The 144,179-nt window shown below is 39.2% G+C and overlaps 2 protein-coding genes across 5 annotated transcripts in view; both read left to right on the forward strand.

The window, feature by feature from the left end:
* Positions 1-246: 246 nt before the first annotated feature.
* Positions 247-66,273, forward strand: PTPN11 (protein tyrosine phosphatase non-receptor type 11). Of its 4 annotated transcripts, none has more exons than XM_031948620.1 (16): positions 248-417; positions 19,938-20,060; positions 22,610-22,804; positions 24,689-24,881; positions 26,035-26,151; positions 26,804-26,917; positions 38,631-38,727; positions 39,661-39,740; positions 39,875-40,033; positions 48,202-48,333; positions 49,801-49,967; positions 50,859-50,926; positions 51,316-51,467; positions 57,139-57,251; positions 58,562-58,663; positions 60,804-60,918. In XM_031948620.1, the coding sequence occupies exons 1-15, from the start codon at positions 404-406 to the stop codon at positions 58,629-58,631; spliced, it is 1,794 nt and encodes a 597-aa protein (XP_031804480.1). In that variant the 5' UTR covers positions 248-403; the 3' UTR covers positions 58,632-58,663; positions 60,804-60,918. The 4 variants fall into 4 exon arrangements, with proteins under 4 accessions (XP_031804478.1, XP_031804480.1, XP_031804479.1 ...); XM_031948621.1 differs by having other exon boundaries at positions 249-417; positions 49,813-49,967; XM_031948618.1 differs by lacking the exon at positions 58,562-58,663 and having other exon boundaries at positions 247-417; positions 60,804-66,273.
* A 67,376-nt stretch (positions 66,274-133,649) lies between these two features.
* The window catches only part of RPH3A (rabphilin 3A), a 354,517-nt gene continuing 343,987 nt past the window's right edge, over positions 133,650-144,179 (forward strand). Inside the window, exon 1 of the mRNA XM_031948624.1 lies at positions 133,650-133,724. The gene's annotated coding sequence lies outside the window, so the exon portion shown is untranslated. The remainder of the gene's footprint in view (positions 133,725-144,179) is intronic.

Here is a 144,179-nt window from a genome sequence, read left to right on the forward strand (position 1 = left end):
GGGCAGCCGGAGGGGGGGGAGGGGGGGGGCCCAGCGGGCCGGCGGAACCCCGGGCGCGGGGCGCAGTTGCCCGCCCAGGGGGGAAGCCGGAAGTGTGCGGCGCGCGCGCGCGCGCGCGGCCGGCGGTAGGCTTTTTGGGCCGACCGGCGGCCTGGCGGGAGGTTGGCGTCGCAGACCGATGGCGTCACTGTCGCGGTGCCGGGCGGCGAGGGGCGGGGGCGGAGGCGCGGGGGAGCGGAGCGGAGCGGAGGCGCTTGGGGGGCGGGGGGGGCGGTTCGACTCTCGTCTCCGGGATCCCGAGGCCTGGATGGCGGCCGGAGCGCCGCGGGCTCCGCGCTAACCCTCGGCCCGGCCCGGCCCCTGAGGAAGCGGATCCGAGGAGCAGCCCGGGAGCGGGAGGAACATGACATCCCGGAGGTAAACGCCGCGACCCCCGCGACCCCTACCCGCCCACAAAGCACCGCGCGCCCCTCCCCCTCCCCCGGCCGGGAGACCCCCCCTCCCCCATCGGGAGGGTGGGGGGAGGGGCGGAGGAGCTAGTTCTCTCCCCTCCCCCAGCCTCCTCTCGTTCTTGCCCTTCTGCCCCTCCCCCTCTCTACCCTCCCCCTTCTTGCTCTCTCGGGTCCCCTTCCCTCCTTATCCCTTTTCCCCCATCTTTCGTCTCGTTCCCTTCCCCTTCTCCACCTCTTCTCCCCGTTTCCGTTCTCACTCTCTTTTGCTTTTTCTTTTCGTCCCTTTCATCTCCCTTCCTCCTTACACTATCCCCTCCCCCTCTTCTTCTCTTTTCCTCTTTTTTTCTGTCCTTTTCTTCCTCCTATATCCTTTCCTCCCCCTTTCTCTTTTTATCCCTTCTTTTTTCTCTTAAATTCCCGTTTTTCTTTTTCATCTTTCTCCCCTTTCTATGCCTTCCCCCTCCTTTTCTTTTCTCTCCTTTCCCCACTTCTTGTCTTCACTTTATTTCCCCCTTGGTTTTTGCTGGGAAGACCAGGCTCTTAAGTAGTACTTCTTCCCTTGACTCTTTCCCTTGTGTCCTTCCTCTCCCTCTCCTCTTTCCCTTTCCTTCCCTTCCCTCTTTTCTTCCTCTGCCTTTTTTTTCCTCCTTTTTCTTCCGTTTCTTTCTTTCCTCTCTCTGGCGAGCAAAGTCTTTTTTGTCTGTCTTTTGTTTCTCCAGCGCTTAGCTTTATCTGATTCCTTCTGTCCCCTTGTCGTCTTCTTCCCCCTTTTACTCTCCTTCAGGAATCTGCTGCTCTTGCCTTCTCTCCCCAGGGCTATCCCAGCTCTCGTTTCCCCCTTCCCAATCGTGCTTTTGTCATCTTCCTATATATGTATAGTCTTTGGTGTTTGAAGAATAATAATCACTTATTCCTGAGAGGTTTAAAGCAGTTTTCTCATAATCACCTTGTGACTTGAAAGCTTTATGCCTCCCATTTAATGGAGGGGGAGACCGAGACTGATCGAGGTGAAGCGGTGCCGTTTTCTACTCAACCTTCTTTTCTCTCCTCTCATCTAAGAGGAGCCCTTTCCTGTTCCTGTCCCCAGCCTCTCTTCCCTTTTGTGCTCCCTTCATTCCTTTCACTCTCCTGAGCAGTCACTGCCCTTCTACGGCTTCCAGTCTGGAAGGCAGGGATTGTTTGCGGGCAAAAGATGCACCCCCGAAGTGGGTCATGGCCGTGTTACATTCCTTACTCGTTGCTTCATGAACATTGCCTCATAATTGTTCAGAAATAACAGCCCTTCTTTGGGGGAGAGGTTCTTGGGGCTTGATGCTTGTGTGCCTAATAGGAGAGGGCAGAGTTCTCCAGATGCCCCTAGTTAGCCACTCCGACTTGGTGCCTTTCCAGGACTGGACTTAGGCAGCCCAAAGGAAGCCTGGATGTAGAAACCTTTCTTCAGGTTCCTGCTGTGGCCAAATCTTAGTAATTGTCGAGCTCAGTCCTCTGGCCGGGGTTAGTAGCAACAGTGAGAATTGATGTCAAGGTGCATTGTGCTCCTTACACGAAAGGATATAGGCCAAAGAATGCATTACTACTTTCTAAGCATGGACACTGTTTCAGTATTGTCGACACTTCATTGCACTTAGTCTGAACCATCATTACTAGTAAATATTACTAATCCTTTATGGGCTAAGAACCATCTGGCCTTTTTAGAAGGCTTTTTTTTTTTTTTTTAAATGATTGCCCTGTTTTGTTTAGACCAAGAACATCACTGTTCTTTTGTAATGTTTAAATAATACCTTTGGAATGGCCTGGCTAAGAAGCTTCTTAAGAAATTAGGATTTCCCTCCCCCCCCCCCCCCCCAAGACACTGTTTTTGTGTCTTTCAATCTGATTGTATTTTTGTGTTTGTCTGTTTGTTTCCATGATTGTTTGGGGTAGGAAAAAAACAGACCTGAAAACTTTAGGAAGTGAGTGGCTTGGCCCTGTCTGGCAAACTTTGATGGCTCTGGTTCCCTTGTGATTGCACGATTGCATTTCAGCAAGACGATGTGGGGCCGTGGCCTCTAATGTACTCCCTCATGAAGTCTTTGTTTGTTACTTAATATATCAGAGTGGTTATTGAGCCTTTGTTCAGGATCTGCTGTTCTAAAGCAGGAAGGATCTGCCTTTCTAGGACATGAAAAGGCTGGGGGACAGGAAAGGGTCTCCTTCATAAGTTGCCTGTGTGTACCCTGTTGATTTAGAAGCTTCAGTCTAGGCAAAGCCGTCCAAAGGCTGCTTGCTAAGTGGACTTCAAATGACTAATAGACTGTTTTTCCTCCCTTTCACTCCTGTTATTGGTAAGAAAACTGTACCTAGCTGACAACAGCATAAGAACAATGATTTCTGACAGCATTCCAAGGCAGAAAGCCTAAAATTCTGGGCGTGGAATCTGGAAGTCCTGGGTTCAGATTCTGCCATGTTAATTGTGGGGCTCTGAGCCAGCCACAGTATCTTTTTAGGATTGAATCAGTTCTTTTCCTGTCTTCAACGTTTTTTTACATGTTATCTACAAACAACCTCACAATCATTTGAGAAGGTATTGAATCCCATCTTGAAGAAGTGGAGGTTCTGAGGTGAGGTGATTTGTCCCTGTGAATGTCAGAGTTGGAGCATGTGCACGCAATCCAACTGAATTCCAACTCCAGCCCTTTTTCTCCTCCCCGCAGCTGTTCAGTGTGGGACTGCCTTCTCATCTCAGAACTGGAGGGACTTAGCTTCTTGATTTTTGCTTTGGAGGTGTAATGATCTGGGCTATACCTTGCTACATTTTGAGGAATTCCTACTACAAGACCTCTTATCTTTTAAATTTTGCCCCCATTCCCCTTTCCCTTGAGGAAATGAAGTTTAGTCTTTTTCTTTATCTCTAGTGCTTTAATTTAGTTTGAGGCTTTTTCTGGTGGCCTTATATTTTTAGCTCAACAGTAGGAAATAAACTTGTCTTACTAAAATTTGGTACTGTTTGCCTGTTGAAATTCTTAACTTCATATTCCTATTTAATGTCAGCTTGGATTACATACTTTTTTTTTTCTGCAGGGTTCTGTCAACGAGTCCGATTGCTATAAAGTTACAGAGGATCTTGGGAAACTGCTTGCTAAGATGCAAGCTGATACATAAACACAATCGTTTCTAGCAACAGTGTCTTTTGTTGGGGCCAAGAGAGCAGATGGAGAAAATCTGCTAAAACCTTTACCTTTGGGAAAGCCAGGGGCAGACCTTACTGTCTAACATGGTTTTTTAAAATAAAAGAAATGTTCCTCTTGTATCCATTCTTCTTCCTCCTTTCTCCCTTTTCTGTACTGTATAGAATAGTGTTTGTTTGTTTTTTTTTTTTTTTAAATGCCATCAGCCAGAACTCAGCAATTCTTTCTCCTTTTCCCTCTCTGTTTCTCCTTTTCCTCATCTCTTCAGCTCTGTTTCTTTCACTATCTCTATCTCCCTATCTGCTGGGATATTTTATTAACATATTTTGTTTTTACATCATAGTTATTCCAAATTTATTCCCCCATGAGCCTTTACATATAACAAAGAAAAACAAACCCACTGACAGTGACCTTCCTGATAGCATATTCAACTTTGTACTGTCATTATTCCTCTTCTCACTATTGAAAAGAGGGAAATATATTGTAATTATCATTTTACATATATATATATATATTTTTTTTTTTTTTAAACATAGGGGATCCTGACTTTTTTTTTTTTAAGTCTCCATATCCCTTGACTTTTATTAAATTTTTTTGTAACCCCAGTTTAACATTTAAGGAAATATATGCTAGTGTTTATCATGCAAATGGACATAAAAAATAAAAATATTAATTTCAATAGAATAATGCAGTTATTTATTAAAATATTCTCTGTGCTCCTTAGAAAAGGTTCACATACCCCCTTTGTGATGTTCATATCACAAGTTGGACACTCCTGCTTTATTTAGCAACTCATTCTGTCCCCCTTTTGCATATTGCTGGACTTCTATTCCATATGTACAAGTTTGGTCATGAGAATTATAATAGTGATAGAGGTCATGTTTCTATAGCTTTCATACAGGGTATCCCAAAAGTCTTCCTGCAGTCAAAAGTTTAAAAATTTTTGGGATATCTTGTTAATATTATCTGATCCTTGCAATAGTTCTGTGAAGTAGGGGCTTTTTTGTTTCAGTTTTTCATATTTTGTAGATGAGGAAATGGAGAGGGAGGGAAAGGATTTGCCCTGTGCACTGCCTGTTTAGTGTTAGAGGCCTGACATGAAGCCAGAGCCTTCTGATCCCAAGTCCAGGAATCTCTTTGCCCCCCCATGGCCACATCCCTCCTCTGTTCACCACTGTCATGCTTCCCAAAGGAATCACAGACTTCTTGGTTCAGCATTCAAGGCCCTTCTTAGTCAGGGCCTTGTCGATGGTGAGCAGTAGCTTTCCTTTTTAAGAGTACTGTTTTCTAGCCAAAAGGGTCACTTTATTGTTGTCCCCTCTATAAACCCTGCTCCCTTTTGCCTCCTTGATTTTTTTTTTTTTTGGTATTAATACTAACCCTAACCCTAAATTCCTTCCACTTCCACCCCCCATTTCTATTTATCCCTTAAAACCAATCTCAAATACTGTCTACTCTTAGAAGTCTTCCTTCCCTCAATAGAATTTCATAATATTATTTGTACTCCTCATATAGTAAGAAATTTATTTTCTACTTAGTATATACACAAAATAAACATTCCAATAAAAAATGAGTGTTCACAAAACTGATTTCCAAATTATTTATCAGCTTTTTTTAAAAAGGGGATGTTAACTTAAAAAAACCTTTTGCTTCAATATCCCCAATATCTTTATTATTTCCCCTTTATTGTTTCGTATCATTTTTTAAAAATGTAATTCTTGGAGGTTATCTGGTTATTCTTGAATATCATTTGGATGTTTTCTTTAGCCTGAATCATTTCCTTTAAGCCTTTCCACTTCATTGCTGGGATCATACTCCTAGAGTTGGAGGAGACCCTTAGCAGGCTAGTCCAGCATTCTTTATTTAACAGATGAGGAAATGAAGACCCAGGGAGCTGTCATTAAATGACTTGACTAAGGTCACACAGCAAGGAAGTGATTGAGGAGGAATTTGAATCTACTTCTTGTTGACTCCAAAGCCAGGGCTGTATGCATGCATGACATCAAAGCACAAAGGTACTTGGCATTCAAGCTTACTTAGAAGATGGTGCTCTATAAAGATAGAAAAAGTTTTTTATTTAATGTAATTTCAATTTCTTTTAATTTGTGCCTTGTTTTGTCTGAAGTTGCCTACATTAGTGGTGAGGTTGCTACACTTGGAATCTGGAAAGGCTCTTAACAAACTATGTGGAAGGAAGGAAATAAGTATTTATTAAATGCCTATTGTGCTGTACGAACATTTCAATTGGTCTTCACCACAACCTTGGCAGAGAGGTGCTATTATTATTATTATTCCCATTTTACATATGAGGAAGCTGAGGCCCATGTAAGTGAAGTGAATTTCCGGGTCATATACCTACTAAGTTAGGACATGAAATGGGACTTCCTGACTCAAGGCCCAGGGCTTTGCCCATTGCACAGCCATGAACAAGTCTAGTTTTTGAACATTGGTTACCTAATCTTTTAAAATGGAGCTTGTGAGGTGTGTGTTGTCTGCCTTGTGGGGGACATTGTGAGAAAAGCACTTTGTAAGCCTTCAAGCACCAAAGAAATGTGAGCTATTACTGTCCTCATACCAATTACCTGCTGCCGTGCAGGAGCTATACTTATCCCATAGAAAAGAGGCATTAATTTCTTTCAAAATAACTGGCGATTCTTCCAGCAATCAGAAATTCCTTAATTAGAAACCACTGTATGGATTACAGTCTTCCAAGACGAGCATCGGTGTTTTCTTGATCGGCTAAGAGCCACTTTGCTTAGTAAGGAATTGAAATGAGAGTTGGGCTGTTCTCCAGGGGAGCCTTCTCCAACAGCTTCGGCCTCATTCCTTAAGCCCCTGCCCTGTGCTGGATGCTGGTGAGACAGAGGCAAAGAGGAAAGCTGGCCTTGACTTCAGGGGGCTTCTAGTTTGAAATATGACAGCTGTAGAGGAAAGCCAGACTGAACATTGAGATGGAGGGGTAGTAAGAGGGGGCAGGAAGCAAGGTTTCTTGCAGGTATCTCTGTCATAGGGGGTTGTGGGAGCAAAGGCCCAGAGACCTGAGAGACAGGTGAATACACCCTCCTCTTGGAACCCAGGAGACGAGCTGGCAGGGAGGAAAAGGGGCCACCAAGTGCTTTGGAGCCAGATCACCTGAATGTTAGGTTCCAGGGTCAGGGGCTCAATCAAGCTTTATTTACTAGGCAGTGATAGCCACTAAGATGGGGAGTGCAGGAGTGATATATTCATAGAACTACAGCCCCAGAGAGAAAGATGATGTCCAGTAAAATTGGCTTTGCTGCATTTATAACTTTGCCAGATGCAGGGTCATGGGTTCTTAGACCTGGGATAGGCCCTCTAGCCCAACCCCCTCATGGGTAGAGGGGCCTTGATGTGCCTGTGTCCACACAGCTTCTGTCAGGTAGGACTGAAAGAGTCTTTAGGATTCTCTCTAGGACTTGGGACTGCCTCAAAATCAAGGCCTCCAGAACGGGATTGGAAATTATTGACAGGGCAAGAATGATGGATCTTATATGACTTGATTAAAAAAAAAAAAAATATATATATATATATATATATATATATATATATATAAGCATAGTGCTGGGCACATAGGTTTGTGCCCTGCACCTGATTTTATTATTCTTCCTTGTGTGCTGATGGGTTTCTTGCAATGAGAAGTGTTCAATATAGTGCCAGGTTCACTTTGGCATTTAGTAACTAATAAGGCAGACTAGAAAATGGATCAGAAGTTTATGTGCAAAGAGTGGCTCGGGGAAGATCATGAGAGTGGACTGCCTTTGGTAGTTGGGGAGGAGGAGAAGATGATGACATGTTTGTTTAACTTCACCTGCCCCTCTTGCTATCTGGGTGAGTTGGAAGAAATCATTTTACCTTCCAGGGCCTCTGTGCCAGGGCCTTCAGGCTAGCTTTTGACTTTCTTGCTCCCTCTTCTCCTCATTTTATTGACCAACAGGCAGTTAGGGAGTAGGGAGTCATGACGTAGGCACAGATCCTAGCCTTGATGTTGTTTACCTTCTCTAGGTCTCAGTGTCTTCATGTGTCAGATGAAGTTGGGCTGGATGGCTGCTGGGGGCTTGACAGCTCTAGATCTACGAACCTGTCAGCCTAAGCACAGTTTATCAATTAGATAAACGATGCCCCCCTGCAACCAAACACGGGTGAACCCTCTTTCATTTATAAGGTGTCATCTAGCTAATTTGATAAATGAATAGATGATAATTGCCCTTTTCTTGGTCCCTGATAATTCATGTCCATTTTAATTACTGTCTTTTGGAGATAGTGTCCAGTTTTGTTGAATTTTATGAGTGGGAATGGGGTGGGTGTTCTCAAATAATACCCTGATGCATAATTATTGCCTCTGCCTATAAGGTCATCCTGGTATATAAACATTTTAGGTTAATGCTGCTCTTTTATTTCCTTCCATAGCTTCAGATAACAACCTTGAAATACAATTAAGTTTAGCAGCCCCGGGCACGATTTTAAAACAGTGATATTTCTGAACCTTATATCTGACCATCTTTTTGCTGCCACCTCTTCCTGGAAGAAACTGTAGTTGTCACCTCTTCTTCATCTCCCACTCACTTTTGGGACCTCTGCAGCCTGACTTTCAACCCTGTTACCCAATTGCTCCTCCAGGTCCTAGTGATCTTTCTTAAAAGACAAAAACAGATTTGTTGATTCTTTTTGTTTCTAATTCTCAGTCATCTTGGGATATGGGTCTGCTTAATTTCCTCCATCTCCTCTCTGGGCAAAGGAGAAAACTGCTTCCTCATTTCTTTTCCAGGACCAAGATTGGCTATTATCATTTCCTACTGTCAGGCTTTGCTGTAGTGTTGTCATTTACGTGATTATTATTGTGCAGTTATTATGCATATCATTTTCTTGGTTCTGCTGACTTCACTCACTTTAGTTCATAAAAGTCTTCTCATTGAATCCTTTATATCTCTTGAATCCTTTATAGTTATTTTTATTACCTTTCATATACTGTGATGTTTAACCCTTTTGTAATTGCTGGGCATTGGAAAGTGCTATGAGGAATATGTTGGTGACTCTAGGCCTTTCTTCTGTTTTTGATCTCCTTGGTATAAAGATCTGTGACTCCAAGGATCCGTGGTCTCTGAATTGCAAATTCCATTAGTCTTTTTTTATCAATTTTCCCACTCCTTAACATCTCTGCAATTTTTGATACTGTTGAATCCTCTTCCTGGATATTCTGTCTTTCCTGGGTTTTGGTGATACTTTTTATGGTCTGGATTTCCTCTTGCTTATCTGACTGGTCTATTTCAGTCTCCTTTGCTGAGTCATCAGCTTTGTTCTGCTCACTCTTTATGATTATATTCCCTTTTGGGTTCTTCCCTTTCTTCATGCTCTTGGTGATCTCCCATGGTTCAATTAATATCTCTATGAAGCTGACTTCCCTATAATATATATCCAACCTCTAATTTTTAATCTGTACTGGAATCTTTAGCTTCCTGATGCATTTCTCTACTGGATAACCCATAGATTTCTCAAATGTGTTCAAAACAGAATTCATCAAATCTTCTAATTATTCCAAAGTTCTAGCCCTTTATGCCAAGATCAGAAGAGGATCTTTGAAATATCATTCTGTTGTGTAGAGCTCTACATACTGAATTGCTTTTTAAAAATTTTTTTATAATTAATTCAGTGGACAAACTTTCCAAACTGTCCTACTTTTTTTGTATATCCTCCTGAACCTTCTTTCCATTTTCTTCTGTACATTTAAAACTACTTCAGTGATCCTTTTTTTTTTTTTGGCAACCTTGTCTAAAGCTCCTTGTTCCTTCCACTACCTTTCTCTCTCAAATTGGATTAAAAAAAAAGTGAAAACACTATAGAAAGTATGCAAACCAAGCAAAATAAATCCCCATGTTGATCATATGCAAAGACATATGTTTCATTCTGTCCAGATTTGTCCATCAGCATCACTCCGCTATTAGGAGATGACTAGCATGTGCTGTGGAGTGGTAGTTGGTGGTTTCATTGATTAAAGCTCTTAAGTTTCCCAGAATAACTCAATAACTTTTATCCCAAACATTTTTTCTTAATTTCCATATTTCTGTTGAGGGCACCATCATTCTTGCAGTCACCACCACTTACAACATTAGACTCGTCCTCAATTCATAGAATTACTGAACTTGAAAGTTGGAAGGAACCTCATTGGTCATCTGTTGTCACAAATAATATATTTGTCACATAGAAAGTAAATAGTGAAACCTGTGCTTGAAGATTTCCAAGGATAGGGGCCTACCACCTCCATCAGGGCACTCTACTTTGGAACAGTCCTCGTTCTGAGGAACCTCTTTCATACATCAAATTGAAGGTGGCCCCTTTACAGCTTTTGCCCATTATTCTTGGTTTTGTCCTCTGGGCCCAAAAGGAATATCGAATCTGTCCTCCACACAAGAGCCCTTCAGATATTTGAAGACAACTAGCTTGTTCTCTTATGCCCAGTTCTTCTAACTAGTCCTCGCGACTGGGACCTGAGACCTTTGTCCATCCTGGTTGCCCTGTTCTGGGAACTCTCCAGCTTACTAATGTTCTTCTGAAACCATGGCACTTAAGCTGAATCTAGTGCTGCAAATGAGGTTTACTTACTCTCCCACACATGTGCCATACATGTATATAAACATACTGTATACATGACTTGTAGATATACACACCATTTACATATTATAACATCTATATGTGTATCTATAATCTGTATTTAAATTTAGATGTTTTCCTTTATAATCCTATGTATTTTATGTCATTTATTTTAAAAAAAATTCTGAAAATGGGTCCCTAGGCTGCCCCAGACTGCCATATGGGACCATACCACAAAAAAGGTTCCTAACCTGTGCATTATCCTGTCAAAATGTTGTCTTCCTATTCCTCATTGCCCATCACTGTACCTGTTACAGAGGCATTTAATTGATATGTGGTTATTGACTTGAATATAGGCATTTTAATTTTTTTCTTTTTAATTGTTTGGCACAGAAATCCTTTCCCATCAAACAATTCCTTCCCTTTCTCTTGCTGCCTGCTCCTGACCCACAGGTTGTCTTAAAATTTGGTATCATTCCTTTTTTTTAAAAAAAAAAAAGGGGGGGGGGGCAAAAAGGCTAAATCATGTGACTGCCACTGACAGTTTATGCAGTCTTTTCTTAAAAGCTTTATAAATAGGACATGATAGGCCACTGATTGTCTTTTTGTCTTGCCCAGGATCACATAACTAGTAGATGTTAGGAGTTTAGGCTGAATTTAAATTCAGGTCCTCCTGATTCTAGGACTGGTGCTCTCTCCATGGGGCCACCTCACTGTCTCTTATTTCCATTGATTTTTGAGTATGACTCTTCCTTACTCAACAAAGTTGGTTCTTCCTCTTCCCTGCTTATGTAAGAAAGAGGGAGGGGAAAAAAAGTTTAGCAGACTTGGCCATCGTATTAGCCTCATACAACAGCGTTGATAAGGTTTTAAAAAAGTCATGTCAGTAAATTCTTAGAGAATTTAAGAAACTGAAGTTAGTAGAGATTTTTTGAAATTATAGTCTAGTTTATAACAGCAAAACTTTTTACAAGATCTGATGAGAATTATTTTCCCCCATCTTCTAATTCATTCTAAATTGATGAATCATTTGACAGTTGAAAAAGCAGGAAAAAATCTTTTTCCAGTTTGTGAATAATGAGAAAGAAGGTGGAGACAATATAATCTGCATTTTGAATTTCTCTCATGGTGATCCAGCTACATGGGTATATTAAGTTTTATTATGGGGAGGATTTATATATATAAAATCATTTAATTCTTATTTTAAAAATTCCAGAAAACATAGACTTGTTTAGTTAAATAAAATATTACAAATGTTGTCTTGGATGGCAAAATCATTTTCTAGATATCTATGGTATATAGAGATGAATATCTTCCAGTGACTTCAAAAGGATCCGCTTCAGGATTTTTTGAAGTGAAATAATCAGTGATAGAATTTTCTGACACTATTATAAAAAATAATCAGGAAAAATATCAAAGGGAATCATGGCTTTTAAGTATGTAGTACATTTAAAATTATATTTGAAATATGAAGAAAATATATGGTATTAAAGTCTTATCAAATAAGAATGAACTCTGTAGAAAAATGGTAATTAAATTAAATCTTCTGAGTAGTGATTTAAATTAGATTTAAATTGATATGAAATAAAATAAATCTAATCCAGCTCCTGTGAATTAGCTCTATAGATTGCCTTGCTGCTGCCATTAAACTTATATGGATATTAATTTCTCCATCAATAACAGAGCCCTTAAAGATTTCCTGAGTCAGTGGCAGAAAGAGGCCTTTAACCTGAGCTTCAATACCTGCTTTCCAGTTTTAGATATTTTTCCTTTCTAGTCTAATGAAAGCTTCTGCCTTCCCCCTTTAACTCATCTACCTTTAGTTGATCATTTGTTAAGGGGTTATGGGAGATTCTTTGCTGTTTGATCTTTCTGTGTACCACTGTCTTCACCTTTGTGGCAAATCGGCCAGCCTTGTTATTCTTGTCACCTTATTTATGAAGCCCTGTTTGTATCAATGGCAACGGTTTACTATAGCATTCTTGTGTAGTTTTGTCATGTGGATAGCTGGCTAAAAATGGAATCTGGCTGTGACAGGGGCCTCCTCTTCCACTCCCCTTCATCCTCTTTCGGACGTGCTCGTATGAAGAACAGTATTGACTTTCTCTGATCCAGGGCTTTCTATGGAATATTGAGGTAAAAAAAATGGGCTACAATGGGTCTAAAAGCAAAACTTCTTTTAGGGAATTTTGGTTCTTTATTCTTTACCCTGTCCCATCAGGGCACCCTATTCTATCCAAGGGAGGGGCAAGCTCCATTGCTTTAAGTTGCTCTACTCTGTGTGGTCTCAGTCACTTTTAAATGGGGGGAGGGGGGAGTGATGCACCAACAAAAAACACGCTTAGGAGCAGCCTCCTTTTACATTTGTTTTGGTTAACCACTAAATAAGTTTGTTTGGAGGTAAAGAGGAAAACGGTGTAAAATACCCTAAGTGTTACAGTTGTGCAATAGGAAATGAGAGAAACCGCTGAAGAATTTTTTTTTTTTTTCCTTCATGATCTGAGCTTGGGTGAGACAACAGAATTGTTTTTTGCCTTATAGAAATGAATGGCATTTTTCTGTCCTTGTGGGGTGTTACACTGTGCCAGATACAGAAAAGCTGGGATATCAGGAGAATAAGAATCACTGGGTACTTTACTTGCCTTGAGGTTAACAGTGACAGCTCAGATTGGCCTCATATAGACCTCGTCATCAAGTCAGATCTTTTGACTTTTTTTAATTTAAACTTTACTTTTTTTAGATTAACAAACATTTATCAAACATGTATTTTCTCTTCTATTCTCTGCACCCATACCATGGGGGGGAAAAATAACCCAACCCAAAATCCTTGTGACAAATATGGTCAAATAAAAGAAATTCTGGCATTAGTCATATCCAAAAATGTCTTATTTTACATCCAGAATCTTCATCATCTTTGTCAGGTGGTGGATAGCATATTTCATAATACATCTTCTGGAATCCTGATTAGTCATTATGTTGATCAGAGCTATTAAGTCTTTCAAAATTTGTCTTTTCTCATATTGGCTCCCCCCCCCCCCCACCTCCCCATTGGGGTTACGTGACTTGCCCAGGTCATACAGCCAGGAAGTGTTAAGTGTCTGAGACCAGATTTGAACTGGGATCCTCCTGACTTCAGGACTGGTACTCTATTCACTGCATCACCTAGCTGCCCCTCCATATTGTTTTAATTTGTGTGTGTGTGTGTGTATCCTTTAGCATCCTGACTTAAATTTACAATGTTAATTATCCCTCCCATCTTGGTATCATCTGAAAATTTGAGGAGCATGCTGTCTAGGCTTCTGTTGGAGACACTGACAAAAGTGGTAAGTGGCCCAACACCCGCCGTGTTTGTACAGATCACTTGGCTATACCACTAGAGATTTCCTGATATATTAACTTTGAACCATTAAAAACTGCCCTTTTTGAGTCTGGCCATCGACCATGTTAGAATTAGCACCTCCTCCAGATCTCTTCACAAAAAGGGTATGAAACTTTTGAGAAAAAAAAAAGTGATAAAATTGAGGTAAACACTCTCCAATCAGTCATTAGGCACTTATTAAGCACCTCCTATGTTCCAGGAACTATGCAGAGGAATAAAGCAAAATGCTTATGGCATGATCACATGGCTAAACTAGTCAGTGGCCAAGCTAGGACTCGAATCCAAGATTTCCTGATTCTGAGCAGTGTTCTTCACACTGTACTTTGCATCCTCTTCAAAGTACCTCCATTTCCAGTTCTTTGACTTCTCTGCTTCACAAAGCTGTATGGGACAAGTGTGACATAGGGAAGATTATTTCCTATTAGATTATATTTTTATTTATCTTTTAATAATAATTTCTTTTTTCTTGTATTGATTTTTGTGAGAGGCCTGTCCTACTGGTCTGTAAAGCAATGAATAAATGCTGGGTAGAGCAGACTCCCACCTCCAAGTTGAACCCTGGCTGGTTGCCTGGGCCTTGGAGCTCATTCTCGCCTTGAACAGGGTCCAGGCTGTGGATGGCACTGAATGGCAGTAATGGAATAGAAAGGTCTGGCACAATGCCACTGCCAGTGTGGTGCTGGCCCCTTGTTGGTCTTCTGGGCAAAAGTGAATTGTCTGCCTCTAAAGAGGCGGCTTTATGTGCCTGGTCTTGGAGTGTGAGTGGTCCCAGTGAAGGCGCTCTAACTGGGGACAACAAGCACTGGCTTATCTTCTTCTGCCCCAGATGCCTTGTGGGGGACTTGGAAAAACTAAGGTCTGACTGGGTTTGGACTCAGCTGGCTACCACCTGGAAATAAGGCTCTAGAAAATGGCTGGGTCACTTTTAATGGATATTAAAAATTGGATTCTCCTCCTGAACGGAGTGAGTGTCTATTTTATGTGAGCATTGCCCCTAGAGCTGAGTGTGGCATTATTTTGGTTATTAATATTGCCTCTATTGTAGTCAACCACTAAGCATTTATTGGGTGCCTGCTATTGTAAATTACTGTGAAGGATATAATAAGGCAGAAAATGTGGTCTTGAGCTGGTCTTGAAGTCCACTCGCCTCCACAGCATCTTTTGCATCTGCCTCTTTTATTCACACAATCTCTGTTCCTGATAATTAACACAGCCTTGTTAGTTATCCACAGTAGCTGCTTAAAAAGTTTGTTGGGATAATCATAACATTATATTTCTCTAGAGCTTTTATTGTTTATAAAACACTTTCCTCACAACAAACCTTTGAAGTATATTTTTACAGATGAAGAAACAAGCTTAGGGAAGAATGGAGTTCAGTGGAAAGGAGCAGGGAGATGGGGGAATAATGAGCAAAATATATATAGAAATAGGAATCATTAAATTTGGAAGGCATTGGTTCAGTCAGTAAGCATTTAAAACACTCCTATTTGTATGCCAGGCACTAGGATTGGTGATGTTTTTTACAAAGTAAAAAATACAACCAGTTCTTGCTCTTAAGGAGCTTATCTTGTATTAGAGAGGAATAACATGTAAATAGGTAAAACAATTACAAAATAAATACAAAATAGATATAATTTTGATGTAGAGGAGGCATTAACAACAAGGAGAATCAGGAAATGCCTCTTATAGGAGGAAATGGCCCTTCAGATGAACTTTGAAGGAAGCTTAAGATTCTAAGATATATAAGAAGAGTGAGAGCATTCCAGTCCTGGGGCATGGTCTGGAGTGAGAGATGGGGCGCTGTTGGGGAGAAACAGGAAGTGTGTTCCCGAGGCTGGGGGATCTATAGAGTGTAGGAGGGGGAATAGTATGAGATCAGTCTGAAAAGATAATAAAACCAGATGGTGAAGGACTGGTAAGTGACAGGCAGAGGAATTAGCATTTTGTCAATAGGGAGCTTCCTGAGCAGGGGACTGGTAAATCTGTACTCTGGGCATATCAGTTTTGCAGCTGTTTGGAGAATGGATCAGATAGGGGAGAGATGAAGGACCAGGAGATAATTAGGAGGCTATAGAAGTGAGGAGGGCCTGAACTAACCCTGAAGAGGGCAGAAAAAGAGGATGAAAATTGTAGAGATATAATTGATAGGATAAGCAGTGACTGAGCTTTTGAACTTGGGCTATTAGAAGAATGGGGGTGTTCCCCCACAAGAAAGGGGAAGGGTTTGGATATGGGAAAGAGATAATGTTGTTTGGGACACAATGGAAGTTTAAAATACCTTTGGGTTTTGTAGTTGGAGATGTCTTCTAGGCAATTAATTGGTCATGGGGTATTGAAGCTCAGAGAGAAGGCTGGACATGTAGATTTGAAGTCATCTGCATAGAGATCATAATTGAACCATGTTCACTGGTAAGTGCTTGACAGAACATAGAGAAAAGAGGGTCTGTGACAAAGGCTCACTTTCCTGGTGAGAGGGCATAGCTTAGATGATAACCTAGCAAAGGAGGAGAATCAGGGTCTTGAGAAAGCTGAGGCCTGAACATCTACCGAGTAGAGTCTCCAGGAGGAGGGCTTGATGAGGGCGAGGGCGTCATTTGTTCAGAGCGGCCAAGGATGAGGACAGAGAAATATCTCTAGGATTAGTAATTAAGAAGTTTTAGTAACCTTGGAGCAGAGTTTCTGTTGAATGTTGTTGGAATACCTAGATTGCAAGGAGTTGAGAAGAGAGAGAGAAGAGCAAGTATTTGTACTTTTTCCCCCAGGGCATCAATTGTGGAAGAAAGGGAAGAGAAATATGGGATGAGACTTAAGGTGAAGAGGAGGACAAGTGAGTTTTTCTTCCTGTTTCCTCTACTTATTCCTGGTCCATTGTATCCAAGTTCTTTAGTAGGCTTTTTCCCTTCATTTCTCAGTCATTTCTTTTCCAGATCTCTTTAATAAATTTCACCCCACCCTTCTTTTGGGGACCCCTGCTTGGAATTGTTCTGGATACATCTTTGATTTTGACAAGAAAAAAGGTGCAACTGGAATACTCTCAAGAGCGTCAAACTTTCTTTTTTTTTTTCCCAAAATTTAACTTATAGTTTTTATAATTCTTTGCCATTAGGTCCCTTTTTCATCTTCTGTGCTTTAGTTCCTGCATACTGAGTGACCTTTCTTCTACCTCCAAGAAGCATGGTATGTCTGAGAAGCCTTTTTGCCAATTCTCAATGCCATTTAGTGAGTTGGCTATCATTTTGTCTTTTTTCCTGGGACTTCTTCTGAAGAAGTGCTGTTTGCATCTTCTTGGTGTATTTCCTTAGCCTTTTTAGACTTTACCATTTAAACCTGTTTTGTTAGCTGTTTTTGTCAAATCTTTGGCATCCACTGGTTGTCTTTGCAGAGTAATCATTGGACTGCTTGCTAAAGATTTTCTACTAGAGGGGCCAAAGCAAACTGGAGAGGCCAGAAGTAGCTCTTGGGCCTAAGATCAGGTGATTGGGGCCCTGGATCAGCTCAGCTGGCAGTACTGAGCCTGGTCTGAGGGTGCCCAGGTGAAAACCACCTGCTGCTACTTGTGGGGAGAGACTGGTGCTACTTGGGTAGCTCTGCCTGAGAAGAGAGAGGGCATAGTGGCCTTGGCATTTGAATGCTTTTGAGGGTTCTTTTGTGGGGGCTTTCTGGTGCTGGCAGGACACTTCTTCCTCTTTCTCAAATCAAGTATTTTTTTTTGGTTTTTTTTTTAAGGATCTGAGACCGTCTTGCAAATCTTTTTATAGTGGGAATCTAACTTTTTTTTTTTTTTTTTTTAAATATTACATTCATTTCTGGTTCTTTGTCCTCCCTAATTAGCCATACACTGACTAGTTCTTACAGTACAAATAGTACCCCTAACCCATAGTTTTCTGCTTTATTTCCTAAGCTCTTCTTTGAAGTCCAACTAGGACATTATAATTATTAGTTAATTTTATTGTTCCTTCTGGTTATATTATTATAGTCAGTTTTGTGTATTGTTTTTGTGGTTCTTATTTGACTTGATACTGATTCACATAAGACTCCCGTGAATTTTCTTTTAATATTCCACTGCATTTGTGAACCCGAGTTTTTTTTAACTAGTCTTTTGTTAGTGGCTACCTACTTTCCTTTTTGTTCTTCATGACCACAAAAAGTACAGCTGTGAATATTTTGATGTATATGAGACCTTTCTTTTTGTCTTCGACCTTCTTAACAAGGGGATCTCTGGTTCAAAGAGTGGAGATTTTAGTCACTTTTTGAACATAATTCCAAATTGCCTTCTGCAATTTTTCAACCAGTTTATGGTTTGACTCACAGTGTATGAGTAAGTGTACCTTGTTTCCTATAGTTTCTGTAACATTGGTTATTTCCATTTGCTTTTTTATTATTGCCAGTTTGTGGGGTGTGAAGCAAAACTTAGAATTGTTTTGATTTGCATTTTTCTTTTTTAAATAGTATTTTGTTTTTCCTAATACGTGTATAGAGAGTTCTCAACATTCATTGTTGTAAAACTTTGTGTTTCAAATTTCTCTCCTGTATTTCCCTTCCATCTTCCCTCCCCCCCCCCCCCCCCCCCCCCCCCCCCCCCCCCCCCCCCCCCCCCCAAGCTGGCAATTTGATATAGGTTAAATATGTGCAATTCTTTTAAATGTATTTCCATATTTGTCACATTGTGCAAGAAAAATCAAAAGGGGGAAAGAAAAAACAAGCAAACTTCAACAAAAATGTGAAAATACTATGCTTCAATACATGTTCAGTGTCCATAATTTTCTTTCTGGATACAGATAGCATTTTCCATCCCAAGACTTTCGGAATTTACATTTTTCTTAGTAGTGATTTGGAATAATCTTTCAGCTGGGTAAGTTTATCATTCTTCTTTTGACAATTTTGCTTTCTTTGACCACTCATTCATTGGGGAGTGGCTCTTGATCTTATATTTTTGTGCTAATTTCCTATATTATCTTTGCTGTCATCCACTTGTATTTGATAGAAATATTTTTCTTGAGTCAGCAGTTTCCCTTATTAGACTAGATGCATTGATTTTTTTTTTAAATTTTCATGTAAAATCTATACATTTTATGTGATTGAAATTAGCTGTTTTATGATTCCTCTCATCCCTTCTTGGGTAAAGAGTTCTTTCTAGCTGTTCTTGTAAAAGGTTCCACATCCTTGCTGTCTTTTTTAATTTTTGTGTGGTGCTTCTTTTAAAATTCAGGTTGTCCTTTTAATATTCAGGTTGCGTGTTTATTTGAGTTTTTTGTATATGGTCCAATGGTCTAAGCTTATTTCTCCTAAACTGTTTCACTTTAACAAGTGACATTAAAGACATGCCATAGAAAGTGTGTAATTGGTAAAAAAAAGTTGGGCTAGTCATATAGTAAGGCTATGGATAGCCTGGGTGTGATACTGGTACCCATTTAACAAACAGATTTAGAGGAACTTTCACTCTGGTAGATGGCCTCTCAGGGCACAATTTATGGGAAGACATGGATGAAAATCACAAGAGGAGTTTGCATAGTTGAGTTGCTGTTCACCTTATTGGAAAGGGGATTTTATTCATACCTAGAAGATCATGGTTACTCAAAAACATGTCAGTACCAGGAATCTATCCTTAATGGACATTATACAGAGACAATCAAGGTCTATAGCACTTCAGCTATTGTATCATATTTAAATTGGGATAATGTTGGTTAAAAAAAATTCCTTAAAAGTTCACTTAGTTCATAACTCTAGGAGTCTCTTGAACTAGCATTATTATGTCTTTCTTTTACAGTAAATATTATCACAGACACTATCAATTTATCACTGAGTATAATTCAAGGCAATGAATTGAATTAATTATAACATTTGCTAATACCTACATGGTACTCTAAATGTTTGCGAATCACTTTATATAATATGTCATTTGAGCTTCTCAACAACTTTGTTAACTTTATGCTATTATCAACTCCACTTTACATGTGAGGAAACTGAAGCAGAGAAGGGTTAAGTGACTTAAATGATCCAAGTTACCAGCCAGTAAATGTCTGAGAGAGGATTTGAAATTAGGTCCTTCTAACACTTATTGCATCTGTAAATTAAGGCCAATATAAATTGGACCTAATTAGTATGCCATAGATTTATCTTTCTATTCCCTTTGTGGTATCCATGATGTAAGTTCTCTTGCTCAAAGTTTCTGACTCTAGTAGATCAATTCAAGAGGTGATGCATTTTCATGGTAGATTTTTTTGTTTATATTTTGGTCAATGACTCACTAGTCACTTAATACTCTCTGTGATAATGTAGGAAATATGGTCTAAAATCTTTTTTTTTTTTTTTTTTTTTTTATTTTCCCCTAAGATGGTTTCACCCAAATATCACTGGAGTGGAGGCAGAAAATTTACTGCTGACACGAGGTGTTGATGGCAGCTTCTTGGCCAGGCCCAGTAAGAGTAATCCAGGAGACTTCACACTTTCTGTTAGGTAAGTTGAATGGAGATCTGAATCTGGGTAAAATCTCAGGGGTCATCTAGTCTGGCACTCTTTTCTCCATGGAAACAAAGTGATTTGCCCAAGGTGATGTAAGTAGTAAGTGACAGAGCTAGGATTGAATCCAGATCCTTTCATTCCAAAGTTCTTTATTGTAATATACACCAGAAAAGTCAACTTTGAGATCCCTTTCCAGGTAGGAGGGAGTCTTGGGCACTAATAAGATCAGGCCTCAACAATTTGCTGCCTTTGATATTAAATAAAACATTCAGAAGCTTTTCTGCCTGTCTCTTTTAAAAGGGCAAGCAAGAACATTGGGCCAAAGGCCAGACTTGTGCACTCTGCTTTGGGAGGTTTGGCGATTCTGCTTCTATAGTTAAGTCCTCGCAGATTTAACAAAAGTCTGAGTGTTCCTACAATATCTCTTCTTTTCCTCTATCCCCCACTGAGATGCCCCTTCTCAAGTAAAAACCAGAAATAACTTACGTCAGTAAATGTCTATAGTGGATGAGGATACCAATCTTTGGGGGACAAAGGAAACTAATAATGAATTAAAGTTCTACAAATGAGTTCTACTGTTGCTCTCAGTCTTGTTGGAACCTGGTTTATTTAATAATAATGACAATAATATTGATAACACTAGTAATGAGGATGTTAATAGCTAGTATTTATATAGCATTTACTATGTGCCAGGCATTATTTGGCATTGACAATACTAGCTCATTTTATCCTAATAACCTTAAGAGGTAAGTGCTGTCATTTTCCTTTTCTATCATATTAGTGTATCTGATAGGTATGAGGGACCACAGCAACTCTTGATCAACTCCCAAGTTGTAGAGGGGTTGGGATGTGTGTCAGCGGAGGGGAGGACATATCTCTGTCTGTGAAATCGCAGAGCCTTGAATTGATAAGTTTTGAATGAAAAACTAGTTCTGGTTGTTTCCTTCTCCCTGGGTGGATCCCAAGGGCTAAAGTGAATGCTCATTGTACTGTTAGCTTATTTGTTGATGGCTATTTTTGAAAAGAAAGAGTCAAAAGTAAGTGAAAGATATTTGCTGGCAAGATATATTCTTGCCCAAGAAGTTATTTTTAAAATATCATTAGAGTTGGCCTTTGCCTCATTTATACTATTCTAATGATAGAAACTTTCACAAATATTTCTGGCTTATCATGAAGACTTTTAACAAGGCTTTGTGACTCCTTTGGAGGGGTTTGGTAGAATTTGGTAAGGATTTTACTTTTTTTTTTTTTTACTCTAGCCAAGGAAGAATTTACTTAGATTTTTCTTTGTTTTTTAAAAAAATTCCTGAAAGCTCAAATTTTAAAGTTACTCAATTAAGAGTCTGACATGAGAAGAGTCATGATAGATTGACTTGCATGATAGATTAACAGTTGCCTATGCAGGCTGTATTAGGTGCCTATGCAGGCTGTATTAGGCACCTAAGAATGACAATACTGTGGTAGGAATTACTGAAGAGGCCTCATCAGCAGGCTGCATCTGCAGTCAGAGTACACTCTGAGTATCCAGCTGATTACCTAGTCAGAACCCAAGAGGAGCCTCAAGAACCAGATAAGTTCATTCTGCTGTGGCCTGGCCTGGATCAAGCACCTTGGAGATAGTTTCAGCTTTGAGATTCTGGAATTTGTGAAGAGAGAGACAAGAAAAGGCATATAGGGGCATGGTCCACAATTGAATGGAGCATCTCTTCTGATGAGAGAAAAAAGGGCAAGGGGGAGACAGTGTAGGCCTGCAATTAAAATCAATTGCATTTTTAAAAATTGAAGGAGGAAAAATCCACTTGTGCGATAGTGATCCTTTCATCACAGGATCACATATTTAGAGGTGGAAGATTCCTTTGAAAAGGAAACTTAGATCTAGGGAGGTTGTGACTTCTTTAGGGCCCCCTGGATACTAAGTGTTTGAGGTGGGATTTCAAAGATTCTTCCTGACTCTTAAGCTTACTGCCCTAGCCACTGTAATGGGCAGGGATCAACAAGCTGAGGGCCAGATCTGGCCTTATGACAATTCTTAACTGACAGGCTGCATAAAAAGAGTAGGTGGTCTGGCCTTTGGCCCATGAACTTTGTGTAGCTCATTGTATTCCACTATACCATGTGGCCCAGATGACAGTGTGTATTTTGTCACTGGGTCTGTCCTCAAATCCATTCCTCATTGGTAGAACCTCCTGTTACTGGTATTTTGTTGCTCTAGCCCTAGCATGAGAAAACATTAAAACAGGTCTTTGGTGGGGCATTTTAAATGCATAATGATTTATAAAGTATAAGTTGTATTAATGTTATTGTGACCTATCCAGATTATATAATTGAATATGTATAATCATTTAATTCACTAGGTGACTGTAATTGTGACTATAGGGTTTACTTCTGACATTTATGGTGAAAGGCAGGACTGGGAGATTTTTAAGGCCTACTGCAATTCTGCAATTCTGATTTAAGGAAAAGTGAGATAAAGTCCTGTAGGTGATTCACTATAATGAACAACTCTTCTCTTGCCCTTTCCTCATTGTGTTCTTCAATTTTAGGCGGAATGGCGCTGTCACACACATCAAGATTCAGAACACTGGCGACTATTACGACCTATATGGGGGGGAGAAGTTTGCCACCCTGGCTGAGTTAGTACAGTATTATATGGAGCATCATGGACAATTGAAAGAAAAGAACGGAGACGTTATTGAGCTGAAATACCCACTGAACTGTGCAGATCCTACCTCGGAAAGGTTAGTGCAGTGAGCCCCCAGGAAGCCTTGATGCCAAGGACTTCCGTCACCCAGAGAGGCTGGGGGCAAAGATTTGGTCTAGTGCTTGCGTGGTTGCTTCTCCTGTTTTGTAGGTTTACAAAAGCTGCCATCTAACTCCAGAGGTATGTTGGCTATAAGGTCTTCAAGCCAAGGAGCCTTCATTCTAGGGCAGGCATTTCCAGAATATGCCTTTGTGTGATTGTCAGAGACCATAGGTAGAGTATGGCACTTGAGAGTTGATGTGTCTTCTAGGCATACACTCTAGGCAGGAGCACACTTGGCTAGTTGTTCAGCAGCACTGCCAACAGATGTCAGTTTAACTTCACAAGTAGAAAAAGAATGTGAAGCAGAGGGCTTGAATTTTTCATCTGTTCTGTTAAATTAAGTTCCACATGTGTATGCAGAATATTTGGCTGGGAAAGAATCCTCCTGAACTGCTGTTGGTCTATAATGTAATAACCACCCTTTAGGGCACAGTGATGGGGGTGGGGAACAAAAGGGAAACTACCACTTATGAAAGTCCCTATGGTGGTTGGGTTGGTTTTTGTATTCCCAAGACATTTTCTGATTTTCAAAAAAATTTAAGTTCTCCCAATTAGATTTGCATATTTGATGCTTTAAAATGCTGCTTTTAAGTCTTACAGCTTCATTTCTGTGCTGTATAAATTGGCTTCCCAGTTGTTTCTTCAGCTAGCCGCCACTGCCGGAATTTCAGATTATAGCTATAGCATCTAGCTGGATTAGAAGTAGTTTCTAAATTTTATTTTCTGCTTCAGACTATGTCTGGCTCATCTGATCCATTCTTCCTTCTGAAAAACAATTCAGAATCTTGTTCTCTTCGTAGGGGATCTCTATTTTTACTTTTAGCATGTGGCTTCCCTATAGGACTCCTGACAAGAAAGGAAGGTATAGTGGTAATCAAAGTTGGGACAGGATCTCTTTCCTTAAGTCAGTCCAATCTCTCACTCTGTAGCTGGGCATCTGATATTCTCTCTCCATTTGGAGGGAGCTGCAATACAGATTGGAATTTTGGAATCATTTTGAATGTTTGATTTTGATTGTAGTTGATCCTTTATCTGGAGGGGTAGAGCTCTTTCTCTGCCTCTACTGCTGTATAACTGCTTCTATTTATTAGTCTTTGAGACGGCAGTGGACTTGAAGGGTTCTCTTGCTTTAGTAGCTACTGGTGAGCAAATACAAAGTGATAACCTTTGTTTGCTTCTTAGAGATGAGTGGTCAAAGAAGAAATGGGGAAAAAATGAGAGTGCTTTCCTTTCAAAATGTTTTTATTATTATCAGCTTCATTTCTCAACATGTTCTCCTCGTCTCTATCACTTAGAGAATCATCCCATAGAACACAGAATAAAGAAGGAACAGGGAAAAAGTGGTTCTTGAGAACTAACCCACATATCAAGTCTGAAATGATTGGCAGTGTTCAACTCCCATGATCTGCAGAGGTGGAGAGTACAGTGAAGGATTTCTTTTCCAGAAGATCTCTGATGAGTTTATGGTGGTTTCTGTTGTTTCTTTTTCCTTCTCCCACCTCTACCATGTCAGTCTTCATTCAGTTTGAAGCTTCTTTAGGACAGGTTTTTTTTTTTTTTTTTTAATTCACCTCCCCAACTCAGCAGGGCTCAGATATGAGCATTTCATTGTTTGTTGATTCACATTGAATTGAAGCAATTTAATAAGCACCATTCAGCCCTAGACCACACTGCTGTTTCTCTTGCCACTTGGGAGCTGTTCCTATCTTTTTAATTATGTTGAGGGTTTCTAATGCTTTATCATAGTTTGAAGCACTTTGGGTAATAAAATGCAAAGTCATAACCGTCCTAGAATTTATTCATGTTATTTAAATTTCAGGTGGTTTCATGGGCACCTCTCTGGGAAAGAAGCAGAGAAGTTACTGACTGAAAAAGGAAAACATGGAAGCTTCCTGGTGCGGGAAAGCCAGAGCCACCCGGGGGACTTTGTTCTCTCTGTGCGCACGGGGGATGATAAAGGCGAGAGTAACGATGGCAAATCGAAAGTGACGCATGTCATGATTCGCTGTCAGGTAAAGCCCCAAGTGAATGTGTGGTTTGCCAGCAGCATCCCTGTTGCGACAAGACTGGAGCTGGTATACCAGTGGGCCATCCTTGTTGCTCTGTTAGCCCAGTGCTTCTGTGTTTGCACTTTATTGTTTATTAAAGTTGATTGATTGTTTCAAGACTCTATTAAATATTTTATTTTCAGTCCATCCCTGGCAGATTGAATCATGCGCCAGTGAATCTTCTTCCCTGCAGCATCTCTAATATGTTTATGTTTGATTGCATCTGAAGTCTGTCTCTGAGGCTCATCTGCCAAAGTTTATGGCCACAGATCCTTCTTAGGATTGTCGCAGTCTGTGTCTTGACTACATTTGCCATTTTACAATAGACTGCCTACATTAAGACTCTTTGGGGAATGGATCTGGAGGGGTTTGCTTTGTGCTAGTGAGATGGCTTCAAGAGGGAGGTCCATTTGTTTGCTTCCCCCCCCCCCCCCCAAATCAGTAATCCCAAATACTTACATTTTAAAAATATCATCTTGAATATCTTTTTGTCATTTCCTCATAGCTTTTTTTTTTTGTCTCCTAGTTAGAGAATGTTTCTGGTTATGCAGTTTTAAGTTATGCTTTTCTTTGGTTGAAAAATCAATCCTTTTTAAAAACTCATATTTGGAGAGTAAAAGGGAAATGGCAAGGAAGGACAAACAGTGAAACAGACTGGGAGAAGACTAACGTGAAAGACCACGTAGAATGAAGTGAGGCAGTACCAGGACCAGAATCTGGGGTGTCGGCCACCTCTTAGTCTTGTATCCTGCTTTTGCACTGCTTATCCCCTTCAATGACAGCCCAGAAGAAGCTACTTATGGGGGGGGACAGCTCTTTTCTAATTTCAACCCCTTAATTCTATGTTCTGTGTCCTTCTAACACTGCTTGTAACCCCTAGTTGCCTCCTGAAGAGAAGGGGATTTTTTTTTTTTTTTTTTATGGGTTTGCAAATTATTAATGTTTCTCTACAAAGCTGTTCTCTCCTTGGGGCAATCTTTATTTCCTTGCCCTGTATGTCTTCTGATAAGTGTTGCCCTAATAAGAAGCACCTTCTGGTCTTCTTTAGAAAAGGATTGATCTGTCCTAGGTTTTTGGGTGGTTGGAAATCACTGGAGACTATTATTTGTTTTGGAAGGATCTGAAATATGATGTCGGTGGAGGAGAGAAGTTTGATTCTTTAACTGACCTTGTGGAGCATTACAAGAAGAACCCCATGGTGGAAACTCTGGGTACTGTGCTACAGCTAAAGCAGGTAAGCTCCTTCCTCCTCCAACAAAAGGAGATAATACCTTCCTTTAGGGTGCACAGCTCCTGTTCTGCAAAATAGTTTACTCTAATTTTTCAATGTAGCCTACAAAGAGTTTGTTCATCGGTTTGTTCAGAGGAAGCAAACTATTTCTTATTCTTGGGAATGATCATTGTTAAAAATCCCCATGTGATTTAGTAGTAAATAGTGCCATACTTCCAGACAACTATGAAACTCACTCACAAAAATGTCACAAAATCTTAGGACTGGAGAAGGAACAATAAAGCTCTCTTGGTCCAGTGTCCACATTCTACATCAGAGCCAGGATGACCTCAAGAGCAGAGCCAAGGCTAGAATTCAGCTCTTGTCCCTTACTTTCCATTGCACCAAAAAGAATTAATTCATCAATTATGCAGGCAACCTCAGCAACTTCTACTTGTTGGTCAGCATGTCAAAAGTATGTGAAAAAGGATGTATTTTTTTGTGTAGAGCTGAAGAGTTTCTCATTTTGAAATTTTTATTGTGAATTGTAGCATATTCTAACCCTCCTTGATTCCCTGGATAACAATACTGTGAAATAGCATAGAAGACATTTTGGTGTTAATGCAGGCTTCTTTAATATTTTCTTCTTTTTATATCAAATGATCATCATGATCAGCCCCTGAATACAACTCGCATTAATGCTGCAGAGATTGAAAGCCGTGTGAGAGAATTAAGCAAATTAGCTGAGACCACGGATAAAGTTAAACAAGGTTTTTGGGAAGAATTTGAGGTAAGTTGATTCTTTTTAACACATCCATTTAGGCAGGAGAGAAATTGGTCTGATGTTAACACTTAGAATACTCAGAGCCTCTGATTTCTCTATTCAATCATTGCTATTACATAGTTTGCTGAAAGGAAGGTGCTGCTTGTAAGCTGAAAGGGTGCTTTATTCTTGGGAGAATGGATGTGGCTGTTGACATTGAAGATATAAGCCAGCTGCTTCATTTGACTATCTTAGATCAGATGACTGGCAGAAAGTGGGAGTGGGAAGGAGAGAGTCTGTCCCTTTGTATTCCAGTTTTCTGCAGGGTCTTGAGAAAAATTCTCTGAAATCAATTTTATTGCAAAGAATCAAAGAAAGAAATCTCATTGTATTGTAAAAGTTCAAAGTCATTACTTTTGATAGAGGAATCTTTGGGGGGGGGGTGTTTATGTATGTGTCCATTAGTACACTCATACACACTTGATAGAAAAAAAAGTCAGGGATGGAACTGGATGGTCTATGCCCTTTAGGGAAGGAAAGAGAACCCTTTCTGCAGATCCTCCGATGTGCTAGGCACTGTCTTGCACACTTTCTACAAATGTTATCCCATATCTGGGATAACCCTGTTAATTTTTTTCTCTTTTTTTATTATTATTATAACTTTTTATTGACAAAACACATGCGTGGGTAATTTTTCAACATTGACCCTTGCAAAACTTTGTTCCAACTTTTCCTCTCCTTCTCTCCCCCCCCCCCCCACTCTCTCCCCTAGGTGGCAGGTAGTCTAATACATGTTAGATATATTAAAGTATATGGATAACCCTGTTAATTTGAGGAAAATGAGGTAGACAAAGGTTAAATGGCTCACCCCGTGTCTCACAGTGAGGAAGTGGCTGAGGATAGATTTGCACTTAGGCCATCCTGACTTTCAGGCACAGGGGTTTTGGCTAACTATATATTAGTAGTATCATTCCTTTTCTTGTTGTGAAAACTCTCATTAAAGACTTTTTCAGAAAGTCTCCAAACATTATATGAAAGCTTAACTTGTTGTTTAAATGATCTGTTCCTTGTGATTTGATGACATTGTCCTTTAATAAAGAATTTAACAATATTTAAAGATCCAAGAGGCAGCATCTAGTGGGCAGTGTCAGCCTTACAGTTAGGAAGACCTGAATTTGAGTGCCGTGTGCCAGCAGTGACCCTGGCCTAGACCTCCTGCAGTTGTCGGATACCACGGGGGATGTTAGCCTGTGTGGCTGGAAGGAATTTCTTCAGTAGTTCATCATCTCACGGGTCCAGGCCCAGTCTCTCCTGTCCCTACCCCCCCATTAAAAAAAGATGCATGAAAGGTCAGGAGTACTGTGGGTACTCATTATTCATTTCGATCAGAGGAGTTGGAACAGGCTTGGAGGTCATCACATCTCACAGAACTGAGCATTAGCAGAGGGAAGGGTGGCCCAAGGTCACCCAGAATAAGTAGCTGGGCTTGGTCTGAACCTCTGTTTTGACTACAGACCCCAGAGCTCCTTTTCATGGTGCTAGACTACAAGGAGAGTATTTTCAGTCTTAACGTTATTGGGGAGTGACCCTTTGTTTTGAATTTGTACCTGAAATGACTTTTTATGACCATTAGTTTTCCCCTTAAGTAACTATTAACTTTGTAAAAATGAAAAAATGACCGAGAGCAGTGGCCTGAGGAGGGAAGGAAAGAAATAGAATAACCATCTCATTTCTGCCTTTTTTAGTGGGGTAGTGATCAGAGAGAGAGGAGCCCAAGCTCTCCAGAGAGCTTGTTGGAAGAAGAATCTCATTCTTGTTCGTCTTGATGGTGTCAAGATTTGGTCTTGGAGCTTGTCCTAGAAAAGGAGGGCTTGTCCTAAATGCAGTGCTGGCTTTTTCACCCTCCTGGCCTCCACACAGACCCAAGTGCTCTGTGGGCTGGCCTCAGGCAGCAAAGGGACAAGCGCCTGTTGTCTTCTGTCAGGCCGGCGCACTCCTAGCCAGCTTGGCCTGCTGCATCCAGCAGCACTGGGTCTGTGCTTTTTAAATCGTTTGCCTTTCTCTGTTCATTTACTCCCTTCCCCCTTCTAGGTGGGTGCTCTGGTCTTCATTGTTTCAGCTTGAAAGGCTGCCTCCAGGTGGGAACGAAAGAGATGGTTGGAGGGAAGATGCTGAGATAGGAAAATTGGTCCCAGAAAAGGGATGTTGTCATCTTAATGATGTTACCTTCTCTTTACCTTAGCTGTTTTGGGGAAGGTGATAAGTTGGAGATTTGTCCCCCTTTCCAGGGTGATGTGATGGTCTTTGAAAGGAGCCAGCTTTATAAAACGTTCATTCTGCCATTAACTTTGACAGCCACGGCTTGTTTGTCTCCGTGGATGACTCTTGGATCTCTGGCAAGCTCTGCTTCTGTCATGCTTGCCTTGATCCTGGCTTTTCGAAATGACTCCTCCTTTAGACATTTTGCCAGTTGAGAGGAGCTCACTTTCTGAAGTGCTTTTTTCTTCCTCACGGAAGAAAGAAATGCAAATGAGGATTTGGGGTGTGAAAAGGAGGGATGGAGGAATGTCTGGGCTTTTGTGGAGAAGGAGGCAGGGCCTGAGATGCCCCCTGCACGGGTGGATGTGCAGGCAGCTTGGGATTCTGTCACTTGGTGTTCTGGGATCCGTAGAGTATCTCGGAAAAGAACCCAGTCCTAGGCTTTAGGCTGTGTCGGAGGCCATTTGTTCCCTTGGAGGACATACTCTGCGGAGTCCTTTTGCCATATGCCGCCAGGGGGCGCTGTGGCCCAAACAGGAATGGTGACTTGCTTCCCAGGTGGGTGCCCAACTTCTTCACCCCCTCCTCCTCCACTCTTCCCCCCAGCCCCCAGGCTGGTCAGCAGGCCTTCTCTCTCCCCTTCCTTTTTACCAGAGAGCTGAATGGCAAGAGCACCGGCAACCGGAGGGGATAACACTCCCCCTTTTTTCATTTTGGATTTCTTCCCTCCTGCCCTCTTTCCTGACTTTTCCTGACTTGTTACTTATTCCCTTCTGATTAAAGGTATTCGAGGTGCCTTCAAACCTACCACATGCACTGGTACACGCAGTTCTTAGACTAATCCATGGGTTATTATGGCTTGGGTGTTTGACATTTTGGGACAACTAAAAAAAAAATTCGTTATAACTGCCAAAGCGGCTCTAAGCTGTTTGTGGGTAACCGTTATAGAAAAGCATGCTCAGATCCCTGAATGTATTTGAAGGATGCCAGTGTTTACAATGGGGAAAAGGAGCCAGAATTTTGGAATTAAATCTTCAGCTTGATCCCAGGCTCCTCTTTTGCTTGTACCCACCCTGGTCCGGACTCCATGTTGAGTGGAGGGAGCAGGGCTTTCCTGCCCCAGCCTTGGGGAAACCTCCCATTGCCAACTGAGCTGCAGGGGATCTGAGGGCTCTATCTGCTCACTGTGCATGTGCACACTGTGGGTAAAAGTCTCTTTAATGGAGATTATGATTTCCTAGTGTTCTCATTGGTGTCTCCAAAAATCCTAGTTTTATTTTGTTACTGAACCCCATCTGCTTATCCTGTGGGGATGTTTCTAAGTCCAATCTAGAGCTGTTTTTAGCTTGCCCAGGCCTGGCACCCTGCAGCCATTTTACTGACAGCTAAACAGATGTGGAATCTTCTGGTGAGTCTAGTAACTGTCTCCATTAGAAACTGGTGTCTGCCTGTAAGCCACAGCCCCTGTTAAATTCCCTTATAAGTTACTGTTAATTTTGGTGGTAATCTGTGGGTTTCCCTTTTGTGACAATGCAGTTTTATTTCAATTCCATGTAAAAGCTGTGAATAGTGCCCTTTGATCCTGCATAAATACTAGGATTTAGAGCTGGAAAGGTCCTCCCATATCTTCAGGACAGGGCTTCTTAGGGTAGTCTGAAGATTGCTTAGGGATCTCTTCCTGAATCGGGTTTTTAAATGCAGGAAATAAAATACAGAAGATTAAAGAGGTTACCAGTTGGGGTCAGCCCAGTGTAGCAGTGTATGGACTCAGGAGGACCTGAGTTCAAATTCAATCTCAGAAATTCTGGACAAGTCACTTAACTCTAGTTGCCTACAAACAAACATTTTAAAATGAACTAAAAAAGGAAATCAAATTATATTGAAATACATTTATCCAAGTACTTTTTTTTTTTTAAAGTTCATGAATTCCAGTTAAGGCCTACCTGCTCGAGTCTAAACCCCAAAGAAAGACTAGGTAACTTGCTTAAGTCCCACAGCTTGCAAGTAGCACTCAGGTTTTGAATCCAGGTCTTCAGTTTCCAAATCTGGTGATATCCTCACTATATCATAATTGTCTGTTTTTTAGTAGGAATTGTTCCCACTGACAAAGGAACAGGGCTATGATGAAAATTCCATTCTCCCCTATCCTCTTCCTAAAGAGGTCTAGTTAGTACTTATAACCTTTGGGGGAAAATAAGTAAAACAGAGCAAATTGTGGGCTTAGTCCAGGCTTCTTTAGGTAGGCAGAATTTCCACTGCCTCTGGTGGGAGAAGAGTTAGTCTTGGACAGATCCTGGCCTGAGAGAGCCCCTGGGGGCCTTGAAGGATCTTCTGGTCTCCTGATTATTTTACTTTGGATCATTTCCCCCTTTGTGTGTCCCTAGACACTACAGAGGAGGCAGCCACTTTGGGGAAAGAACAGGCTGTCCTTTCTTTTCCAGGACTATTTTTAGTAGCTTAAAGCAGCTCATCATTGTTTCGAAGAATATAAATCCTAAAAATGTTCGGTTCTTTGGTCTCTTCTCTTCTATTGGTATTTCTCTTTCATTGTCACATATACACAGGTCTCCTCTTTTTTAAAAAAATTCAAATGCTCACCTTCACTGGCCCCTGCTGTGCTGGCCTGTTTCTTGTCAGATTTTCCTAGCCAAGCTTTTTCAGATGAGTTGTCTTTACTTTCTGCCTCCTTTTTTTTTTTTTTTTGTCTTGATCCATACATACCTATCTAATGCTGAGGACATCAAAGACTTTTTTTTTATTGCCAAGTCCAGTGACTGACCTCTTCTTTGTCTTCATTTTCCTTGATCTTGGTCATATCTTGTATTACTAATCATGTTCTTGAAAGTCTTTGCTTGGGCTTCCATGTCTTAAAACCTACTCATTTCCCCCTGACCTACTTCCTTATCCCCTCTCTGCTGTACCAGAGATGGTTTTAACCTTGATCTTGTCTTCCTCTACAAATGCACCATTTTCATATTAATTAAATATTCTTATCTAATCAGTCTTTTGTCACTCTACTTCTCCCTTGAAACCCTAAACACTATTCTTTAAACTGTGTGACCTCCAATCCCTAGATTTCGCAAGTTCTTTCCCAGGCTATCATATTTGAGTGGATTTTCCTCCCTATCTTGACTTTTTGGTGAACTAGTTCATCTTCATACTGTCCTTTTGGGTTCATTGCCACCTTTTCTTGTCTCCAGTTGTGCCCTGTCGTGCCTCAGCTTTGGATTACTCCTACTCATGTGCTGCTGACCCAAAGTTGGGGGAAAAAAAATCATGAAACTGTGCTGATACATATATATCATACGACTGTTACATAGTCTCCTCTAGGTCCTCGCTGCAGCAGCTTCCTAATTGACTCCAATTTTTACTCCAATTATTCACAATCTTCATTATTCATGTGTCTTTCTTTAATTTCCCCTACACCCTAAAATAATTTTTACTTCATCAGTCCCTTATGGCTATCTCTTCTTTGTGTGGAGACTATCCTTGATCCCTTTTCTCTCATTCTATTCCTAACTTTCTACAGTCTGGCTTTAAGCCCCATCATTTAATGAAAACTCCTTTCCTTAAAGTTACCTAGTGACCTAATAATGTTCAATGTAATGGTCTTTCCCCCCCAGCTTTCTATTCAGCATCTCAAACTGGATGTGCAATCTATACCTTAGATTCAGTATGCCAAAAATTGAATTCATTCCCTCCCGCCCCTTCCTAACTTCCCTTTTCTTGTGGAATGTACTATTGTTTAGGTTCGGAAGGGTCCCCGAAAGGTTGGGGCTTGTAGATTAGTGTTGGGAGGTGTCTGAAAAGAATTTATAGGCTTGAACCCATATCCAAGTCAAGGGACAGAGTTTATTGTAATTGTAATGCCAGTTGAAGCTGGCTAAGTTCCAAAAGAATTTAGCAAAAAAACAGAAGCCAAGAAGATAATTTTATAGGAAAAGGACAGAGATGAGATGCTTCATGTCACTGTTATGCTAATTTTATGGCCCAGAGGTAGAACTGAGAAGTGGTCTCAAGAATTAGGTTACCATTGACCAGCAGATCATGTATCTGATAGTCAGCGATGTTAGAACAATGGTATTCTTAGGTTGGGGGTGAGGATCTTCGGGTCAGAGATTCTAAAGCCAGGACTTTAGAATCAGACAGATTATTTTTAGATTGGGTTTGGGAGTTCCCAGAGGTAAACTCCAAAGTCAGAAGAATTACTGACTTATTGTTACAACAGAAGCCCCTTAAGGTCAGGGGACCTCAAAATAATTGCTGTTTCCACTAGAAGCTATATTTCTTCATCACTGTCTTCCCAGTCCTCCTTTATTCACAATCTAAGCATCATCCTCAATTCCTCATTTTCTCTCACCCTCTATGTCCTATCTGTTGTCAAGTTGTTGATTATCATCACAGCAACCCCTAAATATACTCCTTTTGTTCCTCTGATGTTGCCTCTGTCCATATCATCTCAGCCCTGGACTACTTTATTTTTTTGATAGTCTGTAGCACATGGCGCTCTTTATTGAGATGCTTGCAGTGGCTGCAGCTTACACTAAAGCACTTTTCTTATATAAAAATGGGCAGGGTTTCCACTGGGACCTGACGTTGGAAATTTTAGGCATAATGTAGTCATATGTATATATCTATATATATATGGTCTGTGGGGTTGCTAATTTTCTTAATTTTAAAGTTTTCTTTAATTGTAGATAGGTAAGGCTGAGTAATGCAGCATGTATGGTGTAGTTAAGAATACAGGTTAAGTCCAGCAACCAGTGTGTGACAGAGAAAACTCAGCATCTCCCTAGATCCATAGCCTGGGAGAAGGCAGTGATAAAGATCTTTCTTTAATTCTGGAGAGACACAAAGCTGTGCAGACTAAAGACTACTTAGGGTACAGAATGAGCTTCCCCTTCCCTAGGGGGAGTAAGATGGGGGGGTGGAAAGGGACAGGGTAGGCTTTTGGCCCTCTCTCCTTCAGCCTTGCTGTAGCCAGGCTTAGTAGGAAGAATCCTCAAACCATTAAAAAAATTTGGTTCCCAAGAGTTACCAGGAGAAGCCCCAGGGAGCTGTAGGGTATCTCTCTCTGCCCTTGGGCTTTCTGCCAAACAGAAGAGTGATGGAGTGTCCTAAGCTGGTGTGTTCTTGGTGGGGAGTCTGTTATAGTAGCATAATCATTGCACTTGGACAAGGCAAGGGGGCTGATAACTTTGATGGCAACTCTTGGTAGGGTGCTCCCACCTCCCTTTTTTGTTGATTCTGAATCCACCCTGTTCCCCTTCTCCTTTTGGGCAGACCCAACCTATGGGTCTGATGCTCATGGAGCCAGGCAGTGATTCCCAGAGGGAGAATCAGGTGTTCCTTATATAGGGAACAGTGCCAAAGGGAGGACCTAAAGCTCCTCCAGATAGAAAGTTTGGCTTTGGAGGTGTCTGAAAGGTTACCCCTGCTGCCACCATTAGTCTGGGTACTGAAACTGGAGTCATGGCCTGCCTGCCACACTTTCTCAGGTCCCCTTCCTCTTCTGTGGCAAGGAACTGGAGGGATCCCTCAAGTTTTTCTTGGGGGGTTGGAAGGATGTAGCTTTATCTTTAATAATGAAATAGGAATATGATTTGGTCCACTCTGAATGGTCGTTGCCATTGAGTACTTCCTTCTGGGCACTGAGGGACAGGCTGTCCAGGATGTAGAGGTTAACCTTGGGAGGCTCCCACAATTGCTTTGCCTTCCTGCCTCTCTCTGTAGTCCTCACCCAGTAAGATGATGAAGGACATGCCCTCCTCGCCCCTGGTAGATGCCTTTCCTACATGGGGGTCTTATTTAGCTGGGGTAGTCCTTATTTTGTAAGCCCTTTGGTTCTAGCTCCCATTCCCTTTTATGCTACAGCTCCCTGTTAGCCACGGCCAAAAGATGTCATCTGCAGGTTCCTTCCTGCCCTTTCCTCCCCATTTTGCTGAAGGCCTCCTTCCTGTTCTCTTATCAATAGCATCTTTGCTATAGTTTTTTTAGGAAGAAGGTGAAGTAGAACACACTGGAAACAAATGACATTTAACTTGTCAAGTTGTGAGAAACTTTTATAAATGGATAAAGAATGCATTCCTATAAGCTTGTTGGCTTGAGTGAGACTTTAAATAATCAGCATTAAAAATGCTCCTTGAGGGACAGTGCCATTTTGTATCCTTTTAATGCTAGGATTGCTGGAGCATTCTGATTCTCATTGAACATCCAGGGGGTCTAAGGCATTAGAGATGAAGTCAGGAGATCTAAAGGGGGTAGGATTGGTTGGAAAGTCCAGAATTCTTGATTTTCATAACATGCCTTATCTATCTTCAGTCTGACTTTGGAAAAGCTGCCTTGTCTTTGCTTCAGTTTTTCTGTATGGAGACCAAGATGTGTTATGTTAGATCATGTCTCAGGGGTGTGATGAGGATGGATTCATGTTTGCCATGTATATTGAGATCCTAAGATGAAGGGAGCTAAGGAAGAGACACGGTATTATTCATTATTAGACTCAGACAGCTGCCAGCCATCCAGTAATTAGCTCCTCACTGTGCTCATGATAAAAGGTCTCTTGCTTGTCCTTTATATCGTCCTCTCAGGGGTAAAGGACAGTCTCAGATAATGTCTTGTTAGAATACACAGTCTGCAAACAAGAGAAGGATGGTGGGAGCCAGCCTGAATGCAGTCCTGGCCATAGAGTGTCCTCTGAACCAGGACTCGATGCTTATGTTTTGTTCTTTGCAAGTATTATGAAACAGTTTTGTCCTTCAGCTTGACATCCTGTAGTAACAGAAGGCATTATTTGTCACCTCTTTGATCATTATCAATATATCTCTACTAGGGAACTTGATAACTGTAATAATAACAATAGCTAACATTTCTGTGAAGCTTTCTATATTCCAGGCAAGCACTTTATGATTATTATCTCATTTGATCCTCACAACAACCCTGGGAAGTAGGTGCCATTATTATCATTCCCATTTTACAGATGAGGAAACACAGGCACACAGAGTTGAAGTGACTTGTCCAGTGTCTTACAGTTAGTAAGTGTCTGAGTTTAGATATGAATCAAGTCTTTCTTCCTCAAAGCTTAGTCTAGTGTACTTCTTAGCTGCTCTAGGCTTCTCCAGGTTTTTCTCTTCCTCCTAACCTTTTCCTTCCCCTCAGTTTTCCTGGCTCTTGGAAGATTTGTCTGTGAATTGCTGCTTTACCTTCAGTGGGTTGATGTTAACACAGAGAGCATCATCCCATGGGGAATACTTGAAGTGAACTTGCCTTTTTAAGTGCTAAAATTTTGTTCTGGGCCAAATAGCTGATTATTTTTGGCAAACTTTTGTGCTTTTATTTTTGCTTGTTTAATGGAGTTTGAAATAATTGCTCTGATCCAGTTTTGAATTCATCTTTGAGCTCTGAATCCCTAAGTCCAGAAAGAGCCTTTTCCATAATGTGGCAATTATCGACTGAGAAAACTAGCCAGGAGTTCCAGAAGGGACAGTTGTGTGGGTACTACATGACTTTTGGTGCCTAATCTGGGGTCATTTTTGCATTTGAATGACCTTTTTGTTGTCAAACTGATGCACTAGTGATTTCTTTCATGAGATGCTACTCAAGATTGAATATTGCATTTGGAAACTAGGATTGAAACATTAATCCAGACTCTAGATTTATGCCTCTTTGAAATTCAAAGTAATAAAATGGGAATTTAAGTATTATTCTGTAAAGTATAGCCTGCTTTCTGTGCTTAGATTTCTTGGTGACAAACTACTTGAGTGTTCTGAATTTGTTGGGTTTCTCTCCCCATTTCCCCCCCAACCTCCCTGTGTCATTTACCTTGCAGATTTGACCACTGATAATTTGCTACTACTTATTCTATCTCGGATTTAATGGCACCCACAATGAGGCACATTTTATCCTACATCAGTTGAAACCTGCCTGGCAACCTGCTTTAGCCCGCCTTATTGTCTCTCTCCTGAGTTTGCCTCCTTCCACCCGAGCCTTCTTTGCTTTCCAGTCTCTCATTCCTGGGCCACTCCACTTCCTGGCATCTACTTTCTTGTCCCCTTCCTTAGTGGCCCCATTCCCTCCCTACTTTCTGGCTTCCTTTCCCAGAACTGTGCTTGATGCCATTACAGGAGAGGCCAGAGAAACAAAAGAAACAGAAAGAAAACAAGCCTTTTAATAAAAGGTTTTTCAAAAGTATTTTTCAAAATACATGCAACAAGTTTTCAACATCCAGCCTTGTAAAACCTTGTGTTCCAGATTTTTCTCCCTCCCTCCCCAGACAGCAAGTAGTCCAATATAGGTTAAATGTGTATAATTCTCCTAAATCTAATTCTACATTTGTCATGTTGTGCAGGAAAAATCAATTAAAAAGGAGAAAAAAACCACAAGGGGGGTGAGCGGAGCAAACGAACAACAAGAAAGGGGAAAGTCCTATGCTCTGATCCACATTCAGTGTCTCTAGTTCCCTCTCTGGATGCAGATCTTTCCATCTCAACTCTATGGGAATTTTGGCTTTTTCCAAAGGCAGCTTGAGAAGTCTGTTTCAAGTCAAGAAATCCATCTCGAGTTCAGATCCAGCTTCAGTCACTGTATGACCCTGGCCAAATCACTTCACCATGTGAAAACCCCAGTTTTCTCATCTGTAAAATGTGGGTAATAATAGCACCTACCTGTGTTGTGTGAGGGTCAAGTAAGTCAAGAACTGAAGTGCTTGACCCTGTGCCTGGAACTTAGCAGGTGCTTAGTAGGTATTAGCTCTTATTATTTTTGTTCCCTTTGCCTGTACTCATCCCCTGGATTAGGGAAGTATCTATGTGGACATTCATTGATTCTTCTTGGTAGAATATAAGTGGTAAAGAGACTAATATTAAACATATTAAAGGACTAACAGTGAGCTTAACTAGACTCAAAAGGCACGGAGAAGTAACTTGTCCCTCAGTCCAGAGCATCGAAACCATCTGGGATTGAGTGGATGACAAAGGTTACAGAGTGCCATTGCAGGGTTATATAGTCCAGTTATGCTGCTGGTGACTTAACTGTGAAAATTCTGGCATTGCCCATGTGCTCATGTCTACCCACCTTTTCTCTGACCTCTAAGAATTGCCTTGTTTGTATTTGTGTGCACAACAAATACTTATTGTTTAGTAAATGTTTGTGGTCTCTCTGTCTCTGTTTCTGGCTTTTTGTTCTTTCTCTTTCCCTTCCTCCCTCATCCCCTGTATTTTTTTTTTTTCCTGAAGCAATTTGTCTCCTACCCTTCCTGCCTGCTCCTTAGTCTTTGAGTTTTTCATGGATTGTATATGGGTGGGCACTATGAGAAAAGGGGGGGGGGTAAAAATTAGAAACATGTGGATCTTATCTAGTTATAGGAAATCTTAAGAGCCTGTTGTAGTGCCCATCGCTTGTCTCACTTGTATTCTACATCTTTTTCTTGCCTAAATTTCCTAGTACAAATGGTTCAGAAATATTTCTTCCTCTCATTTTTATTTAGACTCTACAACAGCAGGAATGCAAGCTCCTATATAGTCGTAAAGAAGGTCAGCGGCCAGAAAATAAAAACAAAAACAGATATAAAAACATTTTGCCATGTAAGTATTGATAATTTTCATTTCCTTTAGTGGTCACTTGCAACAGTTTTGCTTTCCCTTAATAATGCTGGAGGGATCGTGGCTTTATGTCCATCTCACTGTAAGCAGCATCTATAATAACCAATTTTAATGGGGAAATCAGATATTTGTTCTTGGAACTTCCTTGTCATTAATACTATTATTGATTGAAGAATTGGAGAATCTTATTAGAGTTGGCGGGATCTCACCATTTACTTAGCTCAGACTCTGTAATTGTATTTCTGAAATACTCACTTTTCCCCTAAGAAACAATCCTGAGAGAGGGTGTACCCAGAGTGCTGCCAGCTCTATTGGGGATACGTTGGGAGGTCTCTAGGTCTGTTAATACTGTTCTCTGGGACCTCATTGTAAATAGAAGTGACATGTTCTTGAGGGCTGTGCCAGGGGAGCGCTAACTGATCCTCCCAAGATGGAAAAGCCCAGGAAGGGGACCATGTGCGTGTTGTCCCAAGACGTATTAGCCACTCCTGCTATTGGCAAGGGCAGATTCATTACTAGGACATTGTAGCAAAACCTGGCAAGCTTTAGTAGTTTGGATTTTTACTGAGAATCAGTTTAAAACAATTTTTTTCTCTCAATTTTAAGCCTCTCAGATTTTCTCTATAGAAATTTGAAATTGTTTTATTTACTGCATATATCTATCTAATCTATCTATATATTATATAGATATATAATTTTTTTTTTTTAAAGAAAGTATCTTTAGCAGCTTGATGGGTGACCAAGGTGCATTTTAACTGTCTTTATTGGAGGTGTGTTCTTGGCACAATTTTTTATCCAGAGGAAATAGAATGTTGCTAGATTTTGGATTAACTGCTAGAAAAACTGGGAATTCTTTGTGTAAGTTACTGAAAGTTGTCAGAATGGTATTAATGACTTTGTGGTATCTCTCTCTAGTTGATCATACCAGGGTTGTCCTACATGACGGGGATCCGAACGAACTAGTTTCAGATTATATTAATGCAAACATCATCATGGTAAGTTCTGCATTTGCACTCTCCATTCCTGGCTATGGGCTGCCACTATATTTTTTTCTTTCTTTCATCTGGAAAAAATGACTTCCAAATAGAATTTTCATCATTGGTGAAGGCATGTTTGTTTTGATTTCTAGCCTGAATTTGAGACCAAGTGTAACAATTCAAAGCCCAAAAAAAGTTATATTGCAACGCAAGGCTGTCTGCAGAATACAGTGAATGACTTCTGGAGAATGGTGTTTCAGGAGAATTCGCGAGTTATTGTCATGACGACGAAAGAAGTAGAGAGAGGCAAGGTAGAGTATGAAATGGCAGATTATGGGAGAGCTGGGGCCATTATCTCCAGGGAGATAATGTTGGGAGGTGATGGCCAGAAAATGTCCAAGGCTGCCCAATTAGCCCTTAGTGATTCAGCCAGTAGCCTCCTACTCCATCAATTTTTGCAATGCATCAGGTTTTTTGTTTGCTTTTTTTTTTTTTTCCCTTCCGTCTCTCTCCTCCCTCCCCTAGGTAATTAGGGTTAAGTGACTTGACCAGGGTCACACAGCTAGGAAGTGTTGTCTGATATCAGATTTGAACTCGGGTCCTCCTGATTCCAGGGCTGGTGCTTTATCCACTGCGCCCCCTAGCTGCCCCCTCCTTGTTTTTGTGATGAAATATTTTGACACTATTGGAAGCTTTAACTTGACCATAGTGGGACTGAGTCATCTTCTGTAACAAACTTGAACTTTTATGAAACTGATTTCTTGATGAGAGAAATGACATTTTTGTAGGGTTATCTGATTCTCCCAGGTGACTCAAGTCCCATTTAGTAAACACTGCACACATAAACAACAGATGGGAAGCTTTTTCTTTAACAAGGTTTCTGTGTTTTCATTAGTGTGTTGAAGGTGAATTTCTTTTTTTTATTTTCAAAAGAAATTTACTGGTTTATATTTGACTTTGGGGTTTTATACCAGTCATATCTACACAAAACATATTAAACTATTGCTTCAATAGATGATATTTGACTTCTGGGTAAAAAAACATAGCTTGAGCCCTTTGTAGTAGGGCTACTGGAGCACATGAATTGTTGATCGCATTCTTCAAATCATTTTTATATTAAAATAATAGAGAAATGGAAGATTGTCTTTTTTATGTTAATTTTATTTTATTTTTATTTTTATTTTTTTTTGGTAATAAAGCCCATTACCTAAGTTAGCAACTTCCAGCATAGTATTAAAGATCTTTGTAATAGACTTACGTACAATGAATATTTGACATCTTTCTCCCAAAGGGAACTGTGGTATTATTAATTATCCTTGGATTTATTATCTGGAATATAGATTTATTATTATCAACTTTTAAGTCCTTTTATAAATCTGAGAGCATTCTCTGTTCCAGGGTTCCTGGGTTTCCTGGGTGTGAAGCAGTGAGCCTGAGGCCTAGGGTTCCCTCCCTTGGGTTCTGCTCTTCAGCTATGCTCATGCCTGAGTGCAATTGCAGGTTCTTGCTTGTCCTTGAACATGCTGCTGTGAAGGGAAAAGAGCTATGATGGCCTCAGAATAATTGGTGTGATCTTGTCTCCAAGGAGCTGTCCCAAACAGATGAGATGGATGAGATGTGTTATATTGCCTCCAGTGTATTACAAAGGGGTCTTCCTCATCCAATGCCAATGCCAGTGTGCTCCCAGTCATACTCTCTTTCCCCTTCTTTCTCTTTAGCTTTAGGATTAGGCTGCCTTTAGAAGCCCCCCCCCCCTTTTTTTTTTCCCCATTCTACTTTCCATGTACTCCTCAACCCATTTGTTGGCTAGTACACGGCTGTGTGCATTTTATTTTGAAATAACTTTGTGCTGCAGTGAAAGAAAATAGTGTTTTCAGGGCAGCTAGGTGGTACAGTGGATAGAGCAACAACCCTGAAGTTAGGAAGACCCGAGTTCAAATCTGGCCTCAGGCACTTAACACTTCCTAGCTGTGTGACCTGTGTTACTTAACCCCAATTGCCTTAGCCAAAAAAAAAAAAAAGAAAAGAAAAGAAAAAGAAAATAGTGTTTTCTTTCAAAACTTTTTCTTTAAAAGGCTTATTTGAGAGCTACATATTAAAACATGAATGAAGGGTCCAAATAATTTAACCAGCAATGAAGGTATACTCCTTCCTAGGACACATCAGGAAGAAGGCAGTTACAAAGAGATATAACCCTGAATTTCAGCATTAATTTGCCAAAGGTCCCAGTGGTGTCTGAAAATCTACCAGAGCCTGCTGTCTAAGATCATGATTTTGATTTCTTGCCCTCCATAGAGTTCTCTGCCATCAAGAATGACCAAGTTTCTACTAGAATTAATCTGCCACTGATTGCCTTGGTTTTAATCAGGAAGGGGATTATTGGGGAACATCAAAACTGTTGAATCTTTCAAAAACATACTCAAGTTAGAATTGTGCTCAAGGAGAAGGAAGAGATTTGAACTGAAAAGCCAAAAGAAACAGACAATACCAAGTAATCAATTCCCAGGACTTCCATTAGCCCCTTGGCTCATCTTCCATCTCCTTGTGGACAATTAAAAAAAATACATGAATCATGGCGCTCATTGGGTATCATTATTAGCAGTTGTTCTTTCTGTGACAGTTGTTTACCTGGAAATGATTATGGCTCTAAATGCAGAAATCAAATTTCTTCCCTTGTAGTTTGGGATTTAAGTGTTATGGGAAGTAAATTGGAGCTCAGGATGGCGGTTGCCACAGGAAAAAGAAAGTACAAAAAGGGAGCCCATTTCCAGAATGGATTGCCAAGGATCAGGAGCACATCCCTTAGTTAACATAAAGGTTCTCCTTGTTGCCAGCAAAAAAAAAAAAATTTTTTTTTTTGTTGCCATCTTATTCAATCCGTCTATTATTGAAACCGGCAGCTGTGGAGAGCTTGGCCATCTCAGACTCCCAAATGTAGCTGAGGGAATTGTCTCCTCAGTGGTGACATATGTAGCAACTGATTTATCCTTAAATTTGTTGGAAAGTTTGGATGTGGAGCAGTTCCTTCCTGTTTTATTTAGTTTTTTGAAATATAGACTGGAGGAGTTATTCACACTAGGGTTAGACAAGGCTTGGAAAGCATCTGGAGCAAAATTCTATGCTGATATGAAAATTCATAGACAACTCGAGAAGCCCATCTACTTCAACATTTTCTGTTTTTTTTTTTTTTTTTTTTCCCCTTGGCAAAATGATAGGCAGATTTTGTCTGAAAGGAAACTGAACTGTTGCTGGGTGATTCAACCTAGTTAATAGATTCCATTTTGTTTTCTTGGCATATTTAAAACATAAATGAACATTGGGCTCCTGTTTGAATGCTGGGTAATTATTATTCTTTTATCCCTCTGCTTGGGAGGGAAGGTATTTAGTATAGGAAAATAATGCTAAAAACCTGCTTCCTCCATTCTCAACTAAATTTTTCTTCATTGTTCTTGTTACTTTTTTCCCCCTCCCCTTCACTTTCTCTCTGTATCTTTGTCTCTCTCTGTCCATCTGTCTCTACCTTCATCCTTCCTACAGTCATTCAATTTTGAATGTTCCTATAATATTCTATCATTTGCCAGCTCTTTTCATACTGAAGCATTCCCTTACTCATCTTATCCAACCCTGAAGCCTCAATTATTATGCATGCTGATGATTCGCTAACCTATTTCTCTTCCTCAGCTCTAGTTTCATATTTGCAACAGCCTGCTGGACATCTGCCCCTTAAAGCCCCATTTCCCAAGCTGACCTTGCCTTACTTCAACAAATCTTTATTCTAGTGATGGCAATATGTTATTCCAGTTCCTTAGATTTATAAGGAAGTCATTCTTTTCTATAACTTTTCCCATTCTTTAACTTTTCTTTTTCTTTCTTTTCTCTTTCTCTTTCTCTTAACTTTTCCCATTCTTTTCCACTCTTTTCCTTAACTACTTATTTGCCAGGTTTTGTCAGTTCTACAATATTTTTATTTTATTTTACAATTAACAAATGCTTATTTTCCCCTCCTTCCCACTTTCCTTCCCTTCCCCCCTTTTTGCTTTTTTTTTTAAAGCAAAAAAAAAACTCTTGTAACAAATATTCATAGTGAAGCAAAATAAATTCCCTGCTTAAGCCGTATCCAGAAATGTATGTCTTGTTCTTCATCTTGAATCCATTCTCAGTTAAACATCAGACTTCTAGCATTAATGGCTAGTCTGGGTTTTTAGGTCTTTTAAAATTGTTTGCCCTTATAGTATTGTTGTGATTGTGTAAAGTGTTCTCTGGTTTCACTCATTTCTCTCTGTGTTAGTTCCTACAGGTCTTGCCAGGTTTCTCTGAAACTGTCCCCATTATTCTTAAGGTAAACTATTACCTTGGAGGCAAAACAAGGAGTTCAGTGAATAGAGCACTGGGCCTGGAATCAGGAAGGCTTGAGTTCAAATCTAGCTCAGATGCTTCCTATTTGTGTCCCTGAGCGGGAAAAAAAAAATTTTTTTTGCCTCAGTTTCCTCATTTTTTTTTTTAAACAGGTATAATAATATACCCCAGGGTTATTGTCTAGATCAAATGAAATAATGTTTGTAAAGCATTTAGCATAGTTCCTGGCACATAGCAAATGTTTCATAAATGCCTTTTCTACATTAATTTGCCATAATTTGTTCACATTCTCAAATTAATGAGCAACCTCCTTGTTCCCAGTTTTTTGCTACTACAAAAAGAGTTGCTATAAATATATTTGTCATAAGATGTAGGGGACAGAAGAGGCGAGCGGTGACACAAAGGGGCAAGGGCTGTGATGTCAGAAGGAACCCCAAGGTTACACAAGGGGAAAGGGCAGCCTACCATCTGTAATCTCTTTTGGCTTTGGGGTTCAGCTGTTCCCCATGGAAAGGACATGCCTTGAGGTGAGTGGTCCAGGCGGAGCTCAGAACTGGCCAGGCTCAGCTGCCTGGGGCTGTGGTACAGACTGTCACTCACCACTGAGCCAGGCCTGGTGCAGGAAGCCCAGCTGTGTGGGCAGCAGGGGAGGCCAGACCACTCACTTCACTGTGCCCAAGGGGTGGGGATGGAGAAGGGATGCGGATCACCAGCTCATTTAGGTTATTGTAGCACTTTCTGGAATGGATTCAGAAACATTTTAATGACTCCTTTCCTCCTTTTTGCTTGTCTGTATTGCATCTCTTTCTACTCTACATAGCCACTAATATGCATGGTTGTCAGTGCAAAAGTGAAAATTAGATTGCTAATAAAATCATGGGAATGCTTGAGGTTGCAAAAGGTAAACATGTAGTTATTGAGGATTGACTATACACAGGTTACTGACTTTTGAGGCATAGTTCCAAATTGCTTTCCTGAATGGCTGGACCAAATTATAACTTTAGCAATAATATATTAGTGTGCCTGTCTTCCAACCGCCCTCTCTGGCAGTGACCATTTTCCTTCCCCCCTTCAGTCTGATATGTATGAGGTAGAACTTAAGAGATGCTTTAATTCGTGTTTCTTTATTATTTGGAGTGGTTTTTTTTAATATGACTTTTGATAACTTGGATGTCTTCTTTGAGAACTTCCTATTTATATTCTTTGACCATCTGTTAATTGGGGTATGGCTCTTATTTTTTATGTATCTTGGAAACGAGACCTTTATTGTGTTCAGAATATTTCTATCCATCTTTTTTCTATATTATTACAACCTTAGTTCAGACTCGGGTTTCTTTTTTTACCTAGACTATACCTCCCAATTGGTTTTCCTATCTCCATGCTGTCTCTTCTCCAATCCATCCTTCACTCTTCTGACAGAGTAATTTTCCAAATGCACTACTCTTATCAGTATACTATTCCCAAACCTTTAGTACTTCTCATTGCCTATTGAATAAATTAAAATTCTTGATATTGGCACTCTGATCTTGCCACATCCAGTTCTATTCTCCTACTGCTTTTCCACAAATGTGACTCCTTCAGGACACTCTCGTTTCCCTTATTTACTCTCTCAGCAGCTTTTTTTCCCTTCTTTATCTATTGCCATGCTGGTAGATGGGTGATTCCCCGGAAGGAGTTGCTGTTATTTCAGCATTCTTGGGTTCTCTGGGCTAATCCTTGGAAGAGACAGTTTCTATTAAAATTGTAGGTCCTGAGCCCCCATCAGAATATTTTCCTTAATAAATCAATTACTAATTCTCAGTCTTAACCAGCATTTACTGAAAATACAATACATAACATTTATGTATCATTCCACCTATAAACATCAGTTATAACCTTTCTCATCGATGCATCTCCTGCCTGTGAGGATAGTAGATATGTGCTTAAAGTCTCAGGGTAATAGAGCATGAGTAAAGAGAAAATATGTGGCTGAGTCAGCTCCTAGCTCTAACATTGTAGACTTTATCTTCTGTCTCAGGAAATTTTCATAAAAATAACATTGATGAATTGAATATTGTATCCATTGTGTTTGCTAAGATGAACTGTTCCAAATTAGTGCTGGATTAATTCTTCACTACTCATGGCATCTCAGCTGGGCAAATTGATTTAGTGATACAGTCTCTGATTTTCTTCTTCTAGACCAGGGGTCCTCAAACTATGGCCTGCTGCCAGATGCAGCAGCTGAGGATGATTATCCCCCTCACCCAGAGCTATGAAGTTTCTTTATTTAAAGGCCCACAAAACAAAGTTTTTTGGTTTTTACTATAGTCCGGCCCTCCCACAGTCTGAGGGACAGTGAACTGGCCCCCTATTTAATAAGTTTGAGGACCCCATTTTAGACTGTGCTGTTCTGCTCACCTGGGCTTTGTTCTTCAGCAGCACCATAGTTGACACCTTCATCTGAATTGTTAGATGCCTTTTAGGAAAAAGCAATGATCTTTGTCCTAATGTTGGCAAAAGTTTCCCTAATTTTGCTTCTATCTGGGATTCTCTCTTTCTACAATAACAGGTGGCAAGGCAGAAAGCATCTTCCGTCTTCTTTTTCTATTTTCACCAACAGATAGCAGCAGAGAGCAAAATGTCATTTCCATAGCAGCAGGTAGCAATGGAGAAGGGAAAAAAAAAAAATCCCAACTTCTATTTGGCCAAGCCTTTAACCGGTCTCTGAAATCAGTGGTTTACCAGTCTGCCTTCCTGATTAATCAGTTGGTTCTACTCTATTAGTGATCTCATCTTTTCTTAGTAACTACATGCTTATCTTCCATCACTACATTGTTAGATAAAATACATTTGTCTCGATCACAAAATAGATGTGGTGTTTAGCTTTTAACTTTAGTATGCCCTAGTTTTTCTTTTCATTTTAATTTTTGAAGCCCTATTTTTATTTTTAAATAAAATTATATTTTAATATAAAATGTTTATTAAAAATTTTAATATAATTTTTATTTTTTAAATAAAATTTTAAAAAATCAATTTTAACTAAAATTATATTTTAAAAATTCTAAACATCAAGACACCAATAAATGATAATCTTCATTTCCAGTGTAGTACAGAAAAAGAAGTTTGTATATAAGACAGTGAATTAATCATTTTCAATTGTGTCTAATTCTTTGTGACCTCATTTGGAGTTTTCTTGGCCAAGATATTGGAACAATTTGCCATTTTCTTTTCGAGTTCATTTGACAAATGAGGAAACTGAGGCATGCAGGGTGACTTGATTTACTTAGGGTTATACAGTTAGGAAGCGTATGAGGCACCTAGCTCCTGGAATCTAACTAATTATAGCTTGCTTTTTCTTTAATGTGCTATGGTTCAACTTGTAGCTTCAGCTGCTGTCCTGCTTATCTATCTTTTCATCTGGAATTAGTTCTTTTCTTTTCAGTACATAAACACAAAGCACAAAATCAGATTTTGTCCTATATTCATCCCAGAATTCTCATCATATGAAGATGAACAACTAGAACAATGAGGCATACTCTTACTCCAAACAAATGAACTTTCAAGGGTCACTCCCCTTTCCTATGTAGCACTCTAGTAACACATAATCTGTTCTAGAGTGAACATCCACTTCCCTTTCCTAAACTTCTATTTGTATCTATTCAATTTCTTCTTTTCTTTCAAATTTGTATTAACACATGCCACCATTTCCAGAAAGCCTTCGCAGACAGAGCCCTTTTTTTTTTTTTTTTTTTTCATTCTCACTCCCACCTGAAAATTATCTTTGTCCCAATAATTCTGATAATAGTTTGCCTGGAACTCTCCCTTACTTATCATAATCCTCCATTGTATTATAGACATTTGTGTGTTAATGATTTTTTTTTTATTTTGAATAATAAACTCGGAGCAGGGATAATGATATATCTGTATATTCAAAGAATAGCTCAATGTCACAGATATAGCAAATGCTTAATAAGTTTTGAAATTGAATTTTCTTCCTTAAATCAAGACTCAACTTTAGAATCTTTTTCAATCTTTATAGCTTTAGCCAGATAACCATTAAGTAAGACTTAAAGATATGTTTTCTGAATATTTAGATTTTTACTTAACAATTTATGGGGACTAATTTATTTTTGATTCTTTCCAGAGTAAATGTGTCAAGTACTGGCCCGATGAATATGCTCTAAAGGAGTACGGGGCTATGCGAGTTAGGAATGTTAAAGAAAGCGCTGCTCATGATTATACGCTAAGAGAGCTTAAGCTCTCTAAGGTTGGACAAGTAAGTACATGGATATACTTTAGGGTCTTTGGTGGCTATTCGTGGAGGAATTTGTGGTTGGGAGTTTTATGGAGTAAAATGAGATCTTCCTTCTGTGGGAAGAGCTGATCCAAAAGGAATGGTTTTGGTTTAAGTTTAAACCTTATGTAATCTGTACAAGCAGACTGCCATGGAGTGATTTGGATGACGATTTAGCTTAGTGATGGAACAAAGGCATCTGGGGGAGGCTGTTCACTTAGTTTTGGGGTAGAAAGGAGAGTTAAATTCACTGTGGCCTGGCTGGAGAATGCAGACTCGATTTTTCTGCTAGCAACCATCCTGCCAGTCTTAATATCTTATATCTCTCAGGAGCAGATAGGATAAAAGACTTAGCGCTTACAGATGTAGTTTTCTGCATCAGGAGCATTAGCATTGTCATCTTACCTGGCATACAGCACTGTGGAGTTTTTCTAGGTGCCTTCCTGTATGTTATCACATTGTATTTCTGTGGGAGGTAAAGTTCTTCAGGTACTTGAGGGAACTGAGGGAGAAGCCCCTGGTGCTTTGGGCTTATCTGTCATGTCTCCCACCTCTAGAAGCTATAGGCCCAGTTTATCTCAGTCCTTTGAATTAGAACAGCTGGAATGACTCGGAGGCAAGGGAGCTAAATTCACATCTCAGGTTGGTTATTTGTAACTGATGATCTTGCCAAAGTCACTTAGCATAAACTTTAATCTGTAAAATGAGAAGTTTAGATAAAATCATCTCCAAGATCCTTTCCAGCTCTAGATCCTATGATTCCTATAACCTAACTATTCATGGATATAAGAGGATTTTACAAGAACTCTTGATTGACCTAAAATAGACCACCTTCAACTCAACATTTATTAAAACTGCTGGATGTAAGCCAGAATCACTGGGACATAGTGGGTAGAATGTTGGCTTCGAGATCAGGAAGACCTGAGGCTGTGTACCTGCCTCTGTCACTGAACGGTATGTGATTCTGGCAGCTCAGCTGATGGTCGTAATGTTCATTGATGGAGGGAATGCTCAGAATGGGTTTTCTCCATCTTGACAAAAACTCCAGATCCTTCTCTTTTGCTTCTAGTATATGCAAGGCACAGTGCTCGACAGATCTGATCTCCAACTTGTCCTTAGTCCAGTATCCATGGCAAGAGGCCATTCAACTTCTGTTTATAATCCTAATGGGATTGGGGGAGTAAGGGTGGTTTCCCTTGTTCTAAAAGAATTATCTTACCCATAAAAATTATGACTATTTTATGAAATTGATTTTCAAAGGCGTGGGGCCAAGTACAGCTACAGAAAAAACATCTTTAAAAGTCTCAGAGATGGTAAACTTCAACTTTTTTATTGGAATTTTGTTTTTTTAAAATGCCAGTTTCTTTGGATCATTTAGAATCCCTGATTGTTCCTGATTTAGGGAAATTTTCCCCCTTGGAGTATTTAATTCTTTCCTGCTGCTTCTTGGCTCTACTTCAGGGGAATACGGAGAGAACAGTGTGGCAGTATCATTTTAGAACCTGGCCCGATCATGGCGTGCCCACTGACCCTGGGGGTGTTCTGGACTTTTTAGAAGAGGTCCATCACAAGCAGGAGAGCATTCCTGATGCAGGCCCTGTGGTGGTGCATTGCAGGTAATCATCTAGACCATGACAGAGTTTTGGTGTGGTTCTGGGTAGATAATATATTAATTTCCCAAAGCAGGGGGAAGTGTGCTCCTTGTTCTCCCTTTTCCCATCTCCCAGCTCTTAAAGGAAAACATAAACATTTGTAGGGAATATGGATAAATGGTGAGAAAAGGACATCTGTCACCTGTGTCACCTTGAGTCCCCAAGTCTGTAATTTTAATTGGCAAATATTTATTGAATAGTTGTAAGCAAAGGGCTGAAGCTAGGGTTGGGTGTAGTTTTGTAATGACTAAAAAACCCTGATAAGACACAATCCCTGTCCTGAAGGAGTTTATGATTTTGTTGGGTTGTCTTTTTTGTAGGCAGGATTTTAGGCTTTGATTTGGTTTGGTTCAGATCTCTTAGCATGGAAAGAAGAGATTCTCTCCTGCCTCTCCCCTCCTACCCCCCTCCCCAAAACTACTGTTATTTGCTTTAAATAGATATGGACCACTTCCCATGCAGGCCAGGGCTTTGGTGGGAGCTGTGATCTCAAGCCTTATGCCTTCACACTGGTGCCCACAAATGTATCATGCCTCACATTTGAGGAAAGCTGTGTGTGTCAGGAAGAGATGTTATTTTTGTAGATTATATTTGCACAATAGGCAAGTAGATATGTGGGAGGCTACTTAACTTTAGTTATTTGCACAACTTGATTAAAATATGCCTTGTTAAAAATAATTTCCCTCCCCCAACGTTTGAACTATTTTCAACATTCTTATTTTGAATACCTCCCCAACACAATGTGTGTACATACAACACACATACATCCACATAGAGGAAACTGTATCTATCTCTTGAAGATCTTTGCTGTGACTAGAAGAAAAATGAATAGCTTTTTGTTTTCTTCACCCACAGTGCTGGAATTGGCAGGACAGGAACTTTCATTGTGATTGACATCCTTATTGACATTATCAGAGAGAAAGGTAAGTTGACTGCAGTCAGAAGCTCCAGTTTCTGTTCTCATGTTTTGTGGGGGAGAGACAAAGTGATCTTGAAGTGATTTCAGAGAGACCCCTAAATGTTTATTTTTCAGAGAGGTCTAGGTGGTGACCAGAGTTCCAGGAGTAGTTGGCAGAACATAAACTGGACATTGAACTGAATAGCTGCGTCCCCTTGAACTGGGACTTTTAATGGTCACCTACACACTGTTTTGTGGGATATGGAAATGAGTGACTTTTGGCTGGGTGAATCCTCGGAGAGGATGATATCAGTGGGAAGCTTTTCTTGCACACAGGTCAAAGCTGAGTGTGCAGAGGCCTCATGTGGCATGGGAAATACGTCAGGATCTCCATTCCTATTTGTTTTCTTCTAGGTGTGGATTGTGACATTGATGTTCCCAAGACCATTCAGATGGTGAGATCCCAGAGATCAGGGATGGTCCAAACAGAAGCCCAGTACAGATTTATCTACATGGCTGTGCAGCATTACATTGAGACGCTACAACGCAGAATTGAGGAGGAGCAGGTACAATTTTGCATAAATCCACAATAGCTTTCATGCTGCATTTTCTCATCTGATCTGAAATGAATTAAGTGGAGGACAGCTCCGGTCTGGAGCATATTCTGTCTTCTGCAGGCCCTCAGCTATATGACAGTATATACTTAACCTCCTTTTGAGTATGGGGGCAGTGCCCGGCAAGAGGGTCCTCTGATGGAACAGGTGGGAAAGACTCATGGAACACATTAGGAACTTTAATTTGGCCTCCTAGAAGGAGGAATGATAAAGAAATGACTGGACAGAAAGGCTCTGGTTTTCCTTGGATTGTGTACTGAGCTGATGGAAAAACCAAACTTGGAATCCAGAGTCCCTCAGTTGGGAATATGGGACCATTCTTGATACCAGGTCTTATCCTCCTCTTTCCATTTATTTATCTTACTTTGATCACTGATAATGGCCAGGCTTTGGGGTGGCCAATTTTTGGTGCTGTTGAAAGTAGTAAAATTTCAGTTTTAATAAGATTTGGGATAAGGAAGAGAAATTTGAAATTGGAGTCTGTCTAAAAGCTATTTGTCAGACAGAAAGCTGAGTTAATTAGGAATTATGCTGAGATGAAGAAAATAAGTAAAAAAAATTTTTTTCTTAGTAGCATAGGTATTACTGTTGCTGAAGTCATGTCTAAATATCAAAGTGGTTTGTCAGTATTACTGTGATTGCTTCCAAAGGTCTAGGCCACAGTCTGAAGCTTTCCTTAGAATAGTAATGGGCATTGCATTTGGTGATTTTTAGGAGGACAAAATAGCGATCAATTGGCAGTGCTCAGTTAGCCAGAACACAAGTCCCATTTGTCAGAAGAGATCTTAGTCTTCACTGCATTTGCTTGCCTGGGTTTTATGCGGCAATGGTGAAATACTGTGTAGTTAGCATGTCAGCAAAGGCCGGCTCAGGGATTTTTTAAGGTTTATGTTTTTAAACTCTCTGTTCCTTAAATCTGTGCTTCAAACTGTGTGACTTGCACCAGTCAGGAGAGTCGAGGTCCTTATGTTGTTGGGAGCTTAGTGTGCCATACAAACTTGGAATCAGAGGAGCTTCATTTACCTCAGACTCTACCTCTCGGCATTGTCTGGCCCTGCTGGCCCATCAGCCTGCCTCTCTGAGTAGTGGTTTCCTCGTCTGTGAAAGACAAGGCTGGACAAAGTGGCAGTGGATAGCCATTCTAGTTTGGAATGAGAATCATATTTTTGATTCTCTTAATTCAAAAGTACAGCATTTAAAACATACTCAATACCTCCCATTTATGCACTTTATATCTTGAATGTCCATAAGTGTTTGTTTACTGTTTCTCCCATTACACTGGGAGCCCCTTCTGGACATGGATATGTTTCTGTATCCCAAGTGTATAGCAACAGTGTTCGGCACATAGGAAGCAATTAAAAGTACTTGTTGATAATCATGATCATGATACTATGTCCTAGACATTACACTGAACATTGAGGTTACAAATAAATGCAAGAAAGGTTGGTTCTGACCTCATGAAATTCTCTTTCTGATGGGGAAGAGAACAGACTCGTGTATAGGAGCTGTGAGTGGGAGAGGAAAATCTGGCCCAGAAAATTGGCATTTTTCTTAGAAGTTGGAGTTTAGGGTTAGATATATGTAGCTGATAAGACTAGAGGCTTTTTATGTTAATTGGTGTTAATTATGAAATACTCCAGAACTTCTGAAAAGTGGTTAAAAAAAAAATTCATTGTTTTGATGACTTATGGGGATTCTTCTTTCCTACCTGCTCTATTTTAATTGGTTGTCAAATTCTTAACTCTTTAAGATACTTAGTTGGAGTGGATACTTTTTTTTCCCCCCTTACACAGAAGAAAAGTCCATTTAATTTAGTTTTGTTTTTTAAAAGTGCAAACTCCTTGAGGACAGGGGCTATTTTATTTCATCCTCAGTATAAGGCCTTTTAGGTAGTATATAGTCTCTGAATGCAAGACCTGTGCTTTTAGGTACCTTATAACTTATTCATTTTATCTTTGTTTCTTGATATTCAGATAGCTAGCATTTTGGATAACTCTCAGTTGTTTTTATTTTCTTCTTTCTCACTATGCAGAGACTCAGGTTGGTGGCTTCTTCTGGGGGGGGGGTGCACAGTGGAGAAAAGTGAAAGAAAACCTAGACTGTAATTATCTTTTGAAGAATTAAAGATGAAAGAATCTAGTTACCTCACATGAAAAGATACATCTGTATATTTATATATACACACATGGATAAATATATTCCATATCTGTATATATCTAGAGAGACAGAGACAGTGAGAGGAGATGGGGGAGAGACAGCGACAGAGAGAGAGGTAGGAAGAGCGAGAGAGAGAGAGAGAGAGAGCGAGAGACAGAGAGAGAGAGAGACAGACAGACAGACAGACAGATAGATAGATAGTATAAGAGAGTGAGAGCTCTGTATCTATATTACTAGATGATTTCAGAGCCTTGTAATTGTCCCTAATCCTAACCAGCTGAAAAGTCTTGTGAGACAATTGAATTCATACAGATTTTTAAAAAACCATAGGAATCCTGCCTATCAATGAAATCTGGTGGAGGAAGAATCGGTTTGTTTGCTTCCCAGTTTCCCAAAGCAGAGTCCTTCCTGAAGCTCTTATGGAAAAATTTAAAATTTCATCTGGAATTTTTCTTACAGTATTTCAGACAATCAGTGAAACAGAAAGGTTTCATTTAGCTGTCCCCAGGGAGGGGAGTCAGCTCCCCATCAATCAGTGCCTTTTGTGGTTGTATTCAAGCTGCTACAGAAGTCCTCAGCAGCTGTCCAGTTGGAGCTCTGGTTTATTTGAGTCACTGCAGTCATTCCTATCCCACTTCTGTTCCTCTTTATTCCCAAAATTGCCTTCTTTTTACTATTTCTTCATTTTGAAAAGAATTTCAGTGTTGAGGAAAGAATTAAAGACAAGTTCATTTTATGGTTTTTATATGTTCTACCTTTTTTTTTAGAAGATTTCATCTCAGGCAGGCTGAGATTTTTCATGCTAAGATTTATGACCTATGAGGTGCTTAGATTATTTGCATGCAAGTTACTCTGAAATAGTTTCTTGCTTATATTCACTCAAGTCTGATTATTTTTTTGTTTGTTGCTAGCCCATGTTGAAATGGTTCATCCTTTGTATACAAAGATGGCACTATTTGTCTTCCACAGAGTGTAATTTTTCAACCATTTGTCTGATAGTTGTGCTGAATATTAATCCATTAAAATGTCTCCCTTGAGTGTGCCTCCTAACCAGTGATTGGCATTTGCAAGGTAGTTAGTTAGCACTGATCAGCCACGGGCTGTGGTCTTGGAGAGAACTGAAGGTCAACTACAACCTGGCCCATAAACAGTTTTAACCTGTGTCCTTTGTTTCCTTTGGATGCTCTCCTTACTACATTAGTACTGGCTTGTGGTGTGCCCTTAGGGACCTATATGCCTACTGCCAGTGAAATATATATGTAAATAAAATAAATATGTAAAAAAAAATTTAAAAAATATATATTAAAAAAAAAAAAAGGACAAGAACTTGATCCTGGGATTTATTCCAGATTTGTTATAATTTTAGGTAACAAATTTGGATTTAGAATAATAAATCTATAATGTAGGAAATTCCAGTTTAGGTATTGTTTTATTTCTGTACTTCAGGGCTCTGTGATGTCATCTGACTGGGTACTTATTGGGCCAGTGTATCATCTGAGAATTGTTTTTCATGAGCCTCAAAAACTCAGCATGAGGTGGCCAATTGGCTCCAGGATGAGGAATCTTGTTGCACATGGCTGGACAAGTCTTGGGACACCCTGACCATATCTTTATTTGTGAAAACCTCCCTAGTGTCTGTTGGGCTTGGGCAGTTCTCGGAACAATAAAGTGAGAAATTATGGAGAAGCAATGTAGAAGATATCAGTAGAGAGACGCAGGCATAGGAAAAAATATGGGCTGATCATGAACCTTGAGTGAGGGATAGCTGATGGACTGCCCTACCCAGTGCTTCTTTATTATAAATGTGTTGTCAAGAGAATGGCTAGACATCCAGAGAGAGAACTATGGAGACTGAATGTGGATCAAAGCATACTGTTTTTGTCTTTTTGTTGTTGTTGTTGGTCTTTTCCCTTTTGTTCAAATTTCTTTCACAACATGACTAACATGGAAATATATTTAAAATAAAATAATTGTACCTGTATAACCCCTACCAGATTGCTTGTGTCTTAGGGAAAGGGGAGGTAAAGGAGGAAGGGAGAAAAAAATTTGGAACTCAAAATCTTACACAAGTCAATGTTTATAATCAGTGAAAAAATAAACAGCAGCAACATCCCCCTTCCTCTCTTCCCTCCTTCTCCCCCCCCCCCCCCCCCCCCCCCCCCCCCCCCCCCCCCCCCCCCCCCCCCCCCCACACACACACACACTCAGAGAGAGAGAAAGGAGGCAGAGGGAGGCAGAGGAGAGAGAATGAGAACGGCAAGATGGGTGCCCAGTATGTTCCACTGGCCCTCTGAGCAGATTTGTGGCCGACCATGGATTGCAAGGCCTCTGCTAGCTGTTACCTGTATTGTTGGAGGAAATGGCCACATCCCAGAGAATGGAGAAAGCCACCAGTATGTGCAGAGTCTGTTCTGTAGGAGTGGGATGGGGTTTGGGCTAGTGACTGGACCTCTGAAGGATCAAGCAAAGCCCACCCTCTTTCCACGGTGTAGGCCCACGTCTTCATGGAAGCTCCTGGAGCTCAAATTCACTAACTTGGTCATCCAGGATGGGGTAATCCAGGGCTTCCTGGCTTCAAGAACAACTTTGTGTCCATTCTGCTCTGGCTGCTTCTCATCTAAATGATGATCAGTGCTATTTGGACCAAGGGTTACTCAATAATTAGGGCAAAAATTCTGAAAATCCTAGACAGAGAATGTTTCTTTGAGACTGCCCCTAACTTGAAAGATACATTGCATGTGATATCGCTTTTTGATGAGATCAGTGTTCTCTGCTTTAATGTTACTGGCATAAATGGGAAGGGATTCTTAACTTTGAGCTAGTTACTTTCTTATAGGTGCTTCATTTTCTCATTTACTCTTATTTACTTGTTTGAGTCAAGTTCAAGTTATTTCATTTTGTGCTTTGTCTCCATTGTGGCTCAGCAATGATGAGGCGATGTGCTTATTGGGGGATTTTCAGAATCAGCTTTGCAGCATTGAAGGAGGGGGAACAGTCTGTGGTCTCTGGGGTCTTGCTGCCTTTCCGATTGTTGGAGAGCCATTTCTCAGGGCTTCCTTCCTTCAACACTACTCAGAGCTGGCTCTGGTTGGCTATTTCTTCTGATTGTATACCTGGGGTTCATAAAGCTGCACTGCAAAGAACTGTGACATGATGACTGGGAATTCTTCCATCCATTCTGAGGATTGGTCTGAGCCAGGCTAAGGTTGTTCTGTCTGACGTCATCTTTCTCTAGACTTGTATGGGCTCTACTTCTTTTGACACTGTAAGGTTCATGTTGTACATTGTCGTTGGAAAGAGGAATTCTCATCCTTTCGGCTTCTGATAGCATCTTAGAGTTTCTTGAATGTTCATCACTTGTTTGACCATCTGAAGCATAAGATTTTAGACTCCTTTGTGTAAATGTCTGCTTTCTTCAGGCCTTCCTGTAACTTAAAATTTTTTATTTTTGTTCTTTGATTTTCAGAAAAGCAAGAGAAAAGGGCATGAATATACAAACATTAAATATTCTCTAGCAGACCAGACAAGTGGAGATCAGAGTCCTCTCCCACCTTGCACCCCGACTCCAACCTGTCCAGAGTAAGTAAAGGGGGGAGGAAATTGGTGTTGTCTGAAAATCCTTCTGTAAAATTTTTTTTTTTTTTTTTTTAAGCCTAAGACTTCCATGGACATATGCTGCGGCTAATCAGCTGTCTAATAATGTCCATTAGCAATTAGCAAATTAGTAGCTTGTGCCTTTTCAAAGCCTTAGCTGATTTATTTCACTGATGGCTGGCTGGCTATTGCCTTCCCTAGGGGTTATTAATATATCAAAGCCATGTTTGTTGAGCCTAGCAAAGTACCAAATTTGGTTTGTATTTCTTTTTGTTCCCAAGACTAATGATTGCTGGTTATCCTTTCCTTCCATCCCTCTTTACTTTTTTTTTTGGAGGCGAGGAAAGATATTTTTTAGAAAGCCGTTAAATAAGTGAGCCCTTACTTTGTCACCAAAGAATTAAGTTTCATATTTGTTACTAGATGATAGATATGAGTTTTAAGATCTTATTCACAAAAATATAATCGAAAACATTTATTAGGTCAGTTCTGTCAATAGCCACAAGAAGCTTACATTATTAGCATTTGCCTTTCTAGGTTAATTTTCATTAGACTCCTATTGGCTCTTTCCTACTGATTCATATTTTCAAATCTTTTCTGCCTTTGGCTTCTCACGTATTTATTTGTTTATTTATTCATATGTTTATTTCTGTCTGCTTATTTATTTATTTTTATATTTATTTGTTCATTTCATTCATTCATTTTAAACTTGACAACTCAAGAAAAACAAACATTGAAATACAAAACAAAATTTATTTCCATAAAACCACGAACTCAGTTAGTTGCCTTTGTGTCCACCATTGAACTTTTATTTTTGTATTTTTTTTCCTGTATTTTGTTGCTGTTAAATTTTTTTATATATTATTGTAGTCCATGTGTATGTTCTGTCATTAATGTTCTATGCAAATGGTTAGGCTGCATGTAAGGTGAGTAATCCTGTGTGTGCTTCTGATTTATTCATTAAATGATACATCATGTACTAGTTGTGTTTCCTTGAGTAGACAGTTGCTGCTTCCTTCTTTCTCTTCCTCCTTTTTGTTCTCTCTTCACCACAATAAGAGAGCTGATTTGTTCAATGGATTTCTTTAGTGATGAGCAGTGGGGGCACAATGCTGGCCTCCTTGGTAGTAGACTTCCAAGTGAGTTCTTTCCTTTGTGCTGACTTAGCAATTTTGGAGCAGAAAGTCGTGGCATGTTGTTTTCAGATAGCCCAAGTATTGATATTCTAGTTAGTGACAATCTGACAAGATAACTGTCTTCTGCCTGGCTTGCATTTTTGTAAATATCTTTTTCAGAATGAGAGAAGATAGTGCTAGAGTATATGAAAATGTGGGATTGGTGCAGCAGCAGAAGAGTCTTAGATGAGAAGACCTGTCCAGGTTTCAGCTCAGAGCTGGGTAATTACATTCACAATGTTTGATTATTGTTCAATATGTTTTGTGGTAGGCTTAATTTATTTCAAGAGTAACATTTAGGAATATTTGCTTGAAATGTTCCAAAATTGTGTTTAAAAATTTTTTATAAGTTAGTTCTGCCTCGATGTAACCTTTGACAGCCATTTCAGAATCCATTCAACACATAAAACAAAAGTCAGAGTTCATTCTTTGAAGGTAACTTAATGTCTCTCCTGAGAATAATTCTTATGGACTACTTAGAATAATAAAGAGGCTCTTTTCTGAATTGCTTAGTAGAGGTTGCCATGGCTGCCTAGAACAACCTGTAGTGATGTCCTTGGGCTTGAATAAAGAGGAACCTCCCCTAGGATTTAAAAACTCTTGGCTGCCCTGTAGCATTTGGGTGACCCTGACGCAGAAGCTCAGAGTTGACCTCATTCCAGGTTATTCATTGGTGAGCATCCCCAATAAAATTTATTCACATTCTACTTGATCACCTCAACTGCTATGAAACTCACTGTCTTGAGGCAGTTCATTCTTCAGTAGACAGCTCTCCCTCCTGCTTAAAAAGCTCATCCTTATGTTGATCGGAAATCTGGTTTTTTGTGACTTTGACCGTTTGTAGTTTTGTCCTCTGGGACCATAAAATCTCGGCATGAGATAGGCTCTTTGTGGCTTCTTCTGGAACCTGTACCTGTGAAAAGCATCCCCTGTTGTTATCCAGCCTCTTTTCAAATGTCCTCAAGTGAAAGAGAATCCATCACTTCTTGTGGTATCCTGTTTCATTTATGGATGACAAGTAGGGAGTTTTTCTTGATGTTGAACTTAAATTTGGCCTGCTAAAACTTCTTACTTTTGTTTCTTGTTTTTCTCTTGGAGATTGATTAGAATAAGTGACAATGTTGATAGCCTTTCTCCCTGTTATAACCTTCAAATACTGGAGGACATCAATTATGAACCCTCCTTCTCCAACTGTGACTATTTCCTTCAGCTGATTCTCATATAGTTTGAACTCGGAGCCCTTTCCTCTTGAGGTTAGCCTCCTCTGGACATTTTCCATCTCATTGGTATCCTTCTTAAACTTTGCTGCCAGAAATGACCTCAGTAGCCCAGAAGAGGTCTCTAGGACAGCAGGATCAGCTCTTTCTTATTCCTGTGTCTTTCTTACTCTGGTCCTAAGTTCTCTTTAGCTTCCCAAGATTATTCTGTTCTAGCTGCTCCCCCACTCTCATCCCTAGTTCTTTTCGGTGACCTAGGTTTTCTTACCAGGCCTTCCATATGAAAGTACTTTAAATCCTTGAAGGTATCTTGAACTCCCTGCACTCCCAGATCTTGTTTCAACTGCTTCTGACGTAGCATGGCTTCTTGTCCCTTCATTCTTCTGTTCACCATCTTATGGATCTGACCCCAAATATCAGTGACCTTCCTGTGAGGTCCAAGAATGAAAATGGTACTGCAGATGGAGCCTGGCCAGGTCAGGTCTTGGGTGATGGTCACTTCCTTATTCTGGAGGCTGTCACCGTTGATGTAGTCTAGAATCATAGTAGCTGCTTTCATGACTGTCACCCTGTTGACTTACTGAACTTGCATTTAATCAAAGTGCTGTCTCTCTCAGCTGTACCCATGTAGCAAGAGTATAGTAGGAGTATACATTTATCCTTATCAAAATCTTTTGTATTGGAGAAAAATTTCAGCCAATATTCTGATATGTTGAGATATTTTTGGAACCAGTTAGTGTTGGTTCCTACTTTTGTGCCATTGATAGAGCCATTGAATACAAGGCTAGGATCAGATGACCCTTGCATTGTATTAGAAAGTAAACACCTTCTCCTCTGTAAAACAAAAGGATTAAACCACTAAATTCCCCTTCAATTCCGAGACAGTGATCCTATATAATTTTCAAGTATTTTACCCTATTATTGGCCCCAAAACCTTTTCAGAGAGTTTAATTTTTCAGAGTAGAGACAAAAGTATTTCTTAATAACAACTAGAAAGTTAGGGTTTGCCATGAGCTTTTTTTTTTTTCCCCCCCAATAAAGAATTCTACATTATTACTTTCCAGCTTACTTTAATGTTTTCATTTTTATTAACTTTTAAAATATCTATTCTTAACTTCTCGCTTTCTTTTTTTTTCTCTTTCCAGATATGACTATTCCTCCCCACCCCCAAAAGGTCAAGAAAGATGCAAGGACTTTCATGTGAAAAATGAATTTGGAAGGTTTGCATTCTGACTGTTTAACTTCCGCTAATAAGCAAAGTGCAAAACCATGTGTAAAGATCATGATTTTTCTCTCTCAACAATACCTGATTTCCAATTGCTGGCTTTTTAAATAAGAAGAAATCATCTCTACAATGTAGACAATGTTATATTCTATAGAATTTTGTGTTAAATTGAGGAAGCTATTAAATTTTCATTTTCACATTTTGTAGATGATGGTGATTAAAATTCAAGTTATCAGCATTTTTCTTTTTTAAATTGGAGCAGATTTATTCTTTTTTCTTTGTGAGGCATGAAAGGGCACTTTTGGAAGGAGCAATGATTTGGGAAAATCTGTCAAATATCCAGTACAAATGGGAACAATTTTTTTCTTATCTATTATAACTAATAGGGGATAGAATCATGTGCTAATGCCTGAAGCTCACAGAGTCGAGCATTTCCTTTCCAACTGGCCACTTCAGAGTGGAAAGTGACAATGGTTTTTTGGTAAAGTGTAGGGGCTTTGTTTTGTTAGCAGATGGCTGACTTACTCCTCAGCCAACTTGTTGAGTTTCTGTTGGGAAAATATACACAAGGTTTTCTTTGAACCAGAGTCACTGTCTTTATACTCAAAAGAAAATCCTCCTGCTGATGACCAGTAATGGAGATAGCATTTGCAGTCACTCAGAAAAGCATCAGCTCATAGCAGGGGCAGGAGGTGGCAGCAGCCCAAGGGGATTCCTGGGGCTTTCATGGCCATCTCGCAGTTTTGACAGTTGGAGGTGGAAGACCTTCCAGTGAGCTTCTGCTGATTCTTTGTGATTTGCTCGACCCCAGCAGCCCTGCCGCGCCAACTGTGAGCTGGTGGGTGGGAGCTTCCCCCAACTCGGGGCTCCTGTGGTTTTCAGTAAGGCCTTATACTTCTTTAGGTGATCTGTGCTTCAGAATCTGATGAAGGATACCCGATCTGAGCCAGGCCCCTCGTGGCGATCTGCGTGAATGCAGAGGGTTGGCTTAAGCAAGGCCAGGAGGGGCCAGCGCCATGGCTGGGGGACATGACTGCCAGCAGTAGCTCCTTTTCTGTTTCATTGAATGGGATTTTCACCAACCTTCTTTTACCTAAAGTGCCTTCCAGAGCCACATCCCTTTTTGCTATGTGTGTTCCACCATTCTTCATTGTGTTATTTCAGCTGAAGTACTTTTGATCATATTTGTAAAGACAAATAAGCTCCTCTAGTGACTTCCCTTTTGAGCCCCTGTACTACTCAGGTTCCTTTCCCTATGGCTGTCTTTTGTTTCTGTGCTTTGAGCCTTCCCAGGTCTCGGACCAGAGTGGAGCCAATTCAGTGACTAGATCAGGCCCGACTCGCCAGGAGTGGGAGCTTCTTTGCAGGAGAGCTGGGCTAGAGTGTTGCTTTTCCCTGAAGTCATTTGGGAAGACCCGTGTGGTCATTTTCACGTGCAGAAGAACGAATGCCCTGACCTTCGATAGACCATGGTGAGACTTGGGCTGTATGTAGGATCCACATAGGCCTTGCCCTGCATGAGGGTGAGTGCAGCTGGGCCTGAGATGAGAGAAAATTCAGGCCCACTGTCACAGGGGGCTGCCTAAAGCCTGTATTTGTGTGAATTGAAATAAGTGCATCTTTTTATTGCACGATCACTTTGAAAACTTTTGTTTGCCTTTACTTTGTTGTAGTACTTTGGACTCTTGACTTTGGGACAGACTTTCACCAGCATATATCTATATTTGTGCAATGGTTTGATTGTACAAATGTATTTGTTGCATTAATGTCAATGCCTGTAGGGTAGAATCAGTAGTATTTGCACTCTCGGAACCCAACTTGTCCTGTAACTTGATGGTGAGGTAATTTCTTTTATTTGGCTTTATGAAGTCCTGTATGGGACATTCATTTAATGAAACCTTTTCTTATTTTCCTAAATAAGTATAGTATCATGGTATTATCAAACTGTGTCTTAATTCTGCCAGATCACTGAATGATTATTGAGCACTGGATAACTCGATGGAACTGGGATCTCCTCAAGGTGGGCGGACACTCTTTGCAGTGATGCCAGTGGCAACCCCTCCACACCTTCCTGTCTTGTCTAGCCCTTGTCCATGCCATCCTGTGACTCTTCCCCAAAAGGCTTTAGATTCCTGGACACTTGTATGGGTGCCAGTGGGGCATGGTGACTTCACGGGTAGTCATAGCTCTTTCTTGCTTCATGACTGTGCCCCTTCTTTTTCTGGTCTTCAGTCTCTCTGATGCTCTAGTTCTTTATTGCTGAAGTGCTATAGCCTGTTCCATAGCCATGCCTTTGGTGATCTTCAGCTTTAACCCTTCAAAGACTGGTAGTCCACAGTTTGCAGCCATGAAGCATCACCAGAACTTGGTCCCACGTTACCAAATTTCACATGAGCTTAAGGTGTGACACTGAATAGGTGCAATGTAGAGCTGGAACCATGACAGATTGGCAATTGGAGCTTTTAGAATTAGTAGTTTGGCAAAGGTGGTTTGAGGAAGCAGCAGAACGACTTGGGGGGGCAGGGCGGGGGGAAGCAGTTGACAGTGGATGGATCAGATGACCTTGAATTGTATGTGAAGTCACATTTATTCTGTAGCTAACAAATGAATTTTGCTACCAGAGTTGACAGATATTGTAATGCTTTCAGCAAAGTCTGGAAAGTATAACTTTCTGTATTTGGAAATTGTTCTGAGTCCATTGAAGACTTCAAGACTTCATGTTGTTCAAGTTGCATTTGGTATGAGTTATTCAATTGAGCTAACATTTAGTTTGTTAATGAGCACCAAGGCACTTTGCTGGGCTCCTGGGGATGCCAAGATTTAGAGAGAGAGAGAGAGAGAGAGAGAGAGCGCATCTGCCCTCAAGGAATGCCATGCCATGAACTGTGCAATTTTTTGGCTTATCACTGGGCATGTGCACATTTATTAAAACCAGTTTTTAGGTGAGGTATCCATGCTTCTCATTGCACCCTGGCCAACTACTTACCTTGCCTAATTCTGAGTATCATGTCATTTACATATCATGCACAAGTAAGCTGGCTCTTCTTAAGTTGTGAAACTAGGAGTCTGTGTTTTGAGTGAGAATTTTTCTGGAATGTGATATTGGAATTAAAAACAAAAACAAAAAAATGAATTCAACAAGATTTCTTAACAGCTCTTTTGGGGGGGAATTTTGAAGTTTCAACCTAGTGTATGGCCCTGCTGAAAACCATGGCGATTGCTCAAGTTGACAGGAATGGCCTTTTTCATATGGTGGATTTGGGGAGGGGACAGGGAAAGATGGAAGGATTATCTTTAGTGTCTCCATGCTGGGTCCTAGTACAGGCTGGGAATGTGCTTTGGTATAAGTAGAAGAAATTGTTCTGTTTGTGAGAGTCCGTAATTAAGGTGAATTTCCATTTCTTGCAAATATACCAGCATGTGCTCATTACTATGTATCTTAATTACCTGCACGTCTAAGCTCAGAGCACTCATGCATAGTCCGTGCATAAAACTGACAACATTGTCACCAACAGCCATTTTTCCAATTTGGGGAACTTTTTTCAGACTTTTGTTGCAGTTAAACATCAAAGTGCCATTCAGCTTTTGCTATTGGAAGGAGTTAAACCAATCATTTAAAAAATAAAACAAAAATCTATACGTCGAAAGGCCTGAATTGTTTTGAAATGTGGAGACACCCTTACATACTAAAAACAAAGGGCAGAGAATCCAGTTAAACACGCACGTTCTCCACCAGCCTCCCCCACCACTACCAACCAAAAAAACCCAAACCAAACTCTTTGCTGGGGATATGGTGGCTTGTCAGGTCTGGTGGTGCATTTGCACAAAGACAAACTATACAGTGACAAAGGCATCGTACTGTGAACTTTTTTGAGGCACTGTGAAGTCAGTAATCTAGTTATTTTCAAAAAGTGTGGTTCCCTTAATGGGTGCCCCTCTATAATGGGGCAACATTTGCTCCCAAGTTAATAAAACAGGTAGTTGAATCAGGAGATGCAACTGCTTCCTCTGCATCCCCCATGTATAGGAAGTCCACGTTGAGTCCTTGACTTTCTCAGATTTGGACTGCACCAAGGGGGAGAGGATGCATGTCCAAAATGATATAATTGTTTAAAATGGTGGCTTAATTGGCTCATCTTTTTCCCCCACCTTCATTCCATCATTCTCTAATTAAATAAAAATAGCTAGTCAATTGCTAGAAACAGTGTGTCCAGAGAGTTAGGGGATTCTGCTGACAAAGGGGTATATTCATGTTTCTGGAATGAACTGTTTTGAAGCTCCATTTAAGTTCATCTTATTTATCTATTCCCATTATATCTTGAGAGATTATTATAATAGGTGTTTTAAAAATAATTTGACATCCTGGATTATTTCTAGTTCATTGGAATGAGAAAATGAATTGAGTTAGAAGTATTTGATTATAGATTACTTACACCACAAGAAAACTTAAGAGTATAACTCTTGAGGCACAACACACATATCTATATCTATTATATATTTTTTACCAGTATAAATCTGGTACAGTTTTCATTGACTGTGCATTGTAAGAAAAAAATAATATAAAAATTAAAAAAAAAGTTTTATAGCAAATGGTCACGCTGACTATGGTTATCTTATTAGGACTGCTAGCCATTACTTTGGACAGAACTTATAATTTTCCCTCATGAATATTAGTTTAGAAATATAGTTTATTGTTATTGTATCCTCACTAAAATGTTTGCTCCTTTTTCTTTTTTTTTTTTTTTGTTTTGGGGCAGACTGCAAAATCTATCTAGGAGCTCGTTTCAGTGTTTTTCATAACTTTTTTTTTTACTCAAACTAATTTGAAAAATGTTTCCACGCTCAACCTCAAAACTTGTAATTATTAATTTTGCCTGTTTATTTATGACATAATTGTGATTCTTTGTATTACTAAAGGCTAATGAGAAGGGATCCTTTATTAAGCTGATGACTAGGCCTACTTTTAATTTTTCTGCAGTGTATGAAGTATTGTACCAGAGTATTAAATGAAATGTAATATTTTATTGAAAATCTATCCTTTAAAAGGAATACGTTTTAGGATGTCATCAATTTGATGTGAATCATGTAAATGTTGATAATATGCGCTGTGTTTATTATACATTTAGTGTTTTTAAAAGACTCACTTATTGCCTTTCTAGCCCACCTATATTATGTAGTCGATTTGCAATTGTCCAAAAAAAAAAAAAAAAAAGACATTAAAAGAATAGCTTATGTATAAAAACAATAGTGGATGTTAATCGCCTCATGATCTGTATTTATGGGTATTAGTTCAGTGGTATTGCTAGCAGCAAGGCTGAATTATCAGAGTAAAAATGTATTTGTAAACTGTATCAGAACTGAAAATTAGGAATAAAATCATTTTCTTATAATCTGGTGTTTTTGTTTATTTCATTAAAAAGTCTGAATTTAATATTTCATTAAAAAGTAAAAAGTCCCATTTACAAATGGGAAGACCCATCAACAGCATTTATTTAAGTTCCTACTATGGCCTGAATGGTGTCCTAAGGGCTGGTGATATAAAGGCAAATGTGAAACTTCCAAGAGCTTATTGTTAGAGACAATATGTACACATGTACAAACAAAATTAACCATCCTCTCAATTAGCTTAAAAAAGGGCTGACTTGTTAATGTCTATCAGAAGATCTATTGAAATGAAGAATAAATAAGTTCATTTATACAGCATTTATTTGGTACCTGCTCTATACACAGCTTTTGGAATTCCATAAGGAATAACATAGATCATCTGGGTTTGGAAGATTTTCTGATTTGGTGGTTTCTACCATTGAAATACCTTAAGAACAATCAAGAAAAGGAATGAATAGGTGAGCTAAATAAATATATTGGAAACAGGATGTAGAACTACTGGGGTGAGGGAAAGTGGGCAGTAAGGGTTTATAAGAATGTGGTTATACCATGAGGAATCTTTTCTTGCATTCAATAAATTTTGTGGTAATGTTGATGTTTGAAAGGGAGCCCAAAAGATTGGGATTGCAGACTGGTGTCCTGAGGTGTCTCAAAAGAATTTGCCCTTGACTTGAAGATAGGTTCAAGTCTACAAAGTTAATTGTAATTGTAATCCCAATTGAAGTGGGCTAAATTACAAAACAAATTTTGCAAAGAACCAGGAGCAAGAAGACAAATTTATAGGAAAAAGATGTTTCTTTGTCATTGATATGCTAATTTTATGACTATAATATTATAGAACTGAAGAATGGTCTGGTATGCACCTCATCATTTATCTCTGCAATTTGTTGGTCAGTGAAAACAGGATTTCTATCTGGCAGGCAGCAGTGTTCCTAGGACTATACTATAGTATCCCTAAAGCGAGACATTAGGATCATTGACAGATTGGTAGAATAAGCACTCTTAAAGTCTGGAGACCTCAGGATTACTGCTATATTTCTCATAAAAGCTCAACCTAAGGGCATCTTCTGGAGAGTCATTCTTTCCTTCCTTCTGGATTCCATTTTTGTATGCTCACTCTTATTAAATACTTAATGTGTAAGAAGCAAATCTGACATAATTTGCAGGGCAGGCATTGGTGAAGGAAATTTTCCTCACATGAAACTCCTTACCCAAATGAAATCACAGATTTGGATCCATCCCACTGTAGAGGTTCAAAAAGAGATTCCTAAAGATTGGAGTTGTGGACCAGTGTCGCAAGGTGGCTGAAGAGAATTTGCAGACTTAAACCCATCTCCACCAAGGGACAAAAAAGTTTATTGTAATTGGAAGACCAATTGGAAGAAGTGTGCTAAGTTCCTAAAAGGATTTAGCAAAGAACCAGGAGAAGTTAAATTTAGAGGACAAAGTTAAACAGATTAGAGCTTTATGTTACTTATTTGCTAGTTAGTCTTATGGCTTACAGGTAGGTTTTGAGGGGGTCTATTCACTATTGTCTCAGGAACTTGATTATGATTGACCAGCAGATTTTTCTGTCTGTCAGTAATGTTTGTAGGACTATCCTAAGTCCAGAAGACTTTAACATCATTAACAGACAGATTGTTAGAATAGCACTCTAAGGTTAGGGAACCTTAGGGTACAGCTTCTAGGGGAAATGTAGCAGCAATCCTATCACCACCCCTCAAAATCCACACACTGCCCGCCCTTTTCTCCCTCCTTATCCCCCATTGCCTAGTATGTAAAACTTTGTACTAGGCAATGGAGACAGAAGGAAAATGAGAAAATGGCGCCTGCCCTTATGGATTTTGTGTTCTACACGAGGGGGAGGAAACCATAACAATTTTAAGAACGATAATGAAACTTTAAAAAAATCGGTTATTTTGAAATATAAATAACACATATATTACCAAAAAGAGAAAAGGGGGGAGGGAGCCATTTAAACACAAAAGGTGAGCTTGGTCTCTTTTACAGCTCATTTGCCAATTCTTTGTCTTGCTCTCTCTTTGCTGTGGTCTCAGCCAATAGACGACTATTGCTTTTCACTACCTTAATGCTTTGTAACTCTCACCCAACTTTCTTAATCATCTGACTTTTCTTCATAACCCATCCTCTACCTGCCTTTGCAATTTTTTTATATTTTTCCCCTCATCTAAATCCTTTATGGTTCAGTGACATTCTTCTCTTTGCTACTTGTCACACAGGACACTCTTACTTTCTCCCCCTGGACATTTTTACTAGCAGTCCACCATGCCTGGCAGCTCTCTTTCCTATTCCAAGCCTCCCAGGCTTTCTTTAAGTCTCAGCTAAAATCATACCTTCTACAAGAATCCTTTCTGGGTTTCCTTAATGCTAGCATCTGATTATCTTTGATTTGTCCTGTATACCACGTCTCATTGTTGTTAGCATTTTGTTTTCTTCCCAAAATTGTTTCTTGACAAGATCCCCCTTTAGGGGGAGGAGGACCTTTTTTTGTATTACCAGCACTTAGTACTATTCCTGACATATATTAGGTATCTAATAAATGCTTGTTGACTTGACTGGTCACTTGAGTCATACAAAGCCAAGATGAAGAACAAGTCTCTGCTTTCAGCAAGCTTATTCTCCTGGGTATATTTATGGTCTCACTGTGTGGCTCAAAAAACATCTATTAAGTGCTAACTTTGTGCCAGCTAGTGGGAATACAAATACAAATAAAAAATGATTACAAGGGACTTACATCCTAATGGGGGAAGACAACATATAAAAATAAGCTAAAATTTTTTGGGGGAATTACCTGCACTGAGAAAGAAGAAAGAAGGTGGAGAAAGAAGTCCATGTTGGGGATATAATTTGGGGCAAGGGAAATGATCTGTCCCTTCCAATTCTCAGTTTCTGTGAATTTTTGTCATGGAACGGGATTCCTCCTTTATTTTGCTCTTTGGGGTAACAGCTTTGAGATCTTAAGCTCTGTGAAGAGGAACTGGCAAGATGGCCACAGAAGACTTTCAAGGACATGGCCTGGGTTGTTTAATTTGGAGGTCTTATGTTCCTGCATTTGGAGGCTGGGTTTTTTTTATTTTTTTTGCTTCAATTGCTACTGATTCTCTTTCTTCAGTTCTCTGGAAACTTGTGAAGCCTCATGATACTTATACTATGCTATTGCTACATGGTTTTCAGAAGAAATTTTATCTATATTGTACATCTGGGATTTCTTCCCTGTGGTTTTTTGAACCAGTCTGTCTGCATCATAGGTAAGACAAATATACTTTCTTTAAATTGTGAAAGAGAAATTTCTCTAATAATAAATACTGTAACTTTTTGTCCATAGGGAAATACATGAAAAATTAAAATTGTGCCAGGACTTTCACACTACATGTTTCTCCAATTTAGAAAATACTTATGATCATTTGTGGAATAATAAGCAAGAAGAGCCCTTTAGGCATCATTCAGCTCAATCTCCTTCACTTTAGAGATCAAATGACTTGTGCAAGATTACACAGGCAAATGATAGAGTTAAAATTTAAATGCAGATTCTCTGATTTTAGTTTTAGTTTTTTTTTTTTTTTTCTTTTTTCTTCTCAGGCTTCTTATTAATACTCACTGTATGCAGAAAACTGCATGCAGTCAGGAAAATTAAAAAAAAACCCAAAACCCAGAAAACAGACCAGCACAAAGTTTAGATAATTCTTCCCTACCCATATGAAAACTGAAGTTTCATTAGTTTTTTTTTTTTTTTTTTTAGTAGTTTAGATAAATCCCTATTTGTGAAAATTGAAATTGTCTTAGTTTAAAAAAAAAAAAAGTAAAATTTAGGTAATTCTTCCCTGCCCACATGAAAATTGAAATCTTGTTATTGAAAATATAATAACAAAACTTACATAATTCCTTGTTTATATGAAAATGTTCACCGTGCCTTTTTAGTTAAAAAGTTAAAAAGAAAAAGCAAAGTTTAGATAATCTGAATCCTTATTTGTGAATACTTAAATTGTGTTTAAAAAAAAAAAAAGTAAAGTTTAGGAAATTCTTCCCTGCCCACATGAAAATTGAAATCTTTTTATTAAAAAACAACAATAAAATTTAGATAATTCCCTACCTACATGAAAATTGAAATCTGGTTCTCAATGACCTCTTAACTGCTAAATTTTATGTTCTTTTCTCATTCTTCATCCATCCTCTGACCTCTGTGCTATCTTTGACACTGATTTTCCTAAATACTCTTCTCCTAAATACTTTTCTTTGTGCTTTTATGTCTCCATTCTCACTTACTTCTCCTCTTACCTCCATGGCCACCTTTTCATCTTTGTCTCATCTCTATACATGTCACACTTAACTGATTCTCTCTCCTTTTTTTGCTGAGGTAATTGTGATTAAGTGACTTGCCCAGGGTCACATAGCTAGGAAGTGTCTGGGATCAGATTTGAATTCGGGTCCTCCTGATTTCAGGACTGATGCTCTATCCACTGTACCACCTAGCTGCCCCTAACTGGTTCTCCCAATTAGTCCTTTTTTTTTTTTTTTTTTTAATCTATAATTGGTGGTCTGATTAGCTTTCATGGTTCCAATTATCATCTTTGAACAGACAATTGCTAGATCTATACATCTATCCTTAACTTCCCTGCTTTACAACTAAATGTCCCCTAGGCATTGCCAACTCAGCATGTCCATAGTATAACTTTTTCTTGCCAAATCTCCTGCCGCTTCTGAACTTCTGTTATTGTTGAGGACAGTATCATCCTTTAACTCAAATTTGCAGTGTTGATGTCATGCCCATTCTTCAGTCTTGCTTACCCCACATATCTACTCAGTTGCCAAATCTTGTAATTTTTTTCACTACAACATCTTTCAAGTAGACCCCATTCTCTCCTTTTAGAGAGCCACAGCTCAATACATGTTCTCATCACCTCACTCTTGGATGATTATAATAGTTTGCGGTTTGATCTCTTTGCTTCAAATCTTCCCAACTTTTGTCCATCCTCCACTCGGCTATCGTAGTGATTTTCCTTAAGCAGAGGTCTGTTTTACCCTTGTACTCAGAAAATTATAGTGGCTCCCCATTTATCTCCAGGATCAAATTTAAACACTCATTTATGGCACAACCTGGTGGTGCCATAGTGCACAGAGCACGGGCTCAAGCGTCAGAAGGACCCGAGTTCAAATTTGACCTCAGACATTTACTAATTGTGTGATCTCAGGCAATTGTCTTCCGAAAAATAATTCTTTGGCCATTTCCCCTTCTTATTTTGCCTGAATTTTTACAAATTAACTGCCCCCAAAGCACATAGTACTTCTACTATACTGCCCTGCTTGCTGTCCTTAATCCCCAAGACTCTATTTCCCATTTTTGTGACTTTACATTGGCTTTCCCCTATACCTGGAATGCTTTTCCTCATAATGTGCACATCTTAGATAAAGAGATTCTTTTAAAGTTCCTCTCAAATGCTCACATGGACAACAAGTATTTAACACATGCCAGGTAAGTGCTGAAGTTACAAAGAAAGACAAAAGTATGGTCCTGACCCTTGAGAAATTCATGTTCTAATTGGGGAGAGGCAGCATGCAAACAACACTGTAATACAAGTATTTATTTACATCTATTATCTATTTCATTTATATCAGCTCTATTATCACTCCCTAACATCTTTTTGTGCAGTCATTTTTAAGTTGTATTTGATTCTGTGACCCCATTTGAAGTTTTCTTGATGAAGTTTTTTTGATTTGCCATTTTCTTACACAGTTTGTTTTACAGATGAGCAAACTGAAGCAAAAGGTTAAATGACTTGCCTAGGATCATACATCTAGTAAAACTCTTGAGATTGGATTTGAATTCAGGACTTTCTGATTTAAATTCATCACTCTATCCACTATGACATAGTGTCTGACATAGAACTAGGAATCATTAGCATAGAGATGATAATTATGGCTAATGATGCTGATGAAAGGTTATAGAGCAGAGGTTCTTGACCTGGGAGCTCTAGGGATAGATTTCAGGAAGTCTGTGAACTTGGATGAGAGAAAAAATTACATCTTTATTTTCTCTAACCTCGAATTGAAATTTACCATTTCCTTCAAATATTTAAAAGTATTATTTTGAGAAAAGGTCTAAAGGCTTTCCCAAACTGCCAAAGGGGCTCATAACACAAAGAGGATTAAGTACCCCTAGTATAAGAGATGTTGGAAGGTCATTCAGGTCAGTTCCAGTAGTCTTGTGATGAAGAGTCATTTACACCCAAAGAGAGGACTGTGGGAACTGTGTGGATCACAACATTGTATTTTCTCTTTTGTTGTTGTTTGCTTGCTTTTTGTTTTCTCATTTTTTTTTCCCTTTTTGATCTTATTTTTCTTGTGCAGCATGATAATTGTGGAAATATGCATAGAAGAATTACACATTTAACATATATTGGATTACTTGCCATTTTACAGGAGGGGACGGAAAGGAGGGAGGAAAAAAAATTTGGAACACAAGGTTTTGTAAGGGTGAATGTTGAAAACTATGCATGTGTTTTGAAAATAAAAAGCTTCATATATAAAAAAAAAGATGTTGTAGGCTTATTAGGTAAACAGCCCAATTGTATTAAAAACAAAAACATCCAGAACCACATTTTTATGTCAATAGATCCAGAAGAAGCCTTTGATAAAGTACAGCATCCATTTATACTAGAAGCCTTACGAAATAGAGATACTTTTTTTTAATGTCATAAAAAGCATCTAAAACCAAAAGTAAGGTTATATGCATTGAAGATGAGAAGTTTTTCCAGTAATTATAGGGGTAAGGCAAGGATTGTCACTCTTCCCACTATTATTTGATATAGTTCTGCAAATGCTACTAAGAATTCTTCAAGTTTCTTGAGGACAGGAATTGTTTTTGCTTCTTATTTGAATCCTCAGCTGTTAATACAAATTTTGGCACATGTTAATCACTTAACTAATCATTGTTGATTGAGTGCTTAGAAGAGTATTAAAACCTAATAAATTTGAAAATAGAAAAATTCTTAAAGAGTTCCCCCATTTAACTGTCATTAGATTCCATCCATTGCTATATCTTTGTTTCAGGACAATCAATTTCTGTAGGTTATTTACATTCTGCTTATTAAGTCTGATGGAAGGGGCAGCTGGGTGTATAGTACATAGAGCAGCCCTGAAGTTAGGAGGACCCGAGTTCATATTTGGTCTCAGACACAATTCCTACTGTGTGACCCTGGGCAAGTCAGTTAACCCCAACAGCCTCAGCAAAAAATAAGCAAACAAACAAAAGTCCCTGTTCAGAAAAGGGTTGAATTTAAAGCAATATATATATATTTTTAAATAAGATCAGAAATCTTAGGCCATCTAGTCAAACTCCCTCTTTTTACAGATGAGCCATCCGAGACCCAGAAATGTGAATTATGACTTGCCCAAGATCACCTAGTAAATTCGAGAGCAGGATCTGAATCCAGGTCCTCCGACTAGAGACAATATTCTTTCCATTGTAGGAAGCTACTTTACTCAAGCAATTGGTTGAATTTATTAATTCAATTTATGGTTATTCAGGATCTTCTTGAAGCCTTCTGATGAGGGGGAATGCCTCACCTCTTGAGGTAGCCCATTAAACTTTTGGATTCCTTTCATTGTTAAAAAGCTTTTTTTATTATCAAGCTGAAAGTTGTCTTTTTTTTTTTTTTTTTTTAATTCTTATCTTTGTTTCTGCTGATACCTTCTAAGAACAGACGGGATACATCAAAATCAAATCCCTCATCTTTGCAAATGTATTGCCCTTTACAAGAATTACTTCTGAGGGACTGTGATAGATAGGTTCTCCAAACTGGAACCTTTTAAAGAAAGGGTATTTGGCATTAAAGTATAGCTTCTGTTCTGTCTCTCAATATGTATTACAACTAGACCTTTCCTGACTTTGCAGGTTTCAATGAAATTTTAAAAAAGTTTTTGGATGCCTTTGCTTTGACATCATATTCATTTTAGAGTTTATATCTTCTTTTTCTCTTCTTTCCACCAAGACTTGCCTTATAACAAAGATAAAGATACTTTTTGATATTTCCATATGCATTATTTCATATCCATAGTTCTTCTGCCTTTTTTTATGAAAAGGTGTTGTTTACTCATGCCCAACTCTTGACTCCATTTCGGGTTTTCTTGACAAAAAGATAGAGTGCTTTTCCATTTCCTTTACCAACTCATTTTACAGAGGAAATTTTCTCGTCTCTTTTCACTGATCAAGCTTGGCCATTATAATTATACATTATTTTGTTTTATTCTACTGTCCTTTCTGTTTACTTTGTTGTGGTCATTGTATATATTATTCTCCTGGTTCACTTATACCTAGGTCCTCAAACACAAATAACAAATCCCGGGAATGATATTTATTCAAACTTGCACTGCATATTTGCATTAAACTGGAATCAATTACCATGTTTTACATAATTATAACTTTGAATAGTGCTAATTTGAATACATATAGTAAACTTCATTCTAATCAGGACCTAGGATCTAATCAGGACCTAGTTATATTCCACTTGGCATTGGTACATATAAGCTTTCAAATACTTCTGCATCATACATATTGGTTGTTTCTTACAGTACCATAAAATTTTATTATATTTACATGTAACAGTGTCTGAGGTATGGGGGTATTTGATCAATGAGGGAAACTAGTTGCTCCCTCTCTGATGGCCCCCATTTTTGGGTAGTTGGAGTCTCTATTTTCTACCTTTCTCCTTCCATTGGCATAACTTTTTCTCTAATTGCTATTAGCTTCACTCAGTACAGAAATCTACTTAAGTATAGATAGAGCAAGATAATAGGTGGGCATAGTGGCCTCTGTAATAGCTTGCCTTTCCCTCTATTTGTCAGGAACTTACCTTTCGCTTAAAGGAAAAACAGGATTCAATCTTTTGTTTCATTTTCAGAATTTATAAAACATAAATAATGATTTTCTTTTCATTTAGCTCCAGAGCCTCCAGCTAAGAAGATCCTAACCATCCCAATAAACATATTTTTTCTGTGTGAATTGGTAGCCATGGCTCCTTACTCATACCATTGCTAAAAATGAAACACATACAAGCTAGATGTTCTATTGTTGACCATTTTTTTATGCTGTCGATATGAACGGGCAAAAATATAAACAAACTGTACTGTAAAGAACATGTATGCCCTAGAATACAAGATAAACTTACCTTCCCTCCCTCCCTCCCTCCCTCCCTCCTTCCCTTCTTCCTCCCTGGCAAAAACAACAAAACAAGTAAGCAGAAAACAATCCAAAAAAACAAATCATTTCTTCCTGGTGAAGAACTTCCAATTTTGTATAATAAAAGTGAGACCCAGAGAAATTTCAAGATTACAGTAGAAGACTTGGTCCCAAAGCCACTGCCTTCAGGGGACTAGGGAGCCATCTTCCTTTGGAGTTATTGGAGGCTTAAGGGCTGAAACCAATTTAAACGCTGAAATAGCTATAGCTTCCTTGTTTCTGGTCATAAGTATGCACAAGAGCACACCAGGAAGAGCGTTTTTGATTTATTGATTGTATGAGTTGTCTGGGACACGGCTGCTTCAGGCTGCCGACCCAAGGAGAGAAAATCTTACCTTGCTAGCTGAATTCACTCTGGGTCAAAATTCCAGGGGATCAGAAGATTTAGAACTGGAGGGAGATCTTAGAGACTCAGCTCTACCCCCTTTCCCCTTTCCCTTCCCCATTTTTCTTGGTACTTATGTTCAGTGTTTAGCACAGTGAGTGCTTAATAAATGTTTGTCAATTAATTAAATACCTGCTCTGCACCAAGCACTAGAAATACAAAGATAAAAATGAAATAAGTCTTCCCCTAAAGGAAAGACCTGCATTTTAGGAAAATCAATTTGACAGCTGAGTGCAGGAGAGACTTAGATTATAAAATGTGTGTGTGTGTGTATGTGTGTGTGACTGTATACACAAAAAAGTAAATAAAAATCTACAAATAGCAATTTCCTGGGGAAAGGCACTCGTGGTAACAATATCTGTACCAGGGACAACAAGGTATCTATTAGGTTTATAGAATTGTATTCTTGTTTCTGCCTCACAGCATTGCTGTAAGGGTGAAACAAGCTTATGGCTTCTTAGCTCTGGAACTGAAAGGGACTTTCAAGCTCATCTCTGATTCAGTTCTCTTATTTTATAGATGGGGAAATTGAGACACAGAGGAGGGTAAATGGCCCTTCTAAGGTCACACGATTAATAAATAACAGTAAGCAAAATAAGAAGCTACGACCTCTAACTCCAAAGTTGAACTAGATCTTCTTGCATCTTTCTGGTTTTAGGCTAAAGTTTCCTAACCTTTTTCTGAATCATTGTTCCTATGGATCTATTTGGAGTGTTTTTGAATGTATGATATAAAATATATGCAATATAAAGGAAAGCAACATATGAGATTATAAGGAAAATATAAATAATGAAAAATAAATATAATTAATTTATTAAAATAAAAGCAATAAATTAGTATATTATGAAATAATGTCATAATTATAGCATATAGAACATCACAATTATAAAACATTAAAATATAATAAAATTGTGATGATGAACCATATATCATGGTCATAAAATAGTTATCAAAATATTAAATAATTCATTGAGATTAGGTTAAGGAGTCCTACTATCGATCTCATGATAGGAGAGAGGAAAAGAAAATGGGAAGAAGATGAAGCAAAGGAAAAAATACTTATGGTAAGGAATTGGAGAATGTCCATTTCAGGAAATCTTTAATAATATCTGTACCATGAGGCTGACTACCCTACTTTGAATGGTAGACCTGTCCTTTGCTGTAACCTTGGGAGAATGTGAGTGCCGTGATTCTATAAATCATGATTTGTTTACCTTTGCCTAGAGGGAGTGTGTCATAATGGGGCACTCAGGTGAAAGAATCCTGTTCTTGAAGTCTGGAGAGATGGGCTCAAGATGACCTCCAAGGTTCTTTCTGGCATTAAATTTATGATTCTATCAACCAGACAACAAGCATTTATTAAGTACCTACTGTGTGCTGAGTGCTGGGGATATTATGATTCCTTCTGTACCCCAGACCCAGTGAATATACACAGACCTACACAAAAGGCTTTGGGACTGGCAAGGCTTAGGGCTTGGGATGAGAAAGGAAGGCAGACAGATGCGTCTGCCCATGGATTGACTTTGATGCATTGTAAATAACCTAGAATCATTTCTGGGTGGACGTGCGGTGACTGTGATGTGCAGAAAACCCATTAATTCCTTTGGCTAAGGCCACAGCAGGCCCCTGTGATTAATTAACACACTGGAGGACAGAGTAGAGATTCAAAAAGATCTTGACAGGCTAGAAAATTGGGCTAAATCTAACAAGATGAAATCAAATAATCAGTAAACAAGCATTTATTAAACACCTACTATGTGCCAGGTACTTGGTGATACAAAGACCCCAAAAAACCCTATTCCTGCCTTGTAGAAGCTGACTCAACAAGGGAGATAACATCTATATATTCACATACATATTTATGTAAAGTATGAATTATATATGTATGTATAGATACTATGTTTATATCTATATATATCTATGCTAAATGAATACAAGATTGTTTGGGGAGGGGGGACACTAAATCTTCATTTGACTTTTCATGACCCTTTTTGGTGTTTTCTTGGCAAAGTTACTGGTGTAGTTTGCTATTTTCTTCTCCATCTCATTTTACAGATGAAGAAACAGGAGGCCAAAAGGGTTAAGTGACTTGTCCAGGGTCATGCAGCTAGTAAATATCTGAGGTTGGATTTGAACTCAAGTCTTTCTAACTCCAGACTCAGTTCTACTTTGGACATCTAGCTGCCGTAAGCACCACTATGGGCCAGGAATATAAACAAGCAAGACAATCCCTGTCCTCCAGAGGTTTACATTCTAATGGAGGAAAAACCATGAGGAAGGGTCATGCAGGACTTGCTCCTTGTGACATATTGAAGAGATGCCTGGGAAGTAAATATAATGAAGGGTTGGGCCCCATGAAAGAAACTCAAATATCAACATGGTTCAGGGGAGGAGTCCAAAGATCCAATTCTAAAGTTTTTAATTTTAGAATTGATTGCATGAAATGGGAGTCCCTGGCCCAGGACCACTCACTGGCGAGCCCTCATTGGAGAAGGGGCTGTGCTTTATGAACAAAGAAGAATTGAATTAGCCCAGAAGAAACTTAAAGCTAGACTCCATCCCAAATGTTCATAGAGCTATTTGTGTCCGACCTGGGGGAGAGCATTCTGTGCTCCTGTTGGTCTGATCAGGCATGGCCGGACACGTATAACTTGGCTCTAACAAAGTGATGTCATTTTGGTTCTTTGACAAGGAAGGACAACCACCAAAGACCTGTCAGAGGAAGATGAAGAAGATGGACTGGTTTAAAGAGTACTGTTATTTTCTAGGATTCAACTCTCAAAGAGAGAAAAGCTTTTTTGTGTGATAATATTTTTAGATGCTGAGATCCTTCAGGGACGGGCCCCTCTTCCTCCTGCTGCTCAGAAGAGAGCAGAGAGTTATTTAATCTTCCTGAATGTGTTTCTTTCTGGGCAGCTGTTAATGGAATGTTGCAGGGGGGCCATCTATGAAAATCTGTGTTCTTTGGCTTTTGACCAACTGGGAAAAGTCTGGAAAATCTGGCGTTTTAAAAATCACTTTCTCCCAGGCCAGATTCAATCCAATTTTGAAAACATTTATGGGCAAAGACACTATGCTAAGTGTTGAAACTGCAGGGATTGAAATGAAAACAAACAAACAAACAAAAAAGATTTTGCTCCTCAGGGTCTGAGGAGAGAAGTGAAACATGGTTGGGGTCATCAAGATGCAGTGGATTACGTGAGGTTTTCATTAATCAAGACAATGAAGACTGAGGGAAGGTGTCCTGTAGGGCATCATTGACTATTACTGAATCTCTTCATCAATCCATCAGAAAATAGTGAATAATACTTGCCATTAAATATCTGTTGTTCTTTTTTTTTTTTTTAGTAGTAAGTTTATTTTTAAAACATTGCTTTATGAATCATGTTGGGAGAGAAAAATCAGAGCAAAAGGGAAAAACCATGGTAGAGAGAAAAAACCCCCCAGAAAAAAGAAGTGAACATAGTTTGTGTTGCTTTGTATTCAGTCTCCCTTAGATCTTTTTCTGGATGCAGATGGCATTTTCTGTCCAAAGTCTATTGGGATTGCTTCAGATCACTGAACCGCTGGGAAGAATACCTGTTATTCTCCATGTACATCTTTCAGAAACCTGAGTTTCTTTCAAAGAATATTCCCACCCCTAGCTTCCAACTGCTGGGTACAAGTAGACACTTAATAAATGCTTGCTGTTTATGTGTGAGACCCATGTGAGAGTCTTTATAAGACATAGTTCCTGTCCTTGATTCTAACTTGGGGGATGGGTTGAGGGGCTTGAAATCTAGTTGGAGAATTGGGGGCATTTATATAAATGAAAAAAACTTACTGTCTCTTTCTCTGGATATAATCAGAACCCTCATTTCTAGAGTGTTTTGCCTGAATCACTCTTTTGCCCCATCGTACCTTACCTTGTTTCATATGATAGAAGGAATAAATATTTAGATAGTACCTACTGTATGCTATGCACTTTACAGATATTACAATTGAGGAAACTGAGGCACACAGGGTTAAGTACCTTGCCCAGGTCACACAGCCAGTAAGTATCTGAGGTCAGATTTGAACTCAGGAAGATGAGTCTTTCTGGTTCCAAGCTCAGTGCTCTATCCACTGAGCCATCTTGGTACCCAAAGCATAGAATAGTAAGTATGGATAAGTGTTTATTGAACAAATGGATGAATGTAGTCCAATGCTATTTAGTTACAGCAACATGACTTAGTGAATAGATACTAGGTCTACAGTCATGAAGAGTTTAAATCCTGCTTCAGACACTCATTATCACTGGAGAAGCCATTTAAGTATTGTCTACTTCAGTTTCTTCTTTTGCAAAATGGGGATAATTCATAGGGTTATTGTGAAGATCAAATGAGGTAACACGTTTTATAACTGTTTTATAAGCCTTACAATGCTATATAAATGTTGGTTATTGTTATTACTGCTTTTTTATTTCATCAGGTTACCCCTTGTCTACCTCAGTTTCCTCATTTGCAAAATGAAGATAATTCATAGAGTTATTGTGAAGACCAAATGAAGTAACATGTAAACTTTTATCAGCCTTAAAGTGCTATATAAATGTTGGTTATTGTTATTGCTTTTTTATTTTATCAGATTACCCCTTGTCTACCTCAGTTTTCTCATTTGCAAAATGAAGATAATTCATAGGGTTATTGTGAAGATCAAATGAGATAACATGTAAACTATTTTATATGCTTCAAAGTACTATATAAATGTTGATTATTGCTGTTACTGCTTTTTATATTAGGTTACTCTCAAGTATGGTGAGTGTTTTTTTTAAATAATATTTTATTTTTCTAAATATATGTATAGGTGGTTTTCAACATTCATTTTTTTCTTTCTTCTTTTTTGTTATTTTTAAATTTTTAATAATAGCTTTTGATTTTCAAAATAGATAAGATAGTTTTCAACATTCACCCTTGCAAAACTCTGCGTTCCAAGTTTTTCTCCCTCCATTCTCCCTTCCTCCTCCCCTAGACAACAAGCAGCCCAATATAGGCCAAACACGTGTAATTCTTCTATACATATTTCCACATTTATCATGCTGCACACTAAAAAAAATCAGCTCAAAAAGGGAAAAAAATGAGAAAGAAATGGAAAAAAGCCAAGCAAACAACAACAAAAAGGGGCAAATACTATGTTGTGATCCACATTCAATCCCCAAGTGGATGCAGATGGCCTTCTCTGTCACAAGTCCATCAGAACTGGCCTGAATCACTTCATTGTTGAAAAGAGCCTCATACATTACAGCTGATCACATTATTTTATTGTTGTTCTGTACAATTTTCTCTGAGTCAAGAAGATCCGGGTTCAAGGCCCACTTGGATTCACTCTGGCTCTGTCTAGGCAAGTCTCTCCACCTCTCAGTCACCCAAGGAAATTCTCTGGGCAGGTGCTGATTTTAACACTACTAATGAGTCTCCCCATTAAGAGTTCTAAATACCCATGAACATGAGGAGGTCAAAGAAATGGACTTGATTAATTTAACTTAAAATTTTTAACTTACTAAACATTTATTAAGCACCACTAAACATGTTCTGGGCACAGTACTAAGAGCTAAGAATACAAATAAGAAAAAAGAAAAACAGTTCCTGAGTTCAATGGGCTTGCAATCTAACAGCACATAAAAGGAAGCCAGAAGATGGGGGTGAGGGAAGCCTTGTTTCCTGAAGCTGAAACCTAGCAGAGCTGCAGATGGAGAGTAGGGTGATCTGGAAAGTCCAGTTACTGCCCCATATAAAGGGAGGAGTTAAGTAGCCTTCTAGTCCTATCAGAAGGGAAAAGAGACTGAAAAAAGCAAAAAGGTGTCCAGAATACAAGGCTGAGTTAGCAGACTTCATTAATTTTATAGCTGACCATTTATGGTCTGCTTTTAGGTTTTCAAAGTGATTTACATAATTTGTAAGCAGCAGCTTAAGTATTTGAACTTCAGACCTCCAAGAGCCAAGTTCATTAACTCATTATGTCACAGCCTCCCAGTATTAAGTCCTATTTGTGACTAGCTCCCACAGAGCATTGTGCTAAAGAGTCCAAAGTCAGGAATTCAAGGGTGTGTGTAAAATTTGTTAGCTTTGTTTTTTTTTTTTTTTTTTTTAAGATCATAGATTATGCTCTAAGTCCCAGGATACTGACCCTCTCCCCCAAAATAAAAGCATTTCAGGAGTGCTTAATGTGCTTTTAATTCAATATTTTTTTTCTGTTAACAAAAATTCTATTTACCTCCTCCCACCATTCTTGTACTGGAAAACAAAACAAAACGCTTGTAACAAAGATGCATAGTCAGGCAAAATGAATTTTCACACTGTCCACATCTGAATTTATCCAAGTTAAATATGTTTCATTGGTGACTGTGCACACACACACATGTACACACACGTGTATATAATAAACACATATAGACATACATACATATGCATGTGTATATATTAAATATCCTTATAGACATATATAGGCGCATATAAACATATACATAGATGTGTATATTATATACATATTACATACATCTGTATCTATATATTTAACCATATTCTGCACCCTGAGATCATCACTTCTCTGTCTGCCTCGATTTCCTCATCTGTTAAATGAGAGTCATAATAATACTTAACCTCCCAGAGTTGATGCGGGGGGGGGGGGGGGGGGGGGGGGGGGGGAGGGAAATAAGATGATCATAAAATGCTTAGCACAGTGCCTGACAGATAGTAACTGCTACAGAGATGTTGTTGTTGTTATTTGTACTTCATTCTCAAAGAGGACCATGACTTGCAAGTGAATAGGATTTAAGTGAGGAAGGGCTGGGCAAGGTCACCTGCCTCAGTTTCCCCCTCAGAGCCATCTGAGTCCAGGGGCCAGATCTAGATCAGGATGACTGGAGATGGCCCTGGATGCAATGGGAGACTTTGGTCTTTTTAGGATAAGGACTTTAACCGATCTCAGTTTGACTGAAGAAAGGTTCATGTAGTGATTAAGGCTAGGTAAGAAATGAGGCAAAGAATGACATTTTTTTTTTAACTTAGCCAAAAAAAAAAAAAAAAAAAAAAAAAAAAAAAAAAAAAAAAAAAAAGAAAAAGAAAAGAAAGAAAAATCAACCTGGGAGTAGAGTGATGATTAGTGTTTCTGGCCCAAACAGAAACAATTACTGTTTCTTATTGTCTCTCTTTTCTTAGAAGATAAAATCTATGAGGGCTGGGACAGTCTCCCTTTTTGTCTTTGTAGCCCCCGACCTGGGCAGAGATGTTCAAATATGATCTAGAAGGTTACCTTTGAGACCATTTAGTCCAATACTTTTGTTTTACAAACGAAGCCAGAGAAGTGATTTGTCCAGTCTAGTACTGGCGTTGAATAGTGGAGCTGGGATCTGAATTCACATTCCAAGCTTTGACTTCCAGCCACCTTCTTTCTCTCCTTTATTGCCACTTTCCTTTTTTCCGCTTCATTTGTTCATAAAACAAAACAAAACAAAATATTCCTCCATGCATTAGGATCTCCTAATGTGGACTATAATTCTCAGCTAATTAGATTTACAATTGGGCAAAACAACCCCCAACATGTGTATTCTCTCTAGCTTCCCAGATGTCCTTGAGATAAAGTTACATCTTCAAAAGGGTTCATTTCAATATATTTTGTCAGGGTGTAAGGCTCAGGTGTTTGCATATTTTAAGTGAGGAAGAAGAACAAGAAAGTAAATTGTTTAGGGATAAAATTCTCCCTACTCTGGGCTCTTTCCAGATCTATGGGTCCCCTCCAGACTTCAGACAAAATTATTATTCTTTTCTTTCCACTTCTCTCCCTCAATCTGTGCTAGAAATGTGGTATCACCCAAGTGAAGCTCCATCATCCAGTGGGGAGAAGGGAGGAGGGCATAGTAGAATGAAATCTGCATAATCTAGATAAGAATCCAGCACACCAAAGCCCTCATATTCTGTACATGACTTTGATGCTTCCCTGCAGGTGTCAGATTTCACCTAGGATAAAAGCATTTTCAAAGGGAGCAGAATTAGGTTGGGATGCTTTGATGATTTGGAGCAAAAATGTTTGCCCCAGATACTGAAGGCTGAAAAACAAACAAAAGCTGAAGGACGGATTCTCAGAACTGGAAGACATCCAAGAGGCCAGCTGGTCAACCTCCTATCTGAACAGGAATCCCTTCTTTTAACGTCCCTGACAAGTGGTCATCCAGACCACTTCTCTTGTGCTGAAAGATGTCCAGGGAGCAGACATCCTCCTCTTGTGAAGGGAGCCCGTACAGCTCATTGCTGGGGTCTTTTTGGACACTGAGTCTCATGCCCCTTCTTTGCAGCTTCTGCCCATCTGTAGGTCAGGCAAAAGAATTCTATGAATCCTTAGTCCAGGGATGGAGAGAAGGACTGGACCTGTGACTGCAATAATATAGGGGACTCCTCATAAAGAAACTCCCTCCACAAATGCAGTTTTAATCTTCCCTGAAATATAATAGCTAACATTTATATAGTACTAGCTATTAAATATTTTAGAATTATAAACATTACATTTTATTTATAGATATATAGATATTTATAGATTTATAGATACATTTTATTATAGATGTATAGAATTATATCATAAATAATACACATTATATATTGTAGAATTACAGATTTACAGATTATACAATTCGATATCACACATTATCAAATTCTATAATGTGATACTTCTTACATATTATATAATTGAGCTCACAAAAATACTTTACAAATGTTATCTTCATTTATCTACATGATAATTCTAGGACAAAGTACTATTTTAATCACAATTTTACAAATGAGGAAACTGAGCCTCAGAAAGGTTAAGAGTGTCTTGACTCAAGTTGCATAGCAGAAAAAATGTCTGAGAGAATTTGAACTTCCTGGCTCCAAGTCCGGTGCTCTCCCCACCTGTTGCTTCTTAGAAAGTTGTCTAGACTTGAAAGTTAAGGGACTTGCCCAGGATCACCTAGCCATTCTATGTCAGAGGAAGGTCTTGAATACTGATCTTTGTTCTTGAAGACCAATTCGTTATCCACTACAACATGACCATTCTTATTTTACATAGCTCTAACTGATGGGGTCTTTTATTTTATTTGTGTAAGGAGCTCCCAGGATATCCTTCTACCAGTACAGGTCAATATTTGCTTTTTTACTGATGGTGTAATGGAGTTGCCTTGAGCCTGAAGGTTCAGCCATACTAAGTCACACAGCCACTTGGGAAGCATGGAGTGGATAGAGAGCTTTGGAGATCCAAAGTGGCTCCATCCAAGATGGCTCCATCCAAGGTTGTTCTGTCCACTTTTTCCTGTTGCTTATCACTTGAGAGCCATTCTTGTTATCCGGCCCTGACCCTTCTTTGGGCCAAATGTCCTTAATTCCTACAATCAGTCCCCATATAGCATACTCTTGGAGACTTCTAGAATTCTGATTGCATTCCTCTGGAGACTCTTCAGTTTGTCCATATCTTCCAAAAAGGTGTTCCCCAGAACAGAATAACCCATCTGGGATATCGCTAGGAGAATGTAAAAACTGTTTCCTTCTTAGGTCTTTTCAAATGTGTCTTAGTTGCATTTTAACTTTATTCCCCCTGCCCTTTTCTGTCATACTTTTGACTTTTATTGAACTTGGAGTCTATTCAACCAGATGGACTATAGTTTAACCATCATGCCCCATCTTGTACAGGTGATATTTTTGAACTCAAGCAAAAGATCTTATATATGTTATTGTATTTGATTGGACTCCCTGGATTAACCTATCAACAAGATGTTTTTGCATCCTACCTGTTTTGTGCCATTGGCAGCTTTGATAAATGGATCATCTATGTACTGAACCAAGTCATTGATAAAAACGTTACAGAACATATGGCCAAGCACAGATCCTTTCGTCGTTCCATTGGAGACCTTCCAAGCTGAAATCAAACTACCAGTGAATGACTGCTTCTTTGGTCATTCCATTAGCTCTTAATCTAGCTAATCATACTATTGTTTAATTTACATCTCTCATTTTCTTCCAGGATACAATGGGGGATGTTTTCCCCAAAATGCTTTCCTATAATTTACATAAATTAAATTTACAGCATTCTCATAATCCAGCAATCTTATAGCTCTGTGAGAAAAGAAAATGAGTTACTCTGGCATGACCTGTTCAATTTTTTAATTAAACTATTTATTAAAACCTTAATATTGAACAGCAATACAACTAATTAAACTTGCTTAGCAACTATTTACATTAACATTATTTAATTTTAACTCATAGAATGTCATAACTTTCTAGCCACTTCCTTTAAGCTTCCAAGATTTTATTTGAACTCATTCATTTGCATTCACTTTTTCACTGATGTGGTTACTGGGTGCTCTAGCCTTCAGATTCTGCTTTTGTCCCTTTATATTATTTCACAAATGCCTCTTTGGTTTCCTTTATTTTCTTTTTATATAGTATCAGAGATATAGAGCAGAAAGGCACTTCAGAGTCCATCTAGCTTAACCCTGTCCTTTTACAGATGAAAAAAGAGGTGAGAAAGCATTGAAAGAAGAGAGCTCAGAGAGGGAGAAGAGAGAGGAGGAAAAGGGGAATAGAGAAAAGGAAAGAGGGGAGGGAAAGAGAGAAGGAGAAAGAAAGTGGGAGAAAGAGAGATGAGGGGGAGAAAGAAAGTGGGAGAAAGAGAGATGAGGGGGAGAAAGAGAAAGAGAGAGACAGAGAGAGAGAGAGAGAGAGAGAGAGAGAGAGAGAGAGAGAGAGAGAGAGAGAGAGAGAGAGAGAGAGAGAGAGAGAGAGAGAGAGAGAGAAGAAATTTGCTCAAGGCTAATCCCCACACAGGTATAGTAACAGAATTGGAACCCAGGTCCTTTTGATGCAGAAGCTGTGCTTCCTATAGAGAGGCATTGGGTAGCAATTGCATCAGTGTTACATTTCGTTTTGCCAAATTCTCCTACGGTCAGATATTTAAGTTGCTTCCAAGTTTTAAAAATTGCATATAAAGCTCTCAGTGGAAAACTTTGGAAGGACAACTCTTTTGTTGCTTGTTTTGTTGTTTGCTGTTCTTTCCCCTTATTTGCAACATTGTAGCAACTTTTGCTTTTCTCCATTACACTACTTCTCTCATTCTCTGTATCTTGTAATAATCATTGACAGTGGAGATGCAGCCAAGATAATGGATCATGAGGGCAAATTAAAACCTGGCTGCCCCCACAACTGTTTCTGCAATGATCTAAGAATGGTGAATGGGAAATCAAAGGAGATCATTTTTCTAGCCTAATATCACAAATTTGTAAGAGGAATGAGAGGGGACAGCTCACATAATCAGTGGCACAAGTAGGAGTCTATACAAATGAGGAAGGAGTGGGGGGGGCTGGAATCATTTGAACATTTGAACAGGCAAAGTTATCAATGCAGGTTCTAGGGAACAGGGATACAGAAACATCACAGGTACCCAATATTCAGAGCTCCAAGAGAGATCAATAGAGTAGAGCAAAGAATAAATAAAAAACTATAGCAAAATGAAGAAGAATTGATTCAGAAAAACTGAGTAAAATAATACATAAGAAAAAAAAAACTTAATGAGGATTAATGGACCTTCCAAAAATTTCTGATGAAAAATTTGGTACTTGGTGGAAACTTTGAACAATAAAAACTGAAGTAAAGAGAAAGCAAAAAGATGAATAAAAATGAGCAATTAGAAATGACTTCATAAGGATGAAAAATTTTCATTCTGCTCAGGAAGGCTGGGGTCAGAGGATATGGGGGGAATGGTACAAACTTCTAAGCATCATGATGTTAGCAGGGATTATAGAGGGAATCAAAATGTGGATTGTGGAAGTGATTTTTGTTATATTTTGATGTTCATAAAGGAGAAAGGAAGGGAGAGAAAAAAGGAATGAGAGGGGACAGCTCACATAATCAGTGTCACAAGTAGGAGTCTATACAAATGAGGAAGGAGTGGGGGGGGGGTTGGAATAATTTGAACATTACTTTGATGCAGAATGAAATGAGTAGAATCAGGAGAATAATTTATATTATAACAACAACACTGTAAAAATGAGCAATTTGAAAACTGTGATCAAAATGTGAGCAGCCAGGAGTCCAGAAACCTGATGATGGGGAATGCTTCCTATCTCCTAGCGGGCTGGTAATGAATTAGATATGCAAAGTGAGACCCACATTTTTGGAGGTGGCCAGATTCTGCAAGTTTTCTTTTCTCATGTGTGGTGTGAGATAGGGGAGAGGAAAGGTGGATACTTGTTAATTGAAAAAAATCTAATTTAAAAGAAATCCCAACAATGGATCCTTGACAGTGGCCGAACAATCCCATCTGCCATTTTTTTTCTCCTGGCACCCTGGAGATGGTTCATTTGGACCTGGAGACTTGAAGTCATCAGGAACAGTTGGGTACTCCCATACTGTTTTCATACTTGTTTTGGGTATTGATTCCTCATTAGAAATGTTTGTTATGCCATTTCCAATTCAAAGATCTTTCAGCTTTGAAAGAAAAATAAAAAGCAAAAGGATTGAACAGCTAGTGACTTGGATCCAATTCTACAAACTATGATTTATTAGCTGTATGATTATGAACAAATCACTTGACCCTAATAGTACCCAATGTTCCCTACTTTACAGGATTATTTTTAGACTCAAATGAGATAATCATTCAGATATCAAACTTAACCCTATGTGCCTCAGTTTTTTCAGCTGTAAAATGAGTTGGAGAAGGAAATGACAAGCCACTCCATTATCTCTGCCAAGAAAATCCAAATGGGGTTATAAAGAACCAGACAGGACTGGAAAATGACTGAATGATGACTTCTAGTGCACTGAAAAATTACTCACCAGTATCTGTTGCCTTTTTTATGTGATTCCTTAAATAAAATGCCAATGTCTTTGCAAACTTTAAAGCACTATATAAATGCTAGCTATTATTATTAACTTTTTCCTGGGCCTCAGTTTCCTTATATGTCAAGAGGGTATTTATTTTTATTGTCATTTTTAATTAATTTGTTTAATCAACAAAAATCTGCCTATTTCTTTCTTTCTGACTTCTCTACTAATTGAGAAAGAAAAACATACCCATTACTAACATATATAGTTTAGTTTTTCAAGACAAATTCCTACATTGATCATGATCTCCCCAAAATATGTGTCATTCTATACTTTGACTCCCTCATCTCTCTGTTAGGAGATGGAGAGCATGTTTCATTATGATTCCTCTGGGGTCATGGTTGGTCATTTCAACATTCTGGAGCCTTTTAAGACTGTTTGTCTTCACTGTGTTGTCTTCTTCCTGACCTCCCTCCCTCCCTTCCTTCCCTCCTTCCTTCCTTCCCTCCCTCCCTCCCTTCTCTCCTTCCTTCCTTCCCTCCCTCCCTCCTTCCTTCCTTCCTCCTTCCTTCCTTCCTTCCTTCCTTCCTTCCTTCCTTCCTTCCTTCCTTCTTCCTCCCTCCCTCCCTCCCTTCCTTCCTTCCTTCTTCCCTCCCTTCCTTCTTTCCTTCCTTCCTTCTTCCTCCCTCCTTCCTTCCTTCCTTCCTTCCTTCCTTCCTTCCTTCCTTCCTTCTCTCCTTCCTTCCTTCCTTCCTTCCTTCCTTCCTTCCTTCCTTCCTTCCTCCTCTTTCTCTTCCTTCTCCTCTGTCCCCCCCCCCCTTCCCAAGTGAAAATATCCTCATGTATATTAAAGACCATTATATATGAGGACTCAGCTTTGTTTTGCTCAACCTCAGAGGACAGAAGACAGGATCAGGAGAAATGGTGGGGGGCCCACAGTTAGGTGGTATAGTGTATAGAGCACCAGTCCTGAAGTCAGAAGGACCTGAGTTCAAATCTAGATAAGCTGTGTGACACTAGGCAAGTCATTTAACCCCATTTGCCCCCAAAAAAGGAAGGAAGGGAAGGAGGGAGGGAGGAAAGAAGGAAGGAAGGAAGGAAGGAAGGAAAGAAGGAAGGAAGGAAGGAAGGAAGGAAGGAAGGAAGGAAGGAAAACAGGGGATGGAGAGAGGAGAAGGTGCTTTTTCCTGAGTCACAGTACTTGCTTCTGAATAGCTCCTGAAAAATGCGACCTGGCAGTTGTCCTGCCTGGGGCTCGGTTGGCTGATCGGTGGAGGAACAGCTGGCGGAGTGTCAGCACTTTTCCAAGTCTCTACCTCCGGTGCTGCCCACTTCAGGGAACAGTCAGTTCTTGTGAGTCTCAGAGGTCTTCCGTGAGTCTTCCGAGTGCCTAGCTAGAATGTTCGGTGGGAAGAGCCAGTGGTTATCATCACACCCTCTCTGTGTGCATGAGGCTTCTTGGGAAGGGCAACAAGAAGCTCTTAACACAAAGAGGGAGCTAGGGGTAGAGGCTAAAATGGAGTCTGCAGAAATGGAGGAGGCAGAAGTCCTGAACCTTTAAGAAGATGTCAGGAAGATAGAGGCCCAGGTATGCACACCGTGGACACTTAGGACATGGTCCAAATTAGGACAAAGTCAAGTGTCTGGTAGAATGTAAGCTCCTTGAGAGCAGGGACTGTTACTTTTGTATCCCCTAGTACAATGGCAGTAGCAAGAGCCCTAGACTTGGAGTAAGGAAGACTTGAATCCAAATCCAGTCTCAGACATTTACTAGCTCTGTGACCCTGTATGCCTCAGTTTCCTCATTTGTAAGTACATACACACATAGGTGCACATATGAGTTATCCTGGAAAGAATTCAATTGAATTGAATTGGTAGGAGAGTCTGTGTGTTATAATGAGTAGTCATGAAGGTTCAAATACTACCTCAGATATTTAGCAATTGTTTAGCCTAATTGACTCCCTGCCTTAAGTCTCTCCTTACTCAAACCCATCTTCCATTGAGCTGCTAAAGTGATTTTTCTTTTCTTCTTTTCTTTTCCTCCCTTCCTTCCTTTTTTGGGGGCATTTGGGGTTAAATGACTTGCCTAGAGTCACACAGGTAGTCTAGATTTGAACTCAGGTCCTTCTGACTTCAGGACTGGTGCTCTATCCACTGTACCACCCATGTCCCAAGTAGATTTTTCTCTGTGTAACTATCCCACTCCAGTGGCCTCTCAGATTAAATACAAAATGTGACTTTGAAAGGCTTTCACAACCTGACCCTTCCTATCTTCCCAGAATTCTCACACTTTCTTTTCATGTACTTTGTCATTCAAGTCACAAAGTCCCTCTTGCTCTTCCTTGGACAAGACCGACTGTGGGTTTCTCCCATCCTTGTAAAGCTCTTCTTCTTCAAGCCTGCCTTCAGGATTGCAGAGTTGGAGAATATTAAGGTACCTCAGGGACCATCCAGTTCAAACCATCCCTGAAAATCATCTATTTCAACATATGTAACAAATTGTCATCCAAGTCCCTGCTAGAAGGTCGCTAGTGACGGGGAGCTCATCACCATCCAGGGTAGCTAGTCTATTCCTCATTGTGGCATCTCTCTTTGGTGGGAAGATTTTCCTGACATCCAGCCTCTCTTTGATCCTGTTTCATCTTCCATCCATTACTCCTAGTTGTATCCTCTGGGACCAAGCAGAATAAGTATAATGTTTATTATCCATATGAGGATGATGCCTTTTTCCTATGAAAGCCCTTCAGATACTTGAATATAGGACCTCCTAGTTCCTTCTTCTCCAGGCTCAAGATCCTAGTTTCCTTTAACTGAACCTGGGGCATAGACTGGAGGTCCTTCACCAAGCTGGTTGGTCCATAGTCCAATGAATAGTAATTGTTAGAGATTGAACTCATATCTCTGTTGATTGCAAATTCATTGCACTTGATTTCATTGTTTATAAAATAGTAAGATGCACACAGTACCACTGATGGAGAAAGATACTTTCTTTGCCCATGTCTTTTTCTTTTCTTTTTTTATTTATTGATCTGCAGAGTGATTTAGACCTTCTCCAAATGAGCAGTCCATGTAGTAGTATCACCCATTTCACAGTGATGGAGAAAGACACTCTGTTTGCCTATGTCTTATTCTTTCCTTTCTTTTGTTTATTGATCTTCAGAGTGATTTAGACCTTCCCTAAATGAGCAGTCCATGTAGTAGTACCACCCATTTCACAAAGAATGCAAATTTTATTCAATATTTTTTATAAAAACAAAACTTTTTTTGAAGTAAAATCTCATTTTACTTTTTAAAAATTTCACTTATTTTTCCATTTTCCTTATAAAATAGCCATTTCATTAGCAGCTCTTCTTTCTTCAACCAAAAACAAAGGGTGCTCCGGGATTTACTTCTGTCTTATTGGGCACCTTGTGCGGGACAAACCTAGAGTTTTGTACAGAGCTGTTACTTAAGAAATGTTTCTTGAATTGCTCACTAAATGCTTAACAATGATATCTATCAGGATGTCAAAAATTTCTTGGTGTCTCATTTTTAGTTTAATTAAAAAAAAACCAAACAATATATGTGATTAACTCAAATAGACAACTCCTTAGAAGGAAGCTCTCTGTCATCCCATCCAGAGTTTCCTCACGATTCCCTTTGGGTGTCTATACAATTAATCATTGGAGGAACTAAGTGACAATAATTTGGGGTAAATTAAATCCAATCAGTCATAGAGCCACCTGCTCCAGCTATTAGAAACCGATCAGAACCAAACCCCATGATGGTAAAAATGGGGATAGCATGATGAGGGAGGTCTGGCTCCATCTGGAGGGTTGTTTATTTCTGGACCCCATGGATTATGGGTATTGGTATGCTGGAGAGAGAGTGGCCCTAACAGGGAAATTATGAGTTCATGTTTTCAGAAGATTGGTTAAAAGAACTGGGAGTAGAGAAGACTGGGGAAGGGAGAATAATTATGAGAGTTGTCTTCAAGAATTTGAAGGGTTTTTATCTAAGGGATAAGCCTTAATCTTCTTGGAGCCAGAGTAAGGTAGCAGGAATAATGGAAGTTGATGGGAGTGGGGTGGGAGTATTGGGAAATGGGAAGGATGCAATTTAGGCGAGACAGGAAAAGTGAGTTCCCTATCACTGGAGATGGTCAAGCAGAGGCTGCATGACTCTGCTTTGTGTGCATTATAGAGGGAATTCTGGACCTGTCACAAATTCAATCAAATGGTCTCAGAAGTCTTTTCTATCTCTGAATGTCAGAGAGAATCAAACGGACTTTTCTCTGGGGACTTCAAAGGAGTGATTTGGTAAAATGGGACCACTTGGACTTTGATAATACAACCTTATTTTGGATTCTGTCATTCTTTGTATCTCCATCAATTAGGACATAGTAAGTGCTTAATAAATGCTTGTTGTTTTGACCTGAATTTGCCACTGACAAGCTGGATGACCTGGGTCATTTTTTTCCTTCTTTGCCTTTGTTTCCCCGGTTATTAAAATGGAAGTAGCTTTGCTATATTATCCTCACTCTGGCATTTAAAGCTCTCCTGCCATCTGGCTCCCATCTACTTTTCCAGCTTTCTTTTATATTACTCCCCCTCACAAAATCTCTTGATTAAACTGGTCTCCATATATGATGTTCTATTTCCCATCTCCATGCCTTTCTCCAAGCTACCTTCCATGTCTGGGATCCACGAGTTCCCCAACTCCATCTTTAGCCATCTCCAATGAGAGGCTGTTCTTGATCTATCTAATTATTAAACAGTTTTTCCCTCTTAAAATGCAAGAGAATAATTAGCATCTACACAGCCGCTAGGTGGTGCCATAATGCACAGAGCTCTGGAATCAGAAAAACTAATCTTAAATTCAAATTTGGTCTCAGATACTTACTAGCTGTGTGACCCTGGACAAGTCAACTTACCTCAGTTTTTTCATCTGTAAAATGAGCCTGAGAAGAAATAGCAAACCACTCTAGTGTCTTTGCCAAGAAAACTTTACAAAAAGCTGGACACAATCTGAACAATAATAAGTGTTTATATTGGGTTTTTAGGTTTGCAAAGTACTTTATAAATATCTACTATCTACCCTGGGAGGTAGGTGCTATTATTATTTCCATTTTATTGATGGGGAAATTGAGGAAAACAGAGGTTAAATGACATCTGCAAAATGGAAATAATAACAGCACCTACCTCCCGCCTTGGAGATGGGGAAACCGAGGCAAGCAGCTTCTAAGTCTCCAAGGCTGGATTTGTATTCTGATTTATCCTGACTCTAGGTCGAACACTACCCACTGTGCAAACTACTTGCCTCTGCTTTGTATCTACTTGTTGTATATATAATACTCCCCCAGTAAAATGTAAGCTCTTTGAGGACAAGGATCGTCTTTCATTTTGTCCATGTATCTCCAGCTACTTAATAAATGTTTGTTTCATCAAATGAAGAATTTTAGGACTCTGTAACTCATCCTTCAGAGACCAGTTTTGATATTTAGAGATAATTTCAACCAAGGAAAACACTGAGTTATTAATAAACGGTTTGCAGTAAAGTGGGAAGAGAGACTTTGGAACTCTTCAATTGAAAAAGCTACTGTTGATGGCTTCCAAAATAAACCCCTATTTAGCATTCCATTCAGCTCATTTGCAAATTAAGAGGAGCATTGTTTTAAAAATAATTGAATCTAATTTTGTACATTTGGTATATGGGTCTCCACTGACTTAAAATCCTTATTTTTTGTGATGCTCTGAATACAGAGTGATCTCTTTCACTGAATGTCTGCTGTTTTAAATAATCTTCAAGAGGAAGTGTAGGTTTAAGGAAGATAAAATCACGCTGGGTTAGAGGTGTGGAGGGGATGGCATTTGTCTTTTTGGATTAAAATGCAAATAAAAAATAAAATTTGTTATACACAAAAGAATAAAGTCCTTGGTTATTCTGAAATGTATCACGTCTGGGCAGTGAATCATGAAATCGTAGCAGCATGCTACAGTGGAAATGGATTTAGAGATCCAAGGACCTGAGTTTGAATTCCACATCTGTCACTTATGAACTGTGTGACTTTAAAGAAGTCACCTGATCTCTCTGGGCCCCCATGTTATCATTTGTAAAATGAGGGAACGTGACTACTTGGCTTCTAAAGTCCCTTCCAGCTCTAAATATGTGATTCTCTATGAATCGTGGGCTTGGCAGTGACCACAGATGCCTTCTGGACCACTTTTACCTGAAGTTCCCAGAATCCATTCAATTATTGGTCATTGGGTGTGGTAATATGTGCCTGTAGTCTCTGTTACAGAGATAGGGACTGTTCCTGTGACTTCATTGGTTTGGGGAACTGTCCAATGAAAAACCCTTTTTAGCCAGTGTTATTTGACACCTTCTTTGCAACTTAGTCTTAAAGACATGCATAAGTCATTACATGTGAAAGATGGTACTTGAATTCTGGGACTGGTCTTCTATCTACTATATACCATCAATTTGCCTTTGTAAATCATTATTTTAGATTTATTCCCTTTTATGTTTTGAAGCAACATGGCTTGATGATTAGAAAGCTGGCCTTTTGTTCTTCCAGATAAATTTTGTTATTTTTTCTAGGTCAGTAAAAATTTCTTGGGAGTCTGATTGGTACAGCACTAAATAAATAGATTAGTTTGGGTAGTATTATCATTTTACTATATTTGCTTGACCTCTCCAAGAGCACTTGATATTTTTCTAATTGTTTAGATCTGACTTTATTTGCATGCAAAGTGTTTTGTAGTTTTGCTCATATAATTGAGCTCTTTTCTACTTTTCTCTTGTTCTTGTGTCTTGTGCTGCCTCTGAAACTTAGACTAGACCTCCAGCTTCACCTTTCATCTCTATCCACTCAGGCTCTCTCTTCCTTCAAGACCGAGCCAACTCAGATGTCCCTATTTCCTTTATTTTATTAATGCTTTTTATTTTTCAAAACATATGCATGGATAATTCTGTGACACAGATCTTTGCAAAACCTTGTGTTCCAGTTCCCCCCTCCTTTCCACCCCTCCTCTAGAATATATGTTAAACATAGTAGAAATATATGTTAAATCCAATATATGTATATATATTTATTCAATTATCTTGCTGCACAAAAAAATCAAATCAAAACAGAAAATGAGACAGAAAATAAAATGCAAACAATAACAAAAAGAGTGAAAATGTTATGTTGAGAATCACACTCAGTTCTCACAGTTTTCTCTCTGGGTGTAGATGGCTCTCTTCATCACAAGATCATTAGAACTGGTCTAAATCATCTCAATGTTGACAGAGCGATGCCCCAGATATCCCTATTTCTATCAATCATTCCACCATATTGTCAGCTTCAGATGAGAATCCTTGTGTGGTCCTATCAGTCAGTCCATCGGGTTTGTTAAGCCCCTACTATGTGCCAAGCACTGTGCTAGGTGCTGGGGACCTAGATAAGCAAAGTGACACACTTCCTACTCTTAAGAAGACCATATTCCAACAAGGTCCTTTCTTTTTCCCCCTGGAGCTTTCCTTTGACCTATCACCTTTGACTGTATCATCCTAATTTCTGTACATGTAATATCCACTCATTAAAGAGCAGTGGTTGTATAACAGCCATCTTTGTAACCTTTATGACTGTATATGGGTATATGAAGACCTTAATGTTTACTGAATTCGAATTGGTTCATTCAACTAACATTTATTAAATGCCTTCTAAATACAGTACTTTGTGCCTGCAGCTGAGGGAGCGATTGAGATGAATTTGATGCAGTCTCTGCTCTCAAGGAGATGATAATATAGTATCTTGACATAGAATTGACAGGGTTTACTCAGGTAATGGTGAGGAGAGAGGCCGGGTGCCGGAACATTGCAATAAGATCTACATTTCTATCCTGTGATTCTCACTAGCTCAGAGGCCCTGGGAAAGATTATAATCTCTTTGAACCTCAGTTTCCTCATTTAGGACCTTAATAGCACCCACCTCAAGAGTTACTGAGTGAATCAAATAAAATCATATATATCAAACACTTTGCAAATTTTAAAAGTGCTGGGTAAAGCTACCCATTATTGTTGAGGAAGGGATGAATTGGGGGGATGTTAATAATCTTCTCATTAAGGCAATTTCAGGAGAAAGTAGCCTTCCAAATATTGAAGTGAAGCTTTCAGGTCACGGAACACACATGCATGCATACGTAATAAGTGAGCCACAATGCCCATATGGTGTACGGCGTGAGGGAGAATAAACTGGCTGTAGTGGCCCCCAGCTTTGCCCCTGGCAGGCTGTGTGACCTTGGCCAAGTACATTCCCTTCTCTGCCGGGCACATTAGAGATGCCTAATAAATGTTTACCGACTGAGTCTCTGGGCATCAATTTCTTTCTCTCTAAAATGAGGGGATTAGATTAGTAGCTTCCAAAGTCCTCTTGGTTCCAACAGTCTCTATTTTAAGGTCCCTCCCAGCTTTGACATTCTCTGTTTTAAGACTCATCCCACTTTGGCATTCCATGTTCTAAGGGCCCCAGCTTTAACATTTTCCTTTCTAAGGTCCCTCCTGGCTCTGACATTTCTGTTCTGAGGCTCTTCCCAAATCCCCCCCCCCCCCCGTCCCTTTCTTTCCACTCCAGTTCTGCCATTCTATGATTCTTGGCTTTCATTATTCAGGAATAGAAGTGTCTACACACTGGGCTTTGCTATTCCCAAGACCAATCTGAACCCAGGACACCGAGTCCTCCCCCTTCTTTGTTTGGGAGGAGGCAGTTGTGGGGACAGGTGAATGGGGCATTGAAATGGGGGTTGGTTGCTGACAGAGTATCATGGACCTCTGGGATGGGAAACACACACAAGGAGGGAGAGGGAGAGGGAGAAGGAGAGGGAGAGGGAGAGGGAGGGGGAGAGGAAGAGGGAGAGGGGGAGAGAGAGAGAGAGAGAGAGAGAGAGAGAGAGAGAGAGAGAGAGAGAGAGAGAGAGAGAGAGAGAGAGAGAGACAGAGAGAGAGAGAGAGAGAGAGAGAGAGAGAGAGAGAGAAAGGGAGGGAAGAAAGGAGAGAGAAAGAGACAGAGACGGAGAAAAAGAAAGAATGAGAGACAGAGACAGAGAGATTGAGAGATAGAAACAGAAATAAAAAGACACAGAGACAGAAAGATTGATAAAGAAACAGAGAGGAATTGAGAGAGATAGAGAGAGACAGAGAGACAAAGAGGCAGAGATGGAAACAGAGACAAAGACAGAGGAAGGAAGGGAGAAAGAAATATAGAGTCAGAGGGAGAGAGACACACAGAGAGAAAGACACAGAGAGAGACAAAGAAAAAGAGACAGAGACAGAGACAAAGAGACAGGCAGAGATGGAGACAGAGACAAAGAGACAGAGGAAGGAAGGGAGAGAGAAAGAGAGAGACAGAGGGAGAGAAAGAGAGAGACAGAGGAAGAGAGACAGACACAGAGAGAAAGCCAGAGACAGAGAGAAAGACAGAGACAGAGACAAAGAAAAAAGAGAGACACAGAGAGAGATTAAGAGATAGAGATAGAGACAAGAAGACAGATTGAGGCAGATTGAGAGAAAGACAGAGACAGAAACAGAGAAGTTGAGAGAGCCAGAGATAGAGACAGAGACAAAAAGAAACAGAAATAGAGAAAGACAGACAGAGCCAAAGTGACAGAGGGAAAGAGAGGGAGAGAGAGAGGAGAAAGAGAGAGAGAGAAAAAGAGAAAGAGAGACAGAAGAGAGAGAGAAATAGAGGGAGAGAGAGGGAGGGAGGAAAAGAGAGAAAGAGAGACAGAGACACACAGAGAGACAGAGAAAGAGAGGCAGAGACAGAGGCAGAGACAGAGAGAGGAGGGAGGGAGAGAGAGAAAGAGAGAGACAGAGACACACAGAGAGACAGAGACAGAGAAAGAGGGGGGAGAGGGAGAGAGAGAGGGAGGGAGAGCTTTCCTCCCTATGTTAAGGGATAATGATCTTTTAATAACCCAGCTAAATAGCATCACACAGAGTGTGTGATTGTCCTTAACTGAGTAATCTTAGCCCTCTTTCTTAAAGGACCAACTGCGCCCATTCGTCTTTTCCTCCTCATGACAACCCAGGCAGCTGCACAGTGTTATGTATTTTAAATAAAGCGTTTAAAATCTCTCAGAATTTAGCAACAATCGCCATGGATACCAATCACTGAAATCCTTTGTTACCATGGCAACATCTTCCCCCCCCCCCCATCTTGCCTGTTTACCCTGCAACTGACACATTGGTTATAGTGAATGATGGGAAAGAATTTGAAAGCAACTTTGAAAAGCAAGGAAGCATGAAATTCCTTGTAGGAAATAGGTATTTTTCCATTATGGTAATAAGTATATTCCACGATTTTAGGGTAGTCAGCATATACATGACTAAGATGAGGGTGGGTTGATGAATTCAAGGCAAAACAATCCATTCTGTAATAAGTTGCATGTGATTTGAAACAGCATCTTTTATTGAATTGAGAATGTGGCCAATAAGTGTTGGATGTAACATTTCAAAACCCCAGGATCATCAACCTAAAGCTAAACACAGCAGTCATTTTAGTCACAGAATTACAGGGTCTCAGCTCTAGAGCAATCCCTTCATTGGGCATATGAAGCAACTGACCCCCAGAGAAGTGAGGGACTTATCCAAGATCACAAAAGTAGAAAGAAGAGGATCTAGGATCTGGACCCAACTATTGTAAATATCCAATCTAAAGCAGCATTTTCGCCACTGAAATACAATCTGCCTAAAGAGGTCATCTGAATTAGCCACAGCAACGACCAAATTGTGGTCAGTATTCATTAAGAAAGAGCAAAGGAAAGAAAGGAAAGGAGAGAGCAAAGGAAAAGAAAAGAAAAGAAAAATGGAAGGCAAGGCAAGGAAAAGAAAAAATGGAAGGCAAGGAAAGGAAAAGAAAAAATGGAAGGCAAGGAAAGGAAAAGAAAATAAGAGAAAAAAGGGAAGGAAAGGAAAGAAATAGAAAAGGAAAGGCTGAAAAAGCTAAGGAATGGAAAAAAGAGGAAAGGAAAAGAAAAAAGGAAAGGAAAGAAAAAGGAAAAGGACAGAAAGGAAAGGAAGAGGGAAGGAGAAGAGGAGAGGAAGGGAGAGGAGAAGAACCAAATATTTATTAAATAGTGATTGTGCTAAGCAGTTTAGAAATATCTCATTTGAGCCTCACAACAATCTTGTGATTTGTATCGCTGATGCAGAATAAACCTGGCCATACCTTTTCATCCTGATGTCTCTCATCCATTCAAGACACTAAAAACTAGAAAAAGAGATAGAATCAGGAATCGGGAAGCCCTCAGTTGTAACCTCGACTAGCTGTGTGGCCATGAGCAAGTCACTTAACCTTTCAAATGCACTCATCCATAAAATGGGGAGAAAAGTGTTTGTATTTACTGTACAAGGTTGTCCTGAGGCTTAAATGGGATCTTGTCTGTACAGTGCTTTTCCCTTAAAGTATAATATTCTACTGTGCCTTACCAATATTCTCTGTCTCTCTGTCTCTCTCTCTCTGTCTCTCTGTCTCTCTCTCTCTCCTCTTTCTCTCTCTCTCCTATCTCTCTCTGTTTCTCTCTCTCTCTCTCTCTGTCTCTCTCTCTCTCTCTCTCTCTCTCTCTCTCTCTCTCTCTCTCTGTCTCTGTCTCTCTCTCCTCTCTTTCTCTCTCTCTCCTATCTCTCTCTGTTTCTCTGTCTCTCTCTTTCTCTCTCTCTCTCTGTCTCTTGTATATTAGTATATATACAATACTACTACTATTACTAACATCTTGAAGGCACTGATGTAGCATTCAATCTGTCTTCTATTTACTTTTCTCAGTGCAGCTATATGGCCAGCCTGGTTTTTCATCCTTTTTGTTTATAAGCAGTGAGAGAATACAGTAGAGAGAACACTGGACTTGGAAGTAGGAAGATGAGCTTGAATCCTGCCTCAGACACTTATATATGGGAGACTCTGGGAAAGCCACTGTTGTTCATTCATTTTCATTGTGTTTGACTTTTTGTGACCCCATTTGAGATTTTCTTGGCAGAAATACTGGATTGGTTTGCCATTTCCTTTTCCAGAGTGTTTTACAGATGAGGAAACTGAGCCAAACGGTAAAATGACTAACCCAGGATCACAAAATTACAAGTGTCTGAGGTCATATTTGAACTTGGGGAGATAAGTCTTCCTAACATCAGGCTGATGCTCAGTCCACTGCTCCACCTAGCTGTCCAATTTTCAGTCTCAGTTTTCTCTGTGAATGTAGATAATAATAGCATCTACCTTAGAAGTTTGTTGTATATATTGGATTACTTGCCATCTAGGAGTGGGGGTTGGGGGAAGGAGGGGAAAATTTGGAACACAAGTCTAGGCAAGGATCAATGTTGAAAAATTATCCATGCATATGTTTTGAAAATAAAAAGCTATAATAATTTTAAAAATTAATTAAAAAATGCTTTTCGAAAAGAGCTGTTGACATTGCTGAAATCAGAGATTCAATTTAAAAATAAACAAATATAAACCAAAAAAAAAAAAAAGAAGTTTGTTGTAAGGATCAAATGAGATAACATATGAGTGGCTTTGCACCATTCTCCAATTGAAAAATGGTCAAAGGATATGAACAGACAATTCTCAGATGAAGAAATTGAAACATTTCATCATATGAAAAGATGCCCAAGCTTATTAATCAGAGAAATGCAAATTAAGACAACTTAAGATAATACACACCGTTGATTTTAAGATGACAGGAGAAAATAATGATGATTGTTGAGGGGATGGGAAAAACTGGGACATTGATGCATTGTTGGTGGATTGTGAACGAATCCAACCATTTTGGAGAGTAGTTTGATCTATGCTCAAAAGACAAACTGTATACCCTTTGATCCAAAGAGTGTTACTACTGGGATTATATCCCAAAGAATTATAAAGGGGAAAGGGACCTGTATGTGCACGAATGTTTGTGGGCCCTTTTGTGGTTTGGGAAACTGAAACTGAATGATGTCCATGTTGAGAACCAATAAATTGTGGTATATGAAAATTTGGAAATTACGTTTGTAAAAGACCAAAGGATGATTTCCGAAAGGCCTGAGAGACTTACACGAACTGATGCTGAGTGAAATGAGGACCAGGGATCATTATATATTTCAAAATATAGATGATGACCGTTTGAGGATCAGGCCATCCTCAGCAACGAGATCAACCAAATCATTTTAATGGGCAAATGAACAACTAGCTATACCCAGAAAAAGAACCTGGGAGAGACTAAAACTATTAAGAATTCTAATCCCTATAGTTATGCAACCTGCATTTTTGATTTCTTTACAAGTAATTGTAAATAATTGAGTCTGCTTTTGTACAAAATAAGTTTTGGTTGATATTTTTGTGTATCTAAGTTATATTTTAACATATTTTTAACATCTACTGGTCATCCTGGAATTTAGGGGGGGGGGGGTGAGGTGAAAATTGGAAAAGAGGTTTGGAAATTGAAATGCTTGTTATTGTATATCCTTAAATAAAAAAAATAAAAAAATGAGTGGCTTTGCAAACAGTTAAGTACTACACAAATCCTGTTCGTTATTATTATATCTTTTAAAGCATTACCTTGTCTTTTGCCTTTCTTTGTATACTGAAGCACTTAAGCAGTAGCACCTACTAGGTGCTTCATAAATGTTTATTCATTGATCTATTTTTTCTTTTTTTTATTATAGCTTTTTATTGACAGAACATATGCATGGGTAATTTTTCAACATTGACCCTTACAAAACCTTCTGTTCCAACTTTTCCCTTCCCTCCTTCCTCCCCCTCCCCTAGATGGCAGGTAGTCCCATACATGTCAAATATATTAAAGTATATCTTAAATACAATATATGTGTACATATTTATATGGTTCTCTTGTTGCACAAGAAGAATTGGATTAAGAAGGTAAAATAACCTGGGAAGAAAAACAAAATTGCAAGTAGTTCACATTCATTTCCCAGTGTTCCTTCTCTGGGTGTAGCTGCTTCTGTCCATCATTGATCAATTGGAACTGAATTGGTTCTTCTCATTGTCGAAGAAATCCACTTCCATCAGAATACATCCTCTTACAGTATCCTTGTTGAAGTGTATAATTATTCATTGATATTAAGAGCATTAGTGAGAACAGTGAAATTGACATTTATTATGATTAATTGGAACAATAAACAATAATGACGGAGGAGCAGCCACGGCAAAGCGCATGAAGGGCTGACTTCAGAATGGAGAAGACTGGGTTCAAGTGCCGCCAGGTACACATCCTGACTGTGTGATCCTGGGCAAGTCATACAATCTCTCACTGCCTCCGGCTAAAGCTTTAAGACTAAGTTGCAGCAAAGATGTAGACTTGAATTGATGGAGCAAGTCTGGTCACTGGGAACTCCTTAGACTGCAGAAAAATGGACATTTTGATCATGCTTGAAAGTGCATTTGAAGTGCAAAGAACTTTAGGGGTGTAACCGTGCTCTCTGGCCTCCACTGCCTCAATGGCAAAACTTTGACCCCTCCCCTAGGGTTTCTAGGGTCCCCTTCTGGGGGACTGGAGTCAGAGGGTATTTAGGCTCTGTCATTGGCTTTTAGGCTTTGCTGATGTTGTTTCCCCAAACTTAGGGGTGGGTTCCCTGTACCCCAGTTCCATTTACCCACTAACAATCAAATTAACTTTTACAAAGGAACATTTACTTTGGAAGGCACAAAACAAATGTATACACTTACTCCCCAACATATAAGACTTAATCCCCTCTCTTCTCTTGCCACCACCTTAGTCTCTGGGATCGGGGAAGGGAATTGATTTGGTTCAGATGTTAGCTCGGTCCTGTAAAGCCCCCAATCCCAAGTTCCAAGTCTAAACACCACCCCAGTCTCAGATACCAGCCAGAGTCTCAGGTACCCAGGCTTCTCCCAGCTTCCACGTCAGCTGGCTGGCTATACCATTCTTCCTATAATCCTGGTGTCAAAGTTATCATGGCTAAAACTTCTAGTCTGCTTGGAATCACAGCTGGCTCCTGAAATGGAGGGGAAAAACTAGAAACAAATCCCTGTAAGCCCATTTCTTGGAGCCAGGGTGAAATAGGGAGGAGGGAGGAGAAAGTTATCCCCAATCAGAGGGGATAAGTCCCCATAATAGGGGTCAACCGTGGTCTTTATTTTGTGGTCACAGCAGGAGAGAACCCACAAGAAAGAGAGAGATCATCCTAGTCTGGTGGTTTTTAAAAGATGCAAACTGTTCTAGTTAAGAAGCCAACTAAAGGAGGCTATTCCCAACCATGTGGTAAGCAAACAGAGGCTGCCTCCATATAGGGTGATCTAAGCATGCCCAGGACAAGCCACTTACACAGGTATTAGGTTGCTTGAATCTCACAATCACTTTGTGAGGTAAGTACCAACCCACCACCACTATTCTTCTATTATTACTATTACCACTACTACTACCACCATTTTCCTCCTCCTCCTTCTTTTCCTCCTTCTTCCTCTTCCTTCCTTCCTTCCTTCCTTCCTTCCTTCCTTCCTTCCTTCCTTCCTTCCTTCCTTCCTTCCTTCCTTCCTTCCTTCCTTCCTTCCTTCCTTCCTTCCTTCCTTCCTTCCTTCCTCCTCCTCCTCCTCCTCCTCCTCCTCCTCCTCTTCTTCTTCTTCTCTCTTTTCTTCTTTCCTTCTCTTCCTTCTCCTCCTCTTCCTCCTCCTCCTCCTCCTCCTCCTCCTCCTCCTCCTCCTCCTCCTCCTTCTGCTACTATTATTAATATCACTACTACTACCACCACCATTCTACTACTATTATGACTATTACTACCACCACTACCACTATCATTAGTACTATCATTACTATGACTACAGTTACAACAGTAACTATTACTACTACTATTCTTCTTCCTTCTTCTCCTCTTCCTTTTCCTCTTCTTCTTCCTCCTCCTGTTACTATTAGCCACTTTTACCACTTGGCAGATGAAGAAACCAAGGTACAGAAAACAAAAGTGATTTGCCTTTTCTCACACTCATAATAAACTAGAAGCAGGATTCCAACCCAGGTTTCACCTGACTTTTAATCCAGCCCATTGCCAGAGGGTTATACAAAGGGTTTTAGGCAGGAGTAGAACCAGCTCAAAAGGTCTAGAGAGAGTCGATTATTAAATTTTCAGCATGAGCATTTTCACCTCAAAAATAGCAAATGCTACTAACCAGGGCTTGACTTTTGTTGATTGTCTAGACTTAAGTGATGAAAATGGAAAGTAAGGGGCAGCTAGGTGGCACAGTGGATAGAGCACTGGCCCTGAAGTCAGGAGGACTTGAGTTCAAATCTGGTCTCAGACACAATACTTCCTAGTTGTGTGACTCTGGGCAAGTCACTTAACCCTTGCCTCAGCAAAAAAAAAAAAAAAAAAAAGTAAACTTAAGGGTGTGTTGTTCATAGATTTTTTTCCCCTTCAAAAAGATGATTGTCAAACATTTACCAGCATATCCCTGACTTAGGGTTGTGTTCTTTCCCACTGTTTTCTGGACTTTATGTAGAGGAAAAAGTTAGCTGGCCACCAGTTTGTCTAGGTAACTGTTGGTAGCTCTGATAATAATAATAGCTCACTTTTATACAATTATTCCTTCCACATCTTGACTTTTCCCATTATGGTCTTGATATATCATAGGTCAGCATAATAAATTAAATGGCAATTTTGGGGAGTTTTGTGGAAGCTGCAGATAACCTGCAAAGACCAGAAAATAATATAGAAAAAGTTTAGAAACTTAGAAATGTAAAAAATATAACAGTGGTATTGTAACCCATGTTACAAAATATGTTAACCCATATTTTACAATAAGGTACTTATAAACACCCCATAAAAGAAAAAAAAAATTCAGATTTCTTCTCTAGTACAAAGGAAGGGTCCAAAATTTTTATGTGATTTTTCTAGATTGTGGGGTTGATCCCCTAATGCTGTGATGTGGAAGGGATCACTGCATATCATTTAATGTTCACAAAATATGATCTCATTTACTCCAAGACTTTGTTCAGGATGGGACATTAAGTAACATGAATGTGTTCTAAGAACCAAAAAGCTCCTTGGGAGCAGGGACTTGTTCTGTATTCCCCCTAGGGCAGACTGACCTTTCTATAGCACTTCAAGGTTTGCAAACTTCTTTACCAATATTATTTCATTTGAGTCTCACAGCAACCCCATGAGGTAAATATTACAGGTAATATTCTTGCCATTTTATGGTTGAGTAAACTGAGACCCAAAGAAATTAAACGACTTGCTGGTAGTCACACATCTGATGAATTTCAGTGGCAGAATTACAACTTAGATCTACTTTTTCTTTTTAATATATATATATTAAATGTATTCTTTTTATTATGCCAGACCACCTCCTTAGCTCTAAAAGTCCACTCTGGTCCTTCTACCTTTGCCTTCAATATTTCTGGTCCCCAAACATCCAAAGTCTTGAAAGGAAACCTTGAAAAAATTTTCAGACTTTTTTGCCTTGATAAATGCCCTTTCTACATGGTATACTCAACTTGAAGAGACTTTGAAAAATTGGGACTGGCACATCTTAATGAAATACCCTTCAAAATCTTGTATAGGGAAGGATATCTTTTCTCAATCTTTTCTCCAGAGTTCAATGGTCAAATGCTAATTCTGTCATTTTTGACAGATTCCAGCCTTCATTAAGCTGCCCAGTGAAGAAACCAGACAGTAGTTCCAAATAAATCTTGAGGTGTGAGAGTAAGGGGCAGTTTGACACTTAGGACTAAAGCCAAGAAAGAGAGAGTGGGCAGTGGAATAAGATGGAATATAAAGGCAAAAATATAGCCTTTAAAATTATTATCCCTTTAAAAATCATTATCTCCTCCAATGCTCAGGAGACTATCCTTTACAAAATAGGTCCTTAATAATAAATATTTGGTGAATGAATAAGTGATTCTTGCTTTGATACTTTATAAAATTCATGAATGCCAGCTTCTTGAAGGCAGGAACCATTTCTCTTCCTTCCTTCCTTCCTTCCTTCCTTCCTTCCTTCCTTCCTTCCTTCCTTCCTTCCTTCCTTCCTTTCTTCCTTCCTTCCTTCTTCCTTCTCTTCCTCCCTCCCTTCATTCTTTTCCTTCTCCTTCCTTTCTTCCCTCCCTTTCTCCTTCAGGAAACTGAGGCTTAGAAAGCTAAATATTTTTTCATTTGATCCTCACAACCTTTGAGGTATTGCTATTTTTACTCTCGTTTCACAGTTGAGAAAACTAAGGCAGAGAATAAGGGACTTTCCCAAGGTGACACAGATAGTAAAGTGTCTGAGGTTGGATTTGAATTTAGATCATCCTGACCAGCTCCAGTGCCATCCACTGTGCCATCTGCTGAGACAGAGAACTAGAAGGCTATTGCAATAGTACAGATGTAAATAACAGATGTGAAATTTGAACTCGCGTCCTCAAGTCTAGCCCTCAGATCCTTTACTGAAGATAAACTTCTCAAGGTTAGGAATTATATGATTTTCATCTTTGTATGTAATAGTGTAACACTAGCAAAGTGGCCAATAATCACAGAGATAAGTCTCGGAGACAGCTAGGTGGCGCCATAGTGCACAGAGTACCAGTCCATCATTTATGGCATCCCTGATAGAATGTAAGCTTCATGGGGACAAGGATCGTGTCATTTCTGTTTTCGTTTTACAGAATTGAAAAGAGTGTTTGCCCAAAACTGAATAAGTGCTTTTTGATCGATAGAACACACAGCCAAGCCGTGTTAGCAATCCAGATTTTTAATAAAAAGCTTCCACAGCAAGGCCGATGACAGTTTCTGGGATTTGACTGTGGAGTTGGGTTGAAAGCTGGCTTCTGAACTGACATATGGAGCTGACAATTTCCACCAACCCAGCAAGGTGGGTCCTGCTACTTGTTTCTATATAAAGTTATTTCTCGAGGATGAAATACTTTAAGTCTCCTATCCCTGGATTTGCCCCGCCTGGATCTTTCCCCCCAATCCCTCCTGATCATGGAAGGTGAACAGATCATAATTCTATGAAAAGAACTTGGTTCAGAAAAGGATCAGGAAACCGGGCTTTGAATCACGTCCTGGCAGTGTGACCACGGGCAAATCATGTCCTTTCTCCTGGCCTCCGCTTCCAGATTTGCAAAATGAAAGGGCTAAAGGCCTACGTAGACTTATGGGGATCCAAGACAGAAAGGTGCCATATATCCCAACATCATTAGTAGGGATCTTTAAAAATAGTTGTCTTGGGATAACAGGAACGGGTTGCTATGTTTTCTTGAAAGAATTCAGATTCACTGATTTTCTTGAGCAGCAAGAGAATTGTATAAATATGTACACATATATTGGATTTAACATATATTGTGATGTTTGACATATATTGGATTACTTGCCATCTAGGAGAGGGGAAAATTTGGAACACAAGGTTTTGCAAGGATCAATGTTGAAAAATTATCCATGCATATGTGGATTTTTTTTTGCACTTTAAGTATTTTTCCTTTTTTATTTTTAAAGCTTTTTATTTTCACAGCATATGCATATCTATACATATGTTGTGAAAATGAAAAGCTTTAATAAACAAAGAAAGAATTCAGATTCAGACTGTCTCCAAACCAAGCAAATGCATTTATTTGGAGTAGTGCACCCAATGAGCTCTTCTCCTTAAGGAAGGCAGCAGCCCAGCTGGGGAGAAAGCAGTTCCTTTATAGAGCAAGAGTGCCTAGGATTGGCTGATGAACAAAGGAGCAAGCCATTGATCAAAAAGACTATGAAATTTCTCAGGGGTATTACTTTTCTTCTTTAAGAAGGGGAAGGGATCACAATGCTAATTATATATTAATGAACCTATGGTCACTAAAAAGTTGGCTATGCACATGTACCATTTTGGGGAAATTCAACATCCTAGTTAAGCTATATAGCCATTGGCCAGATCATTTCCCTGTGTTTTTTTTTTTTTTTTGGAGGGGGGATTTATTTTATTTTTTAAAATACACTTTTTTAATGAATCATTTTGGGAGAGAAAAATCAGAACAAAAGGGGAAAATTATGGGAGAGGGAAAAAAACAGTAAAAAGAAATAAACATAGCATGTGATGATTTACACTCAGTCTCCATAGTTCTTTTTCTGGATGCAGATTCTATTCAAAGTTCATCGAGATAGCTTTGGAACTGTGTTCTTTATGTAGAGACTGTATGTTTATCACTCACAGCAGAAAGACTTTGCTTAGTCTCAACAACTGTTTTTAATATATTTTGTTTTTACATTAACTACATTTTCTCCAACATTATATTGCTCTCCTGTCCCTCTTATAGAGTTGTTCCTTATAACGAAGAAGAAAAAAGAGGGGGAAATCTATCTAGCAAAGCTAACCAATCCATTGAACGAGGAACAGATGAACAAGTTGTGTTACATGCATGTAATTAAATATTGTTGTATCTTAAGAAATGATGAATATGATGATTTCCCAGAAGCATGGGAAAACTTATATGTACTGATGCAAAGCAAAGTACACAGAATCTCACACACACACACACACACACACACACACACACATACACACCCATACACCCACCCACCAACAATTTAAATGGAATGAAACAACAGAAAGCTGAAACTGAAAACATTATAATTATTATGACCAAGCTTGTTTCTGGAGCCCCCCCCCCGTTAATTTTCTCTCTGTCTCTGTTTATCTGTCTTTCTGTCTCTGTTTATCTGTCTCTCTGTCTCTGCCTCTCTCTGTCTGTCTATCTGTCTGTCTTTCCCTCTCAGAAGAGATGGGGACTATGGGTATGGAATATTGCACATACTATCACACTTGGTGTTGGTTTATTTTCTGAACTGTTCTTCTTTGTTTTAAGGAGCGACTTGATGGGTGGATTGGGAGAAGAGATATATTCAGAAATGAAGGGGATAGAAACACAAAAGTTATAAATAAAAAGGACTGAACAGTGCTTTATTCCCAGACTCCCAGGGTATAGACTCTGAAGAGTAGTGGAAATTGGAATAGAAAAAAGAACCTTTCCTGTAATTGCCTCCCAATGGCACTGATGTAGATAATTGATAGAAAAGCATATATTAAATGTTTATTGTTTACCAGGTACTGAGCATCCAAAGACAAATAATCCCTCCGTCTAGTTGTTATATTCTTCTGGAGAGGAGGATACAACATATCTTTGAGCAAGTAAATACAAAATAAAACAATTTCAAGGATACAGTAGAAATGACTGATGGGTGTGGGTGCATATCCTTCAGCATGTATATAAATGAGAATTAGGAAAAGCCTTATGCAGGAAGTAGTACTTGAGCTCTGCTTTGCTGTAAGTTAGGGATCCTATAAGATGAAGTTGTGGGGGCAAGATAATGATGAGCATATTGTTCTACTTCTCTAAGTCTCATTTTTCTCATTTGAAAAACAATAGGGCATAACCAGTAGTATGCAGAGTAAATATTTAGCAATCAGCTCTGGGAATGGTGGTGATGGTGAGGAAACACTTAAAAAAAAAGAAACATCTGACCTATTTTTTCTTTTCTTATTTATTTAGTGTTTTATTTTTTCCATTTATATGTGAAAACAATTTTTAACATTCATTTTTAAAACTTTAAGCTCCAAATTCTCTCCTTTCCTCCCCTTTCCCCCTGGTCAATTCGATACAGGTTATACATGTGTAGTGATACAAACCAGTTCCATAATAGTCATGCTGTGAAAGAAAAAAATCTTTTCAAAGATCAAAAAAGAAGAAAAAGTCAAGAAAAATAAACTAAAAAGTGTGGTCCAACCTGTATTCAGACACCATCAGTTCTTTTTCTGGGAATGGATGATATTTTTCATTATAAGTAGGAAACACTTTGAATTTTCATTTTTAACATTTTCTCCCATCACTTCTCAAGTCTAGACAATCAACAAAACATTTGATTTGTAGCATTTGCTAATTTCTGCGATGTAAATGCTCACACCAAACATTTAACACTTAGCTCTCCCATGCCAGCTCTGTTATATTTCTGGACCAATAACTATAGTAGCAACCTCACAAGGTTATTTTGAAGTTCAAATGAGTTAAACATGCAATTTTTTTTGTAAATTTAAAGTACTATATCAATGCTAGCTAGCAGTGTTATTTGAGGGACTTTGCTGGCTCCTTTTTGGTGCGCTTTAAAAAATGAACCTGATCAACAAACAAACATTTCAATGTGCAAAGAAAATTATAATTGGATTATAAATATACATATAAATAAATATATATTGATGTAAATATAGATTGTGCATGAAACTGTAAACCTTTGTTGCACATAGTTTTTTAAAACAAATATTAAATTTAACAAGGTAGCAAAAAAAATTAGCCTGTTTTTGTGTTTTTCTGATTTCCTTGTTTTTTGGGGGAGGGGGGTTGATGAGGCAATCAGGGTCATACTACTAGTAAGTGTCAAGTGTTAAACTTAGATCCTCCTGACTCTAAGGTGGATACTTCACTACCTAGTTGCCCCTGTTTTATTTTTTTTTAAAGCAAAAAATATTGCTCTTTTCTTTCTGTTTTTTTGTCTTTTGTATTTCCATTACTATCCCTGGTGACATTTTTTTTTCAGGCACATGTGTCGTCACAGATAAGTCTATCTGAATTCTAGAAATATCAGGGGCTTCATCATCTCTGCTTTGATCTTTTTTTTTTTTTAAATAAAGGGGGCTCCCAGGCTTTCAGGAAATGCACTGAATTCTATCAGCTCAAGTGTCAGGGACAAGTTTGACTTCAATTAGGACTCTTAGAGCCTCAGCAGGTTACCCAGCAGCACTCATTTGGTGAAAGCTCCCATGAGGGGCAGAGAAAGATGAAATTGGACTCCTTATGTAACACATATACAAGATGGCTTTCTGGTCAGGGGGTCAGGATGGAGAAAGATTTTGAGTGGGAAAACTCTTAACTACAGCGATTTGGAACTCATCCAGCTAACATCCAATAACAGCTGCTCTGACCCAAGAGAGGTGATCTGGAGCATCTGAGGAGTTGGTCAGTTCTTTTGTGCAGGAAATTTGCTTCTGAACACAGCAGATTCTGTTGAATTTAGACAGTAATGATGCTCCTTTTAAAGAACAGACTGAAACTTTCATGCTGCAGCATTGCTATAATATTGAACAATTTTTTTTTGTTTAAATTGAACAATTGAACCCTTTGACCCAGCCATTCCAGTGACCCAAACTTTGACCCCCTTCCCCAGGTAAAAGACCAAAAGAAGGATCTCATATACATCCAAATGGTTATGAGTCCTTTTTTTTGGTAGTAGCAAAGGAAAAGAAACCAAATCAGGGCCCTCCAATTGGGGGTTGGTTGAACAAATTAGTATATGTAAATATCGAGTTTGAATGCTTGGTATAACCAATGGAATGCTCGTTATACAACAGTATATATACATATAAAAAGCATACATAAAATATATATTATATATGCATTATGTATATATGTGTATTATATATTATATATGTATTATGCACACATATATACATAATATACATATAATATATGTTATATGTAATATGTTATATATTATGTATAATATATAATTACATATTATATAAATATATAATTATGTTATACATATATATAACATATAACATAATTATAAATATTATATATAACACATAGGTTATATATAATATATATGTGTGTTATATATAATACACACCCACACCAACACACATATATATCCACATATAAAGAGTCATTGGAAGGTAATCTTAGCATCTGAGAGAGGAAAAACTATCCCATAGCAGGTGGTGTATGAGCTGTTTTAAAGAAAGGAAGGGATTCTAAGAGGCAAAGATAAGGTGGGGAAGTGGTTAAGGCATGGGAATCAGCCGGGGTCAAGGCATGAAAACAGAAAGTAGATTGACCTTATTATAAACAGCAAGGAAGCTCTTATGACTTAAAGAGGGCATAGAGGGAAGTAAAAGGTAGTGGTGGTGGTGAGGACTCACTTTTTTTTTTTAAATGAAACATCTTGCCTAGGGACTCTCTTTATCTTTAATTTAATTTAATTAATTTATTTTTAATTCTTTTTATTTTTTCTTATTTCACATTTTATTTTTTCCAGTTATATGTAGAAAGCAAATTATTTAGCATTCATTTTAAAACGTTAAGTTCCAAATTGTCTTCCTTCCTCCCTCCACCCCCTCATTAAGAAGATGAGCAATTTAATATAATATATTATATAAGAAAAAATTATATGAAGAATTCAGAAAAATAGGGAAAGCCTTATATGAACTGATTCAGGGTGATATGAGCAAAGCCAGGGAAATAACAGAAACTATATTTTTTTGTTGTTCTTGTCATTCAGTTGTTTCACTCATGTCTGACTCTTTATGACCCCATTAAGGTTTTCTTGGTGAAGATATGGGGTGATTTGCTACTTAACTTCTTCAGATCATTTTACAGGTGAGTAAACTGAGGCAGACAGGATTAAGTAGCACCAGCGCGCTGTGCACTATGGTGCCACCTAGCTTCCAAAGCTATGGTTACAGCACGCAAACGGAAAGACAAAATAATGAATTTGAACATTGTGTAATCAGAATCTCTTTGAAGAAGAGATGAGAAAATACCCCTTATTCTTTTATTTTTGAGGTGGGGAATGAGCTATGAATGTGGACCACTGATTAGACCAATAGACAGTTATCTTGTGAGTTAATTTTGCTGAATGGATTCTTAATCTTTTTGCTTTTTGGTTATAAGGGATAACTTGCTAAGTTATGGGAAAAAAATCCTATTTCTCAAGCACTTTAAGATAAAAAGACTTTCGCAGACAGATAGAATACTTATGAAGTGATTGCTATCTCCCAAGCTATGGTGATCCATATAAGCAAATAAGACAGTGTTTACTTCTTTGAAGTTTGTATTCTAATTGAGAGAGAAAACCTGTGAAGAGGAGCTGAAAAGGGAGGTTCAAAGAGAAGATAGTTAGATGGGGGCAAAGCATCTGGTTCAGAGAGTGAGTCAATCCATGAGAAACATCTATTGCACCTGTTAGTATCCAGCTGTGTCCAGGAAATCCCTTCTCACAAGAACATGTGTAGCTGTAATGTGCCTTTATCCCCCAGACAGTCATGGGCAATTTCCAGGGTGCAGATGCAGGGAGGTTCGGGACAATGACAGGCTTTCATTATGACAATCCTGTGGGAAATGAGCATGAGAATTATTAACCCCATTATTCAGAAGAGAAAACAGAGACTCAAATGAGTTCTCTATCGTGGCACAGCCAGTAAATTCTAGAGAGGTTTTGAGCTCAGGTCCAGAACTCTTTCCACTGCATTATTCCACCACTAACTATTCTCCTAGGGCCTTCTCAGCTCAACATTCTATGATTTGGCACATATATATTAAGGATACCAAATGAAATATTATTTCTAAAGCTCTGAGCATGGTGTCTGGCATATAGTAGGTGAGAGAGAGAGGGAGGGAGACAGAGATAGAGAAAAAGAGACAGAGACAGAAAATGAGACAAAGAGAGACAGAAAGAGACAAAGACAAACACGGGGATAGAGAGATAGAGATGGAGAGAAAGATACAGAAACAGAGAGACAAAAACCAAATAGGTCCTGCCCTCAGGAGCTTATTTATTAATTGTTAATATGCTGCAGGTTATTAGGAGATCATAGATTTAGAACTGGTCATCTAGTGTAGTCCTATAATTTTACCGAAGAGAAACTGAGACCTAGAAAGGTGAAGTATTCAGAGTTGGTCAGTGAGACAATAAAAATTTATTAAGCATTTGCTATGATTGAGGCATTATTCTAAGCTCTGGGAGTATAAAAGAGAGTAAAAATCCGTCCTTATCCTCAAGGAACTCACATTGTAATGGAAAGATAACATGCATATTGGTATACATATGTATAACATGTAAAGTATACACATATACAAATATAAAGAGTAGGTGGAAGGTAACCTTAATATCTGGGAGAAGGAAAGCCTACCCATACTAGGAGGTGTATGGGCTGAGTTTTAAAGGAAGGAAGGAATTCTAAGAGGCAAAGATAAGGTGGAGAAGCAGTTTGGGCATGGGGATCAGCCGGTATCAAGGCATGGAAACAGGAGATAGATGATCTTGTAAAAAGAACAGCAAGGAAGCTTGTATGACTTAATCAAAGAGAGCATGGAGAAAAGTAGAGGGTAAAGAAATAAGAAATGGGGTAAGACTGAGAAAAACTTTTAAATGCCAAATAAAATATTTTGCATTTATTTCTGAAGGTGTCAGAGAACCACTGGAGTTTATTGAGTAGCAGGGTGACATGATAGGAGCCAACTTTTAGGAAAATCCCCTTGATGTCTGTGTGAGATGGATTAGAGAAGAAAATACTTGAGTCAAGGAGATAAATTGTAATAGTTCAAATGAGAGATATTAAGGCTTGAGGGAGAAACGGGAAGGTCTGACAACTGACTGGATATATGGGATGAGAGCCAATGGGGAGTCAAGGATGATTGGGAGGTTGTTTGTGGGTAGACACAGTGAAGTTCAGAAGAGCAAAGGATTAAACTGAAAGTGAATGAGTTCTATTTTGGGCCTTTTGAATTTGAGATATCCATTTGAGATATCCAAGAAGCAGTTGATAATGTGGGACTGCAGCTTAGTAAAGCATATAGGACTGGATATATAAATCTGGAAATAATCTGCATCAAGGTGATCATTGAACCCAGAGGAACAGATGACTCACCAAGTGAGTGAATGTACAGAGAAAAGTGAAGAGCACCCAAGAAGAGTTTAGCATATATAACATGAAAATTCAGCAAAGGATACCTAGAAAAAGCAACTCAATTGGTAAAAGGAGAAGCAAGAGTGAGCAGTACCATAAAAATCCAGAGATAATGAGTGTCTAGAAGGAAATGAAGAACAATCATATGCTGCAGAGATATAACAATAATAGCTTTCAATAGCTAACATTTATGTAGCATCTACTATCTACCAGTCACTGTGCTAAGCACTTTGCAATCATTATCTCATTTGATCCTCATAACAGCCTTGGGAGGTAGGTTCTATTATTATCCCCAATTTACAGATGAGAAAACTGAGGCAAACAAAGGTCTAAGTAACTTGCCTGACATCACCCAACTAGTACGTTTCTGAGGTTAGATTTAAATTTAGGGTTTCTTGATTCCCTATCCAGTATTTTATCCATTGTGCCACCTAGCTGCCCTGGATTTTAAAAAGGAATTTAGAGACTGAGAAAAGGTCATTATATTTGGCTAGAGCAGTTTCAGTTGAATGTTAAAGTTGGAAGACAGATTGCTGAACATTTAGAAGAGAGAGGAGAAGTGGAGGCACCAAGTATAGATGACTTTTTCAAGGAATTTAAGTGAGAAAGGAAGATGAGATGTCTAATAATAGATAGTAGGGCTCCAGGATCAAGTAGTTTCTTTTTTTTTTAAGACAGGGTAGACAAGGATGTATTTCTAGGCAGCAGATTTAAGAGAGAGTTGGAATGATGGTCAGGGCAATCTGTTGGAGGAGATCAGAGAGAATGAGATGAAGGGTATAAGTAGAAGGCTTGCTCTTGGCAAGAAGAACCCACCTTTTCATCTGAAACAGAAGCAAAAGAGGAGATTGTGGGTAATTATTTCCTTGGCATAAATTTGTAAGTGCATCCAGTAAACCTGGTTTTATGGTTTCCTCCAGTTTTATTCTGCCTCAGATGAATAGGAAAAAAAGGCAAATGGCAAGAGTAATTGGGTATTGACTTTTCAAGACAAGTCAACAAGGGATTCAAGAGTAAATGAAAGTGTGGAAGGAATGAATGGCATATATCTTTGCTAACTCCTTTCTAGGACAGCCAGCTAGGAGGTACTCGCTCCCATTTCATAGCATCTTCCCTTTAATGACTTCTTCCTCTGGTTAACTGTGCCAGCCCGCCATGGGGATACTACTTTATGGCATCTTTCTCCTACTAATCCCTTTTGGGGGCTAATTTGCTAAATTTCTTTATGGATTTAACTTGCCAGTCAATAGTGTATTCCCACTTCTTGGCAAATTTAATAGCTTCTTCCTGATTAATTGTGAGTTCTACTAGGGAATTTGTCTTTACTCTTATTAATTGCATTTTTTTTTGGTTGAAACAATTGGGATTAAGTGACTTACCCAGGTTCACATAGTCAAGTGTCTGAGGTTGGATTTGAACTCTGGTGTTCCTGACTCTGGGACTGATGTTCTATCCACTGTGCCATCTAACTGCCTCTTCCCTTTCTTAATTATTAAAACCACTTCCCTCGCTAACTCCTGTGAGCTAGTCACATAATAAAATATTAAAACTTTAAAGAAAAGAATTGAAAGAATGAAGGGTTAAGTGTGGAAAAAGAAAAAAAAATGTAACTTCAATAGGGGGAAAGAATCAGAGGTGGAAGGACTTGAGGTCCACCTTGGAGAGAGAACAATGGGATCAGAGATTGTAAGCCACAGGTAAAAATGGGAAGATAAATGGTAATGATCAAATAGAGGAATGGAAATGGAATATTTTTGGGTGATGGTAATATCAAAGCTAAGACCATCTCTGTGTGTAGAAAAGGTGGAATGGAGAAGTGGGTCATGGGAATTGAGTAGATTAAAGAAATATTTGAAACATGCATTTGAGGGACACACACACACACACACACACACACACTGAAGCCCCCTATTGTGAAGGCAGAAATTGGAATGAAAAACTATTAATATAACTCTGAATTTGTTGAGGAAGGAAGGAAAATAAACTGGAAGTTGGTAGATAAGCATTTGCATTAGGTAACGAGTTTGGATTGTGTGAATCTCAAAGGAAAAGAAATTGTAGAGTGGTCATGAGTGAGAAATAGAGAAAGACAAATAGAGAGAGACAGAGACAGAGAGACAGATACACAGAGACACACACAGGTAGAGTCAGGTCAGAGCTAGAGTCAAAGACAGAGACAGACAGACACACAGAACAGAGACAGAGAGACACACAGAGAGAAAGAGACTCCGAGAGAGAGAGATATAGACAGAGACAGACAGAGAGACACACACATACACACACACACAACAGAAAATCTAGAAGTGGCAAGGGGAAGCAAGGTATTTCTGGCAGATAGTTCCAGGGAAATGGAGATTACACCATTTATTTCAGCAACACTGGAAGGGCAGGGTAGACTGTGACCTCTGACTTCTTCTTTTCAATAAACATTTAACAGATCTTTAAAATAATAATACAATAATAATAAACATTTAACAGATAACAGAGCTGCCAGATGTGGCACCTCAAAACAGTTCATTCTCCTCATTTTCCAGATGTGGAAACTGAGGCTCAGAGATGGGAAAGGGACTCATTTTGGGTTACATAAACTGCATATACACATTTTGTTCCAATGAGCTGCTAAGAGACTGCTGGATAATTTGCCTGAAATCTCAGTGTTTGTGCCCTGATATTTTATAAATATATACTGGAATAAGGAATTCATGCATAACTCAAAATGGAAACTTAATGTGACATTTTATTTTCAAGCAATCGGTAAGAGGCTACTTACAAACTATAAAGAATAATGTATAAATAAAAATTTTCTAAAAAAAAAGGAGAAACACCTACAGTTGGCAGTAACTAGGGTCGGAAGAAATGAAAACACATTCTTAGTTTTACTGAAACCTTTAGAAATTCTGAAAGAATGGAGCTGAGAAAAATCAGGAGGAGGACTGTGTGTGGGAGAAGCCACTGTCAATTTGCTTTCAGATAAAAATTTAAATTCTTGTTAAATAAGCCAACAAGTTGGCTTCCAAACTGTACTATTAATAGGCAAGTTCCCTTAAAAAGTATTTCAGTGTAAACAGGTTTTTTTCCCCCCTCAACAAAATCTTCTTCCACCGTGCTGGGACCTCAGACATAGCAGACTTAGACCATAAGGAGAAAAACAGCAAAATAATTTTCAAATCAGGAAAATGTTACTAAGTATGAGAGTATGGATGGGACCCTGAGATTATTTAGGTCAATCCCCTCACTTTACAAATGGGAAAATTGAGGCTCAGAGAGGAGAATGAACTTATCCAAGCTCACACAGATAGTTAAATAGCTAAGGTTCTTTTACTCCAAACCTAAGTAAGAGCCGGGATTGAATCTTTGCTCTCTGATTTACTCAAGAGCAGAGTAATTTGGGCAACTTATCTTATTTCCCTGGATAGTGTTTTCTCATTTGTTGTTCTGCAGCTGTGAGTCTGTGATTTATATGTTGTTTTACTTCCTGGGTCAGGTGAAGATTGAAATTCAAATACTGAATGCGAAATGAGGGAAGAAGAAAAAAGAAATGTACTATAGTATATAAATAATATAAAGATATATAAAGTATTATATATCATATGTAATTTATATTACACATTTAAAAGGAATAGTAAATTGCACATAACAGATTTGCAGTTTCATGTGCAATCTTTTTATTATACTGTGTTATGGAAATGCTTGTTTTATTCCATAAAATAAAACAAATAAATGTGGGGAAAAAAGAAATTCAAATGGTGGTACATTAATTCTGGAAAATGGCAGATAAAAGCTCACTAACTTAAAGCATCACTTTCTTTCCCTGAGACAATATCTAGGAGGTGTTGCCATGACATATAAGCTGGTAAATCTAAGACTGACTCATGGAGTTACTTTGGTTGAGTCACTTCATTTTTTTTTTTTTTTATGTGCCTAATCTCTAACAAAGGAATATATTTTTTGGGTTTGATTCAGAGTTGTGAGGCTCAAATGAAATAATTTATGTAGAAGTGTTTTTCATAAATCTAAAGAATTATTATTGTTATTATTACTACCCTTGTTATTAAAAATAAATGTGATTTCTTTAAAACCGTTTCAGTGTTTTTGAGCTGATATGTGAAAAAGGCTTGCTTTACCTATAAGGGAGAGTCACAGAATTTGAGTTGGAAGGAACCTCAGAGTCTGCTTAGTCTAATTTGCATGCAGACAAGAAATCCTTTACAGCATCATCGAAAATTGGTCATGCAGATGTGGTTTAAAGACATCCAGTGAAATGGAACCCACTACCTTCTCCCAGGCAGGACATTAAACTTTGGGACAACTCTACTTGTTAGGAAAATTTCCCCAAGATCCAAATCTAAATTTGTCTTTCTGTAACTTCTATCTAGCTCTGCCTTCTAAGGTCAAAAAAGAACAATTCATCTTTCCCATGAATATCTTTCAAATCAAGATATCCAACTGTCCATTTATCCATCAATTCATCTATTATCTATCATCTATCTATCTATCTATCTATCAGCAGTTAGATGGCACAGTGGATAGAGCCCTAAGATTGAAGTCAGGGATACCTGAGTTCATATCCAAACTCAAATTTACTTACTAGTTGTGTGTCTTTGATTATTTTTACTTAAGAAGTAATAAACTGCTTCCTTCATTTATTTTTGGCTGAGGCAATTGGGGATAAGTGACTTGCCCAGGATCACACAGCTAGGAAGGTGTTAAGTATCTGAGGCCAGATTTGAACTCAGATCCTCTTGACTTCAGGGCTGGTGCTCTATCCATTGTGCCACCTAGCTGCCCCAAACTGAAATTTATTGAGCAGGGAGGTATAGGGAGTGTCTTGATCATACATGTTCTTTTTTTCCCATTTCTATATAAGTCATGTTGTGAAAGAAAACATAGACCTCTCCCCTCCCTCCAAAAAAACCGCTCAAGAAAAATAAAATGCTTAAATTTGTATTCAGACACAATCAATTCTTTCTGATATAGGGATTGGGAAAAACTTCATAGAGAAGGTGATGCTTATGCTAAATTTTAAAGAAAACTAGGGATTCCCAGGAGCGGAAGTAAGGAGAGAGGATATCCCTGACATGCACTGTAGTCATTTGAATGGCGCAAAATCGGCAAGGAATTGGAAATTGGGAAATTGATACCCATCAATTGAGGAATGATTGAACAAGCTGTGAAATATAATGGAATACTATAGTGCAATAAGAAATGGTGAGCAGGCAGATTTCAGAAAAACCTGGAAAGACTTATATGAACTGATGCTGAGTGAAGTGAGCAGAACCAGGAGAACATTGTACACAGTAACGGCAACATTGTGCCATGATCCACTATGATGGATTTTTTTTCAAATATACTATATTATAGTATATCCTAGATACAATATATGTGTGCAGAACCAAACAGTTCTCTTGTTGCACAGGAAGAATTGGATTCAGAAAGTAAAAATAATCTGGGAAGAAAAACCAAAATGCAAACAGTTTACACTCATTTCCCAGTGTTCTTTCTTTGGGTGTAGCTTCAGCTCTGGTCTTTTCATCACAAATACCTGAAAGTCTTCTATTTCATTTTTATTTCTATGTTGATCCAGGACATTTCCAATAGATTTATAATGGAAAATGCTATCCACATACACTATGGAGAGATGAAAGCCTATTATTTTCACTCTTTCTATTTTTTTCTTTCTTGTGGTTCTCTCCTTTTGTTCTGATTTTTCTTTCACAACATAACTAATATGGAAACATTTAAAACAATTGTACTTGTATAAACTATAGAAGATTGCTTGCTATCTTGGGGAGGGGAGAGGAGTGGAAGAAAGGGAGACAAATTTGGAACTCAAAATCTTACAAAAATGAATGTTGAAAACTATACATGTAAATGGAAAAAATTAAAGTGCTAGTAAATAAAAAAAATTTTAAAAAGCAAGGCACAGAATCAGGAGAAGGGATATCATATCCAAGGACCAGTAAAGAGATAAGTATCATTGCCTTGCAGAGTTCAATTTAATTCAATTTAATATACATTTATTAAGTTCCAGGCACCATGCTAAGCACTGGGGTTATAAATAAGAAAAAAAAAAAAGATAATCTTGGTCTTCATAGAACTTAACAACGGAATAGATAACACGGGAAGCTGAAAAAGGTGGTAGGGTTAGAACCAGGGGGCACTATATACCAGATCATGATGTACTTTTTGTAGAATATAAACTTAGCAAAATTTCTGGTGGAAAATGAAGTTATCTGGACATTCTGGATCTAAGCCTCTCAAAGATAAAAATAATTTTTTTTAAAGGAAGGCTTTGGGTAAGGAGTTTGTGATCTCACTCTCCTGCTCTCCATTCAGAAGAGACAAATGAGGGGGATGAGAAGGAGAAGACTCAAAAACTGAGTCAAGCAGCATGATAATAGTTCAAGTGATCAGCTTATCCTCTGTGAGGCACGGTCCAAACCAAGCAGAGCTGTTGCTGGAAAATGTAGAGGTACAAAGTGTAGGAAAACTGCAAAGAGAGGAGGGGTTAGGGGGCACAACAGATAGTGTTAGACCTGAAGCCAGAAAAACTCATCTTCCTGAGTTAAAATCTGGCCTTAGACATTTTCCAGTTATGTGCCCCCAGACAAGTCATGTCATCCTTTTTGCCTCAGTTTCCTCTTCTGTAAAATGAACTAGAGAAGGAAATGGCAAAACTACTCCAGTGTCTTTGCCAAGGAAACCCCAAATGGAGTCAAGAAGAGCCAGAACAACAATAATAGCAACAACATGAAGAGACTTGGTTGTGAAAAATGAAATGTCCTCCCTATTGAACTTTCAGGTTAATAAAACCCTTAGTTATTTTTCAGATGAGGTCATTTCTTTACACCTACTCCATCTTTTCCTCATGGAGTTGATTTTTTGAACTTGACTTTACATTTATCCTTATTAACAATTGGATTTGGTTACACCCCCACAACTCAATAAACCTAAGTGGCTCCTTATGACCTGCAAGATCAAATATAAACTTGTTTGGTTTTTAGAGCTCTTCCTAATCTGACCCCTTCATATCTATTGGTCTTTTTACATATTATTCCCTTTCATTTACTCTATGATCCAAAATTCTAACCTATTGAAATCTTGTTGGATGCTGAAGAGAGGTATGATGTTAAGTATTTAACAACCAGCTCTCTTTTAAAGGATGTTTGTTGGATATATTTTTAAAAAGATTAATCTGCATTATTTATGTTATATCACCACTTTAAAAAGTCTAGAAAACCATCAAAAGACTAAATTGAGCCTTGATTCACAGTCCCTGTCAATTTCCAAGATGGAAATGAAAATTTACTGATAAACTATGAGCTGGAAAGTTGTGAATCTATTCCCACTAGCCAATTCAAATTGGTTTCAGTGCTTCTGATCCTGATTTCTTACCAATTTTGAGAAAGTTATACTATTTAATCGTAATTCATGTGTTTTTTGTTGTTCAGTTTCAGTTAAATTCAGTGCTTCATGACCCTATTTGGAGTTTTCTTGACAAAAGTACTGGAGTGGTTTGCCATTTTCTTCTCCAGTGTGTCCTCTTTTTATAGATGAGGAAGTGAGACAAATGGGCTTAAGTGATTTATCCAGAGTCACATAGCTAATAAATGTCTGAGGTGAGATTTGAGTTTAGATCTTCCTGACTCCAGGCCTGGTGACTTATTACTTCATCACCTAGCTGCCTCTTTATCCAAATCATTGATTTAAATGGTAATTAATTGGATAAAATCAGAGATGGTATCCTTAAAAAGCTTTCAGTGATTTGACTGGTACTGGAAAGTTTGCTTGCCCTAAAGTACACTGATTTTTAAAAAAGCATTTATTAAGCATATCCTTATTATGTACTCAGCTGTGCTAAACACTACACAACTATCCCATTTGACACTCATAACAATCATGGGAGGTAGATGCTGCTATTGTTATCCCCATTTTATAGATAAGGAAACTGACACATATAGAAATTGAGTGACTTTCCCAAAATCACACAGTTAATGAGTGTCTGGGGCCAGATTTGAACTCAGATTTTCATAACTTCAGGCACAGAGTTTTATCCACTGTGTCACTTAGGTGCTTCTGTTCCCTTTATAATTACAATTTTAAATCCAGGATTGTGTATAAAAAGAATTTCTTTTTTTGGGGGGGGGTTACTTTTTAAAAATTAATGCTTTTTATTTTCAACACATTTGCAAAGATAATTTTCAACATTCATCATTGCAAAACCTTATGTTCCTAATATTTTTCTTTTTCTTCCCCCTATCCTCTCCCCCTGATGGCAAGTAATCCAACACATGTTAAACATGTACAATTCTTCTATACATATTTCTACCATTATCATGCTGCACAAGAAAAATCAGAACAAAAAGGAAAAAAAATGAGGAAAAAAACCCCCAAAATGTAAGCAAACAATAAAAAAATGAATATACCATGCCATGATCCACACTCAGTCCCCATAATCCTCTCTCTGGATACAGATCGCTCATTCATCACAAGACCTTTGGAATTTGCCTGAATCACCTTGCAAATGGTAGTACTTTGAAAATGGAAATTTACTGGGAAGAATTATATGAACTGAATCAAAGTGAAGGGAGCAGAACCAGGAGAACATTGTATAAAGCAATAGCAACATTGTAACAATGACTATGAAAAACTTAAATAGTAGCATCAAGACAACCATCCAAGACAATTCCAAATGACTTATAAAAAATGCCAGAGAGAGGACTAGTGAAATGAGTGCAGATTGAAGCATCCTTTTTTACTTTCTTTTTTGTTTTGCAACATAGCTAATATGGAAATATGTTTTGCATAATTTCTATGATTGATATCACTTTTCTTTCCTTTTCAATGAATGGAGAGGGGGAAGAGAATTCAGAGCTCAAAATTTTTAAAAATAATGTTAAATATAAATAAATACTAAATTTATCTTTTAAAAAAAGAAAACGGGATTTAAAAACCGATCATCATCATTACAAATATTCCTCTGGGAAAAGCAAAGAGGTAAAAGAAAGGATAAGTCAAGAAGTCAAGAGGAGCTTGTTGCCATCTATTGCTCAATAACTCCAAGGGCTTCCTATTACCTCCAGGATCAAAGATTTGGCATTTAAAGCCTCTAGCATCCTGGCCCCTTCTTTCTCTTCCAGTCCAGATTTACTCCTCCCTGTACATTCTGCAATCCAGCCACAGGGTCCTCCTTCCTGTTTCTCACACACAACACTCCATCTCTTTTCTCTTTATCCCTTCATTGGTTGTGCCCCCTGCTGAGAACACCTTCTCCCACCTCCTCCTCTTATCGTCCTTCAAGACTCAAATCCTACCATCTGCAAGAGGCTTTTCCAGGTTCCTTTTCCCTCCTTCTAATGCCTTATTCTCTCATCTTACCTTCTCTTTATTCTCTATCTTGTTTATAACTATTTAAATGTTTTTCCTTCATTAGATCTCAAAACTCCTCAAGGGTAGAGGTTGTTTTTGTATCTTTTTCTTGTAATCCCAGTGCTTAGCACATTTTATTTTGCTATTCAGTTGTTCAGTGGTATAGTGGATGACCTCATCTTGGTAAAGATACTGGAGTGGTTTGCCATTTTCTTTTCTGGCTCATTTTACATATGAGGAAACTGAGGCAAACAGGATAAAGTGGCTTGCCTAAGGGTCTCACAGCTAGTAAGTGTCTGAAATCAAATCTGAACTCACATCTTCCTAATTTCAAGTTCTGATATTCTACCCAGTGTATCACCTAGCTGTCTCCAATAAATATATTTCTACTAGCATATAATAGGTCCTTAATAAATGCTTATTGATCAGACTAATTTACCAGGTGGGGGTTCAAATGCTACTTCATATACTTACAAGTTATTCTATCTTGGTTAAGTCAAGTCAAATCACTTACCATCTCTTAACTTCAAGTTCCACAACTATAAAAGGGGGGGGGAGGTTGATAATAGTTTTAATACTTAACTCACTGGATTATTGTATGGATCACATGAGATAATATACATTAAGGTCACTGAAAGTCTTAAGCATACACAGTTTCCCAAAAAAATCTTAGTGAAGTTTTAAGCTACAAAAGCTTAAAAAAGAGATTATATATATTACATATATGATAGATAATTTATCAAATATTACCTATATCTATATGTAAACATTTTTGGGGAAGGAGTTGAACTATATATGTGTGTATATATACATACATATGTATATATATATATATATATATATATATGTATATTTGGGTAGAGTGTTTAGATCAGTTCTTTCCATCAATATCCAGAGCTCCTAGTGAGGAACTTCCTGCACTAATGCAGATAGCACTTACACTTCAATTTATTGTCCTAAATCAGAGGGTCTTTACTTGAGTTTAGTAACTTGTTTACATTTTTTAATAATTATATTTCACTACCATTTCTAGTACTTCTGCTGCTGCTGCTATTTCTACGATTCCTGCTGCTACCATTGCTGCTTCTACTACCATCTGTACTACTGCTGGTATAGCTGTTGCTATTTCTATTATTGTTGCTGCTGTTGCTGTTGCTACCACCACTACTGTTGCTGCTGCTGTTTCTGCTACTACTACTATTGCTACTACCACTACTGCTGCTGTTATTATTGTTGCTGCTGTTGCCACTTTGTGTTCCAATTTTTTCCCCCTTCCTCCCTTACCTCTCCCCTCCTCAAGACAGCAAGCAATTTGATATAGCTTAAATATGTACAACCCTTTTAAACATAATTTTATATTTATCATATTTTGCAAGAAAAATATCAGACCAAAAGGGAAAAACCATGGCAAAGAAAAAGTAAACAACCAAAAAAGGTGAAAATATTATACTTTGATAGATATTTAGGCTCTGCATGCAGATGGCAGTTTCCATCCCAAATCTACTGGAATTGTCTTGAATCATTGTATTTTTGAGAAGAACCAAAACTGTCACTGTTGATCATGCCATAATCTTGCTATTATTGTGTACAATGTTTTCTTGGTTCTGCTCACTCCATTTGGCATCAGTTCATGTAAGTCTTTCCAGGCCTTTCTGAAATAAGCCTGCTCATCACCAAAGAAAGAAAAACTAGTCCCCACTCTGAAGGAGGGCACAATCTAATGGAGGAGATAAGATGTACAAATTGGAAATAAACATTATGTTTATATGTGTTGTTTAACATAAATTGGATCACTTACTGACTGGGGGAGGAGGTGGGAGGAAGGAGAGGGAAAAAATTAGAACACAGGGTTTTATAGGGATGAATGTTGAAAATTTTCCATATATATTTTTTGAAAATAAAAAACTATAATTAAAAAAAATAAATGTTTATATGTGTGTGTATGAGTGTGTATGTATAGATTAAATTTCAGCAGAAGATGGAATTTTAGCTGGGACTTGACTGAAGCCAGAAAAGCTGAGACGTAGAGGTAAATATTTCTAGGTATTGGGGGGAACCAGTGAAAATTTCTGGAGTAAGGAAGTGGAGGGTCTCCTTTGAGGGGCAGTGCTACTAGATAGCTGAGTTTATGGGGGTGAAGAGGGTATGAGAAGACTAGAAATGGACAAAGGGACCAGCTTCTGAAGCGCTTTGATTCTTTTCTCTTATAATTTGTAAATTATGAAAAAAAGCAACTTAGTAAGACAAAACATTTTCATTCTGACTCTTTCACATCAAGTTATCTCTCATCACTATTTAAAGCTTGTTTAGGGGTTCCTGGAAGATGAAACCTATTGCTTCCCGGAAGTAAACTGTTCAGTGACCCTCTATTAATAAATATCAAGTAGCTAACTGTACTGGTAGAGAGGTTCCTGTTCTGGGAGTCTGTCAATGAAATCAGAGGTCCAGTCCTAAATGAAAATATAAAATGAGAAATAGACAACAGAAATGCCATTATCACCAATTATAATAATTCCATCCAAAAGTTAAACCAATGTAAATTGTTGTTTGTCCTTTATTTATTTTATTTTATTTTTATTTTTTATTTTGCTGTTAAGTAACTTGCCTAGAGTCACACAGCTAGGAAGTGTTAAATGTGGTCAGATTTGAACTCAGGTCCTCTTGACTTCAGGAATGGTGCTCTATCCACTGGGCCACCTAGTTGCCCCTATTCTCTTATTTTAATAAAGCTTTTTATTTTCAAAACACATTCATAAATAGTTTTCATCATTCATCCTTCAAAACCTTGTGTTCTAATTTTTTTTCTCCCTTTCCCCCACTCCCTCCCCTAGATGGCAAGTGATCCAATATATGTTAAACATGTGCAATTCTTTTATATGTATTTTCACAAGAAAAATCAGATCAAAAAGGAAAAAAAGTGAGAAAGAAAAAAAAATGCAAGCCAATAACAAAGAGAGTGAAAATACTATGTTATGATTCATATTAGTTTCCACAATCCTCTCTCTGGGTACAAATGGCTTTCTCCATCAGAGTAGTTCATTGGAACTACCCTGAATCATCTATCTATTGGAAAGAGCCACTTCTATCAGAATTGATGTCCTTTATTTTCAAAAAGGACCAAAGATAGTGTTTTGACTTTCACCATCAATTGGATTTAAGTGACAAAGGTTTGCACAAAATCTATAGCCTCACTCCCTCTTCCAGAGTCAATCATCAAAGTCCAGTAACAAGACAAAAGTCACGATGAGTGGTAATGGTCTGGGTTGTAGTGGCTAACCTAGGTGTCTTTTATGTTTGTCTGAGTTTGTGCATAGACTCCACAGTATCTGCTTCTGCTACTTTCAGGACTATTGGAATTAATTGTTCTCATCAGCTCATCCTGATGGGGGAAGTTTTCATATGGTTGGAATAGACAATCCTGTTGGTTACTCAACTTGGTTTAGCCCGTCTTTGGAGATGGGTTTCCTGGGATATGGTAATTAATTGCTATAAGATAGTGCAGAAAAAGAAGTAGATGGGCCCCAAGCTGAAAGGAGGAGAATGGGGCAGCATCATTCTTGGAAAATGACAGAGCATTTTTTTTTCTGTGACCAAGCTTTCTCTAGTAGCAAAGGTTAACTTTTCAGCCTGAATATTTTTATCAATTTTTCTATATGGCCTTAAGTCCAGGAACATCACTGCTTCCCAAGAAGTAAAATTGAACCTTCTACACAAGGTGATGGAAAACACACAGTGGATATAAGCAGACTTCAACAAGTAATCAATGGATAGCTCTGAAGAATAGAGGATGTCAACAAATCATGGTGGAAAAGAAATAGGGGATAGTCAGGTGGGGAAAGGATGGATTGACAGGTGGATGGAACAACAGTTTCACAGGCTTCACAATGTGAGGGGAAAGGCTTCCTACATTGTGGGCAGGCAGACTTCCAGTGTCAAACTTCTAGGAGAACATGGATGAGAATCAAACAGGATGGATGGGCATGGAGTCCACATCATCAATGGGAATTCCTGAATCATCTGTCTATTTGAACATTTGATATACAGCTCTCTGCATTAAAAATGCAAATATTCCTGGGAAGGGTAATTCACTCAATAATTCATATTAAGGTGTTAATAACTTAGATGAGAATTATAGCTGAAATTTTATATAGTGTCTTAGATTATTTCTTTGGTTTGAAAACTGAAGGCCCATCAGATAAGGGGTGATGTGTTATCTAGGCTGATGTTGGCCATTGGAAGATCATCTTTCTCTGAATGTTTCTTCTGATCAGTGGAAAAGGGATATAGGGACTTCCTCTGAAGTGTGGATTGAAATGTACACTCAGCGTTTTACCCCATTTAATAGATTCCCATATCCTCATCTAAATCTTTACAGGTACTGTAGAGTCTCCTTTGTCCTTTGACATTCCAAGTTTACCTATGTAATACTTGGGCTGTTGGGTAGTACAGCAAATAGTAATAGACTGTTGTCAAAGTGCTTTGCAAATCCCAAAGCAATATATAAATATTAGTTATTGTTGTTAATCAATTTTTAAAAAAAGTTTCTGTGCCCAACTGGTCCATTTCTCATTGCTGTCTATAGCTATAGACAAAAGTCTATAACTTTTGTGTTGCTGCCTGCATTTGATTTGTCCCAGATTATGTATACCCACGAGAGATAGCGTTGACCAGTGGATAAAGGGCTGGCCACTGGGGACGAAGACCTGACTTCAGGTCCTGCCTCTGTCACAATCTGGGGCTATGATTATGAGCCCCTCTCAATGCCCCAAGCAACTTTCTAAGGCAGGGGTCCTCAAATTTTTTAAATAGGGGGCCAGTTCACTGTCCCTCAGACTGTTGGAGGGCTGGACTATAGTAAAAACAAAAACTTTGTTTTGTGGATCTTTAAATAAAGAAACTTCATAGCCCTGGGTGAGGGGGATAAATGTCCTCAGCTACCGTATCTGGCCCGTGGGCCGTAGTTTGAGGACCCCTGATCTAAGGCTATGTGTAATGTCTAGACTAGCTCTCTGGAGGGCCTCAGGATCAGTCAGAGTCAGGATCAGTCAAAGTCCTTGGTCTTTAGGAGTAGAAGGGAAGGAGGCGGGCAAACTGCCATGTGACTCCTCAAAGATGGTACTTGGACTCTGGAGTCCAAAGTCTGAAGTCTTCCCTGCTGAGAATGCTGTGGCAGAGGGACTCTGACTCTCTTCCTTAGCCCTCCAATCCTTCCCTATGATTATCTTACCCACAACACATTCAGCAGGTGCCAATTGTGAAGAGAGCCATCACATCATCATATGTTTATAGAACCATTATCTCACATTGAGTAGGAACTTAGCCTTAAATACTCTGCTGTCTTAGATTCAAGTAAACCTTTTCAGAGTTCCAGCCCTCTACAGCTATAGACATATATCTAAATATCTAAAAATCAGTTTCAGACCATTGCAATAAGATAAATGTATAAATAATTTGAGTGACATGAACTTTTGGATTTCCCAGTGCATCTAAAAGTTATGCTTACACTACACTGCAGTCTATTAAGTGTGCAATAGTTTTATATCTAAAAAATGTACATACCTTAATTTGAAACTTTTTGTTGGTCAGTCCTTTCTCAGCCATGTTTGACTCTTTATGATCTGGGGGTTTCTTGGCAAAGATCTTAGAGTGATTTGCTATTTCCTTCTCCAGCTCATTTTACAGATGAGCAACAAACAGGATGAAGTGACTTGCTCTGGTTTCAAACAGCTAGGAAGTGTCCGAGGCCAGATTTGAACTCAGGAAGATGAATCTTCCCGACTCCAGTCCCAACACTCAATCCACTGTGCTATCTAGTATTTGAAGTACTAGAAAATGTTTATGGTTAAAAATGCATCAACTGAGCTTTCAGTGAGTCCTAATCTTTTTCCTGGTGGAGGATCTTGCTTTGATGTTGATGGCTACTGACCGATCAGAATGGCGGTTGCTGAAAGTTGGGATTGTTCAAATAAGACAACAATGAGATTTGCCAAATAGATTGACTTTTTCATGAAAGATTTCTCTGTGGCCTGTGATGCTGGCTTGTATCCACAGTAGAAATTCTTTCAGAATTGGAATCAATTTTCTCAAACCCTGCCTCTGCTTTATCAACTAAATTGATGTAATATTCTTCATATTGTTATGTGTCAGGGAATAGGGAGGCCCAAGGAGAGGGAGAAAGATGGGCAAGGCTGCACAGTGGAATAGTCAGAACACATATAACAATTATTGCTCAAGTTGCCATCTTGTATGGACGAGGTTCCTGGTGTCCCAAAATAATTAATAATAGTAATATCAAAGATCACTGAGCATAGATTACCAAAACATATAATAATAATAAAAAGTTTGAAATATTGAATTACCAGAATGAGAAAGAAATACAATGTGAAGTCATGTTGTTGGAAAAATGGTGCCATAGATTTGATCAACACAGAGTTGTCATAAGTCTTTAATTTGTTTTTTTTTTAAAGCAATATCTGGGAAGTGCTATGAAGCAAAGAGCAACAAAGCAAGGTATTTCAATACATCTGCTGTACACCTTACACTTTGTGAGAATCCAGCTTTAAACCCTGAAACTCTTTGCAAATGTCTATAATTATTTTGATGCTTATAAATTGCAGAGAAGTTACTGATCTGTTTTAGAGAAAAGATCTTCCCTCAAATTTTTGGGTTACAATTCACCATTCTTGATTGGAAAAAATGAAGACCATCATGTACCTCTCCTTACCTAGCTATTTGAGTTTGGACTCTGGGTTTTAATTTCCTCACCTGTGCATTTATGCTTCGCAAGTTTGATTCTTCAGAAATTGTTGAAATTTCACAATTTGCGACTGATCAGCATTGACTGAAGATTATGGCTGTTGTGTATTTGGTTTCAGGAAGCATAGACCTAATCAACTAGTCCATTGCCATTTATCAAGCAGCTATTATGTGCTAGGGACAGGGCTAAGTACTGGGGATAGACAAAAGTTCCTGTTCTCAAGGAGCTCATAGGCTAACGGGGAGAAAACATGCAAATAGCCAGGGACAAACAAAATAAATTAAGGGTAGTCTCAGAAGAAAGGCACTAAGATTAAGGAGGCCTGGAAATGCAGAAGGTGGGATTTTAACTGACACTTAAAGGAAGCCAAGGAAGTCAGAGGGTGGAAATGTGGAGGAGGGAGAGCTTTCCAGGAATGTGGGAAGCCAAAGAAAATTTCCAGAGCCAGAAATGGAGGGTTTTGTTTGAGGAATAGTCAGGAGGCCAATGTCACTGGGGGGAAGAATTTCTGGCAAAGAATAAATTATAAGAAGACTAGAGGAGTGTGTGTGTGTGTCTCTGTGTGTGTGTGTGTGTGTGTGTGTGTGTGTGTGTGTGTAAATTAAGGGGCAGGTGATGAATCTTGGTGGGGAAGTGGACAGACTATTGGGACTGAAATTATGAAGACCTGAGTTCAAACCCAGTCTTAGATAATTCCTAGATATGTGACCTTGGGCAAGTCACTTCATTCTGTTTGCCTCAGTTTCCTCATCTATAAAATGAGCTGAAAAAGGAAATGGCTAACCACTCTGATATCTTTGCCAAGAAAACCCCAAAGGGGTCACAAGGAATTGGTCACAACTGAAAAATTACTAATCAACTACACAATGAAAGATTTTGAATGCCAAACTAAAGGTTTTATATCCTGGAGAAGATAAGGAGACACTGAAATTTATTGAATAGTGGGACTAAGATGGTTCAAGATGGGCTTTAGGACAATCCAAACCTGGAAGGGATCCTAGAAGTCGTTTTGTAACTCTTTCATTTTACAGAAGAGGAAAAATGAGATCCAGAGAGGTTAGGTTATACACAGATAGGAAGGGGCAGAGTAGGGATGTACACTCAGTCTCTGGCCCTAGAATCACTGGACCAATGCAATTTGAGGTCATTGAAAGTATATTGAGAATTTATCAATGCAATTCAGCCTTGGTATCTAGGTTATCAATCTCATCAGAGCCTTTTTTGTCTCTTCTCTTCTCCTTGGTCTTAGAACTAGACCTAAACTTTGAATAATAATAACTCATACTTACAAAAATCTTTAACGTTTGAAAGCAATTAAAACATGTTTTCTTATACTTGCCTCATGATATTTCATGAAGTAGGTGCTACTCCTGGGTCTATTTGCCTGATAAGGAAACTGAGTCTGAGAAAGGTGATTCGTTCACATTTACTCAGCTAATTAGTGTCCAAGCTAGAGTTGAGGGTGTGCTTACAGCATCTCAGCTCTAAGGACTCGTCTCTCATTAACCCTTTGCTAGCCTCTGATCTTTGTATGAGGGGAGAGAGGTTAGAGTATAGAGTCTGAGATCTAAATCTCTCATTAATAATTTTTTTTTTTTAAATAGGGATACTAGTGGGAGCCTTTCTATGCCTGGGATTTAGATACAAATCATTAACCCTTTGCTTGCCTTCGTTCCCCGCTGGGGTTGAGGGTGTGCTTACAGCGTCTCGGCTCTAAGGACTCATGTCTCTCATTAACCCTTTGCTGGACTCAGCTTTCAGACGGGGGCGGGAGAATCGTTCCCCTGAGCTACCTGTGCCTTGTTGGCTCCGGATTGTCCTCTGGGTTCACTCAGGCGGACAGAGCCTGGGGGTGGGGATTTCTGCGGGATCTCCAGAAGAAGCCTCTGGACACTGGAGTGGGTTGGGGCACACGGGGACCTCCACATCACCCCGACCCCCTTTCTCTCGCTCGGAGAACCCCTCCGAGAGCAACAAGTGCCTTCTGCTGCGAGGCTGCTGAGGCCGTCCTTGCCCGGGAGCCAGTGGCCGCGGGTACCGCTTGGCCGGCGGGGGGGCGGGATCCCAGGGCCACCGGTGGGGAACTACTCTGGGGGCGGAGCGGGGCCGGGGTTGGGGAGGGGGGGGAGATCGGGAGGCTGCCACGGACGCAGCTGCGGAGAGGCGGGCGGGCGGCCGGCCAGACCAGCAGCTAGAGGAGCAGGACGCCGCGGGCGGAGCCCAGCCTGGGAGCAGGGTAAGCGGCCGGCCAGGTGCGCGGGGGGGCGGGAGCGACCGCGGCTCGAGGTGCCGAGGCAATCGGGGAAGGGGGCGCCTGGGATGCCCGGGACTCCTGGGTCTCTGCCGCGCCGAGGGAGCATTGGCGGCTGAGGGAGGACGGTGGGTTTGATTCGGACTCCAATTCCCTTCCCTTCCTAAGCCTGCCCTAGCTTCTTGCTCCCGGCCGGGGACGGCCCGGGGCGGAGGCAGTCTGTCCTCGAGATCTGGGGGCTAGAGGGGGATTTGGGGTCCTCCTGAGGGAGGGGCGGAAAGAGGAGAGCTCCCGGTCCCGGCCCTAGATCCCCGAACACCCCCTACCCCACCTTCGAGCCCAGGTCCGTCCCGCAGTGCGGCCCGGAGGGGGGAGGCGTCCTCCCTCAGCAGAGGCACAGGTGGCCGGGAGCAGCGCAGCGCCCGGGAGCCGCAGCCTCCTGTTTCCCTTCCCTCCCCCTCCTTCCTCCTCCCTGCTCTCCCGAAATTTCCCAGTCTGAACTGGGGTGGTGTGTTCGTGTGTGCGGAAGGAGAAGAGGATTCTGGACCCTCGAGGATATCTGCATCCTAGACGCTGGTCATTCTCTTTATCGGTCCCTTTTGTGCGGTCAGTTCCCTTCCTCTCCGGGCCTCAGTTTCCCCATCTGAAAAGTGTAGGGGTTGGATCAGTTGACCGATGAGGTCCTTTCCAGTGTTAAATCCCTTGATCTTTCCTAGGCTTCTCCGAGGGTACTTCATCGTCCCTCCAGGCTGTCCTCTGGATTTCAGACACCATTTTGGGGATGTTAGGGAGCCCTTCCTCCCCTGGACTCCTGAAGTGCCCTTCAGGAGAGAAATGAAATCCTAACTTAGCAGGTCCTGGTGGAGATGAGGGAGCAAGACCCGAAAGTCTGTACAAGCTTTGATGGCGCTGATGCTGGGGAGCATTTGGCATAGGGTTGAGATTATCCAGGCTTTTGCAGGTACCAAGCTTCCTGGGGTTCCCCAGGATCCTTCACAGGAACAGGCTTGCTTCCCTAGGTTCAGCTGCCCCTTATAATCACACTGGTTTGGCATAATGAGAATCATTATTGGGGCCAGAGTGGGCCCCAAGTGGTTTCAGGGTAGGGTTCTTCTCCAGATCCTAGATCATGGCCATGTCCCTCCGTCAGGGCAATAAGTAGCTGGCTGGAGGGTGGCTTCCAAGAGTCTGGCCCCAATTAAGCAATAGCTGGGCCAGGTGGACTCAGTTCAGCCTATGGCAGGATTCGATTTCTTAGTGGGGCCCTAGCAACTCTCAAATGAATAACACCAAAGTCCATACTGGCCAGATCTTCTTGGGGGCCTTGAGGAGTCATCTCAAGATCCCAGATTGTTGGAGCTCACGGAGAATTTGCTTATGATTCTACTCCCGTTCCCTTCTTTTACAGAGGAAGAAACTCAGTTCCAAATGGAAATTCTCAACTGATGAAACTCTATCAATTGCAGCTTAATAGTTTTTGAGAGAGGTCATGAGCAATGAGAAATGAAATGACTTGCCCAGAACCACAGAGCACAGGAGTCAGAATCAAGAGTTGAATTCAGATCTTCCTAACTCCAAGACCAATTCACTATTCCATGCTTCCTCCGACTCTGAGCATACTACTTTAAAATGCATTGGAAAGTCTCATGGAATAAGTATCAGGGTCTTCTTCATACTCTTTGGGGGTTCTTGACTTGCAATCTAGAAATCATAACTAAGTTTCCTCAAAGGTTCATGGGAACATAGATTTAGAGCTAGAAGAGGTTTGGAAGACATCCATTCCAACTTCCTCATTTTACAGATGAGGAAACTGAGGCTCATGGAGGGGAAAAAGTCCCAAAGGTTGTCCCAAGGTAGAGGGAACTTTTTGAAGAGAATAGACTTTGTCAAATATAGGCTGACCCATGAACTTGACTTTGATTGCTGGCAATATTCCTGAAAGGGCAGCTAGGTGGTACCTTAGGACATAGAGCACCAGCCCTGAAATCAGGAAGATGAGTATTCCCGAGTTCAAATCTGGTCCCAGACACTTACTAACTATATGACCTTGGGCAAGTCCCTTAATCCTACTTGCCTTAGTTTCCTCATCTGAAAAAAGAGAGCTGGAGAAGGAAATGGCAAACCACTCCAGTGTCTTTGCCAAGAAATCTCCAAACTGGGATCGTGAAGAGTCTGCTATGAATGAACAATAATACACCAATATTCCTGAATGTATTATTGATAATTAATGACCATTTAGAAAGGTAAGCTGTGATCACATGGCTTCATCAAGCCCAACTTGTCAAGCTAGTATCCCCTCCTCCTTTTGTGAATGAGTTATTTGACTGGTAGATTAAGAGAATGTTGTAGATAGTTTGCTCAGACATTAGAGAGCCATTTGATTATCTCTAATTGCTCTTGGGGAATAAACTAGAGAAACATGATCTAGATGATAGTGAGATCTGGTAGATTTGGACCTGATTGAATGACTGACCCCAAAGGGGAGTCGTTAATATATTTGAAGCTCACTTGGGAGTGGATCTTTAGTGGAATACCCTAAGAGTTTATATTGAACTGTATGGTGTTTAGCATTATTAGCAATGGTATGAATGTTAATGAAGCATTATAGTGTAGGGAATAGAATGCAAAACATGGAGTTACCTCTGTATTCAAATCCAGCCTCTGACATTTACTAACTTGGTGACTTTGAGCAAATCATCTACTTTTAGACACAGTTTCTTGATCTGTAAAATGGGGATAATAATAGTCTTCTGACTAATTATATCTTCTAGGGGTTGCTGTATGGAAGGTGCTTTGCAAACGAATATATAAATGTCATTTGTTATTAAATGACACCAAACTATGAAGGATAGCTAATAGAATAGAAGATAGGATCCCAAAGAATCTTGATAGGCTAGAAAGAGAATTAGGTCGAATTGGATAAAAGTAAAGTCTTGAACTTGGGCATGAAAAAATCTGTCACACATGTATATGTTGTTAGAGACTTGAAATTTCATCTGAGGGTATTAATGGACCTACAAGCTAAATATGAACCAGAAATGTGATGTGGCAGCCAGAAAAGCTAGTGTGATTTTGGGCTCCTTTGGAAGGTTCTAGCTGCCAGGGTTATTGATGATCAGACTGCCCTCTGCCCTTGTTAGATCTCATGTGGAGTCTTTTGTAGCTCTAGGTGCCATAGTTTAAAGAAATATATTGAAAGGTCTACTTCATATGAGGATAAGTTGAAGGAATTGGAGATGCTTAGTCAGTGACCATACCTACTGATACAGGGGAGACCCTTAATAAATGCTTATCAACTGACTGATATTTCCTCAAATGCTTGAAGGACTTGGTCTTGTTCTACTTGATTCCAAAGGGCTGAACCAACCAGGAGCATGGGTGGAAGAGCCAGATTGGGGATTGATGAGGGGGAAATCTTCCCTACTCTGAGAGCTGTCCCAAAGTACTCTAGGCTGCCCAGAGGTAGGGAGCTTCCTGTCACTGGAGGACTTCCAGCAGAGACTTGATCACCATTTTTTGGCCAGGGAGTAGAGAGGATTCTTGGTCAGTGAGACGGCCTCAAAGGTCCCTTTAAACTCAGAGATTCTGGGATTCCTCTCTTGGCCAAATGTTTTCAAGAAGTAGGTTTGGGATGAGAGCTTACTCATTTTTAGGCCCAGAATTATACAGACTCCAGGCTAGATTTTTGGGGAGGGGGCAGAAATAGAGGAGACTATTTAGAAACATCAAGGTAGCCTCTGATCAAGTGGTCTAGGAACAGGTGCCTTTCAGAATCTGGTGAGAACCTTCTGACCTTCTGTACTCTCTCTGAAAGTAAAGGAGTTTCATTTATCTTTTCCTTCTACAGGTATGAAATATTGCCTTAGTGTTGAGGGAGAGAGGAAAGTGGCCCCTGTGGCACAATCTTAAGCCTTGTGCCAGGTTATTAAGTTGCCATAACTTGGTTTCCCCTCTGATAGGATCCCATTATATATATATATATATATATATATATATATATATATATATATATATATATATATATGTGTGTGTGTGTGTGTGTGTGTGTGTGTGTTTTACAAATGGGGAGATTGAATTAGATTATCTTGCCATCTCCTATTTTAAGACCCTTCCAAGCTCTGACATTCTATGCCTTTCAGGTCACTTTCAACTTTATGATCCTCTGGTTTCCCATTTTGTCAATTGCAACTTCAATTTATTTATTTATTTTAACAATATTTCAGCACCTACTATGGGCCCAGGCCTGGTTCTAGGTACTGGGGTTGTAATGCAGAAAGAAAAAATGCCCTCAGGAAGCTTGTACTCTATGGGCAGCATTTGTTTATTTTTATTATTAGGGAAAAAATCAGAAGTAAAAGTTTTCTCATTACTGTAAGTCCTTTTACAAAGGAAAGGAAAACCATTTAGCTTCTGCAAGACTCATATTTGCCCAGATCTTGGGCGCTAAGGTGGACATTTAAGATCTGGGTAGGGGATTGTTCTTCTGCCCTCTCCAAAGGATGAAAATAAGAACTAGTATTTGTCCAGTGCTTTATCTAATGCTTCACATGCACCATTTTATTAAAGATAGCTATGCTTCAATACCAACAATAGTCATAACAACTTATATGTGTAGAGCAATTTATTATATCTTAGCAGGTCTGACCATTATAACTTGGTGAATTAGATGGAGTGGGGGGTATTGTTATCATTCCTACTTTTCAAAGGAGGAAGCCAAAATTCAGAGAGTTTATAAAATTGACTCAAGGTCACAGAGTCAGTGGGTAGAAAAAAAAAACCCTTAAATTTAGATCCTCTCTCCCTAATTCCAGTAGAATGAGCCTTCCAATACAGTGCAAAGGATGCCCTTTCAGAATGTTGCTTTCATGGTTGCAGAAATACTGGAGTGGTTTGCTATTTCCTTTATTTACAGATGTGGAAACTGAGTCAAATAGGCTTAAATAACTTGCTCAGGGTCACCCAGCTAGCTAGTGTCCCACGCCAGAATTGAACCAATGCTCTGTGCTTTATGTCACCACCTAGCGGCCTCCTTAAGAGATAATTAGCCTCTTTAAAAATATGGTACCTTGGATAGAGCACTGGCTCTGGAAACAAATACCTTTGGCAAGCCTCAGTCTCTCTGAATCTGTTTGCTCTTCTGTAAAATGAAGGGGAATCATAGGATCATAGATTTAGAACTGGAAGGGACCTTCAACTCCATTGAATTCAATTGAATCCATTACCATCTTCTTTTCTAGTTCATTTTACAGCTGAGAAAACAGACCCAGAGAGTCACACAGTTAAGTATCTGAGGTGGGATTTGAACTTGGGTCTTCCTCACTTTTAGTGCAGAGCTTGATGTGCCCCTGAGGACCCTTCCAGCCCAGAGACCATGATTTTAATATGCAAACACCACTTTGAAGGGTGAAGCCTCGCAGTCCCTTCATTAGCTTTCCTCTGATACATGCTCACAGGAGCAAGGTGATCCTGGGCCCTTGCCAAGGTATTGCCAGGCTGCTCTCCCATTGTTGCAAGTGCTCTCATCCTGATGAATTGATAGAAGCTCAAGTTTGGAAGGGATATCAAAAGCCATCTAGCTCAAGCCATGCCTGATTTGGATGCAGGAAAGCTCAGCAAAATTAGGCTTCAAATCCTACCCGATATCTACAGGCAGCTAGATGTGGTTCCATGGATAGAGCGCTGGGTTTGTCGTAGTGAATAACTGAATTAAAATCCTGCCTTGGCTACTTATGAACGTATGTGATCTTGGTCAAGCCACATCTCTTCATGCCTCAGTTTCCTTATCTGTAACATGAAGATAACAATAGCATCTCACTCCTAGGGGGTTGTGAAGATGAAATGAGGTAACATTTGTAAAGTGCTTTGAAAACCTTAAAATTATAAGACACATACAAATTATATATATATTAAAGTGATAACCTATAAGTTTTATATATATTATGTATATATACATACATATGTGTGTGTGTATGTGTGTATAAGTGTGTATTGGGAGTATAAAGACAAAATTTCCTATTTCTGGGTTCAGGAAGAATTAAGTTCAACCCTTTCACTTGCCACGTGATCTTGGGCAAGTCATTTAAGCACTGCCTTAGGTTCAGCTGTAAAATGAGGACATTAATAAAATGAACCATCTCCCAAGGTTGTTGTGAAGATTCAAATTACATAATATTTGTAATATGCTTACATTATGTAATATGACTGACCCATAGTAGGTGTTTTTTGTTTATTCAGTCATATTCAGACTTTGTCTAACCCCATCCTAAGTAAAGATACTGGAGTGGTTTGCCATCTCCTTCTCCAGTGCATTCATGTTGGTAGGTAATCACAATTTAAGTGACTTGGCCAGGATCACTTATCTAGGCTGGATTTGAGCTCAGATTTTCTTGACTTCAGATTCAATACTCTATCCACTAAGCCCCTAGCAGCCTCCTGTAGGTGCTATGTGAATGCTATGATTGTATTTAGCCATGTAAAAATAGATACAGAGGTAGTTTGCTCACCACCTTTGTAGCTGGGGCAAGCAGAAAGAACTCATGTCAAAGGGAACACTTGGAGAGAGTTTCAATCCAACTAGAGATTCTTTTTTTTTTTTTTTTTTAAATTTAATAGCCTTTTATTTACAGGATATATACATGGGTAACTTTACAGCATTAACAATTGCCAAACCTCTTGTTCCAATTTTTCACCTCTTACCCCCCCACCCCCTCCCCTAGATGGCAGGATGACCAGTAGATGTTAAATATATTAAAATATAAATTAGATACACAATAAGTATACATGACCAAAACGTTATTTTGCTGTACAAAAAGAATCAGACTCTGAAATATTGTACAATTAGCTTGTGAAGGAAATCAAAAATGCAGGTGTGCATAAATATAGGGATTGGGAATTCAATGTAATGGTTTTTAGTCATCTCCCAGAGTTCTTTTTCTGGGTATAGCTAGTTCAGTTCATTACTGCTCCATTAGAAATGATTTGGTTGATCTTGTTGCTGAGGATGGCCTGATCCATCAGAACTGGTCATCATCTAGTATTGTTGTTGAAGTATATAATGATCTCCTGGTCCTGCTCATTTCACTCAGCATCAGTTCGTGTAAGTCTCTCCAGGCCTTTCTGAAATCATCCTGTTGGTCATTTCTTACAGAACAGTAATATTCCATAATTTTCATATACCACAATTTATTCAGCCATTCTCCAACTGATGGACATCCATTCAGTTTCCAGTTTCTAGCCACTACAAAAAGGGCTGCCACAAACATTCGTGCACATACAGGTCCCTTTCCCTTCTTTATAATCTCTTTGGGATATAATCCCAGTAGTAACACTGCTGGATCAAAGGGTATGCACAGTTTGATAACTTTTTGAGCATAGTTCCAAACTACTCTCCAAAATGGTTGGATTCGTTCACAACTCCACCAACAATGAATCAATGTCCCACCAACTAGAGATTCAAACTGTGGCATTCATTGCATTTCATTCAATGTAGGTATGGGAAATAGTGAGGGCAAAGCATCAGACTGGAGACTGAGGGTCGGGTAAGAGGGGTAATTGTTGTTTAGTTGTTTTTAGTCATTTCCAACTCTCTGGGATCCCATTTAGGTGATGGTGGTTGTTTTGGGAAGAGAGAGTGGTTTGGCATTTCCTTCTCCAATTCATTTGACAGATGAAGAAATTGAGGCAAATAGGGTTAAGTGATTTACTCAAAGTACAGGGCTAGTGACTGAGGCCAAATTTGAAATCTGGTCTTCTTGTCTGGGGCTCAGCTGTCTATGCACTGCACCACCTAGCTGCTCCAAGGAGAACAGTAAGAGGGGCTCTATTCTCTGGATCCTCATAACATTGTTCTCTCTTGTTTCTCCTTCTTTTCCTTTTTTTTTTTAATATAGCCTATTACTTTGCTTTGCTTTTTTTGCTGCATGAATTAATTTTTTTAAAGGCTTTTCAAAACACATGCATAGACAGTTTTCAACTTTCACCCTTGCAAAACCTTATGTTCCATTTTTTCTCCCTCCTTTTCTCCACCCCTTCCCCTAGACAGCAATCGATCCAATATACATTAAACGTGAAATTCTTCTATATGTATTTCCATATTTATCATGCTGCACAAGAAAAATCAGATCAAAAGGGAAAAAAAGAGAAAGAAAACAAAATGCAAGCAAACAACAACAACAAAGTAAAAATACTATGTTGTGATGTACCCTCAGTTCCCACAATCCTCTCTCTGGGTGTAGAATCCATCACAAGACCATTGGAACTGGCCTGAATTACCTTGTTGGAGAAAAGATCCACGTCCATCAGAATTGATCAATGTATAATCTTGCTGTTGCTGTGTACAATGATCTCCTGGTTCTGCTTATTTCACTTAGCATCAGTTTGTGTAAGTCTCTCCAGGCCTTTCTGAAATCATCCTGCTGGTCGCTTTTTATAGAACAATCATATGCCATAACTTATTCAGCCATTCTCCAATGATGAGCATCCACTCAGTTTCCAGTTCCTTGCCACTACAAACAGGATTGCCACAAACATTTTTGCACATGTTGGTCCTTTTCCCTTTTTTATGATCTCTTTGGGATATAGACCTAATACTGGCACTGGTGGATCAAAGAATATGCAGTTTGATGGCTCTTTGGGCATAGTCCATATTGCTCTCCAGAATGGACCGTTCCTTTTCAATGGCTTTTGCTCTGTCATCATCCATATCACACATACTCTCTACTCCCCAATTCTGGGTATTTTCCAAGAGTTGGTCCTAGGTCCTGGCTAGACTTTATAATGAGTGGCTCAGAAGAAAGTAGCTTTTAATAAGGTTTGAATAAGGTTCACAAGTTAGCCTGAGTCCAGGTTGCAAAAGGCTTGTTGCACCAAATAAAGGACTTGACATTTGGTGGTAGAGGTAATAGGGAGTTTAGACTTGAAATTGGAGGGCTTGCTGGGAAGATATTGCAGCAGTCCCAATTTGACACAGTGAAGTCTTGAGCTAGGTAGTAGCTGTGTGAATAGAAAGAAAGGGGATATGCTCAAGAAATGGAGTGGAAAAGACCAATTGGCACGTAATTGGATGTGTGGGGTAAGGGAAAGTGAGGGGTCTAGGATGGCACTGAGGTTGGGTACCAGAAATAGGAAATTGTGGGAGGGACTGTAGCAGAAAAGGTGAGTTGAGAGACAGTGTGATAATGGCAAAAAAATCTACTGACTTTGGAATCAGAATCTGAGTTCGAATTATAACCCTGGTGATTACTACCTATATGATCCTGCCCAAGTCACTTGCCCTCCTGGTCTCCTCTTCTGTTAAATGGGAGGGTTGGATTAAAAGCTTCTGAAGCTTTTCAGAGGCTTTTCAAGTTTTTGATCCATGATCCATTGTCTTATTTTTAACAAGTTGACTTTGCGATACTCATGGGATATTCAGTTTGAAATATCCAATTGCCAATTGACAAATGCAGATCCGGAGCCCAGGAGTGAAATGAAGGCTAGCTAGATATTCTGGGAATCACTCATGTAGAGACAATAGTTGAACCCTTGGGTGCTGATGAGGTCACCGCATGAAAGAGTTTAAAGAAAGGAAAGTACCCAGGACTAACCCTTGTGGAATATCCAGAAGTAGGGAGTATGTGTGATATGGATGATGATAGAGCAAAAGCGATTGAGAAGGAATGATCTAAGAGGGAAGAGGAGAAATGAGAGAGAGAAAGAGAGAGAGAGAGAGAGAGAGAGAGAGTGAGTGAGTGTCAGAGTCATAAGGACCTAGAGAAGAGTATATTATTGAGGAGAGGATGGTTAATAGTGCCAGTAGTGTAGACTAGCTCTGACAGATGAATTTCCACTATATCTTCCATATCATGTCCCAGTTGTTTCCTTCACTGTCACTTCCATTTTGTCATGACTCCCATCTTCCTTCACCTCTGCTCTGAGAAGTGAACTTTAGTATTATTTTTGCCTAGAACCTCTCTTTCCAGACTTATTAGCATTTTCCTCTCACCCACCCTCTTGCTGTTTTCTCTCCCTTTTCCCATATCTGCTTTTGCAAATACTATCCCCTATATTTGTCATATCTCCCACTTGAAATTCCTAGTTTTCTTTTTTATGAAATTAAATTCCATTCCTATCTTCTACCTGAAGCCTTTTCTTGTCTTTCTGATTGGGGAAAAATGAGGGACAGGGCTTAGAAATGAGTTCATAAACAGCAGTGACCACTTCAGACAAGCTTTCAGATCCAGGTGTTGTGAGGGAACGTGTGTTTTCTCACCTCTGGTGTTGAATTTCCCCTTGACTGAGGTTATTAGAACTATGGAGCTGAGGTGCTGAAGTGTGCTTCATTGCTCTTGAAAACTGTGATCTCACCTCTGTTGAAAGGACTAAGGTTTCTGGGAGGTGGGAAAAGTCAGTCCTTTTTATAGGTTTTCGATTCAATCACAAACCACTTGTACCTTGGGAGCC

This window comes from Sarcophilus harrisii, chromosome 1, assembly GCF_902635505.1.
Source record: "Sarcophilus harrisii chromosome 1, mSarHar1.11, whole genome shotgun sequence".
Lineage (NCBI taxonomy): Eukaryota > Metazoa > Chordata > Mammalia > Dasyuromorphia > Dasyuridae > Sarcophilus > Sarcophilus harrisii.

Bases quoted from the DNA above. Each gene is read 5' to 3' on its own strand.
- PTPN11 (XM_031948618.1), top strand. The intron at 20,061-22,609 runs GTAAGTTGAATG...CTTCAATTTTAG, and splicing joins GACTTCACACTTTCTGTTAG to GCGGAATGGCGCTGTCACAC. The intron at 48,334-49,800 runs GTAAGTACATGG...TGCTGCTTCTTG, and splicing joins AGCTCTCTAAGGTTGGACAA to GCTCTACTTCAGGGGAATAC.